We start from the raw sequence: 135,230 nt of genomic DNA, 5'->3' as shown, positions 1-135,230 counted from the left end.
ATGAGGGGCCCTCACATTTCAATGGGATGGTTTCCAGGTCCCTGAGCGCTGGCACGCTCTCCTGATTAGGGTGTCTCACCCCCAACCCTGCGAGGTGAACATGTAGCAAAACTGACTCCATCTGGAATTCACTTTGCCCTGGACACTTCTCCCTCGCTTGTTAATCCACACGAGACCTGTCTGGCACTGTGAGCCCTTGGGACATCTGTTGACCTGAGGGTTTTGATAGGAGTACTGAATTAAGACAGAACACGTTGCACAAAATACAGAACGTTCTTGCCTGTCACTCCATAAGCACACGATAAGCTTATAATAATCAATTGTTTAAAGTTTCTGAGGGAGGGGCGCCTGGGTGGTTCAGTCGGTTAAGCAGGTTAAGCATTGGACTTCAGCTCAGGTCATGATCTCAGGGTTCATGGCTTCGAGCCCTCCCCCTGCATCGAACTCTGTGCTGATAGCTCAGAGCCTGGGGCCTGCTTCGGATTCCGTGTCTCCCTCTCCCTCTGCCTCTCTCCGGCTCATGCTCTGTCTTTCTCTCTCTCTCTCAAAAAGAAATTAAAGTTTCTTAGGGAAATTGAAGAAGCTGGGCTATGTTGTTGTTGTTTTTTTTAATGTTTATTTATTTTGAGAGAGAGAGAGCATGAGCAGGGGAGGGGCAGAGAAACAGGGAGACACAGAATCCAAAGCAGACTCCAGGCTCTGTGCTAACAGCACATGCAGGGCTCAAACCCACAAACCTGAGAGATCACGATCCAAGCCGAAGTGGGATGTTTGACTGAGCCACCCAGGTGCCCCCAACCTGGCCTATGTTAAGGACTTCTGATGGACTGCTTAAGTGCCGGGGGCAACTGTAGCTCGTTTCTTCTTTTCTGCTTCCCACCCCCTCGAAAAACTCCTGATGGCACTGGGGTAGGAAGATGGCCTTTCAGGACATTCGTTCATCATTTTCTCCGTTAGCTGGTATTCTTCAATAAAGTTGCTTTTCTTGCCCCAACACCTTGTCTCTCGACTTACTGGCCCGTTGCGAGACAAACAGATGGGGCACGGGTTCCATGACAAACGGGACCCATCTTGTTACAGCTAATACGGTGTGGAGAGACTGAGGTTTAAGAAAGATGAAATGCTTACAGCTAGCAAGTGACACAGCCGGGCGCCTTCCGGACATCACCCTGCCTCTCTCTAATGAGGTCAGTGGAAAGGAGCCATTGTGGAAACTTTGCTAGAGAGCAAGCCGATGCAGGGTGGGGGTCGCGGGGTAGGAAGATCACTCTAGCCAGCAGGTGGGGGGCGGGGTAGTGGAGGCCACACAGGGTCCCCTTCGGGCCATGGCCACAGTGGTCAGCCTCCTCTGTGTCCTGCTGGTATCAGTCCTGAGCGTCCTTCATGCATGTCATAAGCCCCGACAGGAAGAGAATGAAGCCTCTCCGGCTTTAAAGCGTGGCAACCGACATCCACAACCAAAAAGCCTGGCTCGCAGGATAAGAGAGAATGACGCAGGCACCCAGGGAGAGTACACAGGCTTTCATGTCTGTTAAAGGTGCACTGAAACAGCAAACAAGGCTGTGATTTTTTTTTCCAAAGGGGGATTAACACAATACATCGATAACCGTAATGAAAGATTTTTTAAAGGTCATGGGGTTCAGAAGAAGGAGTGATCGCTCATCTGAAAGGGAGAGCCGGGAATTATCTCGGGGAGGAGCCTCGAAGGCTGAGAACAGGGCCGCAAGAGAAGCCACCAAGGTCTAAAAGGCAGTTGGGGCGCCTGGGTGGCGCAGTCGGTTAAGCGTCCGACTTCAGCCAGGTCACGATCTCACGGTCCGTGAGTTCGAGCCCCGCGTCGGGCTCTGGGCTGATGGCTCAGAGCCTGGAGCCTGTTTCCGATTCTGTGTCTCCCTCTCTCTCTGCCCCTCGCCCGTTCATGCTCTGTCTCTCTCTGTCCCAAAAATAAATAAACGTTGAAAAAAAAAAATTTTAAAAGGCAGTGAGCACAGCTGAGGATGGGCGCGAAGCGGGGAGGCCAGCCAGGGGGTGGGGCGGAGGGGAGCACTCCAGGAGAGAGTGGAGGAGGGGCTGAAGTGAGAGGGAACTTTAGAAGGCTGGAGCCCATGGCCAATGCTGCCTTGCCCCCCATCTGCCCTTCTCCTGCTCTGTTATTTATTGCCGTCGCTACTTGAAGGAGCTGGTGAGTCTGCTCCTTTAGAGAAAACCTCACAGTACCCAGCTGACCCCAGAGTCACTCAGGAAAAGGGGTGAACTCAGAGCCGGTCTCGCGGTTCCCATGGTTTCCCCCTGCCCCACAGAATCCCTCCTCCCGAGCACTGCAGCATCCCCGGGGATCTTGCCAGGACCTCATCGTGATCATCGCACTTTATCAGAAACAAAAGAGAAGAGCCTGGGTGGCTTGGAGCCCAGGTCCTCCCCACCAGCCAACTGGGTGAAAGGCTGGGCAGAGTGGGGTGGGGGTGGGGGCTAGGAGACAGGGCCTGGGGGCTGGAGCCTGTACAGTCAGACCCCACCGAACAGCTGAGGGGGCCTTTCGGTCTGTGCTCACAGGGGTTCTCTGATGTCTGCTGGTGGACGGACGGGGTCACCCAACGCCCTGCAGGGAACAGCCCTGGGGGTGAGGAGAGGGAATAGGGTTCTGACACAGAGTCCCCCTCCCCACCCCACCCCCCACCCCCAGACCGTGGGCAGAGGACCAGTGGCCGAAGCTGCGTGCTCCTTCTGGCCCCTTCTGGCTCCTCCTTTCCTTGGTTGACAAAGGTGGCCAAGGCACCACTAATCTTTTTTTTTTTTTTTAATTTTTTTTTCAACATTTATTTATTTTTGGGACAGAGAGAGACAGAGCATGAACGGGCGAGGGGCAGAGAGAGAGGGAGACACAGAATCAGAAACAGGCTCCAGGCTCTGAGCCGTCAGCCCAGAGCCTGACGCGGGGCTCGAACTCACGGACCGCGAGATCGTGACCTGGCTGAAGTCGGACGCTTAACCGACTGCGCCACCCAGGCGCCCCAGCACCACTAATCTTTAAGAGATCTTTGCCGACGAGGACATGGGCACTCAGGGAGATGACAGGTCTGGCCCCTCGACCAGCAGATAGTAGACTGGGTCCTAGAATGCCAACCCCGGATCCTGCTCCCATGAAACCTTCTAGAACGCTCTCTGAAAGGTCACCAGCCAGTCCAATCACCCTTCTCAGACCTTTCAGAAGCTTCTGGCAGGCTGGCCTCCTCTCCTCTTGCCATGCCCTGCTCCCTTGGTTCTATGACAATACACTATCCAATTCTACTGTTGGACCACCCTCCCCCTGCCTTTTTTTTAATGTTTATTTTTGAAAGAGAGCACACAAGCAGGGGAGGAGCAGAGGGAGAGGGAGAGGGAGAGAATCCGAAGCAGGCTTTGTACTGTCAGCACAGAGTCCGACACGGGGCTCGAACCCACGAACTGTGAGATCATGACTTGGGCCGAAGTCAGATGCTTAACCGACGGAGCCACCCAGGCACCCCAAGGACCACCCCTTTTTTGGTCTCAATTTCTGTCTCTTCCTCCTCCTGCCCCCTAAATGTTGTTGGCCCTTGGCTCACTCAATATTTTCTCCTTCAGGGGCCAAATTTGGGATGTGACCACACGAGGGATGATTCTGGGTCTCAAATCGACACCCACTTAATCTTCCTACACAGGCAAAGCCAAATGTCCCACTAGCCCGACAGACTCACCATAACCTCCTGAGTCAAGAAATCGGTCTTAGCAGATGTGTCGCTTGGATCCAGCCAGGTCTCATCTTCACTGCTTTTTTTTTTTTAATTTTTTTTTTTAACGTTTATTCATTTTTTGAGAGACAGAGAGTGAGCAGCGGGGGAGGAGAGAGAGAGAGATATATACAGAATCCGAAGCAGGCTCCGGACTCTGAGCTGTCAGCACACAGCCCAACGCGGGGCTCGAACCCACGAACTGCGAGATCGTGACCTGAGCTGAAGTCAGACACTCAACCGACTGAGCCCCCCCAAGGTGCCCTCAAAATAAATAAACTTAAAAAAAAAAAAAAAAAGCTCTTGAAGACATGGGCTTTGTCTGTAGCTCCAACCCAAATGGCTAAAAAAAAGTCTAGGAGAGGATCCTGGGAGGATATTCCCTTCTTTTTGTGCAAATCACGGTAGCAATGTCCCCTGTGGTTCTGATCACAAAGCCAACTAATGACTAAGGAGACGAGTGTTGTTAGTACAGAAGGGTGCCCCTCATTAGCCAGTGGCGTGGAAGGAGAAACGGTGGGGGTAAGCTGAGGGAGGTCAGACTTGTTCCCGAAGTCCTCGAATGCCAAACTAAGCAATGCCACAAGGATATCTATAAAAAGATGGCTTACTTTACGCAGTGGGAAACCAGGGTAAGAATGAATGGGTGATGCCCGCTCTAGAACCCAGGCTGGGAGGCGGGTGTCGACCTCATCTCCGAATCTCACATCAATTAAGATCATCGTGCACTTTTACACTGTGTCCCTCGGTGTCTCTATCAGGGAAAGACAGTGGCCCGATGGGCCGCGAGCCAGACCCCGGAGACTTACTGATATGACAGGGCCCGGATTTCAGTCCCGGCTCCGGCCCCTACAATAGCTGTCAGGATTGTAAGGATACAAATCAGACAACTACAACAAAACCTGAAAACCACTGGGCCGTTTATTCAAGTAATATACCGAACACAAGGGATTTATTCTCACGATTGTTGTTATCCTCTCAGAAGGACCAGGTTTTGGGTGCCACTGTTTGTGTCTCTGGCTACCAGTGCTGATAATGAACATTTCTCGAGCATTTACTATGCACCCAACACTGTGTTAACTCCTTTACATCCCTTATCTCTTTTAATTTTCATAACAACCCTATGAGCACTGCTGGAGACACTAAGGCTCAGAGAGGCTAAGTAGCTTGTTCAGGGTCCCCCAGCTCATAAGCAGAGATGGAATTCGTCTGGCTCTGTGGCCCTTGCCCTCTCCACCCAATCACATGGCCTCGATGAGAGTAGGTGTCCAGATGGCAGAGGGTAAAACCTAAAACCATCGACTCATTCATGCAATGATAGAGAAATAGATAGAGATAGAAATAGATAGAGAAATTCTTGAGCGCCCACTCATGCCCAGGCTCAGAGCGAGCAAGGCAAGCGACGTCAGGGGGTCGAGAAGTCCTCCACCGGAAGGAGAAACGGCGCTGGAGACCTTAGGATCTGCTTCCGAGTTAGTAAGTTCAAGTGCATTTGCTCAATTCATAATGTCATACGATTTAAGCGCTGAAAGGACCTCATTTTACCAACGAGACGGCTAAGGCCCAGAAAGGACAAAAGGCTCGACCACGGCCAGGGAGCAAATCAGTGGCCCAACAAGGACTAGAAGTTCTGGCTTTCTGACTCAAAGGTCAGTGCCTTTTGGGTATGACCTCATTATTGGTCATTATTGGTAACGGCCAAGACATACACATGTGGCAAGTCCCGATTCCCCTCCCCAAATCAGACACATGCCTTTGAGCATGATGCTTATGGAATGTAAGAGCTCTGAAGAGTGTCTGAAGCTGGACCCCAAAGGCTCTTTCTGTCCTCACCTGTTGCTGCCTCTCGGTTCTGTCTCCTCACCTGGCACAGACCTAGGGTCAAAGTCACCAATCAGTTTGGGGTGGGGAACTTGTGGGGCCTCAGCCGACTGGTCTCCAGTCCCCATCCCCGGCCTCTGACTCATTGTGCCTCTTATTCCAGCACACAAACATCAGGTGATTTTCAAGAGGGAGCATGCAGAGACCTTACAGTCTCCATTTTACAGTTGAATAAATTGAAGCTCAGTGAGGTTAAGTGACTAGAATATTTGGGATTCGACTTCCAGGGCTAATTCCAAAGTACAAATGCTTTCCAAATCCGCATTACTTCAGGCAGCACGTTTAACCCCTTTGATCCTCGGTTTTCCCCCAAAAAGATACACACATACCCCGCTGCCCTCAAAAGGCTGTTGTGACAATCACTTGATGTGATGGATAGAAAAGCATGTTGGGGGTGCCTGGGGGGGTTCAGTCGGTTCAGCGGCCGACTCTGGATTTCGGCTCAGGTCACGATCCCACGGTTCTCGAGTTTGAGCCCCGAGTGGAGCTCCACACGGATAGCGGCAGAGCCTGCTTGGGATGCTCTGTCTCCCCTCTCTCTTTGCCCCTCTCTCTTTGCCCCTCTCCCATGCGCGCGCGCGCATGCGCGCGCGCTCTCTCTCTCTCTCTCTCTCTCAAAATAAATAAATAAACTTAAAAAAAAGCGCTTTGAAATTGTTATAGATATGGGTGAACCAATGCAGGTGCACATCTATATAGATAGATCTATATAGATAGAGATAAAGCCTCCTTATACCAGGGGGCCTTCAGGAGGCAGCAGAGTTGGGCAGAAATGCTGCCACCATGCTTCAGTGGCTTCAGTGGCTCCCCACCCACGTTCACTGTCAGGCAGGAAGGACGTCCCGGGACATCAGCTTGTGCATGACCCACCTGGATAGGCTCAGCACGGGCGAGGGAGCACACTGCCAGGAAAGGCAGCTGAGGGGGGTGCCTACGAGCAGAGCTGAAACACGGGAAGAGTGCAGCCACGAGGGCTCAGGCAGAGCCCCGTTTGGGGTCCGTGGCCCCAGGTGGAGGCCAAGGTGGGACAAGGTCACGGGGATGCCGTCACGTGGCGAGGAGGGGAGCCTCGCCACGATCTGTTCTCATCTTCGAGACCGAGAAGCTGAGGCCCAGAGATCGGCTTGTCCAAAATCAACCAGCGGTTAGGAAATCTGTGGGGTTCCTGTTTCTAATAAGGGTCGCCGGAGCACCAGGTTCCACGCTCAGTGAAATTCACTGAAAATCATGGACAAAATGTGTGAGGCGTCACTAAAATGCAGCAGCCACTGATTGGCTCCTCTGGCCAAAGGCAGGTCAATCCGTGGATGACCCATCCCTGGGCTGACGGTGCAGCATCTCTCACGCTGAGTCATGACCACGGGGAGGTGACACCTTACCCTGGCGTCACCTTTTGATGTCCCCAGCTTCTCTATCTGGAGGCCAAGTAAGGCAGGGGACAACCAGACGGCCGGCATGCTGTAGTAAGAACACCAAATGGGGGCAGAATAGACCCAGGTTCGTTGCCCCCACTTTGCCCCTCTCGGCTCTCTCTCTCCTTTGTTATCAAGAAGACGGTTTTGAGTAGATAATCTCTGAATTCTCTCTAAATCATAGAACCTGGGATTCTGCTTTCTCCGCAAGCAGTGAGTTGCTTCAAGTTCAAGGGCCCACATCCCCTTGTCGCAAGGTAGCTGAGCAGTGGGGACAGTATGAGCAGGGGCCGGCCCGTCGTTGGAGCTGGCTGCTGGGTGGGACCTCTGCCAGGTTTCTGAGTCAGCTGGGAGCCCTGTCTGGACAGGTTCCGGCCGACTGGCCCACACTCTGGGCCTATGTGCCCCTAGCAGAGGTCGACCCTGGAGCAAAAGAGGTGGCTGGTCCCACCTCTCCTCACCTCCTGCCCTGGGCCACGACACTGCTTGTGGCTCGGGAAAAGGCTTCCTCATCCTTGTTCCTGCTGCTCGAAGCTGCCAATTTCAGGCCTACATCCTCTCATGCCCTGGAAGAGATCCCACGTCAGCCGGCTCACCTCTCCCTCTAATTGCCCCTAGAGAGAACTTTCTCTTCCCCCTCCCAGGCACTGCCCAAGTTTAGCCATCGTTGTCTTTCTGCTGGGGTTCTGCAGCTCCTACCGGACCTTAGGATTCGGGTTTTGAGTCGCCTCCACTGTGGCCGGTGGGGTGTCCTGCCTTGTAGCCCCGTCACCGAGCTGAGAAGCCAGGCCCTCCCCAGCATGAAAAGCGTGGAGGCAGTGGAAAGCCACGCCTTTGGGCTAGAAGGGCCACCGTTCACTCTCCTGCTTGGCCTCTCAGTTGCTTGCTGCGTGCCCTTGGACATGTCATTTCTTTTCTGTTTTTTTTTCCATTTATAGGCATGGTGATGGCTTTTATAATGTGTCACCTTAGCTAAGTCGAACTGCATTTCTCAGCGCTCCCTTCTCTCTAGGGTCCTGGGTTAGCACTGGCCACAGGGGAGATGTGTGCAAGATTTGGAAGGTCCAAGTAAAAATGCAGCTGTTCTGTTCCACTCCGAAGGCGATGGAGGGCAGTCCTGCCAGCACGGGAGCTCTGGCCCCTCATTCCCTACGGTTCACAGAGGTTCTCCTGCTCTGATCGAACCCTGCCAGATACTCTGGGACAGACACCCTCCCCGGCACTGGAGACAGGGAAATAAACAAACCATCCTCCTTCTGGCTCTTAGATTTCCCGTCTGTACAAGGGGGAGGAAGGGTAATGAAATGAAGAGAGAGTCCCAACTTCTCTGTCAAATGTCTGACCGGACAGGCCCCCAGTGGAAGGCACACGGAACCACCTGTTTGTTGCAAACCCTACGGGTTTAGGAACCCCTGCCCCTGGGATGCGCTTAGTGAGTCGAGGCGCCCCACCAGAAGCCAGGCTTTGGTGACCTTGAGGTATGTCTGCTCAGGGCTGAAAACAGAGACCTTTGGGCTCTGTTGGCCCAGCCAAACAGCCACGTTATTTCTCTTTAATCCTTAGGTCAAAGACCTTCCACGCCGTGTGTGGGAGGCAGGAGGAACACAGCCTCTGTACCTTCCTTGTCAAACTACTGGTGGCAAAGCACCAGCCTTAAAAACAAAACGAAACAAAACAAAAAACTCCCATTCATCACAGATCGACACTTTCATAAAATACAATAAAAAGGAATCATTAGAAAAATTAAAGCACAAAAAACTAACATAATAACCAAGGCCAGATTTTTTATTCGTAGAGTTAGTAGATATAAAACGTCTCCACGGGGGCGCCCAGGCGGCTTAGCCGGTTGAACGTCTGACTTCGGCTCATGTCATGATCTCATAGTTCGTGAGTTCGAGCCCCGCCTGCGGTTCTCTGCGGTCAGCCCAGAGCCCCATTCCGATTCTCTGTCCATGCCCCCCTCTCAGCCCCTCCCCCAATCATGTTGTTTCTCTCTCTCTCAAGAATAAACATTAAAAAAAAAGTTAAAGAAAGAAACAAATTTCTCCACGAAGCCACTATACATATTTCTAAATGCTTACTCTCAATTCCTACGCTTAACTTCTGTGCCCCACGGGTAGCAAATAGGTTCCAACATGGGGATGTCACTTCGAGGAGGTCTGTCACGCCTGAGAGACCAGGGGCGTCCCGCACCACTGCTCAGACTCCTTGCTCTTTTGGTCCAGAACAAAACAAACCGTCCTGGGAACCACTCACGCTGTGACCTTGCTTCCAGCCCCGCCCTCTCCGGGTCCTGGTGTCGCATCTGTAAAACGGGGTGCCGTTGGAACCGTAAGGTGCCGCCCGTCAGCGAGGGCATGCCGTGACCTCTCTGGTGTGTGGGCAAGGCCGGCTGGGCCTAAGCTGGATTCAGCTGCGGCCGCTGCTCTGCCATGTGGGCAAAGGGCTCTCACGGGAGCACATCTGGGGAGTCCTGAGGCAGACACAGAGCTGGGGAGACGCTGGCGTCTTGCTTCGCGTGGCTTCGGGCTTGTCTTCCTGAGATCTCTCCGAAACTAAGGGCACATGTGCCATTGGGCCCGGGACACAGCAGGACACGGAGAGAGGATGGGCACATCCAGCCTTTCTGAGACACAAAAGGGTTGCGGTGGGGAGGCGTGCAGGGAACCCCATGGGTTCAGCTCCTCGAGGCTTCTGCTGTCTGGGGAGTATGGGAAGACGGGAAGGTGACCTTGGGAAGCACACGGCGTCCTGTGGCATTGGCAGGGCAGGGGCGGGGAGCAAGGCCTGTTCTTTGAGGAAGCAAAAGTGGACATGTTGGTCAGACACGTAAGATGCCCCCCCTGAGGGCCCCGTAGGAACTGGGGAAGATTTCTGATTTCTGGCATGCACGCTCAGTGGGGCAGGATCACCCCCAACAGGGCCAAAATTGCTTCTTGGGAGGCGAAAAGAATCTCGCTCTTTCTATACATAAACACAGATATGCATCCAGTAGGTAAACAGCTATCTGTGGCATTCAACTTTTTTTTTTTTAACGTTTATTTATTTTTGAGACACAGAGAGACAGAGCATGAACGGGGGAGGGGCAGAGAGAGATGGAGACACAGAATCGGAAGCAGGCTCCAGGCTCTGAGCCATCAGCCCAGAGCCCGATGCGGGGCTCGAACTCACGGACCGTGAGATCGTGACCTGAGCTGAAGTCGGAGGCTTAATCGACTGAGCCACCCAGGCGCCCCCGTGGCATTCAACTTTTAAGAGGGGTCATGATGGTGGAGGGTAGGTGTCTAAACTGGTTCGCAAGGGGGACAATAATGAAGAAAGGGTTTGGGCACATTCACTCACGGGGTCTGATGTCCTAGGTAGAAAGCTGCAGGGGCGCCCGGGTGGCTCAGTGGGTTGGACGTCCGACTTCGGCTCAGGTCATGATGTCGCGGTCTGTGGGTTTGAGCCCTGTGTCGGGCTCTGTGCTGACAGCTCAGAGCCTGGAGCCTGCTTCAGATTCTGTGTCTCCCCCTCTCTCTGCCCTTTCCCTGATTCTGCTCTCTCTCTTTCTCTCAAAAATAAGTAAACAGTAAAAAAAATGCCCTAATGCCTCTCAAGCCAGACTACTGTGTCAGCCACCTCTGGTATTTTCCAGCCCCCGGGCTGCCCACTACTATTCTGTCCAAATGCCTCAGGAGTCACTCAAGGTCTAGCTGCTGGAGGGAGGGGGAGGGTGGAGGGTCACGATCCATACCAGCTCTGTGACCCTGGGCTTGCTCTTGCCCTCCCTGAGACTGTTATTTTAAAAACGGGAAAAGCATTCGTTTTCTGCCGCCTGTAGAGCTTTTCCGAGAAGATCAAATAAAGAAATGATCCCGTAAGCAACCCTTCTGTCCTCCCTCCCTACAATAACAATCCTACATGCCAGGCACTTTCCTAGACATTGGGTACATTCCGGTAAACCGGGCAGGGTTAGTCCTTCCCTCAGGGGGGAATCTCACCGTGTAGACCAGCACGTCCCAGGATGATGGAACTTCGGTGGCTGCTAATCTCAGACAGCTACTGAGCCCTTAAAACATAACTGGTGTGACCGAAGATCTAAATCTTTCGTTTCGTTTCATTTTCACCAATTTATTTATTTATTTATTTATTTATTTATTTATTTTAACATTTATTTATTTTTGAGACAGAGAGAGACAGAGCATGAACGGGGGAGGGGCAGAGAGAGGGGGAGGGGCAGAGAGAGAGGGAGACACAGAATCGGAAGCAGGCTCCAGGCTCTGAGCCATCAGCCCAGAGCCCGACGCGGGGCTCGAACTCACAGACCGTGAGAGGGTGACCTGAGCTGAAGTTGGACGCTCAACCGACTGAGCCACCCAGGCGCCCCCATTTTCACCAATTTAAATGGAAACAACCACACAGGGCTGGTGGCTACGGTGTGGGACAGCACAGGTACAGACACCTAGGGGTAAGGAAGACATCAAAAACAAAGGGACGATTCCTCAGAAAATTAAGCGCAGAATGACCGCATGACCCAGCAATTCACTCCTAGGTATATGCCCAAAAGAACTGAAAATAGGTATTCGGACACATGCTCGTACGTGAACTTTCATAGCAGCGAAATGGCCAGAAAGGAAAATTCATAGAGGCAGAAAGCAGACTCCCGGAGGTGGAAATGGGGAGTAACTGCTTAATGGGGTACAAGGTTTCCTTTTGGGAAGATGAAAATGTTCTGGAACTAGGGAGAGGGGATGGCTGTACAACATTGTAAATGTTCTTTTGGGGGGGGGGGCACAGGTGAGTGAGAGGCACAGAGAGAGAGAGAGAGAGAGAGAGAGAGAGAGAATCCCAAGAGGGGCAGAGGGGGTGAGAAAGAGAGTTTTCACCCGAGATGGGGCTTGAGCTCACCCGATGTGGGACTCGAACTCACGAACTGTGAGATCATGACCTGAGCCGAAGTCAGATGAGCCACTCAGGCGCCCAACATTGTATATGTTCTAAATGACATTCAATTGTACTCTTTACAGCGGTTAGCAGCATGTCGTGTGAATGAGACCTGACGGTGAGGACGGCGGGCAGGGGGCAGAGCGCTCTGGACAAAGGCACCAGCCAGACGAAGCCAGGCTGGGGGGTGGGGGGGGCACAGCCCACTCTGGATGGCTCTGGCGAGGTAGGCAGGGGCGAGGCAAGGTGCACCCTGCGGGGATCTGCGATCTGCGGGAGAGCACGGCTAACGCCTAGGGGTGATGGGTACCACGGAACGGTACGTTGGCCATTTCTCTACCAGTTCCAGATACTGGCTCCTTGCCCTCCCCAAACCAAACCCTGAAGGTTTAAGCAGTTCTTTGCTGTAGGGTTCAGGTTGGGGGGCTGGGGACTGTCCCTTCCTTCAGCTCTTACTCCTTTATTCCTGATTGCCTGGACCTTAGAGGTCATGTCGTGTGGGGCCTCCTCCCTCCCTCCTTCCTCTTCTTCCTCCCTTTTACCCCAACAAGCCCCTCTCTGACTCTCTGCTCAGCACACTTCCTGCCGGCCCAGTGGAGGGAAAAGTAAGCCATGGCCCTGGAATCTACTAGAATGGATGTCCAGCTTGCTGGTGCAGTGTGGCTCCCTCGATGGAGATTCTGTTCCTCGGGTGGAGAAGACTCGAGAGGCAGCAGCATTGGCAGAAAAGCACGAGCTCAATTTTGACATCTTCAAGAGCCCTGTACGCCTCACTTATTTTCACAGTGTTCTTCAGTGCTCCACGTGGAGGATCCCTGGCACAGGTGCCAGGCAAGGGTGAGTAGGACGTAGCTCGCAACAGCTAGCCGTTTGGAGAGTGTTTCACACCTCCCAGGTGGGTTCCACCTTCTAACACATTTCCACTGACTTCACAACCACCTGTGGTTTTGCCAGGCCGGCTGGCGTCCTCCTCACTTTCCAAGACGAGCCCTTTGTTTCAAGGTCATCTGGCAAGGGTTAGGGCCCAGGTCTCCCGAGTCCCCGGTTCCAAGATCTTTCTCTGGTTGCCTGTGTTCCGATGTCTCTTGGCGACCTCCTAAGGGGAAAAACCCTTCTCTTCCAAAGAGCATTTTCCACTAATGCTAGGGTGGTGGTGGGTGGGCAGGAGGAATGACCACCTTCAGTCCCGAGAGCTTCCTAGATGAACAAGGCTGTCCTCGGCGTTGGAATGAAAAGACGTCAAAGTCCTCTGGGCACAGAGGGTTCCTGAGCTGCTCCTTCTGAGCCATCAGCCAGGCGGTGGCTGGGCCTGCCTCTGGCCCCCAGTTGACATACTCCTGCCACCAAGGTGTCCACCAAGGGTCTCGACAAGGCCAGTGATGCTTGACTCTACTGAAAGGCCCTGGGGCTGCTGCAGAGACCCCGAACCATTTCCTGCAGCTCCTACTGCGAAGCTGTGGACAGAGCAACAAGGGATTCTCTCAAGGTCACTGGGGTCCGAGAAGGCCACGCAGAGGGCAACAGGTGCCAGTCAAACAGGCAATCTTCGATCTGAGACACCCCAGTCTTAGCGTGGGTCCCCACCATGGTAGGGGAGTAGACATGCTCCCAATGGCATGGGGGACCCAAACCAGGTGGACTTTGCCAGTGTCATCTGAGAGAGTGTGGGCATCTGGGATCAAGGCCTGGGCCATCAACCCACTCCTACCTCACGACGCCCCTTACGAATCATAAACACACACCGATCTCCTGAGGATTGATGATTAACACAGGCAATGGGTCTCTAGCCCCGTGTGTCCACATGCCAGGGTTAGTGGGCCAACAAACACCGACATCTACATGATCTCATGTAATCCCTCCATCAAAACTGTAGGAGAGGTGTTATGGTCTCTTACTTTGATCACATGAAGAAATGGAGACGAAGAGGAGTACAGAATAAGTAGCTGGCGATCACCCGGGACTCCTTGGGAGATCTGGGTCCATGGCTTAGAGCTTTATCTCCTGACAGCGCTCTCCTCATCCATCCCGGTGGCTGACCACACCTGTCCTCGGACCGGTGCCAGGCTGGCTCCGCTGGGAACCAAGGGCCTTGCCCCTGGAGATGCTGGTTCAAGAGCACAGGAGTCGACGGTTCCAACTAACAAACAAAAGCCTTCTCTCCTCCACTCCTCTTGGACGGCGACTTGGAACCTGGCTCCCCATATCCTCCTCAGCCCCCATCTTTGGACCTTAGAGGTCCACCCGTGGGGACTTCGCGTCTGTGCTGACTTCCATCCCATGTGGTAGAGTCTCACATCTGTCGCTGCCGGCCCCTGTGGACCACACACGCCTGTGGTCTCCTGAGTTGCCAAAGACCGGGTCCTCCTCCCTGAACACACTTTCAACTGATGCTTCTGGCCTCTGCCTGTACTGCACATGCTCATTCTGCCTTGAGGGCCTCAAGGTAACCTCATGTGCACCTCCGGTAACACGGATAAACCCTGGCAGTTGGGCTGGGGTTGTTTTTTGTTTTTTGCTTTTGTTTTTTTTTTTTTTAATGTTACTACCCATCTTTCTTTAGGTATGGCTCTACAGAAAGAAAATAAACTCTTTCATAACAAGACAGGTAAAAGCCTCCAGGTGATTCTAATGCCCAGGCAGTTTTGGGAAACGGCTCAAGTCTGCGGTTCTCCCCCAGGCTCTCTCGCGTGTGGCACAGCGCTGATTTCCATTTACCCGCTCCTTCCCAAGTGTCTCACTGCCCCAGCCCCCTCTGTGCCCGCATTCCTGAGGCCTGGGACCCTTCTGGGGCAGATTGCTTCATTGTGTCTGTTTTCCCATATGTCGGGTTGCACAGCACAGCATCAGCCTGCGATCCTGGCCTCCCTTGCCCCCAGCTGGGTCACAAAGCCTCTAGTGGTGGGAGGGGGGGGGGGATTCATCATTAGCTCACTCAGGAGATCCGCTGGCACGTTGGCCACCCCTCCCCTCCCCGATCTGCTTAGTGGCCCTTTCCAAGTGCCAGCAGGAGCAGCTGGGTACAGCCACCACACGGGAACCCCCAGGGTTTGGGAGGGCCATGGCCGAGAGAGATAGGAGTTAAGGGAGATGCTTAACTCTCTCCGCTCCGCTGCTATGGGCCCTAGGTCTGGGCTCTGTGAGGTTACATCCTTACATGTTGCACCGCTGAAACGGAAGAACATCTTGACTGTCCCATCCGCACAAGGCTCTCCTTGTGTTTAATCCCACTGACTTCACCTTCTCTTGTCTGCAAACAGCTGGCAGGTGCACTGGGGTGTCAGCGATGAGGAGGAGGAGGAGGTGATGTGCTCCTCGGGACCCACAGTCTGGCGGAGGAGACAAAATGCTGTTGATTCTGGGATCATCGAGACAGCACCCCGGAGTCGCTGGGGTTCGGGGGAAGGCCGGCTCGCAGAGGAGAGCGAGAGGCGTCAGAGGAGACAGCGTTTGGGTTGGCTCTTCGAGGAGGAATTTGTCAGCTAGGAAGGTGGAAGGAAAGTGGGCAGTTTAGACAGTGGGCATGTCACGAGCGTGGCACAGAAAACGCGGGCCCCAAAGCCGCCCGTGCGCAGGAACCGGATGGAGGGCAAACATTTGAAATCCCTCCGAAACCATTTCACTCCTCCAAGAACCATTATCCTGAGCCTCACTACATGGAAAGCTCTAAGGTGGGTGCTGCGGGCAACAGGGAACAAATTAGTCTCCGCCCCAAAGGACATCCAGTCTGGCAGGGAAAGAAGGACAATAAAAATAGTGGACGATTATGGAGTTTTAGCTATAGATGGAAACTTCCAGATTTCCTTGTTCTAAACTTGCAGAAACGAGGGGAGGGATGACTCACCCACGATGGAAAGCCAGCTGGAGAGACAGCCAGGATCAGACTCAGATCTTCAGATTTCTGTCCCGTGCTCTTCTCCCTGTGCCACAGGAGAAAGCTTGGACGGGCCCGTGGGAGCTGGAGGGACAGTGTGAGGGCTTCCGGCTGGGGAAAGGGTGCTGGTGAGGTGCCTGAGCTGGGCCTTGAAAGCCAGGATGGCACAGAGCGTGTGCTCAGGAGACCTGGGTGTTCAGAGACCCTGAGACAGGGGGGCAGGAAGGGGTTCCCCGGAACCCGGGCTGGGGCAGTGGGGTGCGTCAGATCTTGTGCCGACCTTCTAAGAAGTCTATTTATCTCCGAGAGCGGTGAAGAAATGTGGAGACCAGAAGGAGGGAGCCTACTGTGGCCATTCCCTGTCGGTGGCCCTAAAGTAGTCCCAGCCACCCCCAACTTGGTCTTTCCAGAATATGTAAATTTTTTACTTCCCCCTGCCGAGTGTAATCTTCTGGAAACCAGGGATCATTCAACATGACAAGTGTGCTGGTCACTGAAGGGGATACAGAAATGATTGTCTGTGCCCAGAGGATGTGACCCTCTCGGCCAGAGGACACAAGTGACTTGAGGCAGAGTGTCAGGGCTAGGTGGGGGGTGGGTAGTAGGTACAAACACCTAGGAGATTAGGAATTACTACTATCCAAACAAACAAACAAAACAAAACAAAACAAAAAAACAGAAAATAACCAGTGTCAGGGGCACCTGGGTGGCTCAGTCAGTTAAGCATCTGACTTTGGCTCAGGTCACGATCTCGTGGTTTGTGGGTTTCAAGCCTCGCGTGGGGCTCTGTGCTGACAACTTGGAGCCTGGAGCCTGCTTCGGATTCTGTGTCTCACCCTCGCTCTCTGCCCCTCCCCTCTCGCACTCTGTCCCTCTTTTTTTTTTTTTTAATTTTTTTTTTTCAACGTTTATTTATTTTTGGGACAGAGAGAGACAGAGCATGAACGGGGGAGGGGCAGAGAGAGAGGGAGACACAGAATCGGAAACAGGCTCCAGGCTCTGAGCCATCAGCCCAGAGCCTGACGCGGGGCTCAAACTCACGGACCGCGAGATCGTGACCTGGCTGAAGTCGGACGCTTAACCGACTGCGCCACCCAGGCGCCCCTGTCCCTCTTTTTCTCAAAAATAAGCATTAAAAAAAAAAAAGAAGAAGAAGAAAAGAAAATAACAAGTGTAGGCAAGGATGCGGAGAAATTGAAGCACTTGGTGGCGGAAATGTAAAATGGTGCCATTACTGTGACAAATAATATAGCAATTTCTCAAAACGCTAAAAATAGAATACCACGTGACCCAGCAATTCCACTTCTGGGCGAATATCCCCAAGAACGGAAAGCAGGGTCTTAAAGATATATTTATTTTATAGCCATGTTCATAGCAGCATTATTCACGATGGCTAAAACGTGGAAGCATACAAGTGTCCACCGAATAAACAAAAATGTGGTCTCTACCCGCCACGGCATATTATTCAGCCTTAAAAAGGGAGGAAAAAGCTCACGCAGGCTACGTCGTGGATGGACCCTGAGGACTCCCATGCTAAGTGAAATCAGCTGGTTACAGAAAGATAAATACCGTGGGATTCCTCTTACGTGAGGTTACTGGAACAGTCAAGCTCGAGGAGACGGAAAGGAGAAAGGTGGTTGCCAGGGGCTGGGGAGGAAGGGACAGGGAGGGTGGTGGTATTGTTTAATGGGTACAGAGTTTCAGTTCGGGAATATGAAACAGTTCCGGTGACGGACGCAGTGATGGGGGAACAGCAGTATGTATCTAAGGCCGTGCCAGCGGACAATTAAACATTATGGTAATAATTAAAGGTAATAGCCAAAGTTAAGATAATAGCCAAATTATGGGAAGGGCCTCAATGTCCATCAACTGAAGAATGGACAAAGAAGATGTGGTTTATACATACAATGGAGTACTACTTGGCAATGGGAAAGAATGAAATCTGGCCATTTGTAGCAACGTGGATGGAACTGGAGGGTATTATGCTGAGTGAAATAAGTCAGTCGGAGGAGGACAGATACATGTTTTCACTCATATGTGGCTCTTGAGAAACTTAACAGAAGACCATGGGGGAAGGGAAGGGGAAAAGAATAGTTACACAAACAGAGAGGGAGGGGGGCAAATCACAGGAGAATCTTAAATGCAGAGAACAAAGTGAGGGGGGCAGAGGGGGGGAGAGGGGAAAATGGGTGAAGGGCATTGAGGAGGGCACTTGTCGGGATGAGCACTGGGTGTTGTATGTAAGCCAATATGACAATAAACGATATTCATAAAAAAAATGGTTAAGATGACGGGGGCGCCTCTGGGTCTCTTAGTCGGTTAAGCGTCCAACTTAGGCTCAGGTCATGATCTCGCAGTCTGTGAGTTCGAGCCCGCGTCGGGCTCTGTGCTGGCAGCTCGGAGCCTGGAGCCTGCTTCGGATTCTGTGTCCCCCTCTCACCCTGCTCCTCCCCCACTCGTGCTCTGTCTCTGTCTCTCTCTCAAAAAATAAACATTTAAAAATGTATAAAAAGTGGTGAAGACGATAAATTTTATGTCGTATGTATTTTACCACAATAAAACATTTGAAAAAGGAAAATACCAACAGGAGATGAGGGGTCAGCAAACGCTTCCTATAAAGGGCCAGACGGTAAATACTTTCAGCTTTGCAAGTCATACGATCTCTGTCACAACGATGCAAATACTCAGTTCTATCAGTTTGGCACAGAAGCCACCACAGATAAGGAATACACAAATAAGTGTGGCCAGGTTCCATTAAGTCTATTTACAAAACTAAGTGGCGAGCCAGACCTGTCCATGGGCTGTGGTCTGCCGATCTAGGTGTCCACACCTGTATCTTGACTTTCCATTGAGCACTGATCACAGGCTCTAGGTTTGTGAGGTTCTATGTCTTTTAGAAAATTTTTTTTAATGTTTAGTTTTGAGAGAGAGAGAGAGAGACAGAACGTGAACAGCGGAGGGGCACAGACAGACACAGAATCCAAAGCAGGCTCCAGGCTCCAAGCTGTCAGTGCGGAGCTTGGCCTGGGGATCCAACTCCCAAACCATGGGCCACCCAGGCTCAGGCTCATGTGAAGTTCCATGTTAACTTGTAGCCTCTTGTCAGGCAGAGTGCAAACAATTTCCCTCAGGTAGAAAAGATCTTTCCAAAACTTAAGGATGTTTGCCCTGGAGGGCAATACCAGTTCTGTATCAGACCTATCGGTTCTATCTAGCTATTCCTATAAATACCTTGTTCTTCAAATTCTCCCAGGAGTCATCTTGCCTGTCCTGCCTGTTCCCTCATGAAGGAGTTAAAGAAATCTCTGATGCACAGTCTTTCCTTAAAAACAGAACAAAAACTATAAGAAATCCAAAAAGGGGGTGATTAGTGCTCGCTTCGGCAGCACATATACAAAAAGGGGGTGATTCAAATTGCTGGGGAGATCAGGAAAGGCTTCTTGGAGGTGGCAGCATTTGAGAAGGGCCTGGAAGGTTGAGAAGGCTGGCTGGCTTGGGGGCCTGGTACAGGTCAGCGGAAGGCTGGGGAAACGGCATGGAGCTGGAACGGGGTGAAAGGAGCAGCACCCCAGCACACAGGCTGAGAATCTCTTCTGGGGGGCAATGAATGGCTCGGGGATCTCCGACCCGGTTCCCAAGGCCTCACGTGGCCCCCTGCCTGAGTCAGCCTGCATCGGGTTTGATGCTAAGGACAGGCCATGGAAAGAGGCAGGGGGCCGGGCCCCAGCACTGCTGATGTCTGTGCGATCCTGATTTCCTTTTTTTTTTTTTTTTTAAGTTTATTTATTTATTTTGAGAGAGACAGAGAGAGAGGGAGACGGAGAATCCCAAGCAGGTTCTGCTGCCCTTTCCGCGCGGAGCCCGATGCGGGGCTCGAACTCACAAACCATGAGATCATGACCTGAGCCCAAATCAAGAGTCAGATGCTTAACCGACTGAGCCACCCGGACGCCGCCTGATTTCATTTCTTCACCCCTGCATATCAGCTTTTTCACCTGCAAACAAAGGCAATAATAATTGTGGATCGGGTGACTCACTGACTCAATGGCCCTGTGACTCAATGGCCCTGAAGGAGACGCCTTCGTGTCTGGTTCCCCACAGCTCTCATCACACCTGTGCTCAGGACCATGCCCTCACCCTCACAGGCAGAGGCCGTGCCCCAGGCACCTGTTCTCTGGCTGGGAAGGGGGGAGAGGACAATGAGGCCCATGGGTGGGCATTGTCCTGGCTGGGCAGCCAGCAGAAGCCGCTTCACGGATCATTCTCTCACTCTGACCGTAAACAATTGCTGAGGCCTGATATCCCATTTTACATTTACAGAGCCGTATTTTCTCTTTCTGGTGAGCAACAGCAATTAGGTGGTTCTCAAAGTCGCTCTGGGTGTGCACAGGGACGCACCCAGTGTGAGCCCATTGTACCCATGAACAAACTCTGGTTCCAGAGGGAAAGTGACGCAGAGTCATCGAGAAGTCACTGGTAGGGCTGGGGCTTAGGCTCCATGGCCTGGTTGATGGTGACTGTTGTCGGCCACTTCCTCCGGCTGCCTTTCCATCAACACCAGGGCCTGCACTGGGGGCTGCTGGAAGCCGAGCTATCCCAGCCTGAGTGGCGGGGCCCGGGCTGTGGACGGACTGGTGACAGCAGGGCGGCCGGCCGACAGTGAAGCTTCTTGTCCTCCCGCTTTTAGGTAATTCGGCCTTAAAAGTACCTGGGGTGTTGTCTGTTGGGGAATTGCCCTCGGCAGGCCCCCTGGGAAAAGAACCATTAGGGAAGAAAATAAGGTCCCGCAAGAAATTGTGCGGCCTTACGTTTAGCCCTTGCCATCCCCTCTGGAGACTTCTCTACTTACAGGAAGGATAGCCTCATACATTTGCCAGCAAAGGCGGCCGACGAAGGAGAGACATGGATCCGAAAGCCCCACTCTGGTAACTAAGGAGTGTATCTTTGGACACAGGTCCCTCTGACCCCTGGGTCCACTTGGCCCCCAGGAGGCAATCCAGATGATGACTGAACCTAGTCGGTTAAAGTACAGAATGGTTCATTGGTTCCTAGGTGCATTGTCTGTCTGAGAATGTATAAGGCATGGGTTTCTAAGGCCCTCTTGGCCCCCTTCCTGGCACCTCGGACCCAGGCGAACACTTTTCTTCAAAACCACGAATGGTTCAGGGAAACAACTAAGAGGTCTTGTCCCTGTAACTGTTCCACTTGAGGTGTTGAGAGATAAATGGCCTTTCGTGAAAACAGCAAAGCAAATACTTTATAAATTATAGATGAACATAGATACATAAGAAAAACAAGAAAAGAAATTAATCAATAAGCAAAGGGCAGGAGGGAACGTTATGACAAAACAATCATGTTATTCCTCATTGGGTGACTATGCAAAGGAACAATTTTAGAATCGGGTAATGTTAGAAAAACATAGATGACGTACATTACAAGGAAAACACTAGCATATATTATGCCACGTTTACTGCAATAAAGGGGCCAGTTCAACACACTGCTGTCGTCTGTGTCCATTTTTATTTTAGTTTTTTATTTTTATTTCTGTTTTAGTTTTGTTTTATTTTCACTTTTTCGCCGACGCCGTTCATCCTCCGGGAACCCCCAGACCTGCCGGAGCTGGACTGCGGCAGGGGGCTGTCAGACTGATGACTGTAAGTAACATGGTCTCTGAAATCGCTTCCGGGCCGCCTCCAGCGACACTGAGGTGTGTCTGGTTGAGGGAAGTGCTCTCTAGGCTCTAGGTGCTGCTCAAAGCCTCCAGCGTCCCAGACTGAGCCCAGGCAGCTGGGAGGCGCTGGGCGTGGAAGGCAATCTCCATCCGCTTTCTGGGGAGATTACTGCCTCCTTCACTCTCAGACTCTGATTTGCTGGCCCCGGTGGTACCACAAGCTGAGCGCCTCAGGAGCTCTGGTCCCTCTGTGACTGTGGCCGCTGATTTGTTCCCTGGCTTCCTGCTGATTGGGGCTAATTCCTGAAAACTCAAAGTCCGTCTCTAGGCAGGAACAGACTGTGGCCTGAGCTGAACAAGCCTGTCTGCAGCTCTGAGGGTATGAACTCACTCCCCCAGATCAGTCGCTGAGCTGTGGGGCCGAGTCACAAGGTGGAGATAAACAGCCAGGAAAGTCAGTGAAATGCTGGCCTTGGAGTGGGCCGCTCAACCTCGTTCCCCAGCAGCGGGGACTGGGCAAGAGACCCCCTCTGCAGTCTTGGGGCGGGGGGCTCTTTAGCTCAGCCTCTGGTTGCTTGCCCCTTCCAGAGAGGGGGATGACCTTGTCGGGCACTCCTTCTCACTCTTCCACCGTCTTCCTACAGCATCTTTTGTGGCCTCGGCATTCATGGCCAAGGGCAAATCCCTGCAAATCCTTCTGGACATTTCCTTAAGGAACAAATCATGAGCCAGCGAGCAATCCCACTGCTGGATAGATCCACCAGAGAAACGAGCATGAAGGCCCACCAAAAATAATAATAACAAGCACAGAACAATCCGGACAGCTTTATTCGTAACAGCCCCAAACTGGAAACGCGACAAACGTCCATCAGCAGTAGGAAGCATAAATAAATCGTGATCTGGTCCCACGGTGGGACAGCACTCAGCAATAAAAATTGTTATTGTTCATGTGCAACAACCTGGAGGAATTTCACAGACACAGTGATGATCAAAAGACGGCCAACCTACGATACAACGTGCTGCAAGATGTCATTTAGATGAGATCCAAGAACAGCCCAAGTGAATAGATGGCGATACCGGTTAGAAGAGTGGCTTCCTCGGGATGGGGAGACCGCCCTGGGTATTGGAAATGTTCCTTGTCTGGTTGGTAGCAGCATAAGTGTGTGTGTGTGTGTGTGTGTGAAAATCTTCAAGTTGTATACTCAAGATTTGTGTATGTTACCATATGTACATTATGCCTCGATTAAAGCAATTAAAGGACCAATGATCTCACGGTTCATGAGCTCGAGCCCCGCATCAGGCTCTGCGCTGGCTCGGGCGTGCTTTCTCTCTCAAAATGAATGAATGAATGAATGAATGAATGAATAAACAATCAAATGACCAAATACATTTAAAATTTGTTCTATAAGGTATACATTCTGGCTCTTTTCCCAGGAACATCCCGGCCACACTGGCTCTCTTTGTCAGTTGGGTGCTGGGGTGGGCAGTTCCATAAGTGGCTCTTCAGAGGTTTCCTGCTCCAAAGCATGAGAGGCTCTGAATTGCTGCCCTGCCCCCATGACCGGCCCACAGAGGCACCTGCTTCCCTTTGCCTTCAGCCCCCTTGACCTCTTGTCTTCCCATATAAAGTGCCAGGGGAGAAAAGAGCAGGAAGATACGGGACCTGAGACATGGGAAGGCCACATGAAAGGGTGAACATTTGAGCAGGGCCATGGCGGAAAAAAGTCTAGGAGGATCTGTGCTACGCGGGTAACTGTGGTTAACTCCGCAGAGAGAAAGGCAAGGGAATGTTCACGTTTTACTCCACATATTTCTGTAATGGTTGAAGTTTTTATTTTAATTTTATTTTTTAAATGTTTACTTATTTTTGAGAGAGAGAGAGTGTGTGAGTGGCAAAGGGGCAGAGAGAGAGGGAGACACAGGATCTGAAGCAGGATCCAGGCCCCGAGCTGTCAGCACAGAGCCCGACGTGGGGCTCAAATTCACAGACCACGAGATCATGACCTGAGCCGAAGTTGGATGCTCAACCAACTGAGCCACCCAGGCACCCCTGATTGAAGTTTTTAAATGAACACGAATTATCTCTATATTTAAAAATAATAACATATATTCACAAAACTCATATAGTCCGACCATCTCAGTGGCGAAGGTACAGGCAGAGGCAGGAGTGTTTTGCCCAAGATTACATGACTACCCTATGGCAAACCAGGGCTGTCATCGGGCCCTCTGGTTACCTGCGTCCTGCTCTTTGGAACTTGTTTTGTACAAGACCTGGCCTGTAATTACAGTTGAATGTTCTTGGTTGCTGATCATTTCATTTGTTTTTCCGACTGAGATTTTTCTCTCAGGATACGTAATATATCAGCTCAGGCCGCCATATCAAAACACCACAGGCCCAGTGGCTTAAACAGCAGAAATGCATTTTCTCACAGTTCCGGAGACTGAATGTCTAAGATCAGGGTGTCACCACGGTGGGATTTCTTCCTGGCTTGCAGATGGGACTAACTTCTTGCTGTGTCTTACATGGTATTTCCTGGGTGCAGAGGGAGAGAGGGAGGTCAAGCTCTCTGGCATCTCTTCTTTTTTTTTTTTTTTTTTTTTTATTTTTTAAATTTTTTTTTTTCAACATTTATTTATTTTTGGGACAGAGAGAGAGAGACAGAGCATGAAGGGGGGAGGGGCAGAGAGAGGGAGACACAGAATCGGAAACAGGCTCCAGGCTCCGAGCCATCAGCCCAGAGCCTGACGCGGGGCTCGAACTCACGGACCGCGAGATCGTGACCTGGCTGAAGTCGGACGCTTAACCGACTGCGCCACCCAGGCGCCCCTCTGGCATCTCTTCTTACAAGGGCACTAATCCCATCAGACCAGGGCCCCACCCTCATAACCTAATGACCTCCCAAAGACCTCATTACAAAAACCATAACATTGGGTGTCCGGGCTTCAACATATGACTTGGGGTGGGGGACACACACATTAAGTCTATCACACAGACATAGCCCTCCCAGATACGGGACATAATTACGACTCCTTTCTCCATCTCTTGGACATTTTTTTCCCCCTGAACTTTATTTAGTTTAACTAACAACTCTTTACTGAGCACTTACCGTGTTCTAAGATCTTAGGATACATCGGTGAACGAAAGGACAAAGACCCCTATCCTCATGATTCCTTTTTAATGTTCGTGGACCCCGGGGCTTAGTCCTTGGTTCCCTTTCTCTTGGGTTAATCCACTTTCATTCTCTTGGTGATCTCATCCAGCTTCACAGCTGGCTGTAGACAACATGTGTAGGACAAAGACTCCTACCTTTCGATTTGCAACCCCATCTCTCCCAACTCCACTGCCCACCCAGCACTCCCGCTTGGTTGACTAATATCTGTAGTGGGTGGTATGGGATGCAGGCTGGATTTTTCCCCTTCAGGTCCAAGGTACTCATTCCCAAAGCCGTAGGGGGTGTTGCCTGCTCATAGCCGACCTCCCCCAGGGACTGCCTTCGGCTGAAGGGAGCTGCGTCACCCAATCAAGTGACTGAGGTAGCCGACCAAGGCTCAGTCCTCTCGCTTCAATTCAAGACAACTTTAAGAAGTCATTCCAGGGACCCTGGGGGGCTCAGTCGGTTAAGTGTCCAGCTCTTGATTTTGGCTCGGGTCAAGATCTCACGGTTTGTAAGATCAAGCCCCGCGTTGGCCTCGCTGAGCATGGAGACTGCTTAAGATTCTCTTTCTCTCTCTCTTCCTCTGTGCCTTCTCCCCTGCCCGCACACACATTTTCTCTCTCTCAAAATCATTCCAGTTCAGGTACGTGGTATGTGGCCATTGAGATGGCAGATAAGTTCTCCTCTGTCCTATCTGGAAGGATGACAGGAAGTTGTCCACATTCACAAGGGATGAACAACAGCATCCATTATGGTCTAGCCCCAGGGCTATGTTAACTCTCTTTCGTCTGTCACAAAACCGACTGAAGGGACTTGGACCGCCTGGACATTCTGCAGAATATCTTGTTGATCCACTATGTCAATGAACGAAAGTGGAAAGTGGATTGGAGTCTTGACGAGACATGTTTGTTTCAAAAGAGGGAAAATAAATCCTATGAAGAGTCAAAGGCCCTGTTAAAAACGCATGACCACGCCTCACACAGATGTTTATAGCAACGTATTTCATAATTGCCCAAATTTGGAAGCAACCAGGATGTCTTTCGGTAGGGTGAATGGATGCATAAACATCCAGATGATGGACTATTCCTCAGTGCTAAAAAGAAATGAGGTATTAAGCCTTGAAAAGACACAGAGGAAGCTTAAGTGCACTAAGTGAAGGAAGCCAACCTGAAAAGGCTCCGTACTGTACGATCCCAGCTATCTGACATCTGGAAAAGGCAAAAGTATGGAGATGGTGAAAAGATCAGTGGTTTCCAGGGCTTGGTGGGAAGGGAGGGATGAACAGGTGGAGCACAGAGGATTTTTAGGGCAGAGAAACTACTCTGTATGATACTATAATGGTAGAGACATGTCATTATACATTTGTCCAAACCCATAGAATGTTCCATGCCAAAAGTGGACCCTAATGCAAACCATGGACTTTGGGTGATTATCATATGTCAACACAGGATCCTCAATTGTAACAAATGTACCACTCTGGTGGGGGCTGTTGATAATGGGAGAGGCTGTACATGTGTAGCTCAGGGGGTACGTGGGAAATTGCTGTACTTTCTGCTCAGTGTTGCTGTGAACTTAAGACTTCTCTGAAAAGTAAAGTCTATTTTTAAAAAAGTCAAAGGCCCACCACATCAGTGAAATTTTTAGGGGTCTTGGAGCATTTAGGACATCCTTTTTTTAAAAAATATTTTTAAAATGTTTATTTTTGAGAGAGAGGGAATGAGCAGGGGAGGAGCAGAGAGAGGGGGACAGAAGATCTGAAGTGGGCTCCGCGCTGACAGCAGAGAGCCCGATGCAGGGCTCGAACCCACAAACTATGAGATCATGACCTTGGCCAAAGACGACTGAGCCACCCAGGCGCCCCAGGACATCCTTTTCAAAGTAAAAGACAAAGTAAAAGATAAATTGCATCTCTCACCACGAAGCAGGAAGCATAATGCCTGGCAGGACTCTTACGGTTCTAGAAGCTGCATATCCTACACTTGGGAATACTACTCTGACCCGTTTGCTGTGCGGCATAGAAGGATGGCTAGATTTAAGTGGGGTTCAGTAGAGGGAAAGTTTTCTGCAACAGGTCCAGGCTGAAATGCAGGAAGACCTACCACTTGGGTCATAAAAACAGGCAGATCTCACCATAATATCTGTGCTCTCAAAAGATATGTGGAGCTTATATCAAATCCCAAAAGGAGAGCCACATCATAAACTCCAGAGCTCTGAAACAAGGCCAAGCCATCTGCAGCAGAGAATTTGAAAACCGGCTCCTGGCATGCTTTGATTTTTGGTAGAGATGGAGTAACTGACCATGGGATATCAAATAATCATGTGGCCAGACTGCCCATCATGAGCTGGCTCCTGTCAGGGCTACTGGGTCAAGGTCATGTGGGTCCAGGAGCAATGCACTGTAAGACAGACCAGAAGGTGCAAGTAAGCTGAAGGAGTCAATTGCCCAGATTTCCATGTCATCTGGGACTATGGTACCAGTATCTCTCCTCAGTCCTTTATGACCAGCTGATGGAGAAGGAAAATGGCCAACTTGGTTCACATATAGGTCAGCTTGGTATGTGCGTGCAAAGCAAAAATGGACTTGTGATGTACAACTGCTCCAGACAGTGGTTAGGGGGAAATCCTCCCAATGGGCAGAACCTCGTGTTGTGTGGAAAGAGAAGTGGCCTTGGTTAAGAATGTACATAAACTCATGGACAGTGGCCAATGGCTTGGCTAGTTGGTCACGGGGTCTGGAGGGGTAGAAATATTGGAAGATCAGGGACAAAGAGGCATGTGGGAAATCCCGTGGTAGTCAGTAAAAAGTGTGAGTATCTTGGTATCGCATGTTATCCCCTACCAGAGAGCATCTGCTATGGAAGAGGCACCAAGCACTCATGTGGTCAGAGCCACCCAGTCAGTTCATGTCAGCCGGCCCCTGTCATCAGCCATTCCGGTACTGAGATGTTGCCCTTGAACGGAGTAGCCATGGTAGCCAAGATTACATCGGAGTTCAACAGTGTGGGCTCCCCTCTTACCCTCTAATGTCACTGTTGACTATCCAACCTGGCAGCAGAGACACCAGTGTGTTAGAGCCAGCCTACGAAGCTTTGGGACAGTCGACTGTCCACCTTTCAGGAGTTTTGTGCGACAGTTGACATCATGTTGGTAGCGTGGAATTGGCCATGGTGGGAATACTTACAACACGGAAACCAGCAGATGCTACAAGTCAGGTTCCCACGCCCCCCCCACGGCCCCTACTCAGATTTTTAAATATTTACCCAGCATACTAGTCAACAGAGACCAAGGCTGAGCCCCTGATACAGTACCATCCCTTGAGGACGCCAACCAGCCCCTTGATAGCAAGTTGATTACATTGAACTTCTTTCACCTTGAAATGGGCAGCAATTTATCTTGACTGAAATTGACACATATATCAGGGCCTTTTCTGCCAACAGGGCCTCACCCAACAATATTATCTGAGGGCTTACAGGTTCAACTCACTACCCCAAGACCCCACACTATCTAGCATGGGACTAAGGAACATACACTAGAGCAAAGGGGGTGTAGCAGTGGGGACATGACCAGAGAATCCACTGGCCCGATCACATAGGGCAACACCTAGAAGCTGGTAGAGTGATGGAACAGTTTTCTGAAGGTACAGCTGAGTTATCACCTTGTAGGCAATACCCTACAAAGATGGGGTGCCATTCTCCAAGATGTGACATACACCCTAAATCAATACCCTTTATAAGGTACTGTGTTCCCAACAGGCAGAATACACGGGTCCAAGAATCAAGAATTAGAACTATGAGAGGCCTTGTTTACCATCAATCCCGGTGACCCAACTTGGGGAATTCGTGGGTCCAAATCCTGGAACTCTGAGCAATACAGGTTTAGAAGTTCTGGTTCCCAGAAGGAGAACACTTACTAGAAGACTCAGCAAGAGTCCCATTAAATTGCAAGCTATGGTTTGTTCCTGACCACTTTGGGATCCAATAGAGAAGCAAAAATATAAGTCACCATCCCAACAGGGCTAATTGGCCCCATTCATCACAAGGAGATAGAATGTATACTATACTCCAAGGGCAAGGAAAAATTCGACACCACGTAATCCACTAAGTGCATTTGAGAACACTTTGCCCAACTTCCTGTGTCAGCTTCACTGAGCTAAAATTTACAAACGATAAAGTTCACTACTTTTTAGTGAACAATTGTATGGTTTGAGGAATATAGATAATAATGTAACCACCACCATGATCATAGTACAAAACCTTTCCACATCTTGCCAAAAAGTTTCCCTGTGCCCCTTTGGAGTCAAATCTCTCCTCCTTCCCCTTGGCCCCTGGCAACCACTATGTACTTTCTAGCACTATTGTTGTGCCTTTCCTAGGATTTCCTGTACAAAGAATCATACAGTATGTAGTATTTTGTGTCTGACTTCTTTCATTTAGCGTAAAGCTTTCAAGATTCATCCATACTGTTGCTTCTGGCAGTAGTCTGTTCCTTCTGGCTGCTGAGCAGTATTCCATTGTTATCGATTGGCTACACCTCACTTAGTTTCTCCATTCACCAGGCACCAGACATTTGGGCTGTTTTCAGTTTGGGGCTATTATCAATAACACCACGGGGCGCCTGGGTGACTCGGTTAAGCGTCAGACTTTTTTTTTTTTGAAAAAAATTTTTTTTCTTTTTAATCTTTATTTGTTTTTGAGAGAGAGAGAGAGAGAGAGAGAGAGAGAGAGAGAGAGAGAATCCAAAGCAGGCTCCAGGCTCTGAGCTGTCAGCACAGAGCCCAACGCAAGGCTCGAATTCACGAACCTCGAGGTCATGACCTAAGCCAAAGACAGACACTTAACCGACTGAGCCACCCAGGTGCCCCAAAACATTTTTATTTTTAATGAAGTATAATTTGTTCACTGTTTTCTTTTAAATAGAAAGAAAGTAGTCATATTGAGCAGTCAAGAAATCTTTTCCTAACTTATCACTAGGATTTTCTCCTGTGTTGGTTCTTGATTTTTACTGTTTTAGCTCTTACATTTAGGTTTATGATTCTTTTCATTTTTGTTTTTGATTTTGTTTTTAGATGGGAAGCATTTCCTCATCTCCTATTTTCTGGCAGATTTTGTGTAGAATTGACAATATTTTCTCCTTAGATATTAGGTAGAATTTACTAGTGAAGACATTTGGGCCTAGAGTTTGTTTTATTTTGTTTTTTTGGGGGCCTTTTTGTGGGAAAGCTTTAAAACAAACAAACAAAACAAAAAACTAAACAGAAATACATACTTTATTCAGAGTTCCTTAGTGCTTTTCAAAAAAAAAATTTTTTAATGTTTATATATTCTTGAGAGAGACAGAGCATGAGCAAGGGAGGGGCAGAGAGAGAGGGAGACACAGAATGGGAAGCAGGCTCCAGGCTCTGAGCCATCAGCCCAGAGCCCGACGCGGGGCTCGAACTCACAGACCGTAAGATTGTGACCTGAGCTGAAGTCGGACGCTTAACCGACTGAGCCACCCAGGCGCCCCTGATTTTGTTTTTAGATGGGAAGCATTTCCTCATCTCCTATTTTCTGGAAGATTTTGTGTAGAATTGACAATATTTTCTCCTTAGATATTAGGTAGAATTTACTAGTGAAGACATTTGGGCCTAGAGTTTGTTTTATTTTGTTTTTTGGGGGGCCTTTTTGTGGGAAAGCTTTAAAACAAACAAACAAAAAACTAAACAGAAATCCATACTTTATTCAGAGTTCTTTAGTGCTTTAAAAAAAAAAATTAATGTTTATATATTCTTGAGAGAGACAGAGCATGAGCAGGGGAGGGGCAGAGAGAGAGACACACACACAGAATCCGAAGCAGGCTCCAGGCTCCGAGCTGTCAGCACAGAGCCCGACACGGGGCTCGAACCCACAAACTGAGAGATTATGACCCGAGCCGAAGTCGACACTTAACCGACTGAGCCACCCAGGTGCCCCAGAATTCCTTGGTTTTAACCTACTTCCCCTTTTCTGTGCGAGATTCTTATCCAGGACACCACACTAAATTTGTTCGTCATGGCTCCCGAAGCTCTTCTGTGATAGTTTTGGAGACTTTTGTTTTTGATGACTTTGACAGTTTTGAGAAGAACTGGTCAGGTAGTTTGTAGACTGTCCCTCAACTGGGATTTATCGGATGTTCTTCTCATGATTAGACTGGGGTTATGGATTTTTAGGGAGGTAGACCACATATAAACCAGCTCTGGCAATAATTATCCATGATTTACATTCCCCTAATAAAAAGATAAAGGCTCAGAACGGGGTAAAAATGAGAGTCAAACTATCGGTTGCTTATAGGAGACTCACCTAAAACAAAATGATCCCAAAAGGTTAAATTAAAAATTAATGGGATGGTGGGGTGCCTGGGTGGCTCAGTTGGTTAAGCCTCCAATTTCATCTTAGGTCACGATCTCGCGGTTCCTGAGTTCGAGCCCTGCATTGGGCTCACTGATGTCAGTGTGGAGCCTGCTTCAGATCCCGTCTCCTTCTCTCTCTGCCCCTCCCCGCTTGTACTCCCTCTCTCAAAAATAAATAAACATTTAAAAAAAATTAGTGAGATGGCAAATGCAAAATGAAAACGGCAATTTTAATACCAAAGCAGAAACTCTCATTCAATGTCAGAGACTCTGTCTTTTTAGGATGTACTGAAAACTCACCTCTCTGCCCCTCAGAGCTTTTGGGGAGGGAAGGATCTGGGGGGAGCCTGATGGAAAGACTCCAGGCCAGACTGCCGGGGACCCAGCTCACCAAAGTGGCTAGGACAGATGGTGTCCTTCCCATGCCCCTGGGCCACAGATGATTGTGTTGGCATCTTACCACTTCGGGAAGATCCCCTCCCATCCTTCTCTGTGGCTTCAAATCACTTCTGTTGATCCAGAGAGAATCAGCTGAGGAAGGAAGAGACTCAGTGAGGAGGCCTTGTCAGGCCCTGGCTCACCATGTCCCTTCTTCCCTCTAGGACTCCGTTTCCTTAACTGCAAAAGGAGTTTGGATTTTCTGACCTCCAAGCTTCACGTTGGCACCAACTGTCAAGGTTGCTCCTGTTCGATTTCTTTCCCCTCTTTTATTTTTGTGGTTGTTGAAATATCTGTCCCATCAGTGTTACTGATCATGTGCCAAACCTACCAGCCATGGGAAGTGTGGGCAGCCCGAGTCTCTGCCTCAGGAACACTGTGAGCTCATGCTGCCCAGCAGGTCAGCAGAGGGCACTGTAGGTGATGCCCCAGAGGGCTGCTCCTACCCATCCTGTTCTCCCGGGGGAGGAAGGTGCACCCAGAGCAGAGGGCTGGGGTGTCCTCTCTTGACGCTGTCCCTCACACGAGAGCCCTTTCTAACTCTGGCCTTCCCCTGACTTCCTAGACCAAGGGGCTCAACCATTTTAGTCCTCACTTTTCTCTGAAAAACAACCCCTTCTTGTCCCTACCTTAGTTATACAGATAAAGAAAATGCCAGGTAAAGTTACTTGGGCTCCCTCTCTCTCTCTCTTCCTCCCCCACTCATGCTCTGTCTCTCTCTCTCAAAAAATAAATGAACATTAACACAAAAGTTAAAAAAAATATGTTAGCAAAGAAAACCCTTCTGTAACTCCGACCAATATTATGAATTTGAAGCAAATACTTCCTCTTTCTACTTGTAAGTAGCTACTGAGGGATGGGAAAGTTAACCATCTTGCCTGAGGTCTTGCACGGCAAATTAGAATTAAAAAATTAAAAAAACAACACCTACAGCTCTTCCTACTCCTTAGTATGTTCCATCCACTTAAACACTGTCACCTCTCACTGTTCATGTTTATTTAGGTGTACAATAACAATCTTGGGTTTTTTTATCGGTAAGAGATACATACCAAAATATTTACATTGGATGACATTTCATGATGTTTGGGATTTTTTTCAAAATACTGTGGAGAAATATGTAGGATGAAACAAAGCTGGCTGTAGGGTGAAATTGTTGATGGTGGGGAGAAGTCCCCTAGGGTTCATTCATTATCTTATTGTCTCTACTATCATATAGCTTAAAATTTTTTGTCATCAACAATAAGGTGAACTATTCTTTCCCTCTTCTTCCACACACTAATCTCTGACGCCTTTCCCTCCCTCCTACACATTTGATCACATTTTCTGATAACATCTAATCTCAGTCTGTAATCTAAGCACTGAGGGGGTGAGGGGTGGGTCATGAAAGGGCAAAGGGAAGGACAGCAGGACAGGGAGGAAGGACAGGTAACACCCATCACCTCTTGAGTCTTGGGAGAATGAAAACAATCACGCCTAAGTGAGGGTTCATTATGCTATTTTCCCCAGGCAAGGTAAAAGGCAGGGGAGGGGCTCCTCAGGGCTTTTGAGCACAGGTTGGGGTTTAATTGTACTTGGGAACTTTGCTACTGGGACCTCGCCCTGGTGACTGATCTTGCCCTGATGACTGCCAATCTACTGAGGAGAACTTGTCTAGCCAAGTCCAAGGAAAGCAAACTCACCGTCTGTGTACTCACCCCTAAAAACGTTCAAAGACTCCGAAGGAAATAGCACAAAAGGCACACTGGCGTTTGTCCCATCTGCAAAAACTGTGAACTCCAGCAAGACTTAGAAAGAAGACAAATGTGTGTCAAGAGAAGAAAAGAAAAAAATGAAATATGGTGAAACTCTTGCCAGACAGAAGGAGAGGTTGCCAAGACGCTGCTAGGTAGGGCTGAGCAAGAACAGCAGGTTCTAGACCAAGGGTAAGAGAACCAAAGAGCTGCCCACAAAAAGATTTCCAACTTTGGTAAGGAAAAGTGTAAGTAAGGTTAACTGACTGACATCCAACAAGTTTACAGGTAAAAATATGTTACAATTATAGTAGAGAGTTCTTATAAATGAATGAAAAAAAAAAAAAAGACTATTGTCCCAATAGAAAAATGGGCAACGGATATGAACAGGTAATTCGAGAAATAAAAATCATCAATGACACAGGAAAAGATGCTCAACCTCATTAGTAATCAAAGAAAGGCAATATAAAATAGCAACGAGAAATATTTTTGGTCAATCGTACTGACAAAGATCTCAAAAACTGATAATATTTGAAGTTTGTGAATGTCATTACCAATAAATTGCCCAAGTTGGTTCTGTTTATGGAGGGCAATTTGATAATATATAACTAAATTTAAAATGTACATGACAGGGGGCGCCTGGGTGGCTCAGTTGGTTAAGTGTCCAACCTTAGCTCAGGTCATGATCTCGCAGTTCATGAGTTCGAGCCCTGTGTCAGACTCTGTGCTGACAGCTCAGAGTCTGGAGCCTGCTTCGAATTCTGTGTCTCCCTCTCTGACCCTCCCCTGCTTGTGCTCTCTCTTTCTCAAAAATAAATAAACATTAAAATAAAATGAAATAAAATAAATAAAAAAATAAAAATAAAATAAAATAAAATAAAATAAAATAAAATAAAATAAAATAAAATAAAATAAAATAAAATAAAATATATATGGGGTGCCTGGGTGGCTCAGTCAGTTAAGCATATGACTTTGGCTCAGGTCATGATCTCACAGTTCATGGGTGTGAGCCCTGCATTGGGCTCTGTGTTGACAGCTCAGAGCCTGGAACCTGCTTCAGATTCTGTGTCCCCCCCTCTCTCTGCCCCTCCACAGCTCACGCTGTCTCTCTCTCTCAAAAATAAGTAAACATTTAAAATAATTTAAATGTATTTAGATTTTGGGTCACCTGGGTGGCTCAGTCAGTTAAGCGCCTGACTTTGGCTCAGGTCATGATCTCACAGTCCATGAGTTCAAGCCCCACATCGGGCTCTGTGCTGACAGCTCAGAGCCTGGAGCCTGCTTTGGATCCTGTGTCTCCTCTCTCTGCCCTTCCCCTGCTCCCTCTCACTCTCTCTCTCCCTCTCAAAAATAAATAAACATTAAAAAAAATTTTAACGTATATGGATTTTTAAAAATGTGTTTATTATTAGAGACAGAGAATCCAAAGCAGGCTCTGATGCTGGGCTCCATCTCAGGACTGAGATCTCATGACCTGAGCTGAAACCAAGAGTCAGACACAACCGCCTGAGCCACCCACGTGCCCCTAAAATGTATATAGGTTTTGACCCAGTAGTTCCCTTTCTAGGATTTTATTCTAAGGGCACAAGGCTGTCTGTCCTATTATCGGAGCACAATTGGAAATACCCAAAGGTCCTCAAAGGGAACTGGTCAACCTCCTGCTTTCTATTTGGTCCTTTCCATAAAATACAAACATGCTGACATCTTTCGTGTCTGTAACCTGCCCCCTCACTCCACGCCCCCAAGAGAAGTCCTGTTGCCTTCACTTCACCAACAAACTTTCCAAAGGGTCCTCTGCGTTTTTCTCCACTTCTTACCTCCCAGCTCTCTACACCTGTGTCCATCTGTACCCCGCTGCCACTCTAAGACCATCGGTGGTTCCGTTGAGAAATGTAATGGACTGTTCCCAGCCTCTTGAAAGTGTCTTATACTGTTGCCCACTTTCTGCTTTTGGAAATGTGCTTGTTGCCCTGGCTGCCATGACCCTGGGCTCCTCTGCTTTTCCTCCTTCCACCCCAACTGCGCCTTCTCGGCCTCCTCTGCCAGCTCCCCTTCCTCAGCCCAGAGCCGCACTGTGGACCTTCCTCAGGACTTCGGCTTCTCACTCTCCATGGTCTCCCTCCGAGCAGCTCAGCTTGTCCTTGGCTTTCCTCACCTCTGGCCTCTAACCAGACCTCTCTCTCCAGCTGCTGACCGGACACCCTTGCCTGGGTGTCAGCAGGTTTCTTAGACTCAAGAATAGCCAGACCTAAACTCATCATAGTCCCTCTGCCTGCTTCTGCACCCCTGGTGTCCTTCTGTTGGCCAAAGGCACCACCATTTGCCCAAGACAAAAAGTCACCATTGGCTTCTCTCTGCCTGGCCATGTTCAGTCAACAGTGAGGCCTGTTCATGTCATCGCACTCCTCCCCTGTCACCCTATCCAGACCACCAGCCATTCTCACGCTGCAGCCAGAGGGGTCCTCTGGGACAGGTCCAAGCATGCCCTTCTGCTACTTAAAATTGTTCCTGATTTCTCATTTCCATTAGAAAAAAAGTCCAAATCTCCAGCCTGAGCTTACAAACCAGGACAAGACTAGCTTCTTTCTTATCGCTCCCATCTTGCCTCTGGCTGTTTTTACTGAGTGTCTTGTCCCAGCGTGGGCAACCTTCCTTCCAAAGTTCTTAGATACCCTCCCCTTCTCCCACCCACCTGGTGCTGTGTGCCTTCCTTCACAGCCTTCTTGCTTCTGTTCCTCACAGAAGATGGATCTCATTACACAAACCTGCAAGGGAAACTACTAGAACAAATGTCAAGGTTGACCTATCCCTGGATGACTTTTCTCCACAAGTCCACTGACAGGGAAGATGAGGAGATGAGGACTTTTCTCCACAAGTCCATTGACAGGAAAGAGGGAGAGGGGAGGGGGAAGGGGAGAGGGAGGGGAGGAGGAGGGGGAGAGGGAAGGGAGGAGGAGCGGGAAAGGGAGGAACAAGTTCTCCTCACTAGCAGAAGGTCTAGGGCCATTTTTTCACACAAGTGGGCAACCAAGGCCCATTGGTCATCAGGGATCCTGGCTCCCCTTTCCTCCTTTCCTTCCAGAGGTGGTCTCCAGAGATTGGCCAAAGGTTTGGGAAGGGTCTCCACAGTCACTGATGACGTCCACCCTCAGCATTCATTCTGTAATGCAAAAAAGCCTTTCAGAAAGACTAATGACCATGCCTTATGGGTCATGGCTCACCTGCCAGAAAATAGTGAGGAGGTTATTATTGAATTTTGACAAGCTTTGAGGGAACTCTAATAAGAGGAGAACTCCAAAACTCCCAGTGGAAATGCTCTGACCCTGGATCCAGCCAAGCCTGCCACCCCCTCCTCCCCCACCTCTATGAAACCCATGCATGTTCTTCTGGAGCCTCTGAAGTCCGGTAAATCATGTCTTCTGAATAAAGTCGCAGCTTCCTGAACCCTAAGACTTCCCCAGACCCCAGAAATCCGCGCGTGGGTCTTCACCGGCACTACAGAAACAGACTCCAGCTGAGCTCAACTCCTGGAGCTTCCGCTCTTGGTGAAGCTTGCTTCAAGCAGGTCAAGTGCTGGTATGGATGCACAAGGCCAGACCAGTCACTGCCATGAGTTCAGGAGACCCATAGCCCCTGGCTCGGCTTGGCTGTGCCCAGAAGGGCCTTGAAGAGTTCTGCATTCACCTTGGGGTTCTGGATCTTGTTAAGACTGAGCTGCTAGAAACTTCTGCAAAGTTGTTCACTTGCCAAGGGCCCCAGAGCCATCGTCAGTCTGCTCCTCCAGCCAGGGGATCCCAGAACCAGATTGTCCTCAAGCTTCAGGATCTGTGGACAGAGTTCACAGACTACACCCCAGGGGAGCATGGCACCCACTGTGACTGGTAATGATGAATGCTCACTGTGAGTGCCTTGAGAACATGGGAGGGAGTTTTCCTACACAGCAGGGAAGGGCGGGGAACCCAGTGACTATCCCGTAGCTATGCCTCTTGGACAGGGGGGTCGGTACCTCTGAGGCTCTGGAGGCCACAGGAGAAGCTTGACCCATGTGTAGGCTTTCTGCTCATTCCTTGCCATTGTGATGCTCTAGGAGAGTCTCAGAGGCAGAGAACTCCAAAGGGTGCTTGCTAATGCTAAAAGGCTATTCCCACGTGCCATTTTAGGGGCTCGTGGTTCCCACAGAACTACAACTATAGCCCCTGAGTAACGCCCAGGCTCAATTCCCAATGCATCTCTGGAATTGCAGGAGTAGATCAGTGCCCCATGTATGCATTCATTCTTGAGTGTCTATAAGCCAAACACACTATTCGATATTGGAAGTAGAGGCTGATGTCTCGAAACATGCTTGAATGTTCTCAAGTCCTCTTGGCTGCTAATGGGAGGACATCAGGGCCAAGTTTAAGCATCCCAGAGCGCTCTGCAGAGATCCTGGAGAATGGAGGGATGCCCTTTGACATTTACCCATGGATCAGCAGCCACAATACCTGAGTTTTTTAAGAAATATTGAGAACTATTCCCCTCCAGATATTTGAATCCTGAATATGAAGTAGGTATAATCCCCAGCTTGAAGACTGGAGAGATTAAGCAACTAACTCCGGGTCACACAGATAAGTGATAAAGCTGGCCTTAGAACTTGGTCCTATCTGACCCTAAAGCACATGCATGCTCTTTCTTTCATGCCTCAAAGCCCTTTAGGAAAAAATATTCTTAATGCCAACCCTGGTACTTAGAAATCCTGTGCAAGATAAGGTTTCTTTTGGGAGCTTGGGATAGGCTGGGGGATGGGGAGTGATTGCTTGCTGGGTATGCAGTTTCCTTTCAGGGTGATGAAAACATTTTGGAACCAGAGGTGATCATTGCACAACACTGGTAATGTACGAACTGCCACTACATTCTACACTTTAAAGTGGCTCATCTTAAGTTATGTTAATTCTACCTCAATTGAAAAAAGAAATAAAGAAAATAAAAGGTCTTCTTTCATAGGCTGGGCATTGTGAGTCCTCCTCCCTTTTTGTCAAGGCACTGACACCATTGCAGCAAGGGATGGAGCTTTCTAGCAGGTAAATCCTCTGTTAATTTTCCTTAATAATCTGTCTCTGAAAGTTTCTGACCCATCAATCTGAAAACTTGGGCCCTAAGTCTTGGTGCTCTAGAGTATGTGGGGTAGCCCAGCCTCATATCACTGGCCCTACCATTGCTACAAAATAAATAAATAAATAAATAAATAAATAAATAAATAAGTAAGTAAGTAAAAAGGAGGACAAATACTAAGACTCCTCTGGAGAAGTTTGTTTCAAAATATGATGTTTAGGGGCACCTGGGTGGCTCAGTCGGTAAGTGTTTGACTCTTGATTTTGGCTCAGGTCATGGTCTCACGGTTTGTGGCATCAAGCCCACGTTGGGCTCTGCACTGACAGCATGAAGCCTTCTTGGGCTTCTCTCTCTCCCTATCTCTGCCCCTCCCCACCCCTCTCACTCTAGCACACGTGTGCCCTCTCTCTCCAAATAAATAAACATTTAAAAAAGAAAATAAAAGATGATGCTTACATAGGCTCAGGTGATGGAACTCCCTGGATTTTAGTCAGGGCAAGTCAGAAACTCAGATTCCCTTGTGTTATCACAGAGGCAAAGGAACACAAGCCTAAAGTCAAGTGATGGGATTTGGTTCAGGGAATAATTCCAGGACAGGGCTGCAGAGGAGACCCTTCAGACAGGGATTACCTAAAATGTCATTTTCTGTTGTTTCACCTAAGTAATATAATTGTGTTAAAAAAAAAAAACAACTTTCATGTGCCCATGGTATCTCATTCCTGGAAACCCACAGCCTCTTGCTGAAATAGGAAAGTGAGCAGAGGATCATGGACAACAAGAGCCGTGTGCCAGGGGGCCAGGCCAAGGCCTCTGAATAGAAGAGTGGAAGCAATACCATGGTTTCTATCCTAAACTCCTCTGGACCAAGTCATAGGAGAGTCCCATGTTGGGTAAGAGGACTGCACAGAGAACTGCAGGGAAATTTCCTCCAGTCTCCGGCTGAGCACTGATCAGAGCACACACGAGAGGAAGACACTTGTCCAGGGAAGGAACAACCAGAAAGCTGTAAGCCAAACAATTCCTGAAGTACACACAGCACTGGGAATGGTTCCAGGAGCTGAAGGGGGAGACCTCATAACACCCAGGGCAGCACCTTAGTAGTGGAAATGAATTAGCCCTAGATTAAAGCCTGCTATGGACCTGCCCCAACAGAGCTTAAAAGCAGGCCTTAAAAGGATCAAATCAATGGGGCATGTGGGTGGCTCAGTCAGCTGGGCATCCAACTCTTGCTATTGGCTCAGGTCATGATCTTGCAGTTCATGAGATCAGCCCCTGGTGTCAGTGCAGAGCCTGCTTGGGATTCTCTCTCTCCCCTTCTCTCTGCCCCTCCCTTGCTTATTCTCTCTCTCCCCTCCAAAAATAAATAAATAATGTTTATTGTTTATTTATTTTTGAGATAAAGAGAGTGCAAGCAGGGGAGGGGCAGAGAGAGAGGGAGACACAGAATCTGAAGCAGCCTCCAGGCTCCGAACCATCAGCACAGAGCCCAACACGGGGCTCAAACTCATGAACCATGAGATCATGACCTGAGCCGAAGTCAGATGCTTGGTTAAGTTAAGTTAAGATGCTTGGTTAACTGAGCCACCCAGGTGCCCCAATAAACATTTTTTTTAAATGGATCAAACTGATACCAGGTAACTACCTGCATGCCAGAGCACAGCTCAGCACTACATAAATGCAATAAAATCCATCATCCATCAGGGTAAACTTGACAATGTCTGGCAGCCAATCAGATATTAATTACTATGCATGCAAAAAAGCAGCAAATATGGCCCATATCCTGGAGGAACACAGATCCAGTATTGACAGAGATCACGGAATTAGCTGACACGAATATGAAAAAGCTATCATAAATTCCATATGTTAGAAGCTAGAGGAGAACAGGAACAAGATGAAGAGAGAAATGGAAGACATAAAAAGACCCATCTAGAGATGACAATGACAATACTTAGGTCAAAAACTACACTAGATAGGATAAACAACTGATTGAACACTGTAGAAGAAAAGATCAGTGACCTTGAAGACACAGCTATAGAAATTGTCCAAAATGAGGAATAGAGAGAAAAAATACTGACAAAAAATGGGCAGAGCACCTGTGAACTGTGGAAATATCGACCACTCTCACATATGTGTTATTGGAGTTGCTGAAGGAGAGACAGAAAAGGTAGCTGAACACATAGGCCCTTTTCCCAGTGAACACTAGATGATAGTTTTCCATGTACCTTAAAATAGTGCCCCCATTCCTTATGTTGACCTACAAAATTGTACCCACCTGCCCTGCTCACCACTCCAATGTTAGCTCCACCAACCTCTCCTTCACCCACTTCCCTCCAGCCATGCTGGACTACTTAGCTCTTCAGACTTTCTCCCAGCCTGGGCTTTTCCACATGTTGTTCCCTCCACCCAGAAGGCTCTCCCACTCCCAACTGACTCCACCTCTCCTTTGGATCTTAGCTGAGCATCACATCCTCAGAGAAATCCTCCCTGACTTCCCAACCAGGCACAGTCCCCTAAGCACCCTTAGCACGCACACTGCTCCTCGGCAGCAATTTGTACACTTAAGATGAATCAGTTATGACTTTAATGTCTTTTTCCTTAGAGTGTTGCTTGTCACAACATTCCAAATGCTCAGGCTAGTGCCCCTCAGCTGGAAAGTGGCAGAGATGAGGGTTTGCTGCTGCATTCATCTTGCTCTCAAACTGTCTCTGTTGTGACAAGCAATCGCCAGGCTTGATTGCTGCCTCCTTGACATAGAATAACTATCTCAACTTAGTCCATGGTTGCCCCTCTAATATCTACCAGCAAGTACCCATCTTTTCTATGAGTAAAATGGGCCAGGATAGCCCTTGGAGAGGGCCAGAGACACCCTTGGATTAGTCAGAACTCTCTGAAGAAACAGAATAGGATGAGTGTATATATACATACATAGAAAGAGATTATTTAAAAGAATGGTCTCATATGATAATGGAGGCTGGCAACTCTAAAATCTGCAGGGTGGGCAGGCTGGAGGCCCACAGAAGAGCCAATGATGCAGTTCAGGTCTGAATGGCCCCTTTTGCTTGAGGGAAGTCAGTCTTTTGTTTTATTAAGACCTTCAACTGATTGGATGAGGCCCACCCAGATTATGGAGGGCAATGTGCCTCACTTCAAGTTCACTGATTTAAATGTTAATCTCATGCTCAAAACAGCCTCACAGAAACACCCTCTGGAATAGTGTTTAAGCAAACACCTAGGCACCATGGCACAGCCAAGTTGACAAATAAATCACCCTCCAGAATAGCGTTTCAACAAACATCTGGGCACCATGCACAGCCAAGTTGACACATAAAATTAAGCATCTAAGAACTCTTCAAACACACCTTCTGTGAAGCTCTCCCCCATCCAAGTATGAATGAGGGGTTGATCTTATTCATTTCTGTGTCTCCTGAAAGCAGATGTATGTGCTTACCAGATGTTTGCTCTGTTCCTTTATTTCCTCTTTCCCTGTTGTCTGTCCTTTTCTCTCCCTTCTAAGAAGTCTGTCCCAGGACTGAGTGAACGACTGTCTTTGACTCTCTGTACTGGACCGGTTTACCTTTCTTTCCCATGCTCCTGGTCTTCATCCTTGGTTGACATTTTACATTTATTAATGAAGGCAAGATTGATTATCCTACTAGCCAGTGGGCATTTCCTCTCTCCCCACAAAGCCTCTCTCCTGACCAGTCCATCTACATACCTCAGTAGGGCTATTAGTTTGCGTTGTTGCTTTGGGATGAATGGTTAAGCTGTGGGTTACGGGAAACCTTAAATAGTGGAATGGAGAGGGTTCTCTTCTGGGCTCCAGTACTCACTTGAGCCGCAGTTCATTCACATTCTTTGTAGAATATCCTCCTGGATTTTTGGTCAAAGCTAAATGGATGGCCATCCACTGGCATAGGACTGGGGGTGGAGGGAGAGGGTTTGGGAGTGTGAGCAGTCCATGGGCTTTCATTAACCTCTGAGGTGGCCTCCCTGTCTTGCTCCGACCCTCTGTGTGGAGGTTCCCTAACTCCCTAGGATTCTGCTCAGCGGCTTGGCCATATCCTCCAGTGCTTATTCTTGGCTCCATTTTGTTCATCAAGACATTTCTAGCTACATTATATCTTCCAGAAATTCACGGAAATCTTTGTCTGCTGAAAGCCCATCCTGTTCTCCTCAGTTTTATGACTTTAGCTTTCTGTTTATTTTTCTAATTTTAATGGAGTATCAGGATGGGGACAAGAGGTATGTGGAGACCGACACATGTGTTCAGTTCACTGTGCTGCATGGGAAGTCCAGAGTAACCTCAGAAAAGGTGAACTTTCTTCTTTTTACAAGGTGTTGATCCATCAGAGTTCAAATGTCCCAAGAGAGGTACTACTTGCTGTTATCAACATTTATATCCTTGTGTTTGTGAAGGCTGTGAGCACATCTTCTGATTCACAGAGCAATGGAGATCTGTCCAGATGTCAACACTCATGAAGTGTTGTCCATACAGAACTTGCTTACTCCACATGGAAATCTAATGGTGGAGGTACTAAAAACCTCCACCTTTTTTTAATGTTTATTTATTTTTGAGAGAGAGAAAGAGCGCACCCAAGTGAATGAAGGGCAGAGAGAGAGGGGGACAGAGGATCCCAAGCAGGCTCTGCATTGTCAGAATAGAGCCTGACGTAGGGCTCGAACTCCTTAACTGTGAGATCATGACTTTAGCTGAAGTCAGACGCTTAACCAACTGAGCCATCCAGGCACCCCTAAAAACTTCCATCTTTAAAAAAAAATTTTTTTTAACGTTTACTTATTTTTGAGACAGAGAGAGACAGAGCATGAACAGGGAAGGGGCAGAGAGAGAGGGAGACACAGAATCTGAAACAGGCTCCAGGCTCTGAGCTGGAGCACAGAGCCTGACGCGGGGCTTGAACTCATGGACGGTGAGATCATGACCTGAGCCGAAGTCGGACACCCAACCGACCAAGCTACCCAGGCGCCCCAAAACTTCCATCTTTTTTTTTTTTAATTTTTTTTCAACGTTTATTTATTTTTGAGACAGAGAGAGACAGAGCATGAACAGGGGAGGGGCAGAGAGAGAGGAAGACACAGAATCTGAAACAGGCTCCAGGCTCTGAGCTGTCAGCACAGAGCCCGACGCGGGGCTCGAACTCACGGACCGTGAGATCATGACCTGAGCCGAAGTCGGACGCTTAACCGACCAAGCCACCCAGGCGCCCCTGAAAACTTCCATCTTTAAACAAAATTTTTTTAATGTTTATTTTTTTTATTGTTTTGGTTTTTTATTTTATTGTTATTTTATTTTATTTTTTTATTTTTGAGAGACAGACACTGAGAGAGACAGAGCATGAGTTGGGGAAGGGGAGAGAGGGAGACACAGAATGGGAAGCAGGCTTCAAGCTCAAAGCTATCAGCACAGAGCCCAACACAGGGCTCAAACTCACAAGCCATGAGATCATGACCTGAGCCAAAGTTGGACACTTAACCTGCTGAGCCACCAGGTGCCCCAAAATTTCTATCTTAAATATGAGGCAATTGGGGCTTGGAAAGGCAATTAACATTGGGAAATAGTCACTGTTTTCATTTATTCAATAAATATTTATCCAGGGCTTTCTATCTGCCAGTCACTGTTCTGGGGCCAGGGATACAGGGGTAAACAAGAGAAAGTACCTATCCTCTTAGACTAGGTGTAGGTGGATGACAAACAGATAAATATATAGTATATTGGTTGATGACTGTGTTACTGGGAAGAATAAAGCTGGGAAGGGGGAGGAGCCAGGAGTTGAAGTGGAGTACTCTGTTATACTAGGTGGGAAATCCTTCTGAAAAAGGTAACATTTGAGACCCAAAGAACAATGCCAGCCCCCTTTTGGATAAAGGATAACTAAAAAATGAGGGGCCCCTGGGTTGGCTCAGTCGGTTAAGCATCCAACTCTTGGTTTCGGGTCAAGTCATGATCTCACGTTCAAGTCCCAAGTCAGGCTCTACATTGACAGTGTGGAGTCTACTTGGGATTCTCTCTCTCTCTCTCTCTCTCTCTCTTTGCTCCTCCCCTGCTCATGCTCGCTCTCTCTCTCTCTCTCTCTCTCTCTCTCTCTCTCAAGATAAATAAACATTTTTTTTAATTAAAAAAAAGGAGAAGTAAAAAATGAGTTTTCTTTTAAGAGGGAATCCACTTTAATGAACTGGAGACAATGAAGGAAACCCTTGGACTAAAATGTACTTTGATTATTCAGACACTGTGTGGGAACTTCTGTGAGAAGATGACTTTCCAATCTTAGAGAACGATACCAGATCCTTGATTAGCTGATGACCAACTCAGCCAAAAGTGGCTTGTAAAACTACCGTTCAATCTGTTCTGTCCTCCACTGTAGATTTGCGCTTCCTACCATTTGACATAAAGAGATAACAACTCTCTTGTCAATTTTTTTTAAGTTTGTTTGCTTCTTTATTTAAATAATCTCTCCACCCAACATAGGGCTCAAACTCATGATCCCGAGATCAAGTCACATGCTCTTCCGACTGAGCCAGCCAGCCGCCTTCCTTATCAAATTGTTTCACTACAATCTGGCTTTACCATCTAAAATATAAACTTTTGTCTTGATAGACAGCAAGGTTTGTAAAATAGGTTTTAAATATTTGTAAAAAGCCACAAAACATTATACCACCATTTATATAAAAAATAGTAAAAAGTACACACACACACACACACACACACACACACACTCATATTCACAAACATACGCTATCGCACACTGCAAAAATTGCCACTAATTCTTCTCATACCTGCATGTATGCCCTTTTGCAATATGACTTTACAGCTCTTTCCTCCAAGATGTGGAGTCAGCTTCTTCAGATCCCTGAGATCCAGACTTGGCCTGTGTGATGGGAGGTATGTGGCTGTCATGCCCGCTGACAGTGAGCCAACTTCCAGAGATGTGAAGATTCCCTCATCCAAACAGCCTGCCAACTGGGAGACATGTGACCAGGGCCATTCTAGAGCATCCACCCCACTGAGCAAGCCCGGGTGAGAACTGCCCAGCTGGCTCACAGCATCTTGAGTGAATACAAATGCTTGTTTTTTTTTTTTTTTTTTTTAATTTTTTTTTTCAACGTTTATTTATTTTTGGGACAGAGAGAGACAGAGCATGAACAGGGGAGGGGCAGAGAGAGAGGGAGACACAGAATCAGAAACAGGCTCCAGGCTCCGAGCCATCAGCCCAGAGCCCGACGCGGGGCTCGAACTCACAGACCGCGAGATCGTGACCTGGCTGAAGTCGGACGCTTAACCGACTGCGCCACCCAGGCGCCCCAAATGCTTGTTGTTTTAAGCCATTAAGTTTTGGAGTGACTGTTTTGCTGCATAGGCAGCAAGAGCCAACATATCCATGTGGAGGGTATCTCTGGAAAGATTTCTTTACTGGTTACACTGGTTGCCTGGGTCAGGGGCAGGGATAAGAGGAAGAATTTTACTGTATTCCTTTGGGGTCCTTTTGAATTTTGAACCATATGAATGTACATACTATATTCTGAAAAAAATGCAATTCTAAAATGTGAAAATTATAGAGCATGACTGCTGTAGAAGAGAGCATCAGTTCATAAAATGTGCTTTTTGTTATTACTTCAAAAGTAACTGAACTGAAAATGAACATATGGAGCTTGTTTTCCTTTCTCAAATTGATCTAAGATCTTTGTCCTCCAGCACAACAGCCTAAATGCACTATCTGGTATTTGAGACAACAGCCCAGTCTCTTGTCCTTTCCATAGTGGCTTTAATACAAGTGCAGCCGACAGTTTCCAAAGCTCTTACACCATGAAGCATTGTTTTGTCTTCATCTTGCCAAGGATCTTTCTCTGAAGTCCACATTCTTTCCACTATATATAGTGCAGCCTCCTTCTTAGGGCAGAAGGAATGAGAGCTCTGGCATCTACACTAGATCGATTGTGCGTGACAACCTTGAATTGGCTCAAGGGAAAAAAAAAGGAGGAATGTGTTGCCTCACTAAATTCAAGGAAAGGTAGAACCGTGGAAAAGTGAGGATGAAAGGGGGCCTGGGAACAGGTGGATCTAGGGACTTGAAGGCTCCAAGTTTCCCCCTTCTGTTTCTTGTTAACATCACGTCATTCGCTCTCCATGCCGACCAGTTTTTGGTGGATAGACTGCTGGAGATCACCGGGTCTTAGATCTTACAGCTTGATGCATTGGACCGTGAGGTGTAAACTCACATGAATAAGGAAGGGCTCTGGCTGGCACTCCCTCCTTGGATCAAGTTTCCATGCTTGGATGAATCAACTATGGCCTAGAGATGGAGCTCAAGTAATCCACATGTTAGAATAATGGAAGGAGCCGTTTTTAAAGGAGAAGCATGTTGCTTCCAGAAGAAAAGAGAGTGCTGGGTGTACAGCTAGAATCTAAGGGCAGAAACAAGACAGGTTTTGGAGTCAAGACAGGCCTAGGTCTGTGTCCTAGCATTGCTGCCACTACCGTAGGACTCTGAGCAGGTTACTCTTTTTCTTTTTTTTAATGTTTATTTATTTATTTTGAGAGACAGCGAGAGCGCGAGCAGGGGAAGGGCAGAGAGAGAGGACCCCAAGCAGGTTCCACACTGTCAGCCCCAAGCCCAATACAGGGCTCCAATTCACAGACTGTGAGATCAGGACCAGTGCCGAAATCAAGAATTGGACGTTTAACCGACCAAGCCACCCAGGCACCCCGGTTACTTACTCAACTTCTAAGGCTCAGTTTTGTCACCTCTAATATCTACCCTATCAGGTTGTTTGATATATTAGCAATAATATGCCTAGCATATACAGCGGGGGCCTCCATGCTGATAATTATTCTTTGCTCTCTTGCTTAGGACCCGTACTAAAGATATCTACTGTGGACCTTTCTGCAACACAAAAGCTACTTGCGCATAAAGTCTCAGAATATTAGGGTTGGAAGTTATTTAGTCAGCCTGAGTGCTGGTCCATGAACTGGAATCAGATAGGATAAAGTTTGCAGCAGCTAATGGAAAAGTCAGAAAAATAAAGGAAAATGTAGAGTTCCCCATAAAACTTAGGGTATTCAATTTAAAGAATTACCTTTTATTTAAATATTACATCCTAAAATTTTTTTTTAAAAAAACTTACAGCCTAATGTTTTGTGCCAAGATGTTTGTTTATAACAAAATGGTTATAGTAGATGGAGTTTAAAATATATATATTTATTCAACAAAATGAAAAGTTGATAACTCCACCCTGATTCCCATTTTTAATTTATTTCTTCACGAAAAAAAACCCACAAAAGCACAAGAACCACGGATCTAGTCCAACTTTTCATTTTCAAGTAGAACAGAAATCAAGCCCTGGAGCGGTTCCATGACTTGCTCAGAGCCCTGGAGTTAGACAACGGCTACTGCAGAGATGGTCCAGCACTGACTCAAGGTAGGTTACCTCTATTATGGAACAGATGGTTTTTGATTTTTAAGGGCTATTTTATTTTATTTTAATAGACTTTATTCTTTAGAGCAGTTTTATGTTCACAGCAAAATCGAGCAGGAAGTATAGAGAGTTCCCACATAATCCCTGTCCCTACATGCACACAGCCTCCCCCACCATCAACATCCCCCACCAGTGGTACATTTGTTACAACTGATTAACCTGTATTGACACATCATTATCACCCAAAGTCCATAGTTTAGGGTCCACTCCTGGGGCTGTACACTCTATGGGTTTGGACAAATGCATCATGACATGTATCTACCATTACAGTATCATACAGAATAGTTTTATTGCCCTAAAAACCCTCCATGCTCCACCTTTTTATCCTTCCCTGTCCCACTAATCCCTAGCAACCACTGATCTTTTCATTGTCTTCAGCATTTTGCCTTTTCCAGTATGTCATGTAATTGGTATCATACAGTATGCAATGGACTGAATATTTGTATCTCCCTCAAAATTCATTATGTTGGACCTGATCCCCAATGTGATGGTATTTGGAGATGGCGCCTTTGGAAGGTGATTAGGTCATTAGGGTGGAGCTCTCATGAATGGGATAGAAAAATGAATGGGCCCTTATAAAAGAAACTCTCATCGCTTCTCGGCCTTTTGGCTAAGATCAAGTGTAAAAGAAACTCTCAACCCTCCAGCCATGGAGGTGAAAGCAAAAAGACAGCCATCTAGGAAGTGGACCCCTTCACTAGACACCCATTCTGTCAGCACCTTGATCTTGGACTTCCCAGCCTCCAGAATTATGAGAAATTTCTGTTGTTTTAAAGATATCCAGTCTGTGGTATTTCTGTTATATCAGCCTGAGTAGACTAAGTCTGGTTCCTTCCACTTAGCAATATGCATTTAAGTTCCTTCCACTTAGCAATATGCATTCAAATGAGGCTTGATACCTCGTTTTCTTTTTAGCATTAAAAAGACCATAGTTTGTCCGTCCATTCACTTACTGAAGGACATCTTGGTTACTTCCAGTTTTTGGTAATTATGAATAAAGCCAAACATTGGTTTTAGCGCTGTAAACATTGGTTGCATATTTTTGTGTAGACATAAGTTTTCAACTCAGTTGAGTAAATACCTAGGAGTGCAATGCCCGGATCATGTGGTAAGACTATGTTTAGCTTTGTAAAAAATTGCCAAACTGCCTTACAAGGCGGCTGTACCATTCTGCATTTCTACCAAGCAGTGAATAAGAATTCCTGTGGCTCTACATCACTGGCAGCATTTAGTAATATAGGTGTTTTGGATTTTTGCCATTCTTTTTTTTTTTTTTAATTTTTTTTTCAACGTTTATTTATTTTTGGGACAGAGAGAGACAGAGCATGAACGGGGGAGGGGCAGAGAGAGAGGGAGACACAGAATCAGAAACAGGCTCCAGGCTCTGAGCCATCAGCCCAGAGCCTGACGCGGGGCTCGAACTCACGGACCGCGAGATCGTGACCTGGCTGAAGTCGGACGCTTAACCGACTGCGCCACCCAGGCGCCCCAGGATTTTTGCCATTCTAAGAGGTGTGTAGTGGCATCTCACTGATGTTTTAATTGCAATTCTCTAGCTACATATGATGTTGAGCATCTTTTCGTATGCTTATTGCCATCTGTATATCTTGTCTGGTGTCTGGTCAAGGCTTTCGCCCATTTTTAAATCAAGTTGTTTGTTTTCTTATTTTTTCCAGTTTTATGGGATATGTTTGATGTATGGCATTGTACAAGTTCAAGATGTACAACATGATGATTTGATATACATATATATGGCAAAATGATTATCACAATAGGGTTGGTTAACATATCCATCACCTCAGAGTTACCTTGGTGTGTGTGTGTGTGTGTGTGTGTGTGTGTGTGTGTGTGGTGAGAACATTTAAGATCTACTTTCGTAGCAACTTTCAAATATACAATATAGTATTGTTGATTATAGTCACTCTGCTGTACATTAGAGCCCCAAAACTTATTCATCCTACAACTGGATGAATTTTTCGTACCCTTGACTACCATTACCCATTTTCCTCATCCCCCCATCAATCTACTTTCTGTTTCTATGAGTTTGTTTTTTTTTTAGATTCCACATAGAAGTGAGATCACACAGTATTTGTCTTTTATTGTTTGGCTTATTTCACTTAGAATAATGCCCTCAAGGCCCATCCATGTTGTCACAAATGGCAAGAGTTCCTCCTTTGTTTGTGACTGAATAATATTATATTGTGTATGCCACATTATTTTGTATCCATTCATCCATCAACATATACTTGGGTTATTTTCATGTCTTGGCTATCGTGAATAATGCTGCAATGAACATTGGTGGGCAGATTATCTCTTCAAGATAATGACTTCATCTCCTCTGAATCCAAAGTGGGATTGCTGGATCATATGGTAGCTATATTTTTAATTTTTTGAGAAACTTCCATATTGGTTCCCATACCAACAACATTCCTACTGACAGCACACAAGGGTCCCTCTTTCTCCATATCCTCACCAACACTTGTTATGTCTTGTCTTTTTGAGAACAGCCATCCGAACAGGTGTGAAGTAGTATCTCATTCTGGTTTTGATTGGTGTTTCCCTGACAATTAGTTATGTTGAGCACCTGTTCATGTACCTGTTGGCCACTTGTATATTTTCTTTGGAAAAAAATCTCTATACAGGCCCTTTGCCCATTTTTAAATTGGATTATGTGTTTCTTTTGCTATTGAGTTGTATGGGTTCCTTACATATTTTAGATATTAACCCCTTATCATATATATGGTTTACAAGTATTTTCTCCCATTTTTTTCTTTAATTTTTGAGTTTTAGGAGTTCTCTGTATATTTTAGGTAACAGTCCTGTATCAGATATGTCTTTTGTAAACATTTTTTCCAAGTCTGTGGCTTGTCTTCTCATTTTCTTGACAGTGTCTTTCACAGAACATAAGTTTTAAATTTTAATAAAGTCCAGTTTATCAATTATTTCTTTCATGGATCATGCCTTTGGTGTTATATGTAAATGCCATCACCAAACCTGAAATCATCTAGATTTTCTCATGTTATTTTCTAGGAGTTTTATAATTTTGTATTTCACACTTAAGTCTATAATCCATTTTGAGTTAATTTTTGTGAAGGGTCTAAGCTCTGTGCCTAGATTCATTTTTTTGTGTGTGTCGATGTCCAGTTGTGCCAACACCATTTGTTGAGAACCATCTTTTCTCCACTGTATGCCTTTGCTTCTCTGTCAAAAACTAGTGACTATATGGGGCACTTGGGTGGCTTAGTAGGTTAAATGTCTGACTCTTGATATTGGCTCAGGTTGTGATCTCGTGGTCATGAGACCGAGCCCCGTGTTGAGCTCTGTGCTGAGAGTGGAGCCTGCTTGGAATTCTCCCTCTCCCTCTCTCTGCCCTCCCCTGCTCTCTCTCTCTCAAAATAAATAAATAAACTTAGAAAAACAACAACAGTGACTATATTTGTGTGGGTCTATTTCTAGACTCTACTCTGTTCCATTGATTTGTTTATTATTTTGCCAATACTACATACTGTAGCTTTATAGTTAAGTCTTGAAATTGTGTTATTATTTTTTATTAGTAGCACAAGAAATGTTCATTTTGAAAATCAGAAAATACAGACAAGCATTTGTAAAACATTAAAAAAATGCTTATCCTGTCCACCCAGAAGCAACCACCTTTACTAGCACTGTGAACATTCTTCAAGATTCGTGTGTGTGTGCAGGCATGTGTGTGTGTAAACATATGTATAATTAAATGGAATAGCCCTAGTCTCATGGAGATCCCAGTATGGAGGCGACACAGCCACTACACAATAGTTACAACATAGTGAATTAAAGCCTGAGCATTAAGGAGAGATACAGGTTCTAGAGTGACCTGACAGCCAAGAAGTTTGTGTGGAATTAGGTGAAAAGGGAGTGAGGAGTGATAGCAAAATGTTTCTGGAAGTGAGAAGAGACCGCTGAAGGCACAGCAGTGAGAGAACTTGGCAGTTTTGAGGATGTGAAAGAAGTTCAGTAGGTCTGGAGCACAGAGACAGTCAAGGGCTGGAGGAGTAGAAGGGAGAATTCCATACTAGAAGAGTAAAAGATAAGGCTGGAGGGGCAAGGAGGCATAGCTCACAAAGGGCCTTGCAAGTTATGTTAAGGAGTTGGGCTTTATCTCAAGGCAGTGAACAGCCATGAGGTTGGCTGGCCATGGGAGAAAGGGAATTAGAGAGTGGCAAGACTGGACGCAGGAGGTGAGCACTCATTCAGTCCACAAATACCTACTGAATAGCTACTATGTGGCGGGTGCTGTTCTACATGTTGGAAGGACAGCCGTGAACAAGAAAGAAAAAAGTCTTGCTGTCATGGTCTTTATATTTTAGTGGGGCAGACAGACAACAAACAACTTCAGACAGCAATACATGCTGTGAAGAAACAAAAATCAGGTAATAGAGAGCAATTGATAGAAGGCAGGAAGATATGGGGACGCCATAGAGAGATAGGTTACATGTGGTATTAGAGAGCTAGAAGCAAAGATGTGGTCCATCCCCTGGGTGAGGATGCAGTCTTGCTGGTACAGAGTATGGTTAAGAACTAGCAGACCCAGGGTATATAAAGATGCCCTTAAATGGAAACACACAGATTGTTAGTGTAGTCTTCCCACTTGATGGTGTAAGCCTGGGTTTAAAAAAGTAGTGATGTGGCAAGAATTTGGTTTCCTTCTCAATTCTGGAGGACCCTCCTTATGCAGAAGGATCAGGGAGCAAGTGAAAAGCTGAAACAGATGCACATCTCCACTCCGTTGCTATAGCACTTCCTACAAATCCTGTATCATAGGCTAAATAAATTAGGAATTTATAGGAGCGTATGTGCATGTGTGTGTGCACATGTGTTCACTTTTTGCTGACCTCTCATCTAATCTGGAACATTGCAGGAAGGCAAGGAAGGCCTTTTTGAGGTATAAGCACATTTATTTAAGCTAAGAACTGAAAAAGGAGCCAGACTTACAAAATGTTGAGGGAGAGCATTCCAAGAAGAGAGAACAAAAGGGTGGTGAATTTGGAGTGTCTGGGCTCTAGAAGAACTCTGTGGCTGGCATGTACAGTGACTGCGTGGGAACCAGTTGTCAATGGGGTTTGAGAGTGAAGCAGTGCCCAGATCACTCAAGATCTTAAAAGTGGAGGGCGCCTGGGTGGCTCAGTCGGTTGAGTGTCCGACTTTGGCTCAGGCATGATCTCATGGCTCGTGGGTTCGAGCCTGGCATCGGGCTCTGTGTTGACAGCTCAGAGCCTGGAGCCTGCTTCGGGTTCTGTGTCTCCCTCTCTCTCTGCCCCTCCTCAGCTCACACTCTGCCTCTCTCTCTCAAAAATAATAAATAAATAAAACATTAAAAATTTTAAAAAGTATCTTAAAATTCTTGGCAAGGTGTTTATATTTCAAGTACACTGAGAAATCACTAGGAGGGGTTTTAAGCAGGAGGGTGGAATTATCTGGCTTTTTATTATTTTTTTTAAGATTACTTTGGTTGGGGCGCCTGGGCAGCTCAGTCGGTTGAACAACCAACTCTTGGTTTCAGCTCAGGTCACAGTTTGTGGGATCGAGCCCTGCCTCAGGGTCTGCGCTAGCAATGTGGAGCCTACTTTGGATTCTCTCTTCCCTTCTCTCTGCCCCTTCCCTGCTGGTTCTCTCTCTCTCTCAAAATAAACATTAAAAAAAAAATTACTTTGGCTTATGTGTAAAGAATGGATTTCAAAGGGGCAAGATTAGAAACATGGAGCCCAGTTAGAAGACTATTGTAGAATTCCAGACAGAAGATAGAAGTGGCTTTAATAAGGGCAGAAATGCTGGCAGTGTAGGGAAGTGGATAAATTAAGAATCTTCTGGAGGTAGAATCAAGACCTATGAATGAATTGGATGTATCAGGGAAGGGGTGGTGGTGGTGATGAAGGACTCAGAGAAATCAAGGAAGGCTCTGGTCTCTGGCCTGAGAACTAGGTAGATAATGATACCATTTCCCAGATGGGGCAATGGAGTAGATGTAGGAATAAAAAATCAAAAATTCCATTTTTAACATTAGGTTTGAAGTACCTATTAGACATTCACATGGAGCTGTCAAATTATTTTCATTATAAAGACTTTTTATATCTCTTTTAAAATATATCCCTAAATATTTCATACATTTGCTCCTACTGTAAATGGTAGTTTTAAATTTCATTTTCCATTTTTTCTTTGCTAGTATACAGAAATACAATTGATTTTTATATATTGGCCTTGTATCCTGTGAACTTGTTAAATTATTAGTGCTAATGGCAGGTTTTTTGGTTTTGTTTTTGTAGGTTCCATAGAGTTTTCTACATACACATCACCTTGTCTGTGAATATTAAGTTTCACTTTTTCCTTTTCAAACTTTTTTCTCTTGCCTATGCAGCTGGGTAGACTGTCCAGTACAATGTTGAACAGAAGTAGTGAGAACAGACATTCTTGTTTTCTTTTCTGTCTGAGAGAGAGAGAGAGAGAGAGAGAGAGAGAGAGAGATTTAGTCTTTCACCATTAAGCATGTTAGCTGTAAGTTTTTCATAGATGCCTTTATCAGATTAAGGGAGTTCCTTTCTATTCCTAGGTTTTTGGAGGTTTCTATAATGACAGATGTTGAATTTTGTGAAATGCTTTAATTAGTATCTACTGTAAAATTATTGTTCAGTTTTTCTCTTTTATTCTGATAATGTGTTGAATTGCATTGATTTTCAAATTTTAAGCCAGCCTTACATTCTTGAGATAAACTGCACTTGTTTAGATCCTTTTTATATATTGCTGATTTGATTTCCTAATATTTTAATAGGAAATTTTATGCTTATGTGTATAAGGAATATTGGTTTGGAATTTCTTGTTCTTGTAATGTCTTTGTTCAGATTTTGGTCAGGGTTACACTGGCTTTCTAAAATGATATTCCTTTCTCTATTATTCAAGAGTATCCATGTAGGATTGCTATTACTTCTTCCTTAAACATTTGATGGACTTAACCAGTGAGGAATCCTGGGTTTCATGGGAAGATTAAAATTTTGTTTTTCTAATACGGGGATATTTAGATTAAGGTTTTCTAAATGTTCATTTCATTAAGTTGTTATGTGATGGAATTTGTCCATCTAACTTGTTTATTAAACAAAATTATTCATAGTGTTCCCTTACTATTTTTTTAAGTCTGAAAGATCTGTAGTAATGTCTCCTTTTTCATTTTTAATGTTGGTAATTTGTGTTTTCTTTTTTTCCTTCATCATTCTTGCCAGAGATCTATCAATTTTTTTTCCAAAAAACTAAATTTTGTTGTATTAATTTATCAATTTTGTTTTATTTTTTCAAAAAACTAAATTTTTATTGTATTGGTATTCTCTACTTGTATTTTATATTTCACTGATTTTTATACTTCTTTTCCAAAATAAGCCTTTAAAGCCATATGTCTTCTCTAAGCACTGCTTTACATGTATCCTACAATTTTTGATATATTGTGTTTTCATTATCATTCAGCTCAAGATATTTTTCTTTCTTTTTTAAAAGTGTTTATTTATTTAATTTGAAAGAGAAAACATGAGCAGGGGAGGCACGGAGAGAGAAGCAGAGAGAATCCCAGGCAGGCTCTGCATTGTCAGCACAGAGCCCAATGTGGGGCTTGATCTCACAAATCATGAGATCATGACCTGAGCCAAAATCAAGAGTCAGACTCTCAACCAGCTGAGCCACCCAGGCACCCTGAAATATTTTCTAATTCCTTGTGATTTCTTTGATTTATGAGTTATCTGGTAATATGTTAATTTCTTCATTATTTGGGGGTTTTCTGAACATTTTGTTGTAATCAACTCCAAAGTTAACACTGCTGTGGTGAAAGAGTATACTCTGCATGATTTCAATTGTTTTACAATTAGTTATATATTTATTTTATGGCACATAGTCTAATTTAAAGAATGTTCAACGTATTCTTGAAAAGAATATGTATTTAGTAGTTATTTGATGCAGTGTTTGATAAATGTCAATCGGTCAAGGTGGTTGATGGTATTGGTCAAATATTCTATGTCTTTACTAGTTTTTTTGTGTGTGTTCTATAAATTACAGAGGAAGTATTAAAACCTCTAACTATTATTATGGGTTTTTCTATTTCTCCCTTTAGTTCTGTCAATTTTTGCTTCATGTCTTTTAAAGCTCTGTTATTAATTGCATATAAATTTTGGATTTTTATTTCTTCTTGATGAATTTTTTCTTCATTATTTTATATGATATCAATTAATATAGCCACTCCAGCCTTCTTCTTTTTTCTTTCTTTTTTTATGTTTATTTATTTTTGAGAGAGAGAGAGAGAGACAGAGTGCGAGCAGGGGAGGGGCAGAGAGAGGGAGAGACACAGAATCCAAAGTAGGCTCCAGGCTCTGAGCTGTCAGCACAGAGCTCAAAGTGGGGCTTGAACTCATGAACTGCGGGATCATGACCTGAGCAGCAGTCAGACGCTTAAGTGACTGAGCCACCCAGGTGCCCCTCCACCTTTCTTATGATCAGAATTTCTGTGGTATATCTTTTTCCATTCTTTTACTTATCTATGTCAGTATATATGAAACTCTTGTATATAACCGAATCTTGCTCTTTTATTCAGTTTGACAATCTGGAATATACGGTCCATTTACATGTAGTGTAATTACTGATATGGCTAATTTAAGTCTATCATTTTACTATTTGTTTTCCCTTTGTCTCTTCCATATTTTGTTCCTTTATCCCTCTTCTCTTGCTTTTTTTCTTTTGTATTTCATTTTATCTCCTCCATTAGCTTTTTAGATATACTTCTTTGTTTTAAAGGTTGCTCCAATAAGTGCAATATACATTCATAACTGAGCACAGTCTACCATGATATATATTATATCACTTCACATGTAACGCAAGAATTTTACATTATGTTATAAACTTTACAATATAGTATTATATCTTTTTTTCTTTAAACAGTTAATTATCTTTTATAAGAAGCTTAATAAATGAGAAAAAACATTTTTTTATTTACGCACATATGCCTCATTTCTGGTACTTCGCATTCCCTCATGTACACCCCAGATTCCATCTTGCATCCTTTTCTTTTAACCTGAAGAACTTCATTTAACTTTTCATTTCTTGTAGTGAAAACCTACTGGTAAATTCTCTCAGCCTTTTTGTCTGAGAATATTTTTATTTTTCTTTCATTTTTTAAGTAGACTATTTTTAGAGTAGTTTGAGGTCCACAGCAAAACGGAGTGAAAACTAGAGAGTTCCCATATACCTCTTAAACACCCCACAACCACCACTACTATCAGTCTTGCTGTAATCAACTCCTAAATTAACACTGTTGTGGTCAAAGAATATACTCTGTACGATTTCAATCCTTTTACAATTTGTGATATGTATATTACATATATATTTTTTTCCAAGAATATTTTCACTGGATATAGATTCCTAGGTTGACAGTATTTTTTCCATTGTCTTCTGGATAGCATTATTTCTGGTGAAAAATCAGTGATAATTCTTATTGTTCTCCTATCTGTAATATATATTTTCTCCTCTAAGTACTTTCAGGATTTTATTTTTTATTTTTAGCAGTTTGACTATGATGTGCCTAGGTATGATTTTCTTTGTACTGTTTCCTGCTTGGTGTTCATTGAGCTTGTAGGATCTGTGAATTGATATTTTTTCTTCAAATCTAGAAACATTTTGGCCATTATTTCTTTAAATATTTTTTTCTGACTCAATCATTTTCTCCTCTTATTCTAAGACTGCAATTATATATGTTAGACCATTTGGTACTGTCCAATGATCATTGTCCTTTTTCTCTCTTTCTTCCTTCCTTCCTTCCTCCCTCCCTTTCTTTCTTTCCTTTTCCCCCAGACTATTTTTCCCCTCTGTGAGCATCACTCTGGATAATTCCTATGCTCTTGTCTTCAATTCCACTGATCTTTCCTTCTGTAGTTTCCAACGTGCTATTAATTCTACCCAAAGAATTTATATTTCAGATGCTGTATTTTTCAGTTCCCAAATTTCTATTTCTTTTTTTATTGTTTCTAATTCTTTAGTAAGCTTTTCCATCTGCTTACCCCATATGGAAATCTTTTCCTTTAAGTCCTTAAGTATATTTATAATAGCTGTTTAAAAGTTCCTGTCCTCTCTTTACAACATTTGTCATCTATAGGTCAATTTCTATTGTCTTTTAAAAATCCTGTTATGGATCACATTTTTCTGATTTTTTTCATATCCAGAAATTTTACATTTTATGCTGGACATTCTGAATGCTAATTTTTTTTAAATGTTTATTTATTTTTGAGAGGGTGGAGGCAGAAAGAGAGGGAGACAGAATCCCAAGCAGGCTCTGTGCTGTCATCATGGAGCCCAAGGTGGGACTTGATCCCATGAACTGTGAGATCGTGACCTGAACTGAAATCAAGAGCCGGATGCCCAACCAAATGTGCCATGCAGGCACCCCATGAATGTTAAATTTTGAGTGTCAGGATTTAGCTGCCTTCCTTTAAAAAAAGTTGTGTTTTGTTCTTTTTAAAAAAATTTTTTTTTTTTTTTTAAGTAGGCTCTACATCCAACGTGGGGCTTGAACTCATGATGCTGAGATTAAGAGTTGCCTGTTCTACTGACTGAGCTAGCCAGGCACTTCTGTTGCGTCTTGTCTGATCAACAGTTAACTTACTGGTAGGTAATCCTGATTCTTTTGAGGCCTTTTTCTAAACTTTATTGGAAAGGTCTAGAATGACACATAGTCTAGGGCCAGGGTAGTCCTACTCCTAATGCATGGCCTTTCTGGGTCCTCTGCTGAAAGCACAGAGTATTTATGGAGGTCTCCTGATTTTGGCTAATAGGACTCCTATGTCTCTCAGTACTGTGAGACCCAGTAGCTGTTCTCTGCCAGACTTGTGAAGTCTCACCCTGCACATTAAGTCTTCAGTTTTTGCCTAAAAACTTAAGAAGACGCATGGAGCAGATTTCTGGAGCTCCATTTCTGTACACTCTTCTCTCTAATACCATGACCCAGAAATCTCAGGTGCCTCAACAGCTTCAGATGTTAAAATAAATCTCTGTTTTCTGCTTGGATTCCACCTCACTGCAGCATCAGAAAGTATCATCAGGCAGAAAGCCAGGGAGATAGTGGGGTTCACTTTGTATGCCTCCTTTCTCTTGGGAATCACAATCTTGCACTGCTTACTGTATGATGTCCAAAAACAGTCGCTTCATATATTTCGTCCAGTTTTATAATTCTTTATGGTGGGAGGGCCATACAACGTAGAATTTCAAACACCATTTTTATGTAACTTGTTCCCTACTTTGATAGACATTTAGGTTGTTCGAAACGATAGTGCAGCATTAATGTTTTTGTATGTTTCTAGTAGTTTAAAAAAAATGTTTATTCATTTGAGAGAGAGAGAGAGAGAGAGAGAGAGAGAGAGAGAGCATGCACATGAGATAGGGGCAGAGAGAGAAGGAGAGAGAGAATCCCAAGCAGACCCCACGCCCAGTGAGGCGTGTGACATGGGGCTCAATCCCACAGCTGTGAGATCATGTCCTGATCTGAAATCAAGAGTTGGATGCTTAACGAGCTGAGCCATACAGGCGCCCCGCATTAATGATTAAATGTGCAGCTCTACGTTAAATTCCTAGATGTGCCACCTATTGGCTGTCAGTCCTTGGGGAATTTACCAGCTAATTTCCCCACTTACTAAATGGGATATAATAACAACCACTTCATAGAGTTATATGAGATACTGTATGTGAAATGCTTAGAACAGTTCCTAGAACACAGTGAATACTCAAAAATGTTAGTTGTAATTATTCCATAGTCTTACTATTACACAAAAAGATACAATGAACATTCGATAACGTATTTATTTGCATTGGTGTGCAAGTCTATCCCTGCTATTCCTGGGTCAATGGATATGTGCCTTTGTGATTCGATAGATCTTGCCAAATACTTTCTAAAAACGCTGCACTAATTTACCATCTCACAATCAGTTTTCTCAAACTCTTGCCAAGTGTAAGAGATATGGTCAAACCTCCAAAGTTTGCCAATCTCATACATGAAAAGTCCACGCCACCTTTTTAAAAAATTTTTATTTATTTATTTTTGAGAGAGAGAGAGAGAGAGAGAGCCGGGGAGACAGGCAGAGAGAGATGGAGAGAGAGAGAATCTAAAGCAGGCTCCACGCTGTCAGCACAGAGCCTGACTCCAGGCTCGAATTCACAAACAGTGAGATCATGACCTGAGCCGAAATCAAGTCCAATGCTCAACCGACTGAGCCATGCAGGCTCCCCCATCGCACCGCCCCCTGCCCACCTCTTTTTTAATTATGTGATGGAGTTTTATCATTCTTTCATGTTTATTGGCTTTGTATACATTTTTTTTCTTATGACTTCCTGTTGATGTTGCTCATTTTGGTTTATCTTTTTCTTGATGATTTTATTCATTCACCCAACTAATTGCACTAGTACGTATTAGGGATACCACAGTGAACAAGACAAAGCCTCTCCCTCATTAAGTTTATCATCCAGTCAGGGAGACAGAAAATTGGCAAAGAAAGAATAAATTAATTACAAATCCTAGGGAAAAAAAAAAAAAACAGATGATGTTAAAATCATGAGGGCAGCATGAGGGAGCACCTTCCTTAGAAAGAGTAGTAGTCATGGAAGGAACATTTGGAGAAATGAAATTTATGTGGGGAACAGATGGTTGAGAATGAGACCATCGCGTGAGGAGCAGGGGATCACGTTTCAGGCAGAAGAAACAGCCATATGCCAGAGCTCTAATTCAGGAATGAGCTTAGCATATTTCAGAAAGAGAAAGGCCATTGTGGCTATAGAGTACTTACTTAGGGAGGGAAGAGAGTCACCAGATGAGACTGGAGAGGTAGGCAGGGCCACAGGAGTAGGAATTTTATCTCGAGTGCTGTAGGAAACCAATGCCAGGTTTTAAGCAGGAAACTGACACGATCTTGAATTCTCAACGATCACTCAAGCTGTTCTGTGAATGGATGGGAGGGAGCCAAATGTGGATGAAGCAGGAAGGCTCATCAGGAGACCACTGCAGGAATCCAAGCTAGTGACAATAGCTTGGGTACAGTGGAGACCCCGGAGACTGAGGAAAAGGAAACTTAACGATATTTCTGGAGGTGTGTGGCAGGACGGGAAGTGAAGTTTCAAAAATGACTCCCAGGTCTTTAGCTTATTTGCTGAGTGAACAGAGCATTTACAAAGATGGGGAAGAGAGCAGGAGGGGAATGGTTTGGGAGGTGAAGCGGGAGAGAGCCATCTTAATTCGGATATAATGTTACGACATCCCAGCCGAAGTGGCAAGAAGGCACTGGTTATGTGAGTTAGGAGCTCCAAATCACGGTCTGGATTACACATATAAATTTAATGAGAAACGCTCTTCCTATTTCCAGCAGGAAGCCTGAAAGTAATTAAGTTTAATGGTGTGAACGTTATACGTCAATTAAACCTCAATTACGAAAGGAGCCTGGGTGGCTCAGTTGGTTAAGTGACCAACTCTTGATTTCGGCTCAGGTCATGATCTCAAAGTTCGTGAGGTCGAGGCCTGAGCCGGGCCCTGCACTGACAGTGTAGAGCCTGCTTGGGATTCTCTCTCTCCTTCTCTCTCTCTGCCCCTCCCCTGCACGTGCTCTCAAGCACTCATGCGCGTGCTCTCTCTCTCTCTCTCTCTCAAAATAAATAAAATAAAACCTAAAAAAAGAAAGAGCAGTGAGTTAGAAATTAAAAAAAAAATGGTTTAGCAATGAAGAGATCTTGCACTTATATTGGGCCATTCTCTCAACAACGCAATGCACGTTGAGTCAGAATGGCTGATTAGAAAGAGGAAACCTTGAGCAGCAGGAAGGAAGCAGGGGACAGACCGGCTCCACCACTGTAGAAGGGAATGGTGAGTCTAGAGCCCCTCCCGCACAGTGAGGCATCTCCTCTGCCAGGGCTGAATCACTTGGCCACATTTTTATAAAAACTCTAACCCAGTTCTTAAAAGATAGTTTAGATGCCACAGTACTTGGTGAAGGAGTTTCTCTTTTCTGGGTTTTCCTATGTAGCCTTTCTGGATGAAAACTTCTGTTCTGGTACAGTAAATAAGTGAAGTGTTGAGCACACCGTGTGACACAACTCAAGTGCTCAAGTCCTCACTGCTATTTTTATTTTTTTTTAACTTTTTAAAATTTATTTTTAAGAGACAGAGCATGAATGAGGGAGGAGCAGAGAGAGACAGGGAGACACGGAATCCGAAGCAGGCTCCAGGCTCTGAGCTGTCAGCACAGAGCCCATCGCGGGGCTCGAACCCACGAACTGTGAGATCTTCTAAGTTAAGTCAGACGCTTAACTGACTGAGCCACCCAGGCGCCCCCTCACTGCTAATATTAATACTGGAAAAAAGGACCCTGGCCTGAGAGCCAGAGGTTCTGGGTTCATTTCTTTATTCTAACTAGTATATGGGAAAAAAGAAATTTAGGGGCTCACCTAGCCTGGAAGACTAGCCAGATAGGTCACAGAAACTGAACAGCTCCGGAAACCAGGGCCTCTGGAAGCAGCAATTCAACACTTTCTAATGTCTCTGCTTTTCTTTCCCTGTTGGCCTGATTCTCTCTTACTGGACGGCTGAGCCTGCTAAACAGTCCCAGCAGAAAGAATGCTCCCCGCCCCCCTCTCTATGTCCATGAATTAATCCTAGGGAATGACTCTAATGGGCTGCAAGCTGTATGTCTAACCCTTGGGCCAATTACTGTTGTCAGAGGAATGAGACAGTTGGCCAGGCCTAGGTCCCAAGTCCAGGAGCAGTGGATCTGGGCTTCGGGGAACCTTCTTGTGGGTGGTCACAAATCAAAAGCACTCATAGACCAAGTTAATATTTCGATTCTGTCACTTGGCTGCAGACTGTTGGTTCTCATAGCCTCTCTGACCCTTGGTTTTCTCAGAATGAAATGGAGATTTCTGACTGATCTACCTATTTTTCTTTTTTAAATAATGAGGATCAGAGGACACATGTTGTATAAAAATGCCACACACATATTATCTTAGTGAATAACATTGGTCAGGCCAAGCTACTTTATTTGTTTATTTATCTTTCTATTTATTTATCTATATATTTTATTTATTTGGGAGAGAGAGGGAAGGGGGGGGAGAGAGAGAGAGAGAGAATGTGCAAGTGGGGCAGAGAGAAAGAGAACCTTAAGCCCCGATGCCGGCTCAATCCCACGACCCTGGGATCATGACCAGAGCCAAAATTAAGAGTCTGATGCTTAACCCACTAAACCGCCCAGGCCCCCCCAGGCCAAATTATTTTAACCAAGCTCACTTGATTAACAATTTATTAATTTGGGGTGAAAGTCATAATTGTTTTCTAAAACATTCAATAATTGCAACAACAAAAACGGTAGAATAAGGCTGTCAAATTTAGTTGCCTTATATGACGGTTGGGGACTCCAACTAAGAGAAATGGACTTATTATCAAAAGCATTATCTTTAGCTGGATACCAGAGATATGGTGTCTTGAGTAAAAGTTTCATCAAAAAAAAAAGCATAGGACTGCTAGTGCCAGAAGGCATCTGGCTTCTTTACTTTAGACAAGGAATCTTGAGACCAGAGAAGGTCATATGACATCCAACGTAACACAGCAGTAGGTGGAGTAGCAGGACGAGGTCTGTCGGAGGTCTTTCAAATACCAATCCTTATTCTTTCCACTGCACTGCTGCCTCCCTTCCTGGCTACATCCTACTGGAATTTGATGGATTCTTGTCTAACTTGGAAATGCATTTAGAACAGTATTCGACCGGGGGCACCTGAGTGGCTCAGTCAGTTGAGCATCTGACTCTTGATTTCGGCTCAGGTCATGGGATCCGGCCCTGAGTTGGGTTCCTTGCCGAGTATTGAAGCCTGCTTGGGATTCTCTCTCTCCTTCCTTCTCCGCCCCTCCCCTGCTTACACTCTCGCACGCTCTTTCTCTCTCAAAATAAATAAATAAACATTAGAAAAAAAAAAAAAAAAAAAAAGCTGGGGCACCTGGATGGCTCAGTGGGTTAAGCGTCTGACTTCAGCTCAGGTTCTCCCGGTCCGTGGATTCGAGCCCCACGTCTGGCTCTGTGCTGACAGCTCAGAGTCTGGAGCCTGCTTTGGATTCTGTGTTTCCCTCTCTCTCTCCCCCCTCCCTTACTCGCACTCTGTCTCTCGAAAATGAACAAGCATTAAAAAAAAAAAAATTAAAAAGAAATAAACACATAAAATAAAAGCTTATCACTGCGATATTTATACAAGCGAAATCTTCTAAACAGATGTCCAGCAATAGGGAAAAGGCGAAATATGTTAGGGTATGTGCACTTGATGGCTTGCTACAGTGAATAATCTCAGCATCACATTCTAAGCGTAGCCTTTTTCTTTTCTTTTCAATAGAGATCCTTTGTGCAGTAAAGTGGGGCATTAAAGGACAAGCAAAAAGTTGACATGGATGCCTGGGGCACTGCAGACCAATTTCCTGGGGAATCTGACTGCTCTGGGGCCTACTGGTTTAGAAGTGCCTTCTCCAGTTTTCCAAAGGCCAGTCTAAGCCCCTGGGAGGAAGCAGGTGCCCCAGGGAAGCTGACTGTGCCATCTCTTCTTTGAAGCAGGGTGGCCTTACCTCAAATGCGTTTGTTGAACTTACCTTTAGGAACTCTTGCAGAGAGGAACCAAAAGGTACCATCTGGCCCAGGGGTAAATTCCAGCTCCCCCTTTTTTTTTTTTTTTTTTTAATTTAAATGCACGTTAGTTAACACACAGTATGGTATTGGTTTCAGGAGTAGAATTTAGTGATTCATCACTTACAAATACCCAATGCTTGTCCCAACAAGTGCCCTCCTTAATGCCCATCACCCAGTTAGCCCATCCGTGCCCCCGCCCAGCAACTGTCAATTTGTTCTCTACGTGTTAAGAGTCTCTTTGTGGTTTGCCAGATGTCCTATTGTGTGTGTGTGGTTGCAGCTCTTTGCGTCCATCCCCTTATCTATAAAACAGTGGGTGTAACGTAACATATACCTTAACCTGTAAGGTACTCATACTCAAGACAGTAATAAGATCCCATTGAGAACATGCCAGAAGCTCATCCTCCAGGAGCCCCTTGATCCCCAGCTCCTGTGTTCTCAGAATGCAAAATGAAAGGATACTGTTTCTAGCCATCCCTGTGCCTCTAATAAAAGTGTGATCTTCAGACCCTTCTCTTTAGTGCAAGCACTAGATATCATAAATTCCTTTTTAATGATACTTGACATAACTTAGCTATTAGGAAGGATTTTTTCCTGAAATTTTTTAAAGATTTAATTTTTTAAAATAACCTCTACACCTGACGTGTGGCTTGAACTTACAACCCCAAGATCAAGAGGCGCGTGCTCTACCAACTGAGCCAGCCAGGGGCCCCGTGTAAATGCTTTCTCTTAAAACAAGGACTGACTCAGCTAACTCGATTAGAGTCTACTGTGTGTGAAGCACGGGGTTCACTGTGTCCCCACATAGTACCTAATTTCACAGAAACCTAGAGACTAGGAAAATGGCTTTGATCTTTTTTTTTTTTTTAATGTTTATATATTTTTGAGAGAGACAGAGAGAGAAAGCAGGGGAGGGGCAAAGAGAGGGGGACAGAGGATCTGAAGCAGGCTCCACGCTGACAGCAGCGAACTGCCCCGATGCGGAGGCTCAAGCTCAAGGATCATGAGATTATGGTCGGAGCGGAAGTCTGACGCTCACCCAATTGAGCCACCCGGGTTCCCCATTGATCTTGAATGGTCTGAGGCACCGTCAGTTGAGAAGAGGCTGCAGCAGAGGGCTACGCACCACCAGTACTCTTCCTCCTACACTAGTTGACTTTGTCAAGGATCCAGTCCACTGTCTATGGATGTTTTAGGATTCTTGACAAAACAGATCAAAACCTGCACTCACATCTCAGGTGATGTCAATGGCCTACGGCAGTTATGTTACTTGAATATGGTCTGGTGAGAATCGGCATTTGGGTCTTAAGCGAATTGCTTTCTGTTCCCTGAGTAAGTTTAGTCAGAATAGTTAGGAGTATTCCTAAGTCCCAACCTGTAATTAAGCATGTGACTCATTTCCTGGGTAAGGCAAATTAATGGGATCAGCAGAGCCAGGGGCGGGGGGGGGGGGGGACAAAGGATCTGTCCATTTGGCCCCGGACTCAGGCCTGGAAATGAATCTTTTCACAATCTACATGATCATTTTTGTAGGAGCATAGGGATGGGGCACCTGGGTAGCTCCATCGGTTAGGTGGCCAACTGTCGATTTCAGCTGGGGTTACGACCTCGAGGTTCGTGGGACCGAGCCCCCCCCCCACCAGGCTCCATGCTGAGCATGGAGCATGCTTAAGATTCTCTCTCTCCTTCTCTCTCTCTGCCCCTCCCCAACTCATATGTGCACGCTCTCTCTCGCTCTCCAGAAAAAAAAAAAAAAAAGTAGGAGCATAGGGACACGAGAAGACAATAGGGCATTTGTCTAGTGGTCTATATGCTTGCTAACCTGTATTTTTTTGAGGTTGAAATGATCAGTTCAACAAATTTACTGATTCCACACAGAACCCCAAACGAGGGTACTCTGAATATATCAGGCAGAACTAAACAGAATTCATAGTCCCTGCCCCCCGTTATAATGTAGTTAAGAAGGAGGCCAAAATATATGACACTGGGATACGAACACTTGTAAAGGACAGAAACATGGATGCAGATTCATGTCACACAAACTGCTTAAATGATGAGAATTTTAAAATTTTTTTTTTTTTTCAACGTTTATTTATTTTTGGGACAGAGAGAGACAGAGCATGAACGGGGGAGGGGCAGAGAGAGAGGGAGACACAGAATCGGAAACAGGCTCCAAGCTCCGAGCCATCAGCCCAGAGCCCGACGCGGGGCTCGAACTCATGGACCGCGAGATCGTGACCTGGCTGAAGTCGGACGCTTAACCGACTGCGCCACCCAGGCGCCCCTAAATGATGAGAATTTTAAAAAGGAGTCATTTGCGTCTATCCTTTGGACCTATAATCATTAATCTGTCTTCTCCAGTGGCTTTATAGGAGGCATGATCCGGGGTGCCTGGGTGGTTCAGTCGGTTGAGCATCCAATTTCAGCTCAGGTCATGATCTCACAGCTCGTGAGTTCGAGCCCCGCGTCGGGCTCTGGTGCTGACAGCTGGGAGCCTGAAGCCTGCTTCGGATTCTGTGTCTCCCTCTCTCTCTGCCCCAACCCACTCGCATTCTGTCTCCATCTCTCTCAAAAATAAACATTAAAAAAAAATTTTTTTTTTTAACTAGGCATGATCTGTAGGGTGTTGGACTTTGTATTCTATCACCTATTGAACTGACAAAGAGCAGATACTTCACAAATATTAATAAAACACTGGATGGTTTTAGGAAGGTGGGGTTAATCAAAGAATCATCCTACAAATGGCATTTAAAAAAAACAAACTTTTTTTTCTGGTGGTGATGGTAAAGTAATGCATGCTCATAATAGAAAATTCAGACAGTATTAAAGACAATATAAATTACCTTGCTCCACCCATCCAGAAATAATCACTATCATCATTTCCTTCTAGTCTTTTTCTAGAGTGATGATCACCTCTCCTCAGCCATTAAAATTTCATCACATTATTTTTAATGTTTTGCATAATATTCCATTGAGGGGCATTTAGATGGTTGCCATTTTTTTGCGATCACAAATACTGCTTCAATGGATATTTTGTTTATAAATATTTTTCCCAAAAGATTTCCTTAAAGCAGAATCAGACCTGTACATACAGAGAAAAAACTGATGGTTGCCAGAGGGGAGGAGGCTGGGGGTGGGGTGGGGTGGGTAAAATGGGTGAGGGGAGTGGGAGATACAGGCTGCCAGTTATGGAGTGAATAAGTCACAGGAATAAAAGTCACAGCATAAGGGGGGAAAAACAAGATTTCCCTAAACTCTATCCCTAAACATGAAATTACTGGAAACATTTTTAAGTTCTAAATAAAGTTGCCAAACTAGTTTTCCAGCAAGTTCCACCCACTTAACATTCCCCTTAGAAGTATAAGAGACTTCACTACAGGAACAATGGTTGTAAAAAAGTCTTTCTTCTTCTTCTTCAATGAAATGAAGCAACTTTACAGAAAAACGAAGAATATTGAACCATGAAATGTTCTCGCCATGGCTGATCGTCCTCTGATATTTAATACCCCTGGGATTCTTACGTGATTGTAATTAGTGGATACATACTACTTTGGATTCTGCTCTTTTCACTGCAAAGTACTTTCTACCTATCAATATAGTTCACACGTTGGTCATTTTTTAATGGTCAGCACAGAGCCTGACGCGGGGCTCAAACCCACACACTGTGAGATCATGACCTGAGCCGAAGTCGGACGCTCAACCGGCTGAGCCACCCAGGTGTCCCATTAAATTCTTAAGAATCTTAATTAATCTCCACATTCAGCATAGAGCCCGACATGGGGGTTGATCCCAAGACCCTGGGATCAAGACCCGAGCCGAAGTCGGACACTCAACTGACTGAGCCACCCAGGCGCCCCCAGACCTTGGTCATTTTTAATCACTCTGTAATTCCTCGTCGTGCCTCCCAGGGAGCGTGATGGTTTTGTCAGGATTTGCGGCTGTTTCCGCTCTTCACTATTAAAGTTAGTAGTAAAACATCTTTGCAGTCTCCCACTCCTCACTTTGCCAAGAGTGAAATGACTAGATCAAAGAGTACATATCATTTTATAGTTCCGATTGCAGACGGCCAAGTTGCTGGGCAAGGTTTGTTTTGTTTTGTTTTTGTTTTGTAAAGGAAAATGAGCACACCGCGGGGGGGGGGGGGGCAGCTGCATGGGCTATCATTCCTAAACAAGGTGCAACAGCCTGGAATCTTAACCAGAAGCCAGGACACTTGAGCTTCCTTGTGGGCACTTGGGAAGCTCCCTCCGCATTCCCAAACTCAATTCTCTTATCTGTAAAATGAGAGATTTGATTGAATGGGTTAAGGTCCTTTTCTGCCAGAAATCCAGCAGCATTTCCCCCAGTCTGTATGACCGACTCCTGACTCCTAGGGGCTCAGACTCCAGCTCACTGCTCGGGACAAGGTTCTGCTTGCTTTCCCTTGGCTGTAGAGTCCCACCAAAGTGCCCACATACAAGTGTATTCAGAGGAGAGGCAACAGAGGTCAGGGGTTCAGAGCACAGGCTGGTTTGAATATTAGCCCTGCCACCTACTAATGGTGTGACAAAACATGTGACCTCTCCTTATCCATCTGTAAGATTTAGTGCTAAGTGAGGTTGTTGCAAAAATTAAATGGATTGGGGCGCCTGGGTGGCTCAGTCGGTTGAGCGTCCGACTTCGGCTCAGGTCACGATCTCACAGTGTGTGGGTTTGAGCCCCGCGTCAGGCTCTGTGCTGACCATTAAAAAATGACCAACCCACTGAGCCACCCGGGCGCCCCTGCAGCTTTCTACCTAGGACATCAGACCCCGTGAGTGAATGTGCCCAAATCCTTTCTTCGTTATTGTCCCCCTTGCGAACCAGTTTAGACACCTACCCTCCACCATCATGACCCCTCTTAAAAGTTGAATGCCACGGGGGCGCCTGGGTGGCTCAGTCGATTAAGCCTCCGACTTCAGCTCAGGTCACGATCTCGCGGTCCGGGAGTTCGAGCCCCGCGTCAGGCTCTGGGCTGATGGCTCAGAGCCTGGAGCCTGCTTCCGATTCTGTGTCTCCATCTCTCTCTGCCCCTCCCCCGTTCATGCTCTGTCTCTCTCTGTCTCAAAAATAAATAAAATGTTAAAAAAAATTAAAAAAAAAATTAAATGGATTGTTTATAAGACACGAAGAACAGTGCCTGGCACAGTACTTTATACAGTACTTGGTGACTAAATAAGAGAAAAATTGAGCAGTAAACTCTGGGTCTCTTCCTACTGCAACAGCTTCTTGAGTGGCACTTCCAGCCTCTGGATTGCTTCCTCATTCCTTCCTAAAGCCCAGGGTTCTAAGCCCCAAGTCCTTCTACTTAGAGGCCTCCCATGGCTCCCAGGTGCCTCCTGGACGGAGCAGAGATGCCTCAGCTTGAAGACCCAGGCTCTTCGCACAACCTCCCTGAGGTCAGGAGATGGCCAAAGGCCTTTTATTTAAGGATCCCAGTTAATTGAGAATAGACCCAAAAAATGAAAGAAAAAAACAAAAAAGGTAAACTGGGTTACAAAAATTGTGGGGCGTTTTTAAACGTCATTTGGGGGGCGCCTGGGTGGCGCAGTCGGTTAAGCGTCCGACTTCAACCAGGTCACGATCTCGCGGTCCGTGAGTTCGAGCCCCGCGTCGGGCTCTGGGCTGATGATGGCTCAGAGCCTGGAGCCTGTTTCCGATTCTGTGTCTCCCTCTCTCTCTGCCCCTCCCCCGTTCATGCTCTGTCTCTCTCTGTCCCAAAAATAAATAAACGTTGAAAAAAAAAAAATTAAACGTCATTTGGGGCAAAACCAATCCTCAGCGCGTCCCAAACCCAAGAAACCATAATGATGCCGCTCACAAGATGACCGCCAAAGCTTCTCACGGTTATTTCTGGCCGCACGACCGGTGGACCGGCGTGGCCAGGAGCCCAAAGACCAGTCCCCGGGGGCAGCCCTGAGCCCCCGCGCCGCCCGCACAAAGGAAATCCCGCCCACCGCCTCCCCCGGAGCGGGAGCCGCGAGAGCCGCGAGTCCGGAGGCGGCGCCCCTCGGTGACCTCCCCCCTCCAACGGAGCCTGCGAGGGGGCGCGCCCGCCCGGGCCTGCCCCGCTCGGGTCCCGGCGGGAAGGCGGGGGCTCGCTCCCCGCGCCACGCGGCTCGACCAATGGGAGCGCGCGCAGCGAGGCTCCGCGGTCCGTGCCGCGGGTACTGAAAACCCGGCGCGCAAGCCGTCCCGCGCTCCGCGCACGCGAGGTCGGCGCGCGCTAGCCCGCGGGCCCCGAGCACGCGCCTGACGCCCCTGCCCCGCCGGCGCGCGGCGACGCCCGGCCCCGATGGACCCCCGGACCCCTACCCGGACGCCAACCCCGCGCTACTTCACCTGGGACGAGGTGGCGCAGCGCTCCGGGCGCGAGAATGAGCGGTGGCTCGTGATCGACCGGAAGGTGTACAACATCAGCGAGTTCACCCGCCGGCACCCGGGGGGCTCCCGGGTCATCAGCCACTACGCGGGGCAGGATGCTACGGTGAGCGCTGCCGGACGCAGGCACGGGAGGAGGCGGGGCCGGGAGGCTGCCTCCGGAGGTTCCGTGCACGAGGCAGGAAGTTTGGCACCCGCGGAGTAACTCCCAGCTAGCCCGGGGAAGAGCCAGTAGGCGCCGAGCGTCCCCGTGGCCCGCGACCCAGCACGGGATGCAAGGGCAGGACAATGGCTGTGAAAACTGGAATCAGGAGAGCGGAGGTGGAGGCCGGCAACGTGCCCACACAAAGGACTGCGCCGCCCTGCGTGCGTTCCGTCTGCGGTGTCCAGATTTAGGCAGGGCCCAGAGCAGGACAAGTGGGGAGGAGAGCCAGGATGCAGGGTGCCGGGGACCGCGGTGCTGCTGAGGCCGGGGGGAGGGGGGGGTGGTGGTGTCAGTGGCCGGGAGAGGGAGTCTCAACCTGTGTCTCGGTGGGTGGGAAGGGAGCGCAGCGGTGTCTAGACTGCGCGTGCAGGCTTGCCGAGCAGGAGCAGGAGAGGGAAGCAGTCTCGGGGATAGGGCGGAGGTGGAAAGTAATTTGGTGCCCGCTGCCTTAGGCACCCCTGCACAGTGAGGGAGGGGCCTCACCGGCCGGAGAGGACTGACGACTAATGGTGCACAGGGGGTAATAGAGCGGCGTGCAGAAGTGGGGGCGGGGCGGGCATACACTTAGCAAGGACCCTCGGAGCGGTCCTCGAATCCCGTGGGGAGGTCACTCGGCCGCAGGCCAGCGGGGTGTCCAGCCATTCCCCGCGGCGGACAGCAGTTTGCATTCCTAGGCTGTGGTTCGCATCCTTCCTCCTTCGGGCCTCACTAAGGGGTCCGCGTGCCACCCAGCCCCAGTCCTGCCCTTCCCTTTCTAGACCACCTGCTCTCGGAGCTACGGCAACTGGCACCTCCTGCCATATTTGGAGACCCTGTGGGGCCCTGTGGAGGCTTTGCTTCAACGTGTCCCCTCCCCCCTACATCCTTTCGCCATCCTGAGTCCGGCGGTTCGACCCCTTCCGCTGTCCCCGCCCTCCGCCCTTGCCATCCCGGAGGGCGCCTGGGGCCGCCAGAGTTCCCGTTTTGTCGCAGCGGAGCATAGACGTCTTGGGCTGAGGGCCCGCCCCTCCCAGCGACGCGGCCGGCCGGGGGTGGCAAGGCCAGAACCTGCAGGGGTCACCCCGAGTGACCACTGGGAAGCCCGGACGGCGGCGGAAGGCGAAGACGTGGGCTAGCGCATGCGCAGACGAAGCAGGCACCGACGCAGGGTCTTCCCACAGTGTGATTTGGGGCCCGGGCTGAATGGCCGGGCGGCGGGGTTGGCGATTGGTCCGGATTTGTGGTGCCACCGTCCACCGGCTCCGCCCCGGCTCCCGCCTCAGAGTGCCGGGGAAGGTTCCCCGTAAGGCCTGGGTCGGTCTGATCTACCCCACCTAAAGATTATCAAAAGTAGCCGCTCTGGGGCCGGCCGGGATCGGGGTGGTCAGAGTCCTAGGGGAAACATGGAACCCTACCTGGAACAGCAGTCGGCAGAAGGGGTAGAAATGCAAAACTTCCCAGTTCGGGCGTAAGGAATCTAACCACATTTTATGAAGAACCCCTGCCTCAGAGAGGGTCTGTTAAAAGTCCCACAGAAAACAAAGAAACCAGAAATCTCGTAGCCCCACCCATCCCTTCTAGTTGCTTTTCGCTTGTATCTAAATTCTTGTGCAAAAGCTGTCCCTAGACGTGCCTGGAGGAAAGGCCAGGCCAGAGAGGACTTTCTGTGGTCCCCCTACCTGCACTTCGTATTCCTTGGTGTGGTGCCTTTCTTTCTAGAACACATGTCGGGGTGCTCCTGAGCTGTGGACACCTGGGTAGGTCTAAGCACCCTCAAAGGGCAGCTGACTGGAGGGAAGTGGTTTGAACTTGGATCCGGCCTCCTTGCTGGGTCAGGAGGATGGCCTCTGGTGTGAGCCCTCCAGGAGTCACAGGGGACCGGGCTGGCTTCCTAACCAGTCTGTCTTCTCCCTTTCCTTGCAGGATCCCTTTGTGGCGTTTCACATCAACAAGGGCCTTGTGAGGAAGTATATGAACTCTCTCCTGATCGGAGAACTGTCTCCAGAGCAGCCCAGCTTCGAGCCCACTAAAAATGTGAGACTCTGCTGTTTGGAGACCCTGTGGTTTGTTGAAGGGCAGGGGGTAGAGAAGGCAGGCCTCGCTAGGCTCACAGGTGACCACAGTCAGTAGCTCTTGCAAGGCTTGAGGCCCCCGCTTCTCCCACGTTAGTCGTTGGGATGCAGGCCTAAGGGAGGAGGCGGAGCCTCGGAACCTCTGGTTCTCACAAGGCTACCGCCACCACCGCTACCATCACGGAGGCCTATCTGTCCAACCCTCACTGTGCCAGGCATCCCCTCGGCTAACCCTCACACACTTAACAGAGGAAAAAAGCTGAGGCTCAGAGAGGTTGAACAAGGTGGCCGAGAGTCACCCTGTGAGCAAACGGCGGAGCAGACACTTGAATCGAGTCTGTTTAACTCCAAAGACCACAGGCTCCTCGGCGCGACGCCAGAGCGCTTTCTCCTGTCCTTTCCTCAGTGTTGTATATTTACCTAGGATTGTGGACTTCCTGCAACGATCTGGGGGTGGAGGGTCCTCGAGCCTAAGAGGGCCCTTGTTTCCAGCAATGTTGGAGTACAGCTGGGAAGAATAATAGCCCTTCCCTCTCTACTCTTCCACAGAAAGAGCTGATCTACGAGTTCCGGGAGCTGCAGGCCACCGTGGAGCGGATGGGGCTCATGAAGGCCAACCATGTCTTCTTCCTGCTGTACCTGCTGCACATCCTACTGCTGGATGTTGCTGCCTGGCTCACCCTTTGGGTCTTCGGGACATCCTTTGTGCCTTTCCTCCTGTGTGCGGTGCTGCTCAGCACGGCTCAAGTGAGAAGCCATCACTTGGCTTGTCAGGAGCACGGCCATGCTCGGCATCCTCGGGGAAAGCTCTTTGTATGCCTCAGAAGGTCACCAGCCCGGCCCTGTGCCGGGGCAGCGCTGAGGATGTGGGGCAGAGTTAGGGCAGAGAGAGATTTTGTTGTCCGTGGCTTCTGTCTGCTCCTTGGCCATGTGTGCGCCTTCATTTCCTCACTGCCTCCCCAACCCCTCCTCCACGGGTCCCCTTCTTTCTGTGGAATTTGCCTGAAGCTTCGTAGTCCGGTTCTGCCATAGCCCAAGTGTGCCAAGAGCCCAGGTTCTGACTTCTCAGCAAAGCTTGGCTTTCTCCTCCCCACCACGTTGCCCAACATGCTAATAATGCTTGGGCCCTAATGGCAGGACCCATTTGCCGAGCTTTCTCGCCTCTGTCACCCTGTCCTGTTTCGTAGTCGCGATTCGGCACATCCTAGGTCCTAGAACTCCAGAGCTGGGGAAACTGAAGAACAGGGAGAAGATAGTGACTTGCCCCCACTCTCGTGTGAGTTAGCGGCAGAGGCAGAGTTAGGAGCCTGACTCCTTCCGGGTTGTGCTCAGGGTACTGTGGCAGTCACAGGGGCTAGGGAGACGAAGGAAGGGGGTGACGCAGAGGAGCCGCTGAGGTCAGTGAGAGGGATGCCGGAACGGTGGGTTTTGCTCTCAGCGCTAACCTTTCTCGCCCAGGCTCAGGCTGGCTGGCTGCAGCATGACTTCGGGCACCTGTCCGTCTTCAGCACCTCTACTTGGAACCACCTGCTCCATCATTTCGTGATTGGCCACCTGAAGGTCAATGGGATGGGGAGGGGCTCTCGAAACTCCGGTCGATGAGGGGTTTCCTTGGGGGTTTGGAGAGAACGCTGGGCTTTCGGACTCACGGCCCTACTTTTCTATAGGGCGCCCCCGCCAGTTGGTGGAACCACTTGCACTTCCAGCACCATGCCAAGCCCAACTGTTTCCGCAAAGACCCGGACATCAACATGCACCCGTTCTTTTTTGCCCTGGGGAAGATCCTCTCTGTGGAGGTGAGTGGAGGTATCGGTGGAACGGCCTTAGAGAATGGGAGCCAACCAGAACGGAGGGCTCTGAGGGCAGTGCTCAGTGCGGTTAAGACGTTGGGGACAGCTGGCTGGCTGGCACCTGTGGGAGGCAGCAGGCAGTGAATAAGCTGCCCCGGGGCAGAATCGTTTGTTCTCCCTGCTGAGTTCACGCCAGCAAGCAGTTAATTGCATAAAGGCACCTCATTCTACAAAGGAGCCAAAGGATGACTGGGAGGTTATGGCGCAAATCTCTGGTGATGACGCAAATTGAAGGTGATGGACGGCCCTCCTCGGGGTGTTTTTGGACACTCCTACCCCAGGCAGTCATCTTCCCGATCCCCGCCCCCCACCCCCGGCCCCGTGCACTTTGATATCCTCCCGTGCCTCAGTTTTCCCCATCCGCAGGCTGTTTGAGTCTTCTTTGATGCCCAGTGCCTGGAACATCCATGCATTGGCTGGTTCTTCCCACCCACCTGACCCCAGCCTGACTTCCGGGGTGGTTAGCGTTGGGTTTGAGTTCCCACCGGGGTTATGAGCAAAAGTTGTAATGCAGTTGCTAAAGGATGAGCGTCAGTAGGAGGCTTTGAACAGCCAGCAGGGTTGTTTGCAAAGTTCCTTTAAAACCTTTGTGCCAAGGCTCTCGGCTCCGGTCTGAGTTGCGCCAGGTTCCCTCCCTCTCTGTATGCTATGTCAGCATGCCAAGAATTCAGCTGTTCAACACCTTTCCGTTCCAAGCATGAGTGAGTGCAAGTAGCCCGGCGGCCCTCCCCTCTGGCTATGAGGAGGACAATGCGGAGAGGCCTCACAGCACCGGCTGTCCTGACCCCGGGAGCCCCACGTTTGAGGCTGCCGCCTGTCCATAACATCCTCATTTTCCCACCCGCTACACAGGGACTTGGTTTGCTACACATCCAGTACTATGTTCTGGTCAACAGTGGGCAGACGTTGATTCAGCTCTGGCCCCACCTGCCTCAAGTGGCTACTTCAAGAGCGATATGGGTTGTTAGGCAGAGCATGTGACTCTTGTCCACACTCGTATCGTCACTGTAGAGAGTTTAAAAAAAAAAAAAAAAAAAAGGTGGGAGTTTAAGTGGAAGAGAACCTTCTCACACCGCTGCCTCTATTGCATCTTGATACTGGGGTTTTCAAGAAACTCCTATTGGCAGACACAAAAAATAGAAAATGATCGGGGCGCCTGGGTGGCTCAGTCGGTTGAGCATCCGACTTCAGCTCAGGTCATGATCTCATCGTCTGTGGGTTCGATCCCCGTGTCGGGCTCTGTGCTGACGGCTCAGAGCCTGGAGCCTGCTTCGGATTCTTTGTCTCCCTCTCTCCCTGCCCCTCCCCCACTCATGCTCTGTCTCTCGGTCAAAAACGAATAAACAGGGGCACCTGGGTGGCTCAGTCGGTTAAGCGTCCGACTTCGGCTCAGGTCACGATCTCGCGGTTCGTGGGTTCAAGCCCTGCATCGGGCTCTGTGCTAACAGCTCAGAGCCTGGAGCCCGTTTCGGATTCTGTGTTTCCTTCTCTCTCTCTGACCCTCCCCCGTTCATGCTCTGTCTCTGTCTCAAAAATAAATAAATGTTAAAAAAAAAAAAAAAAAACCAAAAAAACGAATAAACATTAAAAAAAAAACCTTAAAAAAAAATAGACGATGATCTAGGACCAATAGATACGTCTTCCCGTCTAGTTACAAGGCTGAGGATGGGCAGCCTGTTAGTAAATGCCTTGGCCACAGGCTGCTTGGCATTTGGTTCTACCCCTCTGGGCGCAATTCACCTGGGTGCTAATCCCCACGTGCAGCGGACACCTCACCCTCAATACAAACTTTGTGGCTCTGAGAGTTGAAACACAGTAGGGCAGTTCTGAGGATCAGGATAGCATCTGATTGCCATTCAAGGAAGCAGCAGTGGATAGGGCTCCCATAACAGTTCCCAAATAGGAAGCCACTGTTCTTCCCACACACGTCACCGCACAAGACAGGTGCCCCTCGTCTGGCTCGATGTTGCTTGGGACGGGGTGAGCTTCACCCCAACATCCAGTTCATCGACAAACCTTGTTAATACTGTCTCCAAAACACCCCAGATCCATTTCCCCATCTCCACTGCTTCCTGTCTCCCCCCACCACACACGCACGCACGCATCCATCTTGGAGCTGGGTTACTACTCCGGCCTCATTGTTCTCCCTGCAACTGTACCCGCTCCCACAGTTCATTCTCCCCTCCTCCCGGAAGTGCAAAGCTGATGATACTACACCTGTTGAAAGCCTTCCAGTGGCCTTCCCATCACCACCAGAATAAAACCCACGCTGGTTACTGAGGTCTTACTGGGGCTTTCTGAGGTCCAGCGTGAGTTGGCCATCCCGAGTTTTCTAGCCTTGTCAATCTGTCTTTCTCTGCCGTTGCTTGCTGTTCCCAGCCATACTGCCCTTTCTGGCTGTTCCCTCTGCTTTAAATGCTCTTCCCCTGAACTTTTGCTTTGCTGGCTCCTTATTCAGGTCTCAGTTCAGACGTCAGCACCTCAGAGAGACCACCTTAGCCAAAACACCGCCTCTGTCACTTTGTCGGATTTTCCTGTTTTTATTTTTATTTAAAAAATTTTTTTGGGGCGCCTGGGTGGCGCAGTTGGTTAAGCGTCCGACTTCAGCCAGGTCACGATCTTGCGGTCCGTGAGTTCGAGCCCCGCGTCGGGCTCTGGGCTGATGGCTCAGAGCCTGGAGCCTGTTTCCGATTCTGTGTCTCCCTCTCTCTGCCCCTCCCCCGTTCATGCTCTGTCTCTCTCTGTCCCAAAAATAAATAAACGTTGAAAAAAAAAAATTAAAAAAAAAAAAATTTTTTTTTAAAATGTTTATTTTTGAGAGAGCGAGCGCTAGAGGGGGAGGAGCAGAGAGAGGAGACACAGAATCCAAAGCAGGCTCCAGGCTCCGAGCCGTCAGTACAGAGCCTGATGCGGGGAACCCACGAACTGCGAGATCATGACCTCAGCTTAAGTCAGACATTTAACCGACTGAGCCACACAGGCGCCTGTTTTTATTTTTTTATTTTTATTTAAAAAGATGTGTATTTATTTATTTTTGAGAGAGAGAGAGAGCACATGCACACAAGCAGGGGAGGAACAGAGAGAGACACACACACACACACACACAGAATCCAAAGCAGGCCCCAGCCTCCCAGCTATCAGCATAGAGCCTGATGCGGGATTCGAACCCACGAACTTTGAGATCATGAGCCAAAGTCAGATGCTTAACCGACTGAGCTGCTCAAGCACCCCATATTTTCCTGTTTTTAATCTGTAGTTACCTTGAGCTCTGTTCACAGATTTACCACCAGCTTCCTGTCCTCAGATTACAAGCCCCACAAGACTAGGAACTTTGTGTTGTTTGCCTCTGTATCCTCAGCACTTAAAACAGTGCCTGGCACGTAGTAGGTGCTCAGTAAATACTTGCTGAATTAATCAGTTAATATAGAAAGAATGTTTCATTTAGCAGAAGCACCTTGCACAGAATAAGCTGGTGATAGATAAGAAGAAATGTTACTGTCAAAACAGTGGGGGGATGCAGGGAAAAGATGTGCTGGCATTCTGCTCGGGGGTGGAGCGCCACCTGTGCTCTGTGGTTATCTGGTTGCCAGAACTAACTGAGGCAGGCGGGGCAGAAGGAACCATCAAGGGAGTCAGCGGAGCTTTGCTGTCACGATCCTGGGTGCCCATGGCGAGAGGTTCCAGGCTGACTGACCCGGCAGCACCAGCCTGTCTCTTCAGCAGCTAGGCTTACAAAACAGTCACTACCCGGAAAAGCCTTGCCAGAACCTTCAGACTTGCCAAGGTCTTGGTATCCTTCCCACAAACATTTGCCCAACTTTCCTTAGCGTTCAAGGGATTTTATAAAGTTCTCGTTGAAATCAAGACACCAAAAGAGAGGTGGATGGATGGATGCAGAGGGAATACATACCGACCTGTGTAGGGGTATAAATGGTTGTCCATGGAGAGTTTGAAGTCAAAAAAGTACCAGATGGGAGACAAGGGGAGGGGGGGACGCGGAGGGGCCTGGACCCCTTATGACAGAGGTGTCTTTGGAGAACGCGGGGAGTCCTGAGGACCCATAGATGCTGTCGTGCTCGTCCCTCATGTTCACGTGCCAGGTGCTGGATGGAGGGAAGGCTGGGCCTGCTGGAGCCTTCCAGTAGCACCAAGCTGACAGCCCCTGGAATAGGCCTGAACTCCCAAGCAGGGAAAAGCCAAGGTCACCGCAGGAAGGGAACCGGGTGACTGGTTCTGTGGGTACTCATTTGCGTTTGCTTTTCTTCACAGCTTGGGAAACAGAAGAAAAAGTACATGCCATACAACCACCAGCACAAATACTTCTTCCTGAGTGAGTGACCTCCGGCGACACAGGGGGACTATCTCGGGATGGGGGTGCCAGCGGGATTGTGGGGAAGAAATGACTTTGTGGAGGTTTACGGCATTTTGAGTAATGGCTGGGGGAAGTCCCATGTCCCCAGCTGGTTCCTCCCTGCCTGGGAGCCAACTGTCATGTCACCTGAGCAGGGACAGCAGGCATTTGTGTTAGGGGCAGACTCGTTCTTCCAGTCCCACCCTGGCTTTCACAAGACAGTTGAATAGTCAGGTGCAATTGTCCCAATTAAACCTTAAACTTTATCTTAGACCTTGTGAAACAGACGCATGTCAAGGTGACTCAGTGGGGCACAGTCCCAACACTCAGGGGGATAAAAGGTAGACGTGGCTATGGGAGCAGAGGAGCAGTGACAGTGGAAAAGGAGGACATTTTCTGCAGCCCGTCTTAAGCTCTTTCTGAAGACTGCGCTATGTTCTTTGCTTTTAAAATCTCCATAATGCCTAAAACTGGAGTTTTAGAATTCCTTGGAGAATTCAGATTTTTAAAGGAAGGGAGGGGAGGATTCCATCGATCCTATTTTAGCTCTAAAGAACTTATTCTAAGTGCCTATTACGAACCTTCACTACTGGGGAAGAATGTTAGAATCCATGGCACATCGGGGTAGAGGAGCCGCGGGTGAGCCCTGTCACGCAGGGGGGGTTATAGGTAGGCATCAGGGCCCTGCAGAGAAGGGATACAGAAAAGGAAATGGGACAGCATATAGGATGGGACCGCTTCTTCAACTCCCACTTTTAAGAGAAGCTTCTCTGCCCCTTCCCACCCCTGACCTCCAGGGCTTCGGGTTCAGTGGCATGGGCTCGTTTCCCTAGTCCAAGGGAGTGAGCTTTCAGCCTATGAAGCATCAGCAGGGCCCCCCACCCCCACCCCCACCCCCAGCCCGGCACAGACACAGACACACACACACACACACACACACACACACACACACACACACTTACCTGCTCCTGTCCCTTCACCTACATGGCAGAGCAGGCAAGAACATGGGGCAGGTGATCGTGAGGCCAGGCAGGGGCAAGCCTGGGGCCGGGGCGCATGGGGAGAATTGGAGGTGCTCTTCTAAAAGCATGGCAGCGGAGCCAGGTTCCGTGCGTGGAGCTCGAGTTTCCCAGCTGCCTTCTTCCACTGGAAAGGAATGCCATTCCCACCCCTCCCCATCCCGGCATCCTCTCGGGGGGCTCTGCCTTCCTCAGACTCGCACTCATGCCCACCGCAGTGCCTGCCGGTTCCAATGGATTGAGGAATGCCAAGGCGGCTGGAAGGGGCCACAGGAACAGACGGCAGGGGGGCAGCCCCATGCCAGAGGCCCCCTCTCTAGCACTGAACTGCCCCCATGCTGCTCACACCTCCTCTCTGTCTTCATTTCCTCCCCAGTTGGGCCCCCAGCCTTGCTGCCTCTCTACTTCCAGTGGTATATTTTCTATTTTGTTTTCCAGCGGAAAAAGTGGGTGGTGAGTATCCATGGCCCCAGAGTGCCACATGCTTTGTCTTCAGTACCCTGATGGAGGGGAACGGGGTTCTCCAGAGGAAATCCCACTGTGACCTACCCCAGGCCTAATTTAGAGCAAAGTAATAGAACCAAGTATAGACCTTCTTGGTCTCTAGACGGGATGATCTGGGCTCAGCAGACGATCTGACTCCCAGTGCCCTCTTCCATCCTGCCGGCATCTCCTGAGGCTCTTGTGCTCAGTGGAAAGCCAGGGGCCAGCCAGGCTGGGGGCGGGGGGGGCGGGGGGGGGCAGGTGAGTACGAGATGGCACCTGCTCCCAGGAAATTTCTGATGAAACAGATGTTGTTGACCCCAAAGAGGTAGAAGCAGGAGGTTCTGAGATTCCAAAAGGCCCTGCTGCCTCTGGCTGGACGAGAGGCATTGGAAAAGGCTTTGCGAAGTCCCTTCTGGCTGGCCTTGGAGGAGGTGGGGTGCAGCAAGGATGGACTCTGAGCAGAGAAGCCGGGAAGGGAGGGGCAAGTTTGGCCACTGGATACGTTGTGGACTCAAGTGTCAGGGGAGGACCGCGGTGCAGAAAAGAGGTTCAATCAGGGCACTGGTGCAGACCGAGCCTTGGTCCCGGAAGATTCATTTGGCAGCATGATGAAGGGATAAAGAACTTAGGTGGGTTGGGAGGAGCCGGAGGCAGGGGGCCTTGGCGCCTGTGAGAAACAGGCGAGGAGGACTGGGGGCTGCCGCCAGGACCGGAAGGAAGGAGAGGCGGCACTAGATACGGCAGGACTGGGCAGCTGCGAGCAGCGGACAGGGGCTCCAGTCCGGGCACCTGGCAGAACGGCTGTACCGTGCAAATAGGTGGAAGAGGAAGAGGAAGAAGTGCTTTGTGCCAGTCATAGTGCCCTCTACCTCTCCACGCAGGACTTGGCCTGGATGATCAGCTTCTACGCCCGCATATCCCTCACTTACATGCCGCTGTTGGGGCTGAAAGGCCTCCTGGGCCTTTTCTTCATGGTCAGGTAGTAGTTGATGGGGGGAGGGGGGCTGGCAAAGAAAAGGAGGTGTTTGGGAGTCACGAGTCTGGTGTGGGGGCCGTTTTGGGGCTTTAAGAGGCAGGGGGTGTTTCAGGGGTGGGCTTGGGAAGATGGCCAGGCTAGAGCAGTAATCTGGGGGAGAGGCAGGGCTCTGACTTGTCCCCTGCTTGTCTGTGCGCCATAATCCACCAGGTTCCTGGAGAGCAACTGGTTTGTGTGGGTCACACAGATGAACCACATCCCCATGCACATTGATCACGACCGGAACATGGACTGGGTCTCCACCCAGGTAAGGGACAGTCACTTGGAAGACACCTGGAAATAACACAACTAATAAACAGGGTGGGTGGGCACAGATGCAGGCTAGGGGGCGGGGGCGGCAACAGTTACGTCCCCCAACAGCGCTGCCTCATGAGCTTGAAGCTTCTGTCCTGCCACCACATGGAGAAGGGAGTGACCAGGGACGGTCCCACAGCCCCTCCTCTCAGCCAGCTCTACTTGGAAGAAGGCCGGCTCGGCCTTTACATCTGGCACGCAGAGTCATGCTCTCCCCTGCCCTCTTCTTCCAGCTCCAGGCGACATGCAATGTCCACAAGTCTGCCTTCAATGACTGGTTCAGTGGACATCTCAACTTCCAGATTGAGCACCAGTAAGTAGGGAGACCTGAGAAGCAGCGTCCTTGGGAGGGTCCGTGGGGGGGAAGCAAGGAGGTGGGAACAGTGGAATAGGAGCCACTGACTGTCCCGTTCTCCCTGAAGTCTTTTCCCCATGATGCCTCGACACAATTACCATAAAGTGGCCCCCCTGGTGCAATCCCTGTGTGCCAAGCATGGCATAGAGTACCAGTCCAAGCCCCTGTTCTCAGCCTTCGCCGACATCGTCTAGTGAGTACCTGAGCCTGGGAAGATGGCTGGCAGGGGGGGAAGAGGGCGGGCAGTGGGGTTGGTGATGTGTAGGACAGGAGCAACAGGCAGGTGTCCCCGGTCCTCTGGAATGGAGGTCACCAAGACAAAGGCAGGGTGCCCTGCTGGTCTTGTTGGCCAAGTCAGGTCTTTGCCGTCAATGCCATGGCCCAAGCTCTTTCTTAGAAGCAAGGGGGAGGGAAGGGGCCATATGCCATGGAGATCAGCCTCTGTACCTCCGTAAGAGCCTCCCTATACGGCTTCTGTAGGGTGGTTTGGCTCACGGGCTTGGCTCTGCCCTCTCTCTCTCACTGCTTGTTCCCAACTTGCCCCCACAGCTCACTGAAGGAGTCTGGGCAGCTCTGGCTTGATGCCTACCTTCACCAGTAACGACTGGCACTCCTCCTCCCACCTGGAAGAGATGTCTGTCTTCACCGATAACACCAGCCCATCGGGAAGGGGAGTCTGCACCAAAGCAGAGGGGAGCTTATGGGACAATGCCACTATAATTCTAATATTCAAAGGGGGTGGGTTTGAGGAGACAAAGACTCTGACTCAAACCTCCCCCCTTTATCTTCCAGGCACAGATTTAAGACCCAAAGGGGTAGGGGACCGTGCATGCCTTCTGGAAGGAGCGGTGGGCCTGATGGGGCAGAGATGTGCCAGTTTTGTTTCCTTTTTCTAGTTTGGCAGATGCAGATGGTTGGTGAGCAAAGAAGGGGGTCCAAGGGTGTTGGAAGACTAGGGAGGACCTATTGAGCCCAGAGATCAGGAAGAGAATGAGCATAAAAATTCCATCCAGGGGGTGCCTGGGTGGCTCAGTCGGTTAAGCAGCAGACTCTTGACTTTGCCTCAGGTCGCAATCTCACGGTTCCTGAGTTCAAGCCCCGGATTGGGCTCTGCATTGACAACACAGAGCCTGCTTGGGATTCATTCTCTCTCTCTCTCTCTCTCTCTCTCTCTCTCTCTCTCTCTGCTCCTCCCCCGCTCATGTTCTCTCTCTCTCTGCTGCTACCCTGCTCACGTTCTCTCTCTCTCTCTCTCACTCACTCACTCGCTCTCAAAATAAACAAGTAAACATTAAAATAGACAAATATATAAAATTCCAGCCAGGAAAGGGGTGAGCCCATCTCACTGGTCCGCTTCTCAGCGCCTTCACCCTCACATGCAAACCTCAGAGGTTCGCAGGCTGGTGGGAGACAGAGCAGCTGAACCTTCCGAGCAAGATTTAGAAAGGAAGGGTTAGTGCTTAGATCTGAGGCCTGGCATAGCACCCTGGGAGGCTCAGCCTACTCTAGGGCTAGGGGGGACCTAGGTCTGCCTCCGGCTGCTGGAGAAGCACTTTTCCCACTTGTAGAAGTGGGCAGGGCAAAGGCCAGGGCTGTGGTAATGGAAATATCTGACTTTAAAGGATCCTGGTCCTACTGGTCTTGAGCTCATGGTCCATCCAGGGCACCCAGGGAGCAGTAGGTCCTAGGTCTTGCCAAAACAGCAGAAAGAGTGGCTGGCCACTCGGAATCCCTTTACCTCGGGTTCATCTCTTGCAACCACCACCCAAGGAACAGGACACTTCTAGGATGGGGAGTCCATTTCTTTTTTTTTTTTTAATTTAAAAAAAATTTTTTTTTCAACGTTTATTTATTTTTGGGACAGAGAGAGACAGAGCATGAACGGGGGAGGGGCAGAGAGAGAGGGAGACACAGAATCGGAAACAGGCTCCAGGCTCCGAGCCATCAGCCCAGAGCCCGACGCGGGGCTCGAACTCACGGACCGCGAGATCGTGACCTGGCTGAAGTCGGACGCTTAACCGACTGCGCCACCCAGGCGCCCCTCCATTTCTTGATCCATAAGCAAGTGACCACATGGGGCAACTGAATCTTCTCCCTTTGAAACAAATGAGGGCCCCCAGGGGTTTCCCTCTGCCTTCCTACCTGTAATTAATTCCAAGTTTAATAAAGTAGTTAGCACAAGTGGACCACATTGGGAGACCCTGAACTACCAGTCACGAGGAAACCACAGATTGTAGTCCTAAAGAATAGAAGGGCCGTAAGACATTGTCTACAACCTAACTTATGTTACAGTATTCCTTCTGAGTAGGAACAGTGAATTAAACACAATCACTTCATAGTTCTAAACCAGAGATAGGAAGATAAAAAAAAACACAGAAGTTTTGTGAGCTATCAACCCTCAGCCGTTGGAGCATCCTTCCCAGCTGGAGACCAGGCAGGAATTTAGGACAATCTCTTTAAGAAGCCCACCAGTGTAATTCCGAAATACAATTTTTAAATCTGGTTCTTAACCGTTTAACCCATCTCTAGACTGAACAAAGGAATGTACTCAGGAGCCTGCCTTAATTGCCAGGGTTTGTCGATCCGCCTTCAACACCTTCCCTCCTCACGTCCACACCTTCCAGTGCCGACGGGGGTGGGGGGATTAGTTGCCTGTTCAACAGCATCTACTCTAAGCGCATTGAGCATTGTGGATACAGAGAGGAGGAAACTTCAAAGTAGAAGGAAAAAGAGCCCTAGGAGAGTCCACATTTAGTTTTAGGAGAGACTAAAGATCACCTTAAGGCAAGTTGGGATGGGGTTCGAGGTACCACCTATGGAAGGGCTGTTGGGATCCCTCGAGAGGTGTGTCAAAACAAAGATTAAAGAAGCAACAAACATGGGGAGGACGGGTTGCCAGAGCATACTCAGATCTTTTCCATTTGGCCAGAACCTGCTTTAAAACAGCCTGGGTCGAAAAATGAGAAGTAGAATTGAAATGTTCTACTTTTGTTGGCTTCCTCACTCCAGAATAGGTACTGACCCTTCCCTATCCCCCTGGTTCCCTGCTACCTAGGGTTTCAGCGTGGGGTCACCAGCCTATCGAGCCATCTGGCTGCCAAGCTGAGCAAATCCAGTGATGCTTACTGAGCCAAGGCCGGGCCCTCGAAGCACTTCAACCACCGTGGCCTTCTCTCCTTAACCTAGACCGGTGTGCTCTCACGTGGCCACAGAGGGACACCCCAGTGACAAAAGGCTTAGACCATTACAACAGTAACAGGAGTCATTTCAAATCCAAGCAGTGACACAAGAAAACAGGCTCAAAGACCATACAAGTCACCGCCAGTCAGACTGGCAAAACTAACCTTTGAACTCCCGTGTTCTTGAGTTCCCGCCTCTATGTGCATCTTTGTTTCTTTAATTAGGCCGACATCCGTGTCCTTTGTGTTGATGTTACTACATCTCCAAGAAGTAAAGCTGAAAAATAAAGTTAATTTTGACCACCTGAAGGCTATAGTCACTTGTAATCCACGAAGCTCTTGTCTGTCAATGGGAGAATTTAGGCCTGTGCTGTAAGGTACCACCTACCTCTGGCTCTTTCTGACCAGGAGTTCCCAGATTCCCCTTTGCACAAGGCCTTTGGGCAGAACACCAGGATCCTCTGAAAAACAAGGCACGGGTGGGCTATGGCAAGGAAAAGGAAAGCCAGGCCCTCCTCGTGACCCCCTGTGTTCAAATGCTTGACTGGCCAGACACACTAGGCAGGCGTCCCATGCTTCTGTCATGAGGCAACACCCCGGCCCTTTTGAACGTTCTAGTCTCACTATGGGTAGTCCCTATTAGTCTCCTTTCTGCCCAAATCCTTCTCTGCTGGCACAATGCCTTTTTAACCTCAATGCTCTTACAACAGCTCTCTTTTTGAGCAAGAGTATTAGACGTGCTAGGTAAAAATTTGTAGAACTGGTTTCCCCTGCAGTGTGCGGTGGCTAAACCTTTTAGAAAAGACCAGACAACTGGAACTGAAAACACAAGAGGAAAAACCACTCTGCATGTTTTGACTGCCACAGGATACAAGCCCTTAACTACTGCACCGAGGTGATCAGGTGATTGCTCCGTAGGAAGTCTTTCCGCCTCTGGGCCCCATCACCAGAACCACGGGCTTAGCCGTCAAATTCCTTGGGGCTCTTGTTACTTGTGTGGCGTGGGCCAATTGGAGAAAATCCATTTCAACCGCTGGAGACAGCAGTGAACAAAACTACGATCCCTGCCCTCGGAGTAGAACCTTCCGTCTATACCAGTGGTCTTCAGGGTCCCATTGTCACGGGAACAGCACTGCTGGGGAGACTATATCCCGCTCCTGCTTCAACTGGAGCTCATATCCTGAGATTCCATGTAAGATTTCATTTGAAAAACAGGTTGCTCCATGAGAAATTTTGAAAACCACCAGCCTCTAGTCTTCTACCCGCTTAATCTGTTGGAACACAGGCAGCTTAGATTTCCGGCTGCTTAAGTGTCCCTGGTAACTTTAAACAGCAGTGATAGGAATACTAAAAAAGGAGAAACTCAAACAGGACAGCGCCTTGCCAAGTTTTATCAGGATTATAACTTTTCAAACATTCCATCTTTATGGGAAACAGCCACCTGAATTTGATGTCACAAGAGGAGTGAGAAAGTGACTTTTGAAGTGCGGTTTTGAACAATTTATAAACCGGTAGAATAAATGCTCGGACGCCGTGAAGCAGTTGATCCAAATTGTGAGGCTTTCTCCGAGAAGCTCCTTTATCCCACACAGCAGGTGGAAAACTAGGAACCCATTCGATTTATTAAAACTTGTTTCCCAGCAAGTTAAACTAGGCATCCACCTACAAATGGCTGATGTACTGCCAAGGCCACTTTGGTCATTCTGTGGAGCGTGGCGCCATCTTGTGGCCACTCTCAAACCTCTTGTAACAAGGATACGTCTACTGTGTGTTCTCTTGGGAGTGAAAAGAACCTTACCTACTTCCTGAAGCCTGGGGGCACTTACGATGTTTGGGTTTTTTTTTTTTTTAATGTTTATTTATATGAGAGAGAGAGAGAGGGAGAGAGAAAGAGAGACAGTGCGTAGGTGGGGGTGGGGCAGAGAGATAGACACAGAATCTGAACCAGGCTCTGAGCTGTCAGCAGAGAGGACACAGGGCTCGAACCCACAAGATGCGAGATCATAACCTGAGCCGAAGTCGGATGCTCAACTGACTGAGCCACCCAGGTGCCCCTCAAGGTGTTTTCAAATGTTCTCAAAGAACACGACATTCTGGCTACTTTTCTAATTTTATTGACTCTTTTTTCACACGTTTAAAACAAAACCAGCACGTGAAAATAGCATCTCATCCCCAAGTCTCAATTCCGTTGGCTGCCTCAGAGAAGCCATTAGAATTTGGCCCATCTTATGCCTCGAAATAAGATATGCCACCGTGAAGACTCAAGTTACATAGCAAGTTCAAGTTTCTGCGCACCCCAGGACATACAGCCAGTGGTCGGACCCTTGTGGCCAACTCCAGGGACTCCAGCTGTCCGCCTGTCTCATGTCTCAGGAGCTCTCCCCATCTTCCTGATGGCTGTCCTACAGGGCCGGTCAAGGCTGAGCCAGAGAGAAATACAGCTGGGTTCCACCACCCCTTCCCATCAGCCACCAGTTGGGCCAGTCAGGAAATCATTTTTATACAGTCTTCCATCTCTACCATTTATCCCCCCCTCCTTCTTCAAGACCTGTTGCTATCCCTTTCATTTAACAATAGACTCAGTGTCCGTTAAATTGCCTGAGAGGTGTTTGGAGCCTGACATACTTTCCTGAGCTAAAACAAGAAGAAAACAAGATACCTCTGTGGCCTTCCTGCCACCAGATCAAGTACAAAAGGGAAAGCACTACTGAGACGGGCAGAGCCAGAGAAGCAATGCGAGCCCCTCCCTGCCCCCACAGAGCTCTCTCTCGTGCTAGCGTTTGAGGGCACATCAAGGCAGGTGTTCTGGGGCCGGGGAGGCAAGAGGGGAAACTCCTTTATTTTCCCCGTTTGAACTTCCCTCCTGCCCCGGTCTTTGCCTTCTTCTTAGCAGACCCCTTGGGCTCTGGCTCCTTGCGCTTAGCTGAGGAGAGCGAGCCAGTCACCTTGAAGAAATCATCCAGGCGGCCCTGGGTGCTGCCCTGGCGGCTCTTGCTCAGCCGCCTGACCCCACTGCGGATCCGCTCCTCTGAGAACTGCTTTTCACCACACATGAACTTGACGAGCTCTTCCTCATTCGGCTCGCTCCACTTCAGCTCCACAGACTCTGGGTCAAGCACCTCGGGCTCCAGGAAGAGCTGCTGGGCCTCCTTGTGGAGCCAATTTTCTGGCACGGAGTACTTGCTGGGGTCGAGCCGACGCACGATCTCCTCGATGCTCTTGTGCTTCTGGATGAGGTCCACGGCCCGCTTGGGCCCAATGCCCCGGATGCTCTCACAGTAGTCACTGCCCAGCAGGATGCACAGGTCTACGAACTGCTCCTGGTTCAGGCCCAGCTCCTGCAGGACCCGGCTCAGGTGGAACTCCTGGATGGGCAGCTTCTTGGCCTCGCTGGCCGTCAGGTGCCGCATGAGCACAGGGCTGCCAAAGGTCAGGCAGTCCATGTCCTCCGTGGCCGCGGCATAGACTTTGCCCGCCTTCACGAGGGCGGCACAGCTGGCCTCGGCCTCGCTGGGCGCGTCCAGGTACGGGATGCCCATGAGGCTCAGCAGATGCTTGCACTCGTCGTTGTGCTGCTTGGTGACCTTCACCAGCCGCTTGGTAAACTTCTCCACCTCCTCCCCGGCCCCGGCGGCCTGAGCCTGCTGTAGCTGCTTCTCCGCCTCGGCCCGCCGCTCGCTGCGCTTGGCCAGCTCGCCGGACTTGAGCTGTGGCGGCTTGCCGTCGAAGACATACACGGGTTTGATGCCGTTCTCCATCATGCGGATGGTGCGGTAGAACATGCCCATCAGGTGGCTGGTGGTCTCCCCCTCCTCGTTCTGCAGCACATCCCCGCCCTGGCGGACGGCGATCAGGAACTGATAAATGCTCATGGAGGCATCGATGGCCACCTTGCGGCCGAAGTAGCTCTTGATGTCATTCTCCCGGATGGCACCAGGGGCCACGTCTGCAATCAGTTTGGCCAGGCCTTGAATGCCCATAGCAACACAGAGGAGGGACGGCTAGAACCAAAAACGAACAAACAAAAAAGGACTAAAGTAAGAACAGGAGGAATTTCAGGGAGGCAAAGGATCAGGGGTTAGAACTGGTGCCCTCTCACCGACTCCCATGCCTCCGACTATACAAATTTAGCGCAAGAAGAGGACACCGCTTCGGGACCACAGAAGATGAAAAGATGGCACAGGACAAGGTCAGCATTCTCAAAAACCTCACAGTCGAGCAGGGGAGCCCACTCCATGACTACTAAGGCTTCCTGCGTTTCAGGAGGAAACCTGGGTGTTAGGAGGATGAAGGCACTTCTGACGTCCGGGGACTCAAGGTTTCGTGGATAAGGCAGCAACAGGGCTAGCACGCAAGGAGGGCTACCGCTGACACCTGCGTCAAGGTCCCTGCAAGTCCAGAGGAGAGTGCCTGGCCCAGCCCGAGGCGTCCATGGATCATAAAGACAGGACCTGAAGGACAGGCAAAGACTGGCTACCAGAGGATGACGAGATAAGGCAGGGACAGAGGCAGCCATGACACAAGGCTGAATGTGTACGGTGGTAAAATAAACACGAGTGTCCACCCTCCTCTGTACCTTTATGCCAGTCATTGACCATCCCCAACTCGTCCTTCTGGGTCCCCTCCTCTTAGCAGCTGTGATGGGTAGTTTCCTGTGTCAACAGTGGCTAGGCTATAGTACCCAGGTATTTACTCAAACATTAATCCAGGCGCTGCTGGGAAGGTATCTCGTAACATCTGTATTCGGGTGACTTTATTTATTTAGTTAAAAAAAAAAATTTTTTTTGGATACTTATTTTATTTTTGAGACAGAGAGAGACAGAGCGTGAGCGGGAGAGGGGCAGAGAGAGAGGGAGACACAGAATCCGAAGCGGGCTCCCGGCTCTGAGCTGTCAGCACAGAGCCCGATGCAGGGCTTGAACCCACAAACCACGAGATCATGACCTGAGCCAAAGTCAGGCGCTTAACTGAGCCACCCAGGCACCCCAATATTCAGATGACTTTAAACAGAGATTATCCTGCAGAATATGGTCGGGGGGGGGGGGGTACTGAGTCAACTGAAAGGCCTTGGGAGCAAAAACGGAGGTTTCCAGAGAAATTCTGCCTGAAGTCTGCAGGTTCAACCCCTGCATGAGTTTCTAGCCTGCGGGCCAGCCCTCTAATTTTCAAACTGGTCAACCTCTACAATCACCTGAGCCAATTCCTTCCAATAAATCTCTTTATGTATATCTGTACCCTAGATCCTACCGTTTCTCTGGAGGACCCTGACTGATAGAGCAGCCCTGAAGAAGGACTGGCAAAAAAACCCACAACATATCTGAAGGGAGGTTATGTGGCTTTCTCACATGCTGCTCCGAGTGTCCCTTCAGTATCCCCTCGGCCCTGCTACTGGTTTCTATTTCTACCATGACATTGCTAGGAGTTTTAAGTCTTTCCCTTTATATTTTCTCTCCACCACGAAGTCCAAGATGTGAACTCCATGGCTCCCACCTGACCCCAGGTCCTGATCTAGGAGCCTGGCAAGCTGTAGTCCCTCAGTCCAGTAATACACTCCTGTGTTTCAGGCCCCTTGACAAATAAAATAGTTCCCAGGGCAGTGTTTCCTGAACTTCAATCAGATCCAAATTCCGCTCCCCTCACAATTTTTTGCCACTTCCATCTAAAACCTGTATTTGGGGGCGCCTGGGTGGCTCAGTCGGTTAAGCGTCCGACTCCTGGATCCTGGCTCAGGTCATGATCTCATGGTTTTGTGAGTTCGAGCCCCACATCAGTCTCTGTGCTGACAGCGTGGGGCCTGCCTGGGTTCCTCTCTCTCTCTGCCCCTCCCCGACTCACGCTGTGTCTTTCTCTCTCTCAAAATAAATAGACATCAAAAAATTTTTTCAAAAGGGGCACCTGGGTGGCGCAGTCGGTTAAGCATCCGACTTCGGCTCAGGTCATGATCTCACAGTCCGTGAGTTCAAGCCCCGCGTCGGGCTCTGCGCTGACAGCTCAGAGCTTGGAGCCTGCTTCGGATTCTGTGTCTCCCTCTCTCTCTGCCCCTCCCCTGCTCAGGCTCTCTCTCTGTGTCAAAAATAAATAAAAACATTAAAAAAAAATTTTTTTAATTAAAAAAAAACACACACACTCAAAACCTGTACTTGCATTCACTTAGTATTTTCTTTAAATGGACCCCATTGTCTTAAAAACCAAGTTGAAAACGAGAACTCATCTTAAGCAATAATGTCTGTGTCACAGTAGTTAAATTTTAATGTTAATTGTATAACTATTAAAAAGGATTTAGGGGTGTCATTTAAAGTCGTTGCGTGCTCACTGGTGGTATGTGTCCGCCACCCGAAGACATATACGAGACCTTTTAGCTGTTCCCACTTTTCAAAGGGTTCTTTCCAAAGCATAAAAGACCCTGTCGCATGCCCCCTTCCGTGCTGAAGTCCAAACACCTCAACCTGGCGGCAAGATCTTCCATGAGCGGCTTCCCAACCTACCGTCACAGTCTGGGAGCCAACACAAAGTTTGGGAGAAGGCCGGCCCTTTCTCACTGCTGCTCAGCCGCGCCCTCCTCTAGCCCCTGCCATACACTGGGCGCTCGGGATCGTTCCCCCCACAGAAGCCGTTCAATCCTCGGGGTCCGGCCTCAGGCCGGCTGCTTTGCCAGAACGGGTACGGAGGGGACAGTGCCTGCTGGCTTAGCCTCCCACGGCCCCCGACGCAGGGAGGCGGGAAAGGAGTCTCAACAAGTGAAGTTTACAAAATGTTTCTCAGCCAGGATCTCGGTCGAAATACACAACGGGCCCATAAACTGGAGGCTGTTTCCCTCCTTCCACAAACGAAGCAAGAGGCTCGGGGCTTCGGCGACCGGCCCAAGTCGCACAGCGGGAAGGTGGCAGGCCGGCGCTCCGGCCTCCGCCCCGCGCGCGGCAGACGGTCCCCTACAGCACCCAGCGCCAGGCGGACCCCGCCGCCCTCGGAAGCGCTTCCCATGGGGTCTCACCTGGCCCTTGGAGCGCGAGGCCTCGACAGCTAGCGCTTGGTCCGGGGTCGCCCACGACGGTGCTCAGCCCCGCAAACCTGCTCAGCGCGGCCGCGGACGCCCTCCCGCTCAGCCGCCTTCCAAAGCCCGCGCTCCCGTCACGTGACCCGCCGCCGCGCACGGCCTCCTGGGAAGTGTAGTGCAGACCCGGACGCCCTCGGCAAGCTTCCCTTGTGGCAAACAGTCCCCCCCCCCACCCCCGTGGGGGAACGAACCCTCCCAGCGGCTCTGTCCTACCCTTCTCCATCGCTCGCCCCAACTCCACATCGGGGCCCCACAGGCCCCAGCGCCCCCTACCTCCGAAACCACAGGACTACAAATCCCACAATGCCACGCGAGCGGGCGCACTTCCTTTTCCGGCTGCACAAGGCGCCTGCTCCTGCCGACGTGTTATTCCTGTGGCGGAGCGGTGGATTACCCTGTGCCTGGCAAGATGGTGAGAGGGTTGAGGGGCGTCCCGGACAGGGCTGTGATGAGGACCCCTCGGGGCTCGTCCCACACCCCGTTTCTCTCGCGGAGGTCTCAGACTCCTGAGACCCAGACAGCCGGCGGCTCCTATATCCGACTTGGGCCGAGGGGCGGGAAGGGAAGGAAGCCCCTTGCTACGGACTCTTAGTTAGGCTGAGGTTTTGATCCCGCGATTTTTAAGGGTGAGGCTTGTGCGGCGCATTTTTAACACCTCGAACTTTTATCTGTTACCTGTGATTAAGCCGTTATCTCTATTTGATCTCTGTTTGGAAAGTTCTTCCTCCCGGAGAACTCGTACTCATTCTGCAAGGCCCAGGGCAGATGTCCCCTTCTTGGTGAAGCACTTCCAACTCTCTCAGGCACTTGGCCGCTCTCTGCTGGGAGCTCCCACAACCCGCGTACAAACCTCTTGCCACATGTCACGGACTTCTTTGTTATCTGCCACGCCTCCTAGTGACCACCATCTGACGTGCAGCTAGCTCTGGGATGATGGCTATTCATCTTTGTATTCCCAGTGCCGAACACAGGGCCTGCGATCGGAGGCTCAATAAATGGCAGCGATTGTCTTTATCATTTTGGGGGGTGTGGGCATAAATGTTTACTGAATTGAATTCCAGTGTCTCTTAGAACAATGGGGTCAATTTATTTCTCTAGAGTTGTTATGTTCTGGGTTTTAGGAGCGTTGGCTGGTGAGTGACAATGGAAGTTAACATTTGTACAGAACTTTACGTTTACAGCCCTCCTTCACAAGCATTATCTCATAATTTTCCCTGTAACCTTGGGAGGGAAACAAACACCTATTGAGCAACTACTTTGTGCCAGGAAGTGAGCTAGATACTTGGACGTTCGTCACCCTTCTTCAGTCATACATCAACCCTGTGAGGGGTGTTACTATAACTACTTTACAGAGACTCATTCAGTAGAGCCAGTTTATTAATGGATGTCTTTGGTGTTAGATCCTGAGATTCCGTAATAGTGTAGTGGGAAGAATACAGAAGTAGAAGTTGAGATCTGGGTACTGGTCCAGGCTCTGAATTACAGCAGGGATTCTGAGCTTGGTGTCTATAGACACGGGTCCATAAATCTCCTAAAATTATAGGCAGACTATTTCTTGCATGTGGTTTTTTTCCAGGCAGAGTCCATACCTTTAACCATTTTTTTTTTTTAATAGTCCTCACTGGCCTCAGAAGATGTTAGGGACCACTGATCTATAGCTAGTCAATCATCGTCAGTGTCAGCCTCTGACTCTCAGCTGCCCTTCTTGTCTCATAGTGAAAAGACAGAGTGTCACCTAAGTTTAAGATGGAATCGTCATTTCCAAATGGAATCACTTGATGTTGGTTCTGAAGGATTTCCATATTTCCCAGGCTGAGACAGACCTTTAACAGTCATTGGAGGATGAGGCCCATTGGTGGATGACCTCACACTCCCCCTCACGTTGAAGTCCTGGGATTCTTTGATAGCTCTGATCTCCTGCCCTCCCCTAGGAGCTCGAGGCCATGAGCAGATACACCAGCCCAGTGAACCCAGCTGTCTTCCCCCATCTGACCGTGGTGCTGTTGGCCATTGGCATGTTCTTTACCGCCTGGTTCTTCGTGTATCCTTTTCACTGAGCAGCCAGTGGGCCAGAGTTAGCGGTGTGGGAAACTGAGGGAGAAACCATGCTGGGTACGTGCACCCTGCCAGTTTTGTTCTGGTGTGGGGCTAGGGGGAAGGTAAGGAGGTCGAAGGACAGCTGTTGATGGGCAGGGTCGGGCTGTGGCCTTACTTCCCAAGTTTAGGTGAGCTCAGTTCTTCAGATTTCCGGGACAGTGGACAGAAGGCCTGGCTGGACTGCAGGTTGGGGATAGGGGATCTGAAGTTGGCAGAGTGGTAAAGGAGGGGCGTGCTCAGGTGGCAAGAGATCCGAGGGCTAATGCCAGTTCCTCAGTTCACTGGCTGTGTGACCCGGGGCAGGTGACCTAACCTCTCTGGGCCTGATTTTCTTCACAGGTGGTTGAGGGCTGGTAGGAAGCAACAGAGTCCAGATCATCTCTTGGGCCTCTCTTCCTGGCTGCGCTGAGCCCGGCAAGCCTCCTAGAAAGCCCTCACCCTGTACCTTTTTCCCAGAGCTGCACTGGCCGGGCTTCCTGTCCTACGCAGCCCCATCCCTCTGCTTCTCCTTAATCACCCTGCCAGCTATGAGGTGACCTCCACCAAGTACACTCGGGATATCTACAAAGAGCTCCTCATCTCCTTGGTGGCCTCGCTTTTCATGGGCTTTGGAGTTCTCTTCCTGCTGCTCTGGGTCGGCATCTACGTGTGAGCTCCCAAGGGTAAGTGCTGCGACAGGGCGGGCATTAGAGAGGCTTCCCACATCCACGTCAGTGCAGTCCTCAGGCCTGTGCAACACTTTGGTTCATGGAGACAGACTCGGCAGAGTGGATAGGGACGCCGGACGCGTGTGCCTCTTTCCCTGTCCCTAACAGGGATCTCTGACCTACATTGTCATGCTGAGCTCTGCACACTGCCCAAGGCCTTGATCTGGCTTCGGGGTGTACTTCATAGGGCTGTGGGAGCAGGCTTCCCACATGATGACATTTGGGTTCTTACACATCACACGCCATTGACTTGGCTGCTCGGGAAGAGGCTAGAAGGGGGGTCAGAACCTGGGGCTCCCAGTTTGCTGCAGGGAGTGCCACTGTGGTAAGTTTGAATGTTTTCAGTCATTAAAAGAAACCTTGACTAAAGTGATGAAGCAAACCCAGAGACCCTGGCTGCAGATAATCCACTAAACAGGTCCCTGAGAGTCAGCTTTGGTAGCTCCGCTTCAGAGTCGTGTGCCCGTCAGCCCTTGCCCCAGGGGCACAGGCGTCAGTGAGAAAAGCAGGCGGAAGGAAGGGTCATTGGTCTCATTTTGATACCCCTCTCCTCTTTCAGGTTCCAGCCCGGCGGCTTCACTGAACCCCTGCTTTTGTAAATTAATTTTTTTACCGTTGCCACAAGCGTCCCCCACCTGCTCACAATAAAGGCAGATGTGTGACCGTCTCGTCTGACCGCCCATTTCGCAGCGGTGGGGTGGTGCTGGGACTACCTGACTTCCCTGGTCCCACCCCTTCCCATTTCTCTCCTGCCTTTCAGATGCTCCCTGCTGCCGGGAAGCCCTGCTTTCTACTGTGAGGGGCGAGGAGGGTGAGGGAGGGGAGGCTGTCCTTGTAACGGAAGGCTTCGTGGACAGGGAGGGACCAGCTCTCTCCTCTGTTGTTTTTACAGCAGACTTCTCTGGGAACCCACACCAGTCACGTCTGCCCTGGACCCGTCCCATCCTCTGAATGTACTCTCCCTTCTGTGGGTTGGGGACCTTCACAAGGCTCAGCTTGTCCCCAAAGGGGAGGTTTTCCTTGGGGAAGGGGGCCACTTTAACCCAGGTAGGGCAGCCGTGGGTCTGGGGGGGAGTGGCTAGGGAAGGCGGCTGCGGAGTCCTGTTCCCAAGCCTGGCGTGAAGTTGAGAAGGATGTTGGGGTGCAACGCATCCACGTGGCTCAGGAACCTCAAGAGATTCCAGTCAGTCTTTGCCCCACAGGCAACTCCCGCCTCCTACCAGAACAGTCTCAAGAAGAGATGGGGAAGCAAGGTCAGATACAAAGCCATATTTATACATTTATTTATATACGTATATTTACTTCAGAAGAAAAGGACGGGGACAGGAAGCAAGCAGGCCCAGGGCTGCCTCCCTGTGCCCACTCCAGAGTCAGAGTTGGTACGTGATAAATATGAGTCAGCACTCAGGGACAGGAACTGGGAGTTAACTGGGAGGGAGGGGCGCTCTATGCACACGCGGGCTTTTATGGGGGCGGGTATAACGTGGGCAGAGGGACTTGTGCGTTGAGAGGCCCTATGTACAGCTTGAAGCTCCGGGGAGATTAGCCCCGCGACTATGGGAATAAATGCCGGAGGGGAGGGGAGGGGAGGGGCAGCTGCTGGACCCCATGTAGGGAATGGAACCAAGACACCCATTTACCAGTGCCAGCCGGGCAGCTGTCAGCCTCCAGCAGGTGACCTGCTCCCCTTCCCCGAAGCCCATGTACCTTACTGGGCTTAAGGCGACTTTGGTCCAAGGCTGACCCCCTCTCAAGCAGCTTGGAGCCCCAGCTTCCCAATCCTCGCACTGAGGACCCCTCCTCAGGCACGGAAACAGCCAGCTGCTAACCAGATTGGGGCAATGCTGTGTCCAGAAGGGCTCCAGGGGGCAGTGGAGGGTCACTTTCCAGTTCAGGACTGAGGGGCCACAGTCCAAGGCCAGGCACCCTCACTGAGGAAGCCCCAGAATCCTATTACAAAGGGTGGGGCTCAGCAGTTTTTAAGGCATTTCGGGAGGGTTTCCCCCACTCTGGGGGAGGGAGAACAGAGTAGTCCTAAGGAAGGCCTGGCCCCCTGCGTGGTGTGGGGAACCGTGGGATTCCTATGTCAGAATGAAGGAGTGGAGCCACGCTGGGGAAGGGGCTGGGAGGCGAGGTATCCCTGCCATCCCCCAACTCCCCTAAGGGTAAGTGCTTTGTGACCCATGCCGGAAGGGGGCCCACAGTTCCCAGGCTTCAAGACCCAGCTCCCCGTAGGAAGGCCTCCCATTCAAAGTCGAGAATGAGACTTCGGAGAGGGGTGAGGCCTGGTTCCCAAAGAGGTGGCAGGATACCACAGGGCAGGGACCGCAATTCCCAGGCCCATGCGGACGTGGCTCAGTGATTTCCACATTCTTCTGTGAGCCTGGATGTGGCCTCAGTGCTCCAGGCACCCACTAAGAAAGGTTAACTTAACATTGGCACTTGAGATAAGACTTCTTCCTAACACGAGCCCACTGCTCCATCTCTGGGAGGAGTGAGTGGAGACGGGGCCTGCTGCCGAGCCTGGGTCGCTCCAGCTCAGCTCTCCGAACCCAACATGGGAGCCCTTGATCTGGGGAGACCAGGTGACCAGGAGACAAGAGTGAAGGGGGAAGCCAGAGTCTTCGTGGTCGGGAGTGAGCTGGATGTCTCAAGCCTCCCTGGGATGGATCAGAGCCAGGCCCCCGTCTCTGCAAGTGTCCCCCTGTCCCCCCCCCTCCCCCAGGGCTCTGCACTTCTCCGGGCTTTACCATCTCCAACCTCCACCCCCGCTCTGGCTTAAGTGCATTTTAGTAATTATTTCGTTAATAACAGCAACAACTCTGCATCCACACACCAGCCAAGACCAGCCTGCTGCCTGGCATGGATTCCTGCTCCCCTGCTCAGAGAGAATGATGGGTCCCGGATACTGCTGCAAAGCTCTGGAAACTCCCAGGAACCCAGGCCGTGGGGCCCCGACACCGTCTTGTGGGGGAGGCTCACAGGGAACTTCAGGATACTCCAGGTTCAAGGGTCCGGGGCTTACCTCGCCCACCGCCCCACCTCCCTCACTGGTTCAGCTGGGCACGAAATGTACATAAGGCACATGGTCAGTCTTTCCAACCCATCCAGGGCTGGCTCCAGCTGCCCTGGGAGCTCTTGGGAGCCCGTGTTCCCAGGGAGAAGAGACCTCCTGGGCCACACTTAAAGCTTAAAAGTCCCAAGTCCAGCGTAACAGTCAAACCCCAAAAAGTCCACCACCTCGCCGCCCCGCAGGGAGCAGCTGTGAGGGTGATGGCTGCATACTCTCCACCGACTCATGGATCCAGCCGAGTCTTTTAGGGCTCCGTCCAAGTCCCCAGCTGATAGCAAGGTCAGCAGGTCCCCTCTCCAAAAGAGGGGGGGCTCCCAGTCTCAAAAGGGGAGGGTGGGAGGTAGGCTCTGGACAGTCACAGGCTTACCCTTGCCGCCAGGGTACCTGAGGCCGGCCCTCCAACCACCATAACTGGACAGATAGGAACTGGTCCCGGCCTGGCCCCAGGAGGTCCCTCTGGCTCCCTCCGCGACGTGTGAGGGGCGACCGGCAGGGACAGCAACTCCAGTGTGAGGACTTCCAGTTTCACCAGTCGTGGGGAGGGCCAGGCCCGGTTCAGTCTCTCCAAGGGGGTGCCAGTGAGCAGAGAGCTGGCGGGCAGCGGCTCCAGTGTAACACCACCGCGTCCAGTGTGGAAGGGGCGCCCGGGGACCCGGGCCGTGGTGTGGTGCTGCCTTGGGGAGGGCAGCTCAGTCACACAGGCGGTAGAAGTGGAAATAGTAGTCTGTGGCCGGCAGGACCGGGGCCTCCACGCTACAGTTGGCCTGACCCTGGGTGGGAGGGGAGCGGGCACAGGTGAGGTGGCTCTGGGGGTGCAGGGCAGGAAGCACCCCGCCCCCAGTGCCGACATCACCTGCCCCTGTGCCCCACGTCCTGCCATGCGCTCCGTGAACCCCCGCCTCCCTTCCCCGAGCCCCACGCTGAGCTACAGGCGCCTGGACCTCTGGGGGCAGGTGGGTGCCTGGGCTCACCAGCAGTGCCACCCGGAAGTGGTAGGTGAATTCTCGGAAAGACAGGATGGTCACTGGCCACTGGTGGGACGTGCCCTGGAGAGAGGGGAGAGAGAAGGGTGAACACAGCCCCCTGCCCCTATCCCGACCAGCAGCCCTCACCGGGGCTCCAGGGCAAGTCTCCCAAAGGGTAAAATGAGCACTGAGAAGAGAGCAGGGAGGGAGCATGCTCTGCTTTGGGGAGCGATGGCAGCCCCCCTCTACGCACACTCTGTGCCATGTACCCACAAGCCCACAGCCGCCGTCCCCCGGTCCCTGCCTCCCCTCACCCATTACGCTCCAGGCACAAAGTATTTCATTAACCCCAACCTCACTACAACCCAGTAAGGTGATGCTGCTGGTAGATGAGGAAGCCGAGTTCCAGCCTAAAATCACAGGGCACCCGGTGGCAGAGCTGGGGTTGACACACGGGTCTGGTCTGCTCTCCTTCGCCAGGGAGCGTGAGGCCTGGCTTCAGACCGCTTGCCCATCTCCCCCCTGAGGCTTTGGCTTGGCCTCCAGGGATGTGGATTCTGGCCTGAGCTCCACATCTGAAGATGAGGGGCTGGCTGGGCTCTCCCTCTACTTCCGGGCACGTTCTCCTCTGCGCCTGTTTCGAGGCTCCCACGCACCCCTCCGCTCGTTACTTTCTGCACATCTTTTCTCCTCAGCTAGAGGGTGCGTTCTTCCCAGGCAAGGCCTGGGTCCACCCCGCCTGCCTCCCCACTGCTAAGCCCAGGACAGGGCCTGGGCTAGAGGGGCCCCGACACATACTTGTTGAATAACCACAAATTGGTGAGAAGTCCCCTTAACCCGTGCTGAGAGTCACAACTTTGGGTTACGTGGGGGTCACATGGCCAGTGAGGAGCTGAACAAGGAAAGGGTCTCAGCCATTTGGTTCTCCGAGCAGGAGGTAGGCCTCTACGAAATCGCCGAGAGATCTTCCAAAATGGTGGCTTGAACCATGCCGCTGCCCAGTGTGAACTCACTGGGCCCAGTGTGAGCCGCTGCCCGTGCTCCTTCCCGTTTCCTGCCCCCTAGCCCTTGCCACGTGTCCGGCTCTGCCAGAAGGCCACCCAGTCCCTGGCCTCCAGACCTCAGCATGTGCTGTCCTACTCCTGGGACACTGTCCTCTCTTCTTTCTCCAGCTGACCCCAAATCATCCTTCAGTTCTCGTCTTAAACGTGACTTTTCCGGGGTGGCTGTTCTGACCCCGAGCACAGACAAGGCTGGCTCTCCCTGCCAAGGACTCCTAGAATACCCTCCCCACCCGCACCGTTGCGTTCAATCCCAGGTTAGCCCTGGTGGGACTTTTGTCTTCCCAGGGGCTCTGTCAGGGCAGGGCCGGGGATGGGACAGAGCAAGGGCAGGGCCACGAGGCACTCAGCCGTGACCAGTGCACCCGTGCCCCCTCCCCAGGGCCCAGAGGCCTAAAGCGTCCCTTGTGGAGGTGCCTTCGCTCTGGCCCCCGGCTCCTTCACCTGTTTGGGGGCGCGGCTGTGCCCGGGGAGAGGAAGCTCTGGGGTGTGGCTGGCCCACGGCTTCCCAGTCGCCCCCTACCTGGGTGTCCCGGTAGGTGTGCAGGCTCTGTGGAAAGTCCCTCTCCTCACACGGCTGCTCCTTTGACATCAGGCTGCACAGCACCACAGACACGGGAGACGAAGAGCTGGGGGAAGGCCCAGTTAGCAGGGAGGTGGGGCTCCTGGGGGCCCCCTCCCAACCAGCCCTCCCCTCCACCTCCCCTGCCCCGCTGAAACAAGCCGCGAGTCCGCACGCGGCCTGACAACGATGCCCACGGGTCAAGGCCCGAGACGGCCGCAAACCCTTTGCCGTCTACCGTCCCACATGGCGTTCACACCCCGGTGCAACCACGGTGTGGTTTACAGATGAGAAGCTGAAGCCCGGAGACTGCCAGGGTCACACAGCCAGTCAAGCGCAGAGCGAGCAATAAAGTTGGCGTCGCTCCTCAGACCCCTTCCCCAGGTTGCCGGGGACCCCCACGTCCCTCCACTCACTTCATCTGCAGAGTCAGGCTGAGGTGCAGCGGGGTGCCGCTGCTGACAGGGATGCGGTAGGTGAAGTTTCCAGGCCTGAGAGGGCAAACGTGGCTGCTGCTTAGTCCAAGGCTACCCTGCTGAGGCCCCCTGCCTGGACTCCCCGCCCCCCCACCCCCACCCCATCTGTCCTGGAGCTCACGGAAAGGGACTGTGCCACCTCTGGGGTGGGGGAAGGGGGATGACATCTGAGCATCTGTACTGCCTGGGCTCACGTCACCTGAGGGAGTCTGTCCTTGGGGTGAGGGGAGGGGGGCAGCCGGGCCCACCTGCAGGCATCCTCTGGGGCGCAGTACTGGGAAGTGATGGGCATTGAGTTCTCCAGCACCTGGATGGAGGTCAGGGAGGGCACTGGGTCTGCAAGGAGAGAGGCTGTTGGGGCAGGGAGGAGGGTGACAGGGGCGAGAAGCCGCCAAGCCCTTCCTCGCCAGACTCGCGTTCAGTCACACACACCTTAGTATAGATAAGTTTCAGGTCACTCTTCCCAGACCCCCCACAATGGCCAGGGTCACACCACCCTCCGCCCCAGCAGCACTACGAAGAGCCAGTTCCCGGGAGCCTGAGGCCCGCCTCCTTGACAGGAACCTGCACACCAGGGGCAGGGATGGGTGCCGAGGGGTGCACAGGAGCCCGCCCACAGTGCTCCGCTCCTGACTGCACACGCTTTTCAACACTCAGTTCAGAGGCATCAGGTTGGTACCTTGAAATCAGCCATGGTGGGAGTATTCGCCACAAATCGGGGCTTTTTTTTTTTTTTTCCCCCTCCAGAGCCAACTGTGAGACACCTGCCAGCACCACACTCCTGGGGGCCTGTGGCCCTCTGTGAAGGAACCCGCCACGACTGGCTGACTGGCTGGGTGAGGGCGGGACTGAAGCGTGACACGGAGGGCGGGTGAGGTCATCTCAGCTCACCTACAGGCTAGCTGCTGCCTGCCTGACCATCCCACCGAGGGAGGGGAGGCTGGGGCCACCGAACATGTGCTCAGCTCCGTGAGGCACAGCCAGGCACCCAGGGGCCCCAGCAGGCACATGGGCCCACGGACACCACACACAGACAAGATGGAAGAGACCCTCACATGTCTCTTCTGGGCAAACTCCTGCGGTCCTTCAGAGACTCAGCTCCAATGTCACCTCCTCCGGGGAGGCCTCCTGATCACCTCTCCACCCCCGCCTGGATTACGTGCCCTCCCCAGTCACCAAGCTGCCTGCAAAGTCCCCTCAGAGCTGCGGCCCGCCCCTACGCTGCCGTGTTCTCACGTCTCTGAGCCATCCGGGGCCGGGCACGTGTGTCCTCAGCACCCCCAGCCCCCCACCCCCCTGTACAATTGAACTTCAGTCTCGGCAAGTCACAGTTTCTAAGCTTTTTTTTCCCTCTAAGCCACAAAACCCATCAAGTGAAAGCCAATGAGGAGGCCCAATGCCTAGAGCAGAGCCGCCTGGGAAGCCTGGAAGGCCCCTGGCCTCCTCTGCAGCCCCCAGGACGGCCGGCAGGGTGCGTCGGAGGAGTCAGTGGCAGACAGAAAACCTGTGCGGCCAAGGGTTCTCTGGCTTGGTGACAACCAAAGCCTTGAGATTTGGAAAGCTGGGGGGGCGCGGGGGGAGACCCTACACAGCACCCTCCTTGCCCTGGCATGGGGGAGAAGGAGCCAGGCCCCGGTGTCGGGGAGATGGAATCCTAGCTCTGCCGCTGACAGGCCGAACACCCTGTCTCCGTTTCCCCATCTGAACTACAGGGATGATCCCCTCCTTGCAGGAATATGTAAGGATTAAATGAGGCGAGCTACATAAGGCTCCTGGCCTCATTCCTGCTACTTAGTAACGCCCAGCAAGCGTCTGTGGGCTGGCAATCCCGCGCCAGGCGTTCAGGTGGCTGAGCTGAGAAGATGGGGGGCAAGGTAGGGCAAGTACCTGGCTGGCCCTGGGCCCGAGTGGGCCGAGCAGGGCTCAGGCCGGGCTGGGGAAGCCCTCTGCGGGCCCGGCCGTGGAGACCAAGGCTGGGGCTGTTCTTGGCTTTGCCCTGCCCTCCAGGGAAGGGGACTTCAGGGCTGGCCAGAGGCTCTGAGCTCTTTGGATGCTTGGAGTGGCCAATACCATTGGCCGACAGGCCCCAGGACTTGGCTCTGATGTTGGTGACTGGTAGGAGGGCCATCTGGCCGGGGCCTGTGGACAGAACCAGGGGTAGGCTGAGAAGAAGGCACAGGCAGCAACTGGCTACCTCCTGTCCAGCTTTCTCTAGGACTTCACCAGACTGTGGGTGACCCCCATCTGTCTCTTGGTCCCCTCAGGGAGACCCACCAGTCTTCCTCCGGAGCCTCATTCTGGGCTCCCGGACACCCTCCCTCCAATGAGTCTTCGGGGTCTTTCTCTGGACTCCCATAACACCCCCTCGACCCGAACCCAAGACAGCCATACCTGAGCGGTTGGTGGAGGGGCTGGGACTGGGGCTGAGGCCATGGCCAGGGTTAAAGCTGGAGCCAAGACTAGGGGCAGGGGTAGAGCTGGGGGTGGAGGAGGAACAGCAGATGACTGGACAAGGGCGGCTGGAGCACAGGTCCAAAGTGGGGATGACAGGACCTGGGGCTGAGCTGCTCAGGCCGGTGGTAACTGCGGAAGCCAGGGGCCGTATGAGCGAGCAGCAGGTAGCTGAGCCCCGCGCCCCCGCCGCCCCAGAACGCGGCCACCTCTCCCCCATCCCAACCCTCCAGACCCCCCACAGGCACGCACCCAGCAGCAAAGAGGGCCGTGTGCCTGGCAGCCCGGTGGTCACAGGCGACTGTCGGAGCTGAGTGGTCCCAAAGCTCTGGCTGGACCTGCTGGGGAAGGGAGGGCTGAGCTCAGAGGACAGCCTCAACAGGGAGGCCTGGGGGTTCTGGCGGAGCAGGAGGGACCGGAGCAGGAGGGACAGGAGGAGGCGGACAGGGATGGTGGAAAGGAGGCAGGGAGAGGGGTGGCAGGAGCCAGAGGCAGGAGGGCAGGGGCTCGGTCCAGACACGTACCATGGGCACCTGGCCTCACTCCCCCCAGGGTGCTGGGGCCGGAGCAGGGCCAGAAGACAGGAAGTGGACACAGCAAAAGAGCTAACGGGCAGCAGAGAGGAACAGGAGGGGGGGATAGGTGCAGGGGAGGAGAGAGAAAAGAAACAGTCAGAGATAGCCCAGGAGCTGAGGTGACAGTGGGCAAACAGAGCCCAAGGTCCCACGGTGGCCCTCTTTCCCCCGCCCCTCCCCCCATGCCCATTCCAACCTGGGCCCCTCGATGCCCTCTGACTCTCAGAGGCCCAGCTACCTAAAGGAGCACTGAACGGGCCCACGAGACACACTGGCTTCGGTAGGGACCGGGAAACGTCTGCCCCTCCTCCAGGGAGACCTCCCCAGCCACCCCTGCAGGCCGAGAGCCCGAAGCGCTACCCCCTTTGGAGGAGACAGCCTCCACGGCTCCTCTGACCCTGGGCTGCCCACCAAAGCCCCACCTGTCCTGGCGGCTTGGCCAGCAGCCAGGCCTCCAGGGACATACCCATCGGTTTCCACCAGGTCCTCCTCGGTGCGTAGGCTCAGCACATACAGTGTAGACATGGACACCACGCTGGGAGCCACAGAAAAAGGGCCACTGTTAGAGCTGGAGCTACTGTCCCGGCCCCTCTCTCTAGGGCAGGGTCTGTGGTCCTTGGCTCCGGGGGTGGGGCTCGCGAGTGACAGTGAATGGTGCCTGCGAGTGGGTCTCCCCAGCCCCAGGGGCACGAGACCGAAGGAGGCAGCCCACTTCCTTCCCTGAGACGTCCCCCTGTCCCTCCATCCCTCCGTGAGGTCTCCTCTCCCGGCCACGTCTTCCTCTTCCCCCCCGGGCCCGGGCCCAAGGGACAGCTCAACTTCCCCAGCCAGCCACCCCTGGAGCCTGGGGGACAAGTCACCTGAAGGCCATGACCACCACCAGGGCAATGATGGTTCCCTGCAGGAAGCGCTGGCTGATGCAGGCCTGGTCTGGGACCACAGATGACGACTGAGGACCGAGCGTAAAAGGGGAAGAAGCAGAAGAAGCCCAGACTGAGGGAGCCCGTGGTCTCACTCAGTGTGGACTCCACTGGACGTGGGGGTGCTACGGTCTGCTCGTTCCTACGGGGGAGGGGGGGCAGCGGGAGACGAAGGAGAAACGGGGCCAGAGGGCTAGAGAGCTGGGAAGCGAGGGGAAGTGCTTGCAGTCCGAGAGCCTGGAGGAGGAGGGCCCCGGTCCCACCCGCCTCCCATCCGCGCCCATCCTCACCTTGCTGGCCACCTTGGGGGGCCTCTTCTTGTGGGGGACGCTGCCCGCCCGGCTGAACTGGCTCCCTGCATGGCTGCAGCAAGAGGGCCAGGGTCAGAGGTGCCTCTGGGAAAGGGGTCTGGCCCCCGCCTGGCCCCGCCCCCACCTGAAGGCACCCGAGCTGCCAGTGGACTTGAGGCTGTCCAGCCGCCGCAGTTTGGCCAGCTTGTGGCTCCAGCGCTCCAGCTCGTCAATGCGCGTCTCCAGGTTGTCCGTCAGCTTGCACAGCTCCTTCACGGCACCCACGTTCTCCATGAAGATGCGCTCCTGCCGCGGGCGGCCGGCACCGTCAGCCCCTGGGAACCCTGGGCTACAGGGAGCAGGACCCACGGCCGCCTGGAAGTCCTCAAAGCCTCCCTGCCCAGGTCGGCCTTGGCAGCCCCCAACTCCCCGCGCCTGCCTCCAAACGGCACCCCCGCCTCTGCACCTTTGCGCCGCCATCCGGCCAGCCCTTCCCACCCCTCCTCGCCGTCTGAACCCCGTCTCTCAGAGGCTCCCACCCTCTGATGAACGCGATCTCAGGCTTCAGCTCCTTATTGCTCAGCCAAGGCCAAGACATAGTACTACACACTCCTTGATGCCCGGCCTCATGCCGGGTAGTTACAAACATCACCCTCACGCTCCGCTGTGCGTTTCAGCTTCTCAATAACCACCTGGGAAGGTCTTGGCAGTGGACTATCTCTAGCCTCCTTTCAAAGGGGAGGAAAATGATCCCCAGGGAGCTTCCTCTTGCTGTGGATCACACGACCATCGTGTCGCCAAGTCCCCAGCTGGCCCTTGAACGCTCATCCCCTTTCCCCGGGGGCGGGGGGTGGGGTGGGCAGGGGGCTCCGGAGGCAGCATGAGGGAAGACTGGGCTGCCTGCCCCCTCTGCACTTCAGTGCCCCCAGTCTCTAAGTGGGAGATAACGCCCCAGCTGGTCCACCCTCGGCCCTTGGGCTCTCTCCATCCCCCCACCCTGCAGACCTTGTTCACCACCAAGAAGTTCTCTATGGTTTTCCCATTGGCAAAGACCACGTCTCCAGTGTCCTTCACGGCCTCAGGCAGGATCTCCTTCACCTCCTGGGCGATGACACCTGGAGAGTGGGGGAGGGTGGGGTACAGAACACCCACAGCGCCAATTATAATGCAAGGAGGGCCCCCAAGTTTGAAGAGGGCGAAATTCTGAGGGCTAGAGATTTGGGATCCAAGGAGCACTGGAGCAGGGGGCTCCCACGGACCAGTGTTCCGAAGGCTGCCGCTCCCTGGCTCCGGTTGTGGAGTTCCCTGGCCTGGGGGAAGGGTGGATTCCTGGGTGTAAGGCTCCCAGGGAAAGTGGGCCTGGATAGAGGCAGGATTCACCTAAGGAGCAGAGGATGCCGGGACCACGATTCCCGGACTTCTAGTGTCCCGGGCACCCAGGGCTGAGGCGCGGGACTTCTAGAGGGCAGGATTCCTAGGCAGGAGTTCTAGGAGTCAAGGAGAGGGGTTCCTGGGAGTGGGGTTTCCAGCGGGCTGGGACAGAGTTGCCAGAGGACAGGGACAGGGGGCGGGGTTACTGCGGGCCGAGGCTGCTGGTTCCGGGACCCCAGCTCCCGTCGACGTAGCAGGTCCCTACCCGTCTCTGGTGCCGCGGCCTCGATGCCTGCGGTGGCTGCAAACTCAGGCTTGTATCTGTAGTGCACCAGCCGCATGCGTGAGATCCTCTTCAGCTGCTCTGTGGTGTCCACCTGCACGGGAACCGGGGCCGAGACTGAACCCCTCCCCTCCTGGGCCCGTCCGAAGTAGGCCCCGGAGCTCAAGACGGTGGGGACCCAGGGTCTGCAGTGCGGAAGGGAGACCTTGCACCAGGGTCGAGCTCCAGAAATCTAGAGCCGGCCTCCCCCATCTCCTTCCCCTGCAGCCCCGCCCTTCCATCTGGCCCCGCCCCTCCACGAGCCCCGCCCACACACCAATCAGCCCCTCGCGGCCCAGCCCTGCCCCCGGCCCCTCCCGCGGGAAACTCAGCTCTCCCCGCCGCACAGCCCCGCCCCTCGCCCACAGCCCCGCCCCCACCTCCTGCACGTGCTCCTTGGCCCGCAGGTCGGAGGGGTGCATGAGCGAGCCCATGACCTTGACATTGCCGTGCACGACCAACGCCTCGTCGGGTCGGTCCGTGTTGATGCCCACGCGGCCATGGTGGAAGACAGTGTCGGGCACCTGCGCCCGCTGCCACAGCACGTCGCTGTCACTCTCAAACTGGCCTGGGTTGGAGGCCTAGCACAAGTGGGGGTTGGATCAGTCCTAGGGGACGGGGCACCTGCAGTGCCCTGGGAAACCCTGCCGCCACCCCTCCCGCTCCAGGCAAGGATTCTCACTCCACCATGCCCAACTTCAACCGACCCTCTCATTGTGGCACTTTTCAGTCGCTTGTGGGATCTCAGAAGGCTACCTAGGTCCTGTGTTCCTCCACGCTTGTGGCTCAGAGGGTGGGAACTTGCCCAAAGTCACACCACTAGCACCGAGTGGGATCAGCATTCTAGCTCCTGACCACCCCCCGCCCCCAGTACCCCGTATTCCTCCTGGGTGCTGTTTCTCCCAGCTCTGGGGAGGACTCTCAACCCCTTGGCTGGAGATGGCCCTCACCCTCACGATGATGCGCTCTGAGATCTGGGCAGCCAGCGTGTAGTTCTGGTTCTGTGCATGGGCCTGGAGCGCCACCACCAGCATGAAGTACCTGGGGCGCACAGGGGTTTAGAGGCACCCAGGGCCCTGCCCCACCTGCCCCTGCGCCCCAGCCACCCTTCCCAAGTCTCATGTTCAGTGCTGAGGCTCCTACCACCCCTAGCGGCCGGAGGAGGGGCGGGGGCATTCACAGCTCATCCCACAGAAGAGGAACCTGAGTCTCCACCAGAGGGCAGACATTCCCCAGGACCCACAACTAGGAAACCTTTGAGCTGTTCCATCCAGAAGCCGCGCTTCTGGTCTGTCTCGTCCTTAAATCAGTTAGCCTTAGGTACGAGTCTCAGGTCTCTCATCTGCAAAATGGGTCAGTCTGTGGGACACTGACTATGGGGTGGTGTCCTGCTGCCCTTCCTCCTCGGAAATGGAGGGCCTGCCAAGGCAGAGGTCAAGCCCGCTCACCTCTGGTCAGGGTTAGGTTTGCCCTTCTTGCGCATGTTGTTGGCGGTGGTCTCGCTGAAGTGCAAGCGCCCCACAGTCACCTTCGTGACCTGCTCAGGAGGCAGATTGACCCTGCAGAGGCGGGGGGGTGGTATTCAGTGGGCAGGGAGGGGGACCCAGTCAAGAATGTGTAGGAGGCAGACACTGGGGGTGCCAGCCAGGCCCCCTCAGCTCCCAGCCCAGCTCCAGGGTCAGCCCTCCCAGGTCCTCCCCCCTCCCCCCACAGGGCCAGACACTCACGTGACAGGGTTAAAGGGCCGCTTGCTTCGGTCGGACTGTGACTGCTCAATGTTGATGGACTGGTTCAGGGCCTCCAGCTGGGGGAGAAAGCAGGGCCCCCGAGGCAGATCAGGGCGAGGGGACCCCCTGGTTCTGCTGCCTGGTTCTGCTTCCCTTTACCCACTCGGCCCAGACCCGGCCCAGCTGGACCTCCCTGGGAAGAGGGGCGGCCCTCTCTTCCACGAGGGCACAGATAGTCCCATCACTCCCCCACCTCTGCACACACCCACCCACACATGTATTCCACAAAAACACTCACAGCTCCCACATCCACACCCGCGCACGCCCTGACCTCCTCGTACATATCCCAAGCGGGCCTCCATCAACACACACACACACACACACACACACACACACACACACGCACAAACCCGCTCACTCCCCAGACCCTCTCCCACACTCACATCCAGTCCCCTTAACCCTTCTGTGAGCACCGGCTGAGCCAGACCAAGGAGCCGGCCCAGCTCCCAGCACTGAAGGAAACACACCCAGCTGTTCCCCCAGGATGCGCAAGGGCTCCAAATCAACCCCTCCTGGGGGGTGCTGGAGGGGACTCAGGGCAAGTGTCCCCAGGGACCAGGGACCCCAGCAGAGTGACCAGGGAGGCCAAGGAATGGCCTGCCAGGAGAGGAGGGATGGACTGGGCATTCTCAGGGCATCCCAGAGAAACGGAGCTACTTCCGGAAAGCAGGTGCTATGAACAGGCCCAGATGGTCTGGGGCACAGCAAACGGCAGGGCAGGAATGAAAGGCTGGATCCCAACGGCCTTTGTGGGCTAAGCTTAGAAGTCATGGCTCTTTGCTGGGAGGGCACCAGGTGTCTCGGGGGAGCATGAGCTGAGCGCCAGAGAAGAAGCCGCTGTGGACGTTCAGAGAAGCGGTGGGGGGCGGAGGGGGCATGTGGTCTGGTCCAGGGGGAGGCGGAGGGGAGACATGAGAGAAGGGACCAAGGCGGGCAATGCCCTAGGAGAACAGCCAGGCCTGGTGCGTGAGCCTAGAGCGAGGGGTGAGTTGGCAGGGACTCCATTTGGGGATGGGGAGCTAAGGCAGCCGACAGAGGAGTCAGGAGAAGGGTCTCTGCTGGGGGTGCAGACCTGGGGTCACAGGGTAGAGAAGGAATTAGGAAGCCTGAGGAGGCTGACGGGCACAGGGACACTCACTTTGCCTTGGGGTCTCTCAAGCTCCCCCCAGCGTTCCTGACTCGCCTCTGCTCCCCTCCCCTCCTGGCGGAGCCCCCAAACCTGCCTTCACTCCGTGCAGTTTCAGGTAGAAGCAGTCAAGGGGCTTGAGGCCTTCGGGCGTCTTGACGTACTTGGGCTCCCCCAGCATGCCGATGTATACCGTCACCTGAAAGTGGTTCTTCTTCTGGCACACGAAGGCGTCGTCGCCCACCGAAAAGTTGAAGCCCTTGTCAGCGTCCACGCGGTAGGTGAGCATGGGCCTGGGGGCAGAGGAAGGGACTCACTGGAGCCGCCGCCCCCCCCCAAACCAAACCTGGAATGTTCCTCCTACACGCCTGCATTCCAAAGCAGCTTCCTATCTGGTACCCCCATCCTCAAACCACTCAGGCGGCTGCCCCCACTTCTCAGAAATGGAAACTGAGTCCCCAGAAGGATTTTGAGCTCAGGTCTGCCTCGGCCAATAGTCTTTCCTCTACAAGGCTGGGACCAGCCCACCCTGGTGATGGGGGAGGCAGGGCAAGACCCCTGGGGCCCACCGCCCAGGCGTGAACTCCTGAGGAGGGGGCGCCTCATCACGCTTGGCTCCTTCCCAGAATGCTGCCTGAAGCCCCCTCCCTCACGGGAGATGGGGTGAGAGAGGGTGCGTCTGCAGAGCCTCACTGGCCTGACAGCTGGTTGCCATGGAAACGGTGGAACCAGGCGCCGGCTCTGAGCGCTGGCCCGGCCCCTGCCCACTGGCTTGCTCAAGCCCCCAAAGTCCTCATTCTGACTCTTCCCTCTGCCCAAGTGGGGAAAGGGGCACTCTGGGCGGCCGGGACTCGGCCTCGGTTTACCCGTCTGTTGTTGGGGAAGTATTCCAAGTAAGGATCCTTTGGGGGACCTCTAGGTGGCAGGAAAGGGGGGCAACCGTTGGCCCGTCCTTACCCAGGTCCCCAGGCACAAGCAGTACCCTCCCCAGCTCCCCCGGTGCCTGGGGCCTGCCTGGAGGAGGATGGGAGAAGAGAATGCTTCCAAACTTGGGGGAAGAGTCTGGCTAACTTCTACCGGAAGGCCTGGGGCTCCACCCACCTGCCTGCCCCAGGAGAATACCCCGGAAGTACACGGGCCACTCTGGGGGCCTCAGCTGCCAGCTTCCTGGCCTTAAGGCCTGGAGTGGCAGGGCTGGCCCAGAAAGCATGGTGGTAAGAGTGGGGGGTCCTCACCAGGCCATAAGGGCGGGATCCCTAAAGACGTCTCCCCCAGCCCTGGCAGGGCCTCAAGGGATACTTCAGCCACTACAGCAGCTGGACCGCCGCCCCCCCCCCTCCCCAGCCCTGAGGGCTTCTGGCTAAGAATCCCACATGGCCTGGGGTACCCGACTCGGGGAGACTGGTCTGTTCCACCCTGCCCAGGCCTGGCAATGTCGCGGGGAGTTGGTGAGCGACGCTCTCACCTCCACGGAACTTCGACAAGAGTGAGGGGGGTGGACCCAGAGTGCTCCTGGCCTGGTCCCAGGAAGTTGAATCCACATGGGTGGGTGCTGAGGGAAAGCTAGGAACGCCCGGACAGCCCGTCCTCCCCCACCTCCTCATCCCCCACCCCCCCGCCAGGGAGGGGGCTGCTGGAAGGGCCCGGCCAACACAGCTTCCTGCTACCTTCCTGGAATGCAGGAGTGGAGGAGGCGGACGAGAGGAGGAGCCAGAGAACACCCATCCACCCACGTCTCCCTGCCTTGGCTCCCACCGGCCCCTCCCTGGTGGACACCACCTTCTGAAGGAGGCCTTGGGCTGGCCCAGAAGTCCAGAACCCCGAGTTCCAGTCCCGGCTCTGCCCTGAGCCTACTTTTCCACTGTAAACCGGGACCACCTGGTACCCAGTGTGCTCCCAAGCCCGGCTCTAGGACCGTGATGCCAGGGCTGGGGGCGGGGGGCGGGGTCCCCGGATACGGTGACCAGGAGGGGTGGGGTCGGGGCACAGGTCACTTACAGCTCCTTGTAGTTTGCATCGTACAGCGTTGCCCACTTGTTCTGCTGATGCGGTTGCCACTTGATGGATTGGTAGTTGGGATCCAGGTAGGAGCCACTAAGGCTATCATTGTCCTGCAGGAGACCTGGAGGGAGGGAGCGCCCATGTGGGCCCTGCGCCCCACTCCCCAGCTTCAAGGGTTGGCTCCCTGTGAGGTCCAGCAGGCCAGGCACGTACCTGGTGAGGGTGCACCCGGTGGGTGCCAAGGTGGCGTCTGGACCCGGGCGATGCTGAGGGGCAAGGAGCCGGGGCCGGGGGAGAGTGGGCCCTGGGGAGGCCAGGGTGGGGAAGGGGCTCGAGCTGGGTGCGGGGGCAGGGTCGTCGCGGTCCCGGGCTCCTGTTTGATCATTCCATTCAGCATCTGGGCATTAAGGGTGTTGGGAGGTGATTCGGAGTGCTTCCTCTTCTTGGAGGGGTGTGTGGGGAGCCTGGGGGCGACACGGGTGCAGGTCTTGGGGGGCTGGCTCTTCCTGAGCCCCCTCCCACTAGGCAATAGCCTTCTTCCCGTCTTCAACCTGTTTCAGCAGGATTTACCTAATCCAGAGGACACCTCCTCCAGGAAGCCCCTGGGCTTTACCTTCTCACTGCCGCCCCCCATCACTCTGTGTTGTCATTCTCTATTTCTGTCACTCCTCCCTTCTCCTGAGATTACGGAATTCAAGGAGGGCAGAGGCCACACCTGACTTGTCGGTGTGTCCTTATCATGCCCGGCGATAGGCCTTGTGCACAGCATCCTCAGAATCGTTTGTGGAATGAACAAGTCGGTCCCTTCCCTGTGGTGTCACTCTCAGTGCCACTCTTTATAGTTGGGGGCTCCACAGAGAGCAGCCTCCATGGTCAGAAACAAGCCACAGAAGGCATGGGCCACGAAGGGTGGGAAGGAGAGTTTCTTGGGGACGAGGCTGCGGAATCTCGGCTTGAACGAAACCTTTCACGACATCTCAGTGTGTAAGATAAATAGACAAAAAGATAATTCTGCTGGTTGGAGTCGGAATGGGGTGCTTGGGTCTATGGCTCACACTTCCACAGGAGGCCCAGGACTCCACGATCGGGTTAGAAAGTCCCTGGTGTCTGGGAAAGGATACAGCCTGAGGTTCAAGTCCTGGCTCTGCCCCTTCCTAGTTTCACGACCTGGGCAAGCGTTTCCTCCCCTGGGAGCCCCAGTTTACCTCTCTGGGCAATGGGGGTGGCCATGCTCACCAAATAAGGTAGTCGTAAGCGCTTGGCCGTGGCTATAAATCTCCAGCAGGTTTCTGGGCACATATGCATACGTGTGCTGACCCTCATCTCCTGGGGTCAGAGCCTTCTGCCTTCCTGGTTCGTCCCTGTCCGTACCTCCATCTCTGTCCTGCCTTCTGCCACCCTGAACCCCGACCCCCAAGCCCACCTGCCCGAGTCTTACTCAGCTCCGTGCTGATTCAGCAGCTGGTGTAGCATCTGGGACTGCTGTGTGTGGTGGAGATCCGTGGGCACCAGCCCCTGCCCCATGGCAGCGTAGGGGGGCATCGGGGGCTCGGCCTTCATGTACAGGTCCCGCTGCAGGACAGGGTAGTGAGGCGGGGGTGGCGGGGGCGGCGGAGGGCCTGGTAGGTGGGCTGGAGGTGGAGGTGGGTGCTCCAGGCGGGAGGGCACTCCCACGTGGCACAGGGACTCAGGGGTAATGGTGCGCAGGAGATGGGGGTCTGCAGGAGAGATGGGGGGGCATCAGAGACCTACCTACATCACGCAGGTTCCCGGGCACCAGCTCTCCCCCCACCGGCAGGGTCTCCTGATTCCCACCTTCTCCTGAACCAAGCCCCGGGGCTGCCCTCCCACCAGCCCCACGTGGGAGGAGGGCTGGGCAGCCTAGAGGCTGGCCACTAGAGGCCTGGGCAGGGAGACAAGACCCTGTCCAGGGGGCGGGCTGCTTCCCCCCCGCCCCCCGCCCCGGTCCTAATGGGGTCCTTCCCCCAGACCGGGCTGCCCTCCCTGGGAAGGGCCCACATCCCAAGGTGCTCCCCCAGCCCCCTCTCGGGCCTCATCTTCCTCCGGGCCTCCGGGAGAAGTCTCTCGGGACCCCCAACACAGTCCTGCGGCAGCCCTCCTCCACCAGGAAGCCCCTCCAGCGGGCTCCCAGGGGCCAGCCCCCCAGCTCCCTTTGTTCCCCAGGAGGCATTCCAGAAATGTTTCTGGTAAGATAAACAGAACTCTTGACCCCTCTCTGGGCTGTGGGGAGAAGGCTGCCCACGCTCCTTCTGTTCTTGGCCACCTGGGGGCCGCTGCACCCCTGGCACCCCCCCCAGGGGGAGGTGGGCCCTGCGGGCCGGCGACGCCTGTACTCAGGCTGCACCCACAGCCTTCCCCAGCCGTCCACTTACCGCCGAAGGGCGCGTCCATGATGGCGCAGGCGGGCAGGCGGGTGGCATCACCGGCAGGGACACTTGCTCAGAGGCAGGGCCAGGCTCCCCACCCGCCCGTGGGGAAACAATAGCCAGCGCCGGGGAGTATTTGACCAGCGATAATCTGGGCCTGTTGGGCGGCCGCTGGCCCCCTCCCTCCCTCGCTCCCTCCCTCCCCGATAAGGCCGCCCCAACCACTTGCCCAAACCCCAGAGGGGGAGGGCGGTGCCCGCTGGACTCACCATTCACCTGCTGGGGGGAGTAGGCCTCGGAGCCCGAGTCTGGGGGAGAGTCCGGCAGTGTGCTGCAGGAGCAGGAGGAAGGGGCTGCTGGGCGGGCAGCACTTCCGTGGGGCAGGGTCCCAGAGACCCTAGAGGCTGGAGGCACTGGGGTCTCCTCGCTCCCGCCCTCAGGGGAATTTCTCTGCACCAGCCACCTTGCCTTGCCAGGCAGGGCCTGGGGCTGAACTCAGGCAGCGGGTCTCGGGCTCCTCCCACCCGGCGTCCCCTCTCAGACCTACTGGGCACTTGGGGACCGGGAGCCAAGGTCCCCGGTGAGGGCACAGGGATTCAAGGACTCCTCCCAGATGCAGAGGCCAGGCTGGCTCCTCCTTCCCACACCCGCTGAAGCCCCACTTTCCAGAAACTCTAAGGGGCTCCAGGGGGCTAAGCCCGGAGAGATTCGGTGGGGGTCACCATGGGCAGGTGTGGGCCAGGCAGGGAGCCAGCTCCGCCAGGCCTGGGTTTATTTTTCTCTTGCAGGTTCTGTTTTATCAGCGGCTCAGGCAAAAGGAACAAACTCAGGCCTGAGAGACCAACATGTCCTGCGCGAGCCCTGCACTCGCCCGCTGAGGGGAGGCTGCGGCCAAGCAGGGATCCCGCTCTTTGGCCATCCTGGTCCCCGCATCTGGAAAGACTGCCCACCACTGGGCCCAGGCAGCTGCCTTGAGGCAGCAAGCCCTCGTGGCCACAGCCCTGGGCTGATTCTAGAGTCCTCAGGCTCCCCTGAACGAGCCACCCACCCAACCCCTCAGGCTAGGCGAGGATGACCCAAAAGGCCATAGGGGCTGAATTCTCGGTAGCCCTCAAGGCCACTAGGGCTGACTGGGGTCTCTGCCCTGCGACCCCCATCTCCTGCCTGTTCTCTGTACTCCCCTGACCATGGCCCCCGGTCTCTCTAATGTGTAAAGGTCTCTCACACCCTCTGGTCCCTACAGTGAGTGAAACGCCCCAAGTCCATGGGACCTTGTATTCTTTCCTCATAACTCTTCGTGGTGCTCATGAGTCCTCGATTTGGTGATTTATTAACAACCCTCTCTCCAATCAGGCCGAGGGATCTACTACAGGAGGGACGTGTTTGTCTTGTCTGGCACCTAGAACAGGGCCCAGAAGGGGCAGTGGCAGGGAGAAGCCCTGGGTCCCTCCCTGGAGCAGCCCGGGCCACATGGTCTCTGTGCAGCTCTGGGCGAGCCCTTTCTCTCCCGGGACGAAGGGCCCCGGTGTGCCATTCGCATCCAGCTGAGGGGCAACAGATCTTTACCGCCAGGCGAGCTGGTTTGGGGGTCCCCCAGGAGCTGGTGCCTGGAGAGGGTTGATAAGCTTCCACAAACAGAGCCACAGGGCACAGCGGCAGGCACCCAGCAGGTGCTTATTACGCGTTACTTCCCTTTCCTAGTCTTTGCCCTTCAGGGTCTGGGCATCGGGACAGGCTCGCGGCAGATGTCTGCCCTGCTGTGGCAAAAGCTAACCCCAAACACGGCAGCTCGCCTCCACTGCCTCCCTCAGCAAGCCAGGAGAGCTCCGGTCCCCCCCCCCACACACACACCGGGCACGTCCCCTGTGCTTCCTCCCCGTATCTCCACAGTCCCGGAGGGGAAAGCATTTTGAACTCGTTCTACAGCAAAGACACTGAGGCCCTGACCGAGGCTGTGGGTCACCCAGCCAGAGGCTGGAAACGGTGGGGCTGAAGGAAGAGCCAGGCTGTGTGAATGGTGTCCGGCCCCCAGCACTCTACACTTCTCCTACCCAAAGACAGGGTCCCCTGCTCCTGCGCCAGGCTGGGGAACCCAGAACTTTCTTCGAGCCCCTCTGCAGAACCCAGGAGACCCACGTTCCTGTCTGTCCTCACGAGAGTGTGTCTGTGGGCTGGCGGCCGCGTGCACACAGCCAGGTGACAGCCAGGCCCAGGCTGAGCCCCTGGGTCAGGCTGCTGGCGTGGACTCCTCGGAGAGAGGAGAGAACGGGCCTGGGAGGCTGGCTTGGGTCGGGGGAGCTTCAGGTACCATATCTGTGCCATCGGCCGACCCCCTGTGGCCGCAGTAGCTAAGTGCATGAGTGGATGGGCCTGGCCCAGTGAGGGGACTTTGTGTGCCCTGCGTGTGTACATGTGTGTGCTTGCGTGTATCAGTGGAGGTAAACAGCGGTGCCTCCAGGCTCACGCCCTCCCTCCCCTCTTGATGCAGCTGTCAGAGAATTTTCTAGCCCTCATCACTTCCCTGCTCAGGGTCCTCTGTGGCTGCCCAGCGCCTGAGAACAAAGCCGTGAGTCCCTCCTCAGCCACCTCGCCTACCCACCCACAGGGCAGGCCTGGGCCAGCACCTCCCAGGCCCGCAGCCACTGCCCCCGCCCCCCACCCCCGTGAGCCTGGCCCCTCACTCACCCTGGGGCATAGGGAGCCTTGGGCTCTGCCTTGATGGGGGGCCCAGAGCCCCCCAGAAAGGGCTTGGGAGCAGTGCCCATGGCATTGTTGTTGTTGCAGTTGAGCGGGGCGCTGTAGCTCGGGGCGGGGAGGGGGCCGTGGCGCCCCGGGGAGGGTCCGCCCCCAGAGGGGCTCAGGTGGTGGCCCCCGCTGGAGCCCGGGATGGCCGGCTGCCCGTGGGGGTAGGAGGCCGCACTGGCTGGAGCAGAGATGTCAGGGAAGCAGCTGTAGAAAAGGGAAGAAGCTCAGTGCCAGCCCGGCCTCCAGCCCCTCCCCAGGCCTCCCCCCCTGCAGGGCGGCCGAGTCAGTGGATGGGAAAAGAGGGGGAGCAGGCTTCAGACACCTTCCAGGTGAAAGGTGGAGGCCGGAGGGCGGGGGTGGGGCCTAGGCCGTCTCAGGGCCACTCACAGGTCAGAGGCATCCTCCTTGCTGATGTACTCCTCCAGGATGCTGGTGTCGATGTTGGAGGGCTCCAGGGCACCATTGATGTCGTGGCCTGCAGGGGAGGGGCAGATGTGAGCCAAGGGAGGGGTCCGGCTGGGTCCTCCCCTCCAGCTCTCTGCAGGCTGGACCCCATATGCCCCCAGGCTCCTCCCCATCTGTGTATCTGATTTCGGGGGTGGCGGGTGGAGGGGGGAGAGTCCTTCAATGTCCACCGCCTGACGTCCCTCCAGGAGGCATCGCAGTGGTGACACCTCCCCTCACCCACCAGGCTGCCTGGCATGTCCGAGGAGGGGAGGGGCCCAGAGCACAGACCTGGGACAGACCAGCCACTTCCTGTGACATGAGCAAGTCCCTCCTCTTGTCTGTAAAATGGGGTAACCGTCCTAAGGTGTTAGGGGGTGCTATGAGGAGGAAGCAAGGTACTTTCCTGAACTGAGTGCCAGCGGATGCCCACCACCCTTGATGACTGGACCCAGACTCGATGATTCTGTCCTGTCCTGCCCCCCTCCAGATGGCCCAGCTGGTGGGGATGGCTGGGCTGGACCACACATGGGCAGGGGGGTCCATGGGGCCAGGGGAGCCTCTGTATCAAGCCCCAGCTGCAGATAGACAGGGAGTGGGGACTGGAATCTGAAGTGCCCAGCCCAGCCTCTTGTAGAGCTCATCACCCCCATAAACAGGGGCCGGGGGGCCTAGCCCTGCCCTGCTGTTCCAGAGGGCCCAGAGAGGCAGGGCTTGCCTGGGCTCACAGCAGGGAATGATGGCGGCCAGAGCTCTGTTCCTACACCACCCTCCCTCCTGGGCCCTCCCTGCTGGCCCCAGCCCCACAGAGGGGAGGGACTCACAGAAAAGGCACCCAGTGCTCTTGAGCATAAGTAAGAGAGGAGAGGGGGAGGCGCTGGCCTTTCCCCTCCCAGGGTCACCTTGCTGGGGGGGAGCAGGAGGGCGGGGTGATAAGGGGGCTGACGTAGGAGATGCGTCAACCCCGATAATGGAGGACGGCCCCACCCACACTGCTGACCTGGGCTGGCCAGCCCCACTGAGGCAGGAGATGCCCCTCCCACAGGCCCCTGGAGCCACGAGCCTGGGGTCTGCACCTCATGCCGTCTCCCTGGTGAGCCCTGGGGACAGTTCAGGCAGATCCACGAACAATTCCCGGCCTTCCTCCTTCCCACTGCGTGACCTTGAGCAGGTCACATACCCTCTCTGAGCCTCAGTCTCCTCATTAGTAAAATGGGGCCATGAAAAGCTAACCTTCCACAGGGTCAAATATGGAACAAGTTAAGGTCTGTAAGGTGCCTGGCATATAATGGGTGCTCAGCAAACCGAGTGGCTGTCCTCACTTCCCAGTCCCCAGAGCCCTGGGGTCCCCGGGAGCCCCTGGCCCAGGCCCCTCCCTGGCCCCAGCCGGTATTTCAAGAATGCTGAGCCCCGCTTAGGTGATTAATGAGTGGCTAAGCCCTCCTAGGAGTCACGCGCTGCCTGGGACAGGCCCTCCTGCTGGCCCCCACCCCTGGCTCACCCAGCTGGGAACCAGGGACACCCAGCAAGCACTGCCAATGGCCATCCAGGGCCCTGTGCGGCCAGGGTACGCGAAGCTTCTCAACCTGGGAATGACCAGTCTGCACATCAAGGTTCTAGAATGCCCGTCCACGCGCCAGCCCCCACCCCATCCTTCCCTGTTAACTGAAGATCCCGTTTATTGAATGCCTGCTGTATGCCAGGCACTTGTGGAACGAAGGACATTAATAATCACAGGAGTTTATTATATGAGAGCCATCCCGCGGCTTCTCTGTGTGCAGCGTTACTCTTAACCCTCCCGACCTGGAACGGTGATGATGGCAAAGGACAGTGGTAATGACAGCGGCTCGTGCGGACTGAACGCCTACCGGGTCCCAGCACTGTCGGGTTTATCTACCAATCGTCCCTGCAGACTTAGCATTACTGGCATCATTTCCTTTTTCAGGGAGGTCAAGTGTCTTGCCCAAGGCAGGGAGCAGGGAGGATTCAAACCCAGGCACAGGGGCCTGATTCCACGGGGGGGGGACGGTGTGGTTGGTGGTCACTGAGACTTCCTGGCCACCCTGGGCTGCCCCACCTGATGGACTGGGGGGTTCCTCAAGGGACGGGGAGGGAGGGGGCACTGAAGCGTGACCCCGGCCCTGGCTGCTGAAGCTGCAGGATTTTGAGACTGAACTTGGAATCTGCAGTGAATGATGGGGTGATGGAGTCATGGTGTTGCTCTTTATAATAGGCCAGGCGCCCTCCTCCCCCTCCTCTGGCCAGGAGAACTCCTAATCACCCCTAATCCTCCTGCCCACCTCCCTTGGGGTAGGGGGGGGGGCCTCAGGCAGAGGCATCCTGGGAGACCCTAACGAGAACCAGATGTGGTTGAGGGGAGGAGAGACCCTCCCGTGCCAGGGGCCGGGAGGACCGGGAGGACAGAGGAGGGAGGAGGGAGCCACTGGGGCAGGGTGGGGGTGGGGGCTTGCCAGAGCCCAGAGACTCCTGAGGCCCCCAGGAACCCAGGAGAAAGACATCAGAATATCCTTGGGGGTCCCCGCCCTGTTCCCAGAAGGGCCCTGGAACACTCTGGAGCCAACAACAGATACCTGCCAGGCAGGAAGCTAAGGGAGTCCCCCTCCTGCGGATCCTAAGTCCTCCCTGGGGGATGGAGAGGCTGCCCAGGACCCCACCATCCGAAAGTGGCACCACCGGGTCCCAAACCAGCATCAAACCCTCCCACAACTTCCCACTGCTCGGGAAAACCAGAGCCCTCCTTGAGATCCAAGGCAGCCCCCGCCCCTCACTCTGCCTGCCGCCTACAGCCTCATCTCCTAACCCTGAAACCCTCTGCCTCTCTCCGGCCTGGGGCATTTGCACATACTGTTTCCTCTGCCGGAGGAAAGTCCATTCCTAAGCGCGCTTGAGGTTTGGGCTTAAATGTAAGTTCCTCCAGGAGGTCACCTCTGATTCCCTCTCTCTTGAGTGGCGGCCTCCTTTCTCCTGGGCTCCTTACTCTGCTGTCTAGTGCAGACCTCACAGGTGGGCAGAGGTCCGTCCACTGCCCACGCGCTGCCCACAGCTTACTCACCGGGTGCCCACACTTTATACGGTTCGCGTCTAAGTCCCAAAACAACCCTACAGGAGAGGTGGTTTCCTTGTTCTTCATCTTACGGATGAGGAAGCAGGCTCAGGAAGGAGAAGTGCCTTGCCCTTGGCCTACAGGCGTGGGACCTGGGATATGAGACCGGCCCTACTCTGCCTCTCTGGGATATAAGCATCTAAGCATATAGTAGGCATGCAATAAATGTCCACGGAATGGGTGAGCAAAGTGGCAAGCGAGAACTAGAACCAGGCCTGCCGACCGCTGGGGACCTCTACCCGGCCGCGCTATGCTCAGGGTCCAGAGCTAGATGGTGGCGGTGGCGGGAGTGGGGGGGGGGTGGCTCCAGGTACCGCCCCTGCCCTGCTGAGCTATGCGCCCCAGCTGCTTCTCATTAATTAGGCCCTTTATTACCTGCTTTTAACAGGAGCCAGACACTGCCCTGTCCCAGGAGGCTGGGAATAGGGACTATGGGGAAAAGACCCTCCCCTCCTCTCTCCTCCTCGCTTTCAGGCCACCCAGCTGGGCAGAAGAACCGAGGGGATACAGGCCAGGTGCAGGATGAGGGTGTGGGGAGCCCAGGTGGTCTCCCACCCTGGACCCCTCCCTTTCCCCCCTCCTCCCGCTCATGACCACCCCCCCACCAGCTGTGGCCGCTGGCTGAGTCTCGGCCATTGTCCCAGGGAACGGGGGAGGGTGGGGACCCGGCACAGTGGGAGGCTTGTGCCCTGCCCACACCTCCCCCCCAGCCGTCAATGGGGCACTTGTCAATTCATGTCCCAAACATGGCGGAAATCCCGTCGGCCACGTGGCTGCGGGCAGGGGAGGCCAGGGCCTAAGGATGCTGGCCAGGCCTAGCTGATCAGAACCTGGGGCTGACAGGGGCCAAGGCCCAAGCCTGTCCCCCCCCATGCTCCTGAGGAGCGATCCCAGGCCTCTGAATCTGAGGGCACCCTGGCTCCAGGCGGATGCCTGGCAGCCAGGATGGCAAGGGGTCAGGGGACTGCTCACCCTAGCACCCCCATGATGCCCCAAGGGACTCCTAAGGTCAAGGAGGCCCAGCTGCTCATGTGGGTCCCCCTTCATTGTCTGGGACCCTTGGCAAGTGAGCTGACCTCCCTGAGTCTCAGCTCCCTTCTCTCTCAAGTGAAGCAGGGACCCCCGCATCACGGAATAGTCAGGAGTCTTTGACGAGATGGTAGGAAAGCTCTTCCCTCCCGGAGGCCATTCCTCAAATATCATTCATTGTTGTTTCCATCTCTCTCGGGGCTCCCCTCTCCTCTCCTGCCCAGGCTGTACCCCTCCCCCCCCATGCCTCCCCTCCTAACTGCGTATCTGCTCCAGAGAGCCTCTGGGGGGGCCTCCAACTTCCTCCTGAGTCCCTCTGAACCATGACCCATCCGCTGATATTCCGGTGCATACAGAGCCAAGTCCAGCCTGCAGACTTTGGCTCTAGCCCCCCACCTCCACCCCGGCGGGTTAGCCTTCTGTGACCGCCTGTCTGCCCCAGCAGCCCCTCCTCAATCACAGAGGGCCCCCAGTACTGTCACTTTATATCCCAATATTGACTAAGTTACTCAACATGCTCCAAACTAGTTCACTCTGGGACCGGGCACAGTAGGCTCTCACCTCCTTTGGTTTGAACTTTCTATCTTTATTAATATGATCAGCGATTAATACAATCACTGCTAGCCGTCCCCGCTTCAGCCTTCAACTTATGACCAGAGCCTTCTCACACACACCGTCTTCAGGTCAGATGCTTGACTTTGCAAGCCACCCTTTGCATGTTGCATCAAGTCCCCAGTTAGCTTGGGGCTGAATGATAAGGATATGGCTCTTAAGCCACTGCCATCAGGTCCTTCGATCTGAGCCATCGTTGCCTTTACTCCCTCTCAATTTCTTGCCAAAAAATGCAGAAGAACCTCATCTCCTCCAGGGGACCTGGAATCTTTAGCTACCCTTGGGCTATAGCTATGTTCTCCCTTGGTCGCCACGGGCCACGGGCTACCACCCTGTCCTCAGGTCGACACAAGGCTCACAGTCCCAAGATGCTCCCAAGCCAGGTCCAACAGAACTGAGCCCAGAAGCTGCAACCTGTTCTATGTATGGGAACCCACACTGGTCCCCAGGGATCTTCAGTTTGCTCTGGGGACCCCCAGCCCTGAGTCTACAGGGCCAAATTAGCTCCCACCCGATGGCCCCATCCCTCTCCCACAGGGACCAGGGCAGGCAGGCTGGGGAGGGCCCTCCCCACAGAAGCAGAGTGGAGACCCTGCAGCTTGGGGGGAAGGCCAGTGACCCACGTCCATCTGTATTCACACACCAGCACGTCCCACACAACAGGTGTGTGCCCAAGGGCCCAGTGGCGCACACATGATCACGTACAGACACACACGCACGCACACACACACACACACACACACACACACATGGGGGCTTACCCTTTTCATGCTGACACACACGTGCACATGCCGGCAGGCTCCACATGTGCTCATTCATTCATCCATTCAAACGATCAATGAGCATATATCATGTGTCAGGCACAGTGCTTGGCTCTGGTATGATAATGAACAAAACAAAACCTCCTGCCCACAAGGAGCTGACATTCTGGAGGCAGAGTCAGATGACTGGATGGGTAAAAACCCATAGCATTTAGAAGGTGACAAATGCTATGGAGAAAATAAAGCAGAGGGAGGGGGTTGGGATGGCAGGAGGGCAGGGATGCGCTGCAATTTTAAATAGGACAGTCAGGGACGGCCTCGCTGAAAAGAGCTAGGAAGGTGGTGAGCCACGTGGACATCTGAGAAGAGCATTCTGGGCCATAGGGAGCCAGTGCAAAGGCCCTGAGGCATGAGCATGCCTGTGCATGTTCACATACTAGCACATTTCCCAGACTTGAACACGGGTGCACACAAGCGCTCACTGACCCAATGGCAGGCCCAGGCCAACCCCCCTCCCGATCAGGTCTAGCTAGAGCCAGATCCAAAAGAGCCAACTCAGTGTCACAGACTCCCAGCCGCCCCCTCCCCTCCCCCAGGCCACAGACCGCGCGGGGGGGGGGGGGGGGGGGAGAACCACAGAGTGGGGAAGACGGCTCAGGGACTGAGATGGCGAAGAGGGCAGTGAGAGAAGGCCCCAAGGGAGCAAGGGTCCCCAAACTCCATGGAGGGACAGAGGCTGTGGCCGTACAGTGTGCAGGCGGAGGACAGGACGCGCTGGAGCAGCCATATGCCAGGCCAGGGGAGGCTCTGGACCCTACTGCCCCCATCCCAGCCGGCGTCGTGCCCTTCCCTCCCCTCCCCCCCCAGGCCTTGGCCGTGGGGTCTCACTGCTTGCGTCACACAGCCTTGACCGGATGCGTGAGGACCCTGAGGGCCCTAGAGGTCAAGCGGCTGAATGGAAGTCACCTCGCCCAGCCACTGGCAGTGGGTCAGGAACCTCAGCTCTGGAGGACAGCCTCCTGACCCAGGATCCCGCTTCTGCCCTGCTGCGGCCACCCCGAGCGAGCCTGACCCGTCTCCTTCCTCTTCTGCCGCGGCACCTCCGTCTCAGAAATAAGAGGGCACCACTCCACTCCCACAGAGCCCCAGGACTCCCGGGGAAGCAGCTTATGCAAAAACCTCCGGCCTGGGTGCGGCAGGCAAAGACAAAGGACAGTCAGCCCCTTCCCCATCCCCCCACACCCCTCCCCGCCAGCCCAAGGCCCAAGTTCCCCATCTCCGAGATGCAGGGTGGGGCCCCAGCTGGAGGCTGGAAGGAGCGCCAGACCTGCACGAAGCTGGGTCCCCGCGTGCAGAGTGCATTCAACGAGGCTGGAAGAAGCGGCCCAGAATGGGTGAGGGGCTTTCCCCAAAGCACACAGCGCCAGCCACAGGCCCCGGCCCCGGCCCAAGGTGGGGCGCCGACCTACGCCCGCGCGTGAATCGACAAATCCTCAAAGTGGGGAGCAGAATACCTACAGTGAGCCTGTCGAACTCGGCTGGGCAAGCCCCCTGGGACAATAATCGCAACCCAGGCTGCCGCGGTCCCCACAGAAACCCTGAGCAGTGGGTACTGTGACCCCAAGTGCATTCCCATTTTAAGGATGAGAAAGTGGAGGCACAAAGAAGTGCGGTGACAAGCCCAGGAGAAGGGCGGTGGGCAGGCAGCGGAGCCAGCGACAGACCCTGGCAGCGCCCCCCTCCAGTGAGTGCATCAGGCCATCACACCACCCAACACCTGCCCCTAACCCTGGGGCTACCCACACCCAGGGGCAGCGGGGGCTGAAGACTTTCATAGGGGAGGTGAGGTCCCCCACACACACACCCAGGCTGTGAGGGAAACTGAGGCCCAAAAGAGGGGGCCGTGATGAGGAAGAAGGTGGAAGAAAGGGCAGGCAGCCTGGGTAGGGCAGGGCCACCCCCGGTTAATGATCCAGTTAATGATTTCTGCTCCCCGTTCTTATCAGAGGGCAAAGTCCAAGGGCAGCAGCCAATCAGAGTCCTGCCGGGCTGTTACCCAGCAGCCTCAGCTGCCAGAACCCCCTAGTCCTGCGAGCCCTTGGGAGTCAGGGAGTGGGGGCCAGGTCCCTAGGAGGAGGCTGTTCTGTCCAGAGACACCTGTCTTTTCCCCAGATACTCTGTTTGGCCCTGCCTGAGACCCCAAGGGACATTCTGCCAAGTCCCCAGACTCAGGAGAGGCCCTGAGGCAAGCAGGTTGGGAAGCGCCCGCTTCCCTCCCCCCCCCCCCCCCCCCCCCCGCACTGACCCCAGGCCCTCCCAGAGAGCTGGCGTCCTGGGGTGCACCCCCCACCCGCCTTTGTTCACATAGCCATCGTGGCCTCCAATGACCCTGAGAACATTTCCTGCCCTCTCCCTTGCCCGGCCCATGTGGCCCCGCACTGGGTGTTGGGGACACGGGGATGAGTCAGACCCCCCACTATTTATTTCCCCTCTGGTTGGACTCAGGGGCTGGGGAGGTAGGGCTGGGGCGGGACTCCATCAGAGGGCTCCAGGGGGACTCAGAAGGCACCCCATCTCATATTCTTGACAATCAGGGGTCCGGCTGCCTCCCCCATCCACCTCCTCCCTGGTGCACTACAGAGACAGACAGACAGACAGACAGACAGGCTGATATGGGGCACAGCGCCACACGATGACACATCCCACCTCTGCCCCAGACTCCTGTTGAGGGTGGGCGTCCTTGCCCAAAAGTCGTCAGGTGGCCTTCCCCCGTGGCCTCCTCCTGCCCTCTGGAGGCAGAGATGCTGGTCCCCACAGGAAGGCCACCCTTCCTCCCCCAAGGCCCTGGGGGCAGAGGAGAGAGTGGGGGGGTGGTCCTTGGTATCAGCTCTGCTTAATGCTGGCTAACTCCCTCCTCTCGGAGCTGCAGTCTTGGCCCCGGGGAAAGGGGACCCGTGTCAGCCCCTCCCTCAAGAGGCTTTCAGATCAGGACCCTGGTGTTCTGGGGGGCTCTGGGGAGCCCAGCCGCCCCCACCCCCTGTGCATCGGGAGTCCACGAGTTTGTCTCTGTTTGGTGGCTAAAAAGAACCTCGTTGGGGGGCACCTGGGTGGCTCAGTTGGCTAAGCGTCGGACTCTTGGTTTCGGCTCAGGTCATGATCTCACGGTTTGTGAGTTTGAGCCCCACATCGGGCTCTGCGCTGACCGCGCGGAGCCTCCTTGGGATTCTCTCTGTCCCTCTCTCTCTGCCCCTCCCCCACTCGCTGTCTCTGTCTCTGTCTCTCTCTCTCTCAAAAATAAATAAATAAAAACTTAAAAAAAAAAAAAAAAAAAAACCTATCGGAAGCCCCTGCTCTGGTCCAATCCACCTGCCTACTCCAGGAGAGGACATGAGACCAAAGAAGGGAAGTCACCGGCCCAAGCCGCCCATCGGGCCTTGAAGGAGTGGAGACCCAGCCTCCCACCTCCAGCCCTTGTGGGGCTCTAGAGGCTGAGCGGAGGTCCCCCAGCCTTTCAAAGGTCTTTTCAGCACCTCCTGGAAGCCCAGTTCCCCTCAGTCTGTAAGGCTTCCTCCACAGCACCTGTTTTTTGGGGCCGGGCAGGTAGCAGACGGCAGGGGGCGGGGGGGAATGTGCCCCTGGAACCAGACTTCGGCACCCTCCACCTTGTATGCTCAAAAACATCCCTCCTTCCCAGGGCTGGGAGACAAGGCTCAGCAGATCTGAAAGTATCATCAAGACCTTCCCTGCCACCCCCTCCTGTCTGGCAGGTGAGGAAAGGGGGCCCAGAGAGGGTGAGAGCTCAGCACAGGGTCACACAGCTCTCAGCGGCAGGGGCCGAGTTGGCCCCAGAGCCTCTAAGGTTCTATCGGGATCTGCTGATGCTGTCTTGGCCCTGTCCCTGACTAGTTTCTGGGAACCCAAGGCCCCACCCGATCAGGATGAGAGGAATATACCTGCCAAGGCGACGCTGTTACCTGCCGGGACCCAGTGCATCCTGCCTGGAGGGTCCCCTCTCTGCAAGGCCCTGTGCCCGCCGATCCGGGCGGCCGTAGCCTCCTTCTAGGGGATTAGCAGGGCGGTCACGGGGGCCCGGCTGTACCAGCCTGGAGGGGCCGCCCCGTCCCAGCCTCCCACCCGAGGCCCAAAGCGCCTTAGCCCCCCAGCCCACCACCCTGGGGTGGGGCACAGCCTGGCTCACTGCACAGGGCAGGACCCAGGACATGTGCTGGGTGTTCCGAGAGAGGGGCGATGTCAGACAAGGGGTCTCGACAGGCCCCTGCCCTTCAGCAAAGCCCTTTTCCAGCCCAGAGCTGAAGGCACAGACCCTGCCCGTCGCGCCCACTGTCCACAGAGAGTGACCAAGGCCAAGAGAGGACCAGGACGAGAACTCAGGTTCCAGCCCCAAGTGCGAGAGTTCAGGAACGACACACCCACATGCTCAACACTCACTTGCTTTCACACTCACACTCACGAGCACACTCGGGCCTGTCCCCCACGCACCATGGAACACCTGATCCCTGCCAGGCTTTCCCCTCCCAAGTGGCCAGGGAGAGTCCTAACCCTTAGCACCCGCCCACCTTCCCCCCCATCTCAGGCTCTGGGAACACTTCTCCGGCCCCTGGCTCCCTCCACCCACCTCAGCGGGCAGCCCCACACCCCCCCCCCCGCCCCTGCTCCCCACAGACATTCTTGAGTCTCCTCTTATCTCTCCGGAGGGAGCAGCACAGCCTCCCTGCCAGGCCGGCCGCATGGCTGAGCTGTGGCGTCAGCCCCCACCCCCCACCCACGGCCAGGAAGGAAAGTTTGGCTCAGGAGGTGGGGAGCCTGGGCCAGCCGGGCCCACCCCTCTGCCTGGGGCACGGGGTCCTGTAGGAAGCAATGGGGGGGGGGGCTGGCCCATGGGTCATCCAGGGTATCTAGCTGGCTCAGGGCACCCCCAAAACAATACCCCCAAGCAAGGAGCAATGTCCCTTTCCTGCTTCCCCAGGGGCCTCCAGCCCCCTTGAGGGTTCATAAAGGATGAACAGCATCTAGAGAGAACAAGTCACCTGGGAGGTGACTGCCAAGACCCTCAAATGGCCCAACCACCTCAGGATCAACCATTTAACCTAGTCCAAGCCTGATTTCTTGGGGTCCGGGTCTGCTGGGGTGTCCACAACCCTGAAGCGAGGAGGCCCGGGGCTAGGGATGCCCTCACCGACTCAGCAAGCAGGAGTGGACAAAGGCTGCTACCCCCCAAGTCACAGAAAGGGAGACGCTGAGGCAAAGAAAGGCCTTCCTCTCTCCCTCCTGGACACCAAAGGTATCGGGGTACGAGGCTTGAACCTCGGGCCACGATTCGCGGCTCTGCAGCCAGACGGCCCCAGCACCGTGGTGCCCCGTGGACCACCCCACCCCCAGAGGCAGGTTCCCACTGAGGAGGATGTGGGCTTAGGGACTGGAGAGAGGGCAGGGACAGAGGCTTGGCTACCCGAGTTGGTGGCGAGGAGCACAAGAGGGGCCAGAGGGTCTGGCTAAGATGTTCCCGTGAGGGTCTGAGAAGCAGAGTGGGCTGGGAGATGTCAGCCTGCACCTCCGCCTCCTCCTCCCACACTGTCCCATCCCTCCTGAATCCAGCACCCTGGAGGAGGGGGACAGACCTGGAGGAGGGGCAGAGGCTACTCAGGAAGAGGGGAGGACAGTCTGGTTAGATGCAGGAGCAGATCTCCAAAACCACAGTGGGGGGGGGGGGGTGGGCGGGGAGCAGGGGTAGAAGAAAATACTGTAGGGTGTGTGTAGATCCCAGCCCCGGGGAGGGTACTATCAGGGTCGAGGCGAGGGGGTGAGGTCACTCCTGGGGTGGGGAGCAACGGCCAGAGGAGGCAGGGTTCCAGGGACAGGTGTGGGTGAAACAGCCCCGAGGAATCTCAGAGGGCCGGCAGGATGCAGTTCACAACTTTGGGAGGGTCTCAGGGCGCAGAGGTGGCTGGCGGCAGGGATGCCGACTTCAAGAAGGTTCTAGCCCCGGAAAGCCTTTGGGGGTGGGGGGAATCCAGCCCACGGAGGAATGTTGGGGAGGGGTTCCAAGCCCCGGGCAGGGGAGGGGTAGCTGCTTCAATGGGAATTTCAGCCTTGCGGGAGAGAGCACTTGAAGGGGGTCCTAGTCTCAGAGAAGCACAGTGGGGAGGTCTCAGCTCCTAGGAGTCAGGCTGGGGGTAGGGTGTCCGCATGAATGGGACACAGGGGCCTGAATCTCTAGGCAGGGGGCCCAGACTCTGGAAGGCATGCTGGGGGCTGGGGTACCAGCCTAAGAGGCATGGAAGATCCTGGAAGGCATCCTGGGGTTCCCGCCTCAAAGGGGGTCCGGGAGTCTGGGTCTGTACGCGGTTCCAGGGAAGCACAGTAAAGGGTCCCCAAACTCGGGAAGGGCACTGGGGGTGGGAAGTGTCAGATTTTAGGGGACGGGGGATTGCAGATCCTGGGAGGCATTTAGAAGGAAGGACCAAGCATGGAAGGGGAGGCAGCTTCAAGGAAGTTGTGCGCTGCAGGGGGCAGGGAGGGGGTGCCCAACTTTGGTGGAGGTGGGCAGTAACCTCCAGGAGACTCCCAGCCCCGGGAGCCAGCGCGGCAGGCTGGTGCCAGCCTGGGGGGGGTTGGGGAGGGGGGCGCCCGGCCCAGAGGAGGCATCCTGGGGAGTCCCGGCGTGGTGAAAGCATAGTCGGGGGTCCCGGGCCCCGGAGGGATCGGCCCGGGGGTTCCCAGCGCGAGGCGGGTCGCCGTCCTCCCCCACCCCCGCCGCCCCCCCCCCCCGACCCCGCTCCCTCACCTTCGAAAAAGCGCTGCAGCGCCTCCGTCTCGTCCACCACCTCCATGTCCGGCCTGCCCGGCGCGCACTCCGCCCCGGCCCCGCTACAGCCCGGCCCGGGGGCGCGGCATCGCCGGCGCGGCCCGCGCGACAGTCCCGGCTCGGCTCCGGCTGCCGTCCCGCCCGGCCCGCCTCCGCGCTCGCCCCTCGCGCGGCCCTGGCCCGGCCCCCGCCCGCCCCCCGCGCCCCGCCCGCCGCGCCCTGCGCCCCCTGCCGGCCAGGCCCGCGCTGCAGCCCCGCGGCCGGGCGAGCCGCGGGGTCCTACCGGGGGTGGGGGGCGCGTGCGGGCCGGGCAGGGGCGGGGTGGCGGGGGCCGCGGCCACGCCCTGCCCCGTAGTCCCCGCCCTCCCCTTGGGCACGGGAGGGTAGCAGGATTCTGAACCTTAGTCTCAGAGCAAACCTCAGAAGGCACCCCCTTTCCTCCCCTTGCCCACCCCCACCTCAGCAAGAACACCAACCCACATCCGGTGAGCACTGTGTCAGACTCGCAGTCCGGAGGTCACAGGTGTCAGTTACCTCGTTTGACCCTCTCAGGTGTCCCACCAAGGAGATACGGTTATGTGCCTTTTCCAGATGAGGAAACTGAGGCTCAGTGATGCTCAGGACTGTCGGAGGAAGCGCTGCCCTGTGTAACTTTTCCGTGACGATGCAAACGTTCCCTGCCTTGTCCAGCGTATGGAAGCCACTGGCCACATGTGGTTCCTGAGCGCTTGGAATGTGGCTAGGGACACTGAGGAACTGCCTTTTCCATTTTATTTCATTTCAAGCAGGTCAGATTCGTTTTTGTTTTTGTTTTTAATGTTTATTTGCTATTTTTTTTTAATTTTTTTTTTTCAACGTTTATTTATTTTTGGGACAGAGAGCGACAGAGCATGAACGGGGGAGGGGCAGAGAGAGAGGGAGACACAGAATCGGAAACAGGCTCCAGGCTCCAGGCTCCGAGCCATCAGCCCAGAGCCCGACGCGGGGCTCGAACTCACGGACCGCGAGATCGTGGCCTGGCTGAAGTCGGACGCTTAACCGACTGCGCCACCCAGGCGCCCCTATTTGCTATTTTTGAGAGAGAGAGAGAGTGTGAGCGGGGGAGGGACAGAAAGAGAGGGAGACACAGAATCCGAAGCAGGCTCCGGGCTCTGAGCTGTCAGCACAAAGCCCGATGCCGGGCTCGAACTCATGAACTGTGAGATCTTGACCTGAGCCGAAGTCAGATGCTTAACCGACCGGAGCAAGGAGTTCAAATTTAAATGACCGTGTGTGGCTGCGGTGTTGGGCAGCACAGATCTAAAGATTTGGAGGTAATTGGGGTCAAAGGCAGCATTCAGAGCCAGATCCTGGCTGACCTGGAACACGGCCTCTCAGTCACTGTTTCCCTGTGTGCTGGTGTGAGGCCCGAAGGTTCTACCTCCTAAACCCACCATCCCCGTCTCTCTGTCTCCACTTCAGGGGCACCTCCTCGTCTCTGTTCTGCCCAACTGCACTGCCTCTCCCCTCAGTGATGGGTTCCAGAACCTCCCAAACCACTCTTTTGGATCATGTTGTTCCTTTGCCAAAATCAGTAGTTTCCCCTTGCGTTCAAAACAATAGCTAAACCTCTTGCCCTGGTTCCTGAGGCCTCGTACGATCTGCCCCAGCCTACACCACTGCCCTCAGCTTCTGCTCTTCTCTCCACCGAGGCCTCCTTGCCATCCCTCGAACACGCCAGGCACGCCTCTGCCCTGCGTGCTGTTCCACCTGTCTATGGTGCTTGTCCCCACATGACTGGTTCCTTCTCAGGAGTCAGGTCTTGGACCGGTCATCACATCTCTGATCACCCTACCTAAAGCAGCTCCCCCTACCTACCTTTCTTTCTCACCGTGTACAAGACTTTTATTTAGTTTTTGTGATTACCCTTCTTGCTGTAGATTGGAAGCTCTGTGAGGGTAAGAGATTTTTCTCGCTCGGTCACCGCTCTAGCTCCAACGCCAAGAAACACTACCTGGGACACAGTGCGGGCTCGGTAAACGTACATGGAACGAATGTAGGATGATGGCGTCTTCCAACTGCGGAACACCTCTGACGCTTTGGAAGCCGAGAATTGTGGCATCTTGGACCCAGCCCACAGCCTCACGACGGAGTGGAGTTGCCCATAGCCTCCTGGGATCCTCAGATCCGGCAAGTCAGAGCTGGGAAACCGATCCCACCTGACCACCGTTTGACAGACGGAGGGACCCACCCCAGGGGGGCAGGAGGACGGCCGGCAGTTGGAGACGCCAGCCCAGCCAGCCGAGCGCGCCCCACGCTGATGGCCCCCCAGACGAGCGTGGGGGGACACGAGCCGGGCTGCTCAGTGGGCATGGGCGTGGGAAACTGCTCCCACCCAGGCAGCCCTCCCCATCCTCGGGGGCCAGCCATGGGGGAGGGGCGGCCGGTGCCAGAGCCCCAGATGTGGCCCAGTCAGCAGGCCCGCGGTGGCCCACCGAGGAGGGTCAATGCCACGACAGTTCTGGGGCTGGGGGAGGGGGCGCCCAGGCCGGCGGACGCCTCACAATGAGGTTTTGTCCCTGCGGGGGCCGCTCTCCGAGCTGTTGCTCTTAGATATATAGAATGGGATCTTGCTGGAGGCCCCAGCTGTGTGTGCTGACCCGGACTCCCCCCGCAGGGGCCGGGCTGCGAAGGGGGGAGAGGGCCACACTGAGATGCCTATTCTTTTCCAGCTGATACACCCCAGAGGTTTTTCTCCCTCTGCAGCCTCCCTTAAGACAATTGTTATTCTCTGCCCTGCCCCCTCCCCCACCCGGTCAGGCCTGCCTGCGGACAAAGTAGGCACCCGCCTACGCCATGTGATTTTTGAACATGAATTGATTTTAGGAGTCGCCCGGGGACCAGCTGGAAAGCCGGCTCCTTTTGAAGCCTCCACCTACCCACAGGTCCTTCCACCCTATTCCACGTGGCGCTGAAATGTCCACCGTCTGAGGGCCATCGTGGTGAGCTGAGCGTGGTCCTCGTATTGGTCCTCAAAGGAGTGGGATATGCACATGTCGTCCCCGCCACCCTGACGCCTCAAGTTGGGTTATTAAGCCCCTGGGGGTAGCCTTGAAGCTGGTTCCCATCTCCGGGCTGGGGGAGAGGAGGGGCTTAAGTCCCAGACTCCAGGGCTGAGCCGGAAGTCCATGCCGCCACCCCCAAACTCCATAATGAAGTTGGGGTCCAAGCCTGGCTGGGGCAGGGCGGTAGCTAGGGGCTGGTGAGGGAGCTCAAGGGAATGTTGCGTGACCGGGGCTTTGAGGGAGCCATCCATAGAGATGAGTCCCCATCCACCAAGCCGTTTTAATGAGTGAGCAACCGATTTTTCATCCCTGGCCCAGCAGACGCAGCTGATCTCTGCAGCCATCTCCGCCATCCTCCAAGGCCTGCCCTCCGGTCCTTGGAGGACTCGTCTGTAAATCAGCCTATTATTCCCGCCTCACAGTGTGGAGGTGAAAAGCCGGGGGAGTGATCAATACATGTTGCTTTCCTCCACTCCAGCTCACTTCCCTCGGCCCTTGAGTGGCCACAGGGCCGGCAGGAGGCAGCACTGGGGAGAGGGAGCTACAGACTTGAGGGGCACTCGCGTAACAGAGTAGCGGGGCCCCGAGGCCAGCCCAGGAGCCGGGGGGCCGGGGACTCATCAGCTAGCCAGATGGCCAGGCCTCCCTACTGCAGGAGTCCTGATGGCCCCCATGGGCTCATACAGCCCTGGCATCTGCCCATTTTACAGAGGAAGAGAGGAAGGCCCAGGGTATGTGGGAATGTAGCGTCAGTGAGGCCGGGGGGTGAGAGAGGTCAGGGGAGCCCTGCAGGACATTCGTTCTCCCACCTCCCTCCCAGCTGAGACGGAAGGGGCTGGCCACAGGGCCTGAGTGGGGATGGGGGGGGCACAGCGCCGCCCCAGCCCTTCCCCATTCCATCCTCTGTGTGACCTTGGGCAAGTCACAGAACCTCTCTGGCCCTCTGTGTCTTCTGCTTCTGCACTAATTGGATAGGATAATTTGCAAACTCAGACTGTACAGTGGGAAGAGCCTCTGAAAACCACACAGGTGAGGGTGGAGGCCAGAGTCCTCAGCCAGGGGCCTGAATTCTGGTCCTAGATCTGTCCCCACAGCCTGAGTCACCTTAAGCACGACTTGGCCCTTATCAAGCCTCAGCTTCCGCTTCTGTCCAAAGAGGCTGGGGTTGGAAGAAAGGCACTGCTCCATCACCTTCCCCCAAACTTCACCAAGTAGGGTCACTCTGGACTCCGGGGTGAGAGGGTGGGCAGTGTAGGAAAGGGAAGGTCAAGGTCAGGTCAGAGTTTGGCCGGGTCAGTGCCTGGGCCACACTGTGCCATCGCCCTGCGGCTGGCTGGAGGAACAGCGCCACCTGCCGTGTGGAGGAGGCAGGTCAGGCCTGGTGCCGGCGGGAGGCTCCACTCACCCAGGCCCTGCAGCCGCTCCCCAGGCCTCAGTGTCCGCAGGATGGGCTGGGGTCCCTGGGGTTCCCTGAGTGTGCCTGGCTGGGTATTGTGCACCCTGCTGAGGAAGCACTCAGCAAAGATTTCCAGTGGCCCTTGCATTTCGGTGCTACCCTGCTGGTGGCGGGGGGGGGGGGGTGTTGGAGTTAGTGGCATCCTCTCTCTGTTCTAGTTCTCAGTATCGGGGGGGGAAGGCGTGGGAACTGTCAAACCAGCCTGGTGCCCCACATGCCGGCTCTGTGGTCTCTTACGCTCTCTGAGCCCAGACCCCTCGGGGAGGAGAAAGGG

The 135,230-nt window shown here is 52.4% G+C and overlaps 4 protein-coding genes across 14 annotated transcripts; 2 read left to right on the top strand and 2 right to left on the bottom strand.

Moving 5' to 3' along the window:
• The first annotated feature begins 70,771 nt into the window (after positions 1-70,771).
• On the top strand, positions 70,772-85,999 carry FADS1 (fatty acid desaturase 1). Of its 2 annotated transcripts, none has more exons than XM_030331683.1 (13): positions 70,772-70,970; positions 72,972-73,082; positions 73,670-73,867; positions 74,579-74,680; positions 74,788-74,916; positions 79,240-79,300; positions 80,717-80,793; positions 81,708-81,805; positions 82,013-82,109; positions 82,390-82,469; positions 82,579-82,704; positions 83,061-83,428; positions 85,567-85,999. In XM_030331683.1, exons 1-12 carry the CDS (start codon positions 70,779-70,781, stop codon positions 83,110-83,112), a joined length of 1,323 nt encoding a protein of 440 aa, XP_030187543.1. In that variant the 5' UTR covers positions 70,772-70,778; the 3' UTR covers positions 83,113-83,428; positions 85,567-85,999. The 2 variants fall into 2 exon arrangements, with proteins under 2 accessions (XP_030187543.1, XP_030187544.1); XM_030331684.1 differs by lacking the exon at positions 70,772-70,970 and adding an exon at positions 71,069-71,230.
• Positions 86,000-87,788: 1,789 nt separating this feature from the next.
• FEN1 (flap structure-specific endonuclease 1) lies at positions 87,789-93,482 on the bottom strand. Of its 2 annotated transcripts, none has more exons than XM_030332838.1 (2): positions 93,420-93,482; positions 87,789-89,691 (listed from the first exon to the last, which is right to left on the bottom strand). In XM_030332838.1, exon 2 carries the CDS (start codon positions 89,668-89,670, stop codon positions 88,528-88,530), a length of 1,143 nt encoding a protein of 380 aa, XP_030188698.1. In that variant the 5' UTR covers positions 89,671-89,691; positions 93,420-93,482; the 3' UTR covers positions 87,789-88,527. The 2 variants fall into 2 exon arrangements, with proteins under 2 accessions (XP_030188698.1, XP_030188697.1); XM_030332837.2 differs by lacking the exon at positions 93,420-93,482 and adding an exon at positions 92,682-92,817.
• TMEM258 (transmembrane protein 258) lies at positions 93,030-96,215 on the top strand. The gene is made up of 4 exons (XM_030332839.1): positions 93,030-93,156; positions 94,676-94,785; positions 95,367-95,503; positions 96,108-96,215. The coding sequence occupies exons 1-3, from the start codon at positions 93,154-93,156 to the stop codon at positions 95,491-95,493; spliced, it is 240 nt and encodes a 79-aa protein (XP_030188699.1). The 5' UTR covers positions 93,030-93,153; the 3' UTR covers positions 95,494-95,503; positions 96,108-96,215.
• Positions 96,216-97,109: 894 nt separating this feature from the next.
• On the bottom strand, positions 97,110-130,511 carry MYRF (myelin regulatory factor). Of its 9 annotated transcripts, none has more exons than XM_030333023.1 (27): positions 130,436-130,511; positions 118,048-118,135; positions 117,601-117,864; positions 115,185-115,246; positions 113,967-114,246; positions 112,742-112,992; positions 112,526-112,649; positions 110,625-110,820; positions 109,342-109,418; positions 109,063-109,173; positions 108,565-108,655; positions 107,995-108,195; positions 107,558-107,669; positions 106,927-107,036; positions 106,067-106,227; positions 105,922-105,994; positions 105,572-105,660; positions 105,178-105,246; positions 104,661-104,741; positions 104,389-104,477; positions 104,077-104,268; positions 103,573-103,824; positions 101,934-102,036; positions 101,626-101,700; positions 101,171-101,276; positions 99,593-99,667; positions 97,110-99,391 (listed from the first exon to the last, which is right to left on the bottom strand). In XM_030333023.1, exons 1-27 carry the CDS (start codon positions 130,479-130,481, stop codon positions 99,311-99,313), a joined length of 3,459 nt encoding a protein of 1,152 aa, XP_030188883.1. In that variant the 5' UTR covers positions 130,482-130,511; the 3' UTR covers positions 97,110-99,310. The 9 variants fall into 9 exon arrangements, with proteins under 9 accessions (XP_030188883.1, XP_030188886.1, XP_030188885.1 ...); XM_030333026.1 differs by having other exon boundaries at positions 101,171-101,243; XM_030333025.1 differs by having other exon boundaries at positions 101,934-102,021.
• Between the last annotated feature and the right edge of the window lie 4,719 nt (positions 130,512-135,230).

The sequence above is a fragment of the Lynx canadensis genome, chromosome D1 (genome assembly GCF_007474595.2).
Source record: "Lynx canadensis isolate LIC74 chromosome D1, mLynCan4.pri.v2, whole genome shotgun sequence".
NCBI lineage: Eukaryota > Metazoa > Chordata > Mammalia > Carnivora > Felidae > Lynx > Lynx canadensis.
Note: the sequence above shows the minus strand (reverse complement) of the source record. Positions and strands in the feature narration are given on the sequence as shown.

Bases quoted from the DNA above. Each gene is read 5' to 3' on its own strand.
- TMEM258 (XM_030332839.1), top strand. The intron at 94,786-95,366 runs GTATCCTTTTCA...TCACCCTGCCAG, and splicing joins TTTACCGCCTGGTTCTTCGT to CTATGAGGTGACCTCCACCA.
- FEN1 (XM_030332838.1), bottom strand. From the start codon at position 89,670: ATGGGCATTCAAGGCCTGGCCAAACTGATTGCAGACGTGGCCCCTGGT.
- FADS1 (XM_030331683.1), top strand. From the start codon at position 70,779: ATGGACCCCCGGACCCCTACCCGGACGCCAACCCCGCGCTACTTCACC. The intron at 70,971-72,971 runs GTGAGCGCTGCC...CTTTCCTTGCAG, and splicing joins ACGCGGGGCAGGATGCTACG to GATCCCTTTGTGGCGTTTCA. The intron at 81,806-82,012 runs GTAGTAGTTGAT...ATAATCCACCAG, and splicing joins GGCCTTTTCTTCATGGTCAG to GTTCCTGGAGAGCAACTGGT.
- MYRF (XM_030333023.1), bottom strand. From the start codon at position 130,481: ATGGAGGTGGTGGACGAGACGGAGGCGCTGCAGCGCTTTTTCGAAG. The intron at 114,247-115,184 runs GTGAGTCCAGCG...TCTCTCCTGCAG, and splicing joins CTCCCCCCAGCAGGTGAATG to ACCCCCATCTCCTGCGCACC. The intron at 107,037-107,557 runs GTAGGGACCTGC...CCCACTCTCCAG, and splicing joins GGCCGCGGCACCAGAGACGG to GTGTCATCGCCCAGGAGGTG.